The sequence below is a fragment of the Miniopterus schreibersii genome, assembly GCF_964146895.1.
Source record: "Miniopterus schreibersii genome assembly, chromosome: 17".
NCBI lineage: Eukaryota > Metazoa > Chordata > Mammalia > Chiroptera > Miniopteridae > Miniopterus > Miniopterus schreibersii.
In genome coordinates, this window is record NC_138117.1 from 2,686,780 (window position 1) to 2,811,580 (window position 124,801).

Below are 124,801 nucleotides of genomic sequence, written 5' to 3' on the forward strand. Positions count from 1 at the left end.
GAGCTAATGTTGAGATGCTGTGACAGAGCCAGCGCTTCCCAGGCCCGTGGTCCCACCGCAGTTCCTGACTCCTGGCCCTCGGCCCTTCCCGCGGGACCCGCTGATCCGCGCTGGTCGCCGGGCTCTGGGCCTGTGACTCTCGCGTCGGGCGCTTGTGGTGTGTCCGGTCCCCCCAGCCGGCCCGCAGCCCGACTTCACGCCCCACATGGAGCCCAGCAGAGGCCTTTCCCCGGAGGGCGAGCGCCCGGGGCTGAGGGGACACGGGGCTGCCGCGTCCTTCCCCGCAGGAGGCAGCCGGCACAGCTGTGACCTTACCGAGGGCAAGTGCAACGCGAGGGCCGGGCCAAGTCCGCCCCGCCGCCCGCTGGCCGTGAGCCCGCCTCGCCTCCGCCGCCCGCAGCTCGGGTTTCATTCTTCTAAATATAAGGGGCTGAGGGCGCCCAGAGGCCAGCGCCCCGGCTTCCAGGGCCACGCCATCCCCTCCGACCGCCGCAGGCTTTTAAACTGGGCGTTTTCTGAGGAAACTTCAGAACCACCTTTATTGTGAAGGAACAAACTGGAGCGAAGACCCAGGTGAGCGGCTCCATCAGGGCTGTGTGAGTGTTTCTTCCCTTACCCTTAGGTTTGTTTCAGGCGGAATAAGCGTGGGCATTGTTCGCAGTCGGGTATATACTTTTTTCTTGCTTTTCCAAATAAATACCCGCATTGACTGCATCTTTTTTATTTATTACACTATATTGGATTATAATTTTGTGTGAACTTTTCAATTCTTTCTATTAGATATTTATTACACGGTATTAAATTATGTTGCTTTGCAAAAAATATTCGTGTGGAAAACAGCGGCTCCACGTTGCTGACGTTACCCTCCCTCTCCCGACTCTGTCCCTCAGGCGGCTGCTCACGGTCTCTCCCGGGCTCGGCTCAAGGGGACAGCAATGGCATCCGTACCTTCCATAGGCTGCCTTCTGGCCAAAAATCAGTATTATCGCAGTAAGTCGTGTCGCCACGAGAGGTTACCCCTAGAGACTGTGATCAGAAGCGGAGTCGAGGGTGTTAGTAACCTACGTGGTGTGTACTGGTCAGGACTTAAGGTGGAAGACCGAGGGCGACAGTGAGGGAAACGGGAAAAGAATTCATCAGAGACCCCCCAGGCCAAGACGATCAGGCAGCTCGTTTCTTTGTTTCAATGATGTTACATTGTATCGATGAAGCTATTAACATAAACAAGTGAAGATCTGTTTATACGTCACGATGATATTTCATTTCAATACCTTGCATTTAATAGAATACATTAAAAACACATTTCTAGAAATAAAATATTGTTCATGTTTTAGAAAAGAAGGGATAGTATGACTGCTTCAGAGCGTTTCTAGTTTCTACGTTGCTGCTGTGGGTAACGGGTTAGCATCTATTGTGCCAGTTCTATTTTCATCTATCCATCTGTGAGTATTTATAGCTCAAAAGAAAACTGTAGCTTCGTAAAGAAAATTCAGAAATGTCATTAAATAAAATGATCACTTTAAAACAAAGTTATCATTTATTGACAATATGCCAGCAACATGTTAAAAAACTCTTACTTCCAATTCGGTGTTGGAAACATCTACGGATTTCTTTTTACAAGGTTAAACTATGCCCATTTACCTATAGTTTAGCTACAGAAGCCACTTTTATATTCTATTTTAAAGACTGATAGGTTTCAAATACAAGTATGACAACACAAACTTTTTAAAAATTCCTTTATTTCTAAATTTGATAGCCTCTGCATGCTATTTAAATATATACACATGTAGTATTTCTAATGCAATAAAAGAATGTTATCCATTCTTGATTTTATACTTCCCAACATTTTTAACCCGACAGCATTTGTAACACGTTACGCTCTGTATCTCTGGAGAGAGCAAGCTCGCCGTTGCAGGGAATAGGCCGTGTTAGTAAAAAGCGTAACACGCACTCTTATTCTGGGAGACCTTGCAATTGGTAGATGACTATTTGAGTTTTAAATCCATAAATGCACGAGCCAGGAGCAGCCGGAGCCACACTGCCCGAGCCGGGGGGCGGCGCCCGCCCGCGCCTGCCGCTCAGGCCGCACTGCCTGTCTCCTAGAGGCCAGCGTGTCTTCCCTGAGCTCCGACTGCCTGGGCTTCGCCGACGAGGGCGACAAACGCCCCCCGGAAGGTGCGCTCTCCCTCCCCGCGTCGCCCCCCTCGCCTTCGTTTTCACCCCTCGGGCTTGTCGGTAAGGAAGTAATCCAGTTGTACTTGGCAGGGCTGCCGGAGATGGCAGAACCCACCTGGTGGCTCAAGTCCTTCTTCCACGAGGACCCTGTGCTCTCGGACGTGATCAGGAAGGAGCTGTGTGCCAGCGGGTGAGTCCGTCCCTTCCGACCGGCACGCGTCCTGCTCGGCGAGTGAGGGTGTCTCTCGGGGACGGTGTCGGCTTTGATACAAAGCGCGACTGGGGGAGAGGGGGCCGAAGAGCTGCTCCCCACTCTAGTTAACCAACCACCGGTCGGGTCACGAGCGCTCGGTCTCGTTCTATCCCTGACGAGCGACTGAAGAGCCATCTGCCCGTTTTTATTATTGTTTAGCGGGGGACAGATTGGGAATTAGAGGCAAGGTTCTAAATCTTTTTTATTAATATTCAGGAGGCAAAGAACAGTTATCTAGTTGCTGTCTCCAGCGGCCTGGGTGGGTCCCACTGCTGGCTTTTTAAAAGCACTTAATTTGTTCTTGAGACAATGGCTGATGTAACACTGATAACCAGCCATTAAATAGAATTACAAGAGTGAATGATGATTTTCATAGACTCTAATGTTAAAACGTCAGCATTTTGAAATATAACGAATAATATAACGAATTTGAAATAGAATCACTTAAATATCGGTGCTTTTTAAAATCCGAGGAAGACACTGTTTTGGAAAGCTGTATCCTTTCCTATCAAGTCCGTGGGTGTGAGTCACCCAGGTGAGCGTTTGGCTTCCCTCCTGCCTTACCTGGGCTATAAAGACACCTGACTTACGGAGGAGCCGCTCAGCTGGTCTCGGTGTCGCCCCGTAAGGACGTGGTTGTAACGACCGTGTTTTACGCAGCACCAACTGTTGACTCTGACCATGGAAATGACGCCCCCTGCTGAGCGGCTTCCACCGTGAGCGCCACCCTTGGGCACTCAGCGATCCCAGATAACCCCGCTGCACCGTCAAAAGGCAAAAACCTGCTGAGACCCCGTAATCAGACAAGATCACAGCCACCCACGAGAGCGCGGCATCCTCAGGACGGAGACGGCTGCTGCGAGTGGCATCAGCGTCACAAAGGATGTTAGGGAAGCGTGGTTTAGAAACGTGCCCCTTGCAAGCAGCTGGTCTTCAAATGTAGTTGCCTGTTCATAATCCATGTTATTTTTCCAAAATTATTTCAAATTTTTTTTTTTTTTTAATTTTCAAAAAAAATTTTAGACTCCTTTTGCTTGTCAAATGATTTGTTATGCCTTAAAACTGAAGCGTCGATACCTAACGTAACGGTTGAAAGGTCATTGGATTCACATGTGAAGAGTTGCAAAATTTTTATTTTTAATCATGAACACTGGAAATAGCAAACATACCCATAAATACATTAGTTTAATACATTACTGTACATTTAACCAATTGTTTGAGTAGACTTTAAAATTTAAAACTTTATTAATATTTAACATTAAGATGACACAATGTTAAGTAAAAATGGCAGTTTAATCTATATACGTAGTGATCTTAGTTGTATTAAAAAGATACATATGCACAAGATGAAAGGCAATGTAACAAAATAGCAACGGTGGCTATTTTTGGAGATGGGATTATGGGTGGTTTCCATTTCCTTCTATTTTTCTGTTACTCAAATTTCCTAATGCAACCCATTTTTCTGTATAATTAGAAAATAATGGAATGTATTTAAAAAGGAACGCTGGGGTAAATTTCCTGAACGTGAATACATCCTACGTCAGTTCGAGTATTTCCTGCTTTCCTCAGTATTGGGTGGGTGATGAGTTTCCGTTTAAAAGCGCCTAGATGCTGCTTGCAAATAGTTTTCAGCGGAAGATGATAAACGCCCGGAAGCCAGGGGTGTCGAGCTCAGCCAGAGGGGATCGCCACTGGGGGGTTTCAGGGCCGCTGCTGCGTTAACGACCCTGTGCCCGCGACCGTTCACCAACTGTCCTCCTGCCCGCAGCAGGATGAACTACCAAGGCCACCCTCCGCAACGGGCGCTGCGGACCGCTCCCTTCCTAACTTCCCAGTTCCATTTTGTGACCACCTGTCACTCTGCCGTCAACGAAGGGCACTCAAGTGTCACCTTGGCCCAAGCATACACCACTGTCTACATATTACTGCTTTTTCTGGCTGTCTGCATTTATAAATTTTATCTATTTGTAGAGGCCAGTTAAAGTGTTGGACTATATATTTCACTTGGCTTTCATCTAAAATTAAATCACACGAATTGAAGACTGACCTTTTCTAAACTGAGAGAAAAAGAGGGCATAGTAAAATGGTGAATTTTGGGGATGATTTGTTTTCAAGATTATGAACAAATTCCTTTTTATTTAACAACTTGGTGTGTCAGCAGATTGCTTGCTTAGGTTATTTGATAAATTTCCCAAGTGTCAGAATTGTTGCTTTTATATTAGTTTAGAATAGTGTTATTGCTGCTAAAAGTTACTGGGCGAAGTAGTTGAATTTTACATAGGCTTCTGAATCACACATATTATCATGACCAGATACGGTTATTAAGCACTTTAGAGCGGTGCACACACACACAGACATGCGAGGATAGACTGATCAGTAGACAATAACATAAGGAATCTTCCTGAAAAGTAATGCTAATGTGAACTCATAAAATGATTTAAAAATGCAAAGTATTTCTGCGTGCTACCCGAGTTTCTACAGCAAGTGGACTTAAATGTGAAAGACAACAATCGTAGGACTTCTGTAAAAAAATAAAAGCTGATTTTTTCATGATTTTCGGATTGAGGGTGTGCGGAGGTGAATTGAACACGATTAAAATTTAAAATGCCAACTAATCAAGACACCATAGAGTAACAGAAACCACAAACTGAGGAAAGATATTTGCAATATATATAACTGGCAATGGATTAATATCCAGATTACAGAAGGCACTCCTGCAAGCTAATTTTTTTTTTAATTTATTGCTTTTGAGAGAGAGATGTTGTTCCACTTACTTTTGCGTTCTTTGGTTGCTTCTTGTATGTGCCCTGATCGGGGACAGAACCCACAACCTTGGGGTATCAGGGTGATGCTCTAACCAACTGAGCTACCTGGCCAGGGTTCTACAAGCTAATCTTTAAAAAGAAACTACCAAATAAAAAATTTATAAAATACTGTAATTGAATTGAAATTTTATAGAAAGGAAACCTAAAATCAAGAAACACCTGAAAAGATTTAAAACACACACACAAAACTCCTTAATAAGTAACAAAGTCCCTACCAAACAGGCAAAAATCACTAGCAAATGTAGGCGAGGAGACGGAAAAATTGGGACATTTTCCCCCACACTATTTGGGGAAACAAGCCTGCACTGGCTGCTAGAGGTGAGTATAAACCTGCCCCACGACCCAGTAATGACGCTCACACTAAGACTCTTGCACACACGCAGCCACAGAACACGCTGCTGGATGTTCACGCTGAACTATTTGGGGGAACAGCACATGTTCGTCACAGCAGGATAATTAAGATGTGCGAGGTGATGTAAGTAACCTAACTGTACCCAGCGTGGTCTAATCTCTGAAGGGCAAAGCGAGTGGAAAACCGCGCTGCAAGACTCCACACGGCGTGGTTCCACGCACAAAGCTCAGCACGCACGAGGCCCAGAGCGGAGACACGTGCACCTGACACAGCTCCTGCAGCAAAAGCGAGTTCAGGGCTGACACGGGCGGGGCCCCCACGAGGGGGAGCAGCACACAGCAGGGAACCGCGGCAGACCTAACGGCGGGGACACACTCGCGGCAGGCCCTCCACCAGCAGCATTTCCTTCAACAGCGTCTCCCCGCGACGCCGGGGGAAGCCGGATTCCTGGCCAGGCCGCTGCGTGGCGTCTGCTCTCTCCCCGCTGGGTGGGCTCTCCCCGGGCGCTCCGGGCCTCCCCACACCGGGGATGTGCACCAGGAGCAGTGGCTCGCAGCTGCCCCGGGCGTGCGCGGGTCCGAGCCCCGAGCTGCCAACGGCCGGGGAGGCTCCTGGCTGCCCACGGCCCTGAACAGGAGTAAGTGGGTTGGAAGAGGTCTGATCTTTATTCTTCTTTCTTAAATGTATATATAACTCACATTTATTTCCATGTTTAACATTAGATGTGTTTTGAGGTCTTTATTTAGAAGTTTGGTGATGTTTTTGTGACCAGAAATAGAAGGTAGAAACTTAATTTTTATCAATTAGCCTACGTTAAAATTGGTTCCGTTTTATGTCATTTAGCTTAAAATCAGTTCCCAAGAACCTATCAAAGATGTTAAGTGAGGACTTGCTGTATTTTCATGTACACTGAGTTATTCCTAGTACTTTACTCATATCTTATGAATATCCTTCATATCTACTATTTCATAAAAACATTTTTTGAAAAACTCTACACTATTCAGAGATGACAACAGTCAAGAGAAAATTAGATATCCAAACACGAACCACTGTAACTAATTCAGTATATACTCATAGGTGTAGAGTTTTCCTAAATAAAAAAAAAAAAAAAAAAGAAAAAGCCAGGCCACTAGGAAATGGTTTCATTATACGCAATCGTTTATTTAAAATAATTTTCCAAGTCCCCCCAAAATGTAACAGGTTTTGTTTCACTTTTATCCCCTCAGACAGCTAGAAACCAACACTTGCGTTATTTTTGTATTTTGTTTCAACCACTATCTATGCCATATTAGCGACATTTTCCTCTATTAATACTAGAACCAAATACACACACCAATTAGCAGTTACGGTGCCACTGACAAATTCCTTGGGGTTATCAGATGCTGGAGCTATTTCCAGCCGTCTCCACCCAGCCGTCTGGTTTAGGAACATCATGCGACCTCCCCAGGCCTACTTTCTCTCGAAAAATAATTTACTGGATTAGATTATTTCTATTGTTTCATCTGGCTATAAAATCACATGATATAGTCATCATTTTTGATTAATCTTACTTTATCTTATAAAGCATAATCACCTATATTCAAGTAAATATGAATGCATTAAAAATAAACACAAACCCAACATTGCTAATCACTCTAATATATTCCCATTAGTACATAAAAGGGCTTTCACTTGGATTTTCACTTTGTTTCCATTTCTTTATTTAAAATCAATAAAGTCACAACTGTAAAATGAATGCATTTAAAAACAAAAGATACATTTCAATGACAAAAATATGCAGTCATGAATACTTATTGTGTACACTTTGCCAAGGTCAACAGAATGAAATGTGCTATGAAAAAGTCACCTTCACACTCTGCCTTAGCAAAGACTCTCTCCTGACAGTGAAACTATCAGTTAAGAACATGTACATTTGCATATCTGGGTATCAGCTCCCAAAACCTGCGTGTGCAGGGGTGCTAGATAAAAACACGTGGGCACCAGGACCTTAAAGTTAAGCTTCTAAAACTAAAAATTGAAAATAAAATAGATGACAACTGTATGAAACTAATTTTTTCCCTGACAGAAGTGACACGAGGCATTTCTTAACTACACCGGCTTAGGGGTCATCTGGGGAAACCGGTGGAGGTGCCCCAACCACAGCCCTAGCCTCTGTCATTGGTATAAAACACACCCCTCTATGAAATTATCTTTTACACGACTAAAGTATTCTCATTTGTTTGGGATAATTTATGCTTAGAATATTTTAAACACTTGCTTTTAACATGTGGAACTTCCAGAACTGAGAGTTTTGAAACCCTCTACATATTTCTAGTAGTCGAACACTTGCACATAATAATCCTTTCACTACACACTGATTGGTTTCCTTAAGCAGATCTGATCAACTATTGTAACAGTGATGCTGGTGGCAGTAAGTGATACTCTCAAACTTTTCCTTGTAAATAAGACATAATCCTTTTAATACTAATTACTAAATATGCCACAGTGGATACCTTCTTACCAAGGAATGACTGATTTCAGGCCTTAGTAGGATGAAAAATAGCATTTACTCCCTGTGCTACCACTGAAGAGCTACAACAGCCAAGTGATAGTTTAAGCATGTGATATTCAGCAAAAAAATGAAAATTATAATTTCACCAAAAGAAGCAACAGACGTGGGAAGAAATTAAATGAGCACAATGTAGGTCCCAAAGATCACCCTAGATTCTGAACTCAATTTTCAAAGCAAGAGGCATCTATGTACAGTTTCTGTGAATATCTCTCATACTATGGAAACGATTTTCAAAGCAAATGCAGGCTAGCTCAGTCCAAGACGAACACTCAGATGAACTACAAGTCCCGTTTGCTAAAGTGCACTGCCGACCAGCCTGCTCCGGCCCTGCGGCCGAGAGAGACCTGGAGTGGCCGTCCCCCACGCCCACTCGTTCACTTACTCACTGTGCTGGATTTTCTTAAACCAAACACTTTACACAGCGGGCTATAGAAAAACAATCCTAAATAGACTATCTTCTAAAATTCCAGAGTAATATAACCCCATTATTTTAAATACTGAAAATGTAAAGGGTCCATAGGAATTAAGAGTATTAAGCATAGACTTCTTACTGTAATAGTCACTTGACATGTGCTCTTAAAATCTCTATGAGAGAAGCAGGTATTTTCCCCGTGTCTTTTGGCAACAGGTTCAAAAGCAGAAGCAGCAGTGCCGTGGGATCCACGAACCTCTTTAAAGCTGAATTCCTCAGTGTCTGTCGTTATTGCACTCGTATGCTGCCCGGAACACAGCGACCGTAACTCGGCAACTGTGGTTGCAAGAGTAAGGTACGTGGGTCTACAACGCGTTTGAGTTTCCACAGAAGGCAGGCAGACAGCTGCGATTCAAATAAGATAATATACGCCTAACTATTGAACATTATATAAAATGAAGTCTCACCCTCACTGCTAAAATCTGTAGGGATCAGAAAAAGACTCACAGTACACGACGTCCTAACTATGGTTGTGTCCACTCCTGAAGTCACTCTGAGTTAAAACAGCAATTTTCCCAAGATTTAAAGAAAAATATATTTTATAAAAGGGATTCTTTTTAATCACTGGCTACATCATTTTTATTACTAAGACGGAAACAAGTTATACTTTCTCCCTGTTATAATTTGCTCTGATAAGAGATCTCTCCTTTCATGTCTACAAAAGGTACATCTTCAAGGCTAAAGGATTATCAGTAGGTGCTTTCTTCCTGACTATTTCTCTCTGAAGTATGTCAAGTACGCCTTTAAAGACTCGGGGAGCGGGAGCTTCATGATCTTCTCCCTCAGCAGGTTCTGCGGGGGCTCCTCGGGCTTCGGGGCCTCGCCGGGCTCCCGCTCCTCCTCCTCCCGGTCTTCCTCCATCTTCTCCTCATCGTCGCTGTCCGGAGGCTGCGGGATAAGCTGGTTGCCCACGAACACGTACGTGTTGATCCTCTGCTTAACTCTCCGCCTCTTCCTCTTGGGCGGGGCCCTTGGGGGAATCCCCTTGGCCTGCATCTCGTCGTTGATGAAGTTTCTGAGGGTGCGTCGGATGTAGATGCGAGCCAGGTCCTGCAGGTTCCTGACGGCACAGGGCGCTGCGGGAAGAGCCATGCGTTACTCATCGCTTCAAGGTTCACAGGAAACAACAGGCTTTCTCAGTGAACGTTAGAAAGCAGCAAGTATAAAAACTGAATTTCACTAACAAAGATTCCAAGGCGTTTACCAAAAGCGAAGCACCATCTAGGAACTGAGGACAGCCCTGGCAGGTGGCTCAGGTTGCAGGTTCGATCCCTGGTCCAGGCGCATACAGGAGGCAACCAATCGATGTGTCCCTCTTGCATTGATGCGCCCACCCCACATCTTCCACTCTCTCTGAAAAATCAGTGGAAAAAAATATCCTCGGGGGAGGATTAACAACAACAACAAAAACACAAACATGGCCAAACTACACCTTCCTGCACCTATTTCCAAACTATTCCACCCCCGTCTTCCAAACACCAATAAATGGTACCACCACCTAGCTGTTCAAGTCAAACTTTAGATCCCTCCTTTCCCTCGGCCACCACCTCCTACACAGTCCACTACTGCTCTGCTTTTAACCCACCAACATTATCCGCATCAGCACTGAGTCCCTCCTCGGGTGTCATCTGTCCTCTACAGCACAGCCAATGAGCTTCCACCACCCTAAAACTTATTTCCATGACCAAGCTCTTTTCAGCCTAAAGGCTTTTATGTCTGCTGTCCCTCTATATGGAAAATAACGCCACCACGTTAATAAATTACAATTAATAATCTCACAACTGTAATTAATAAATTCATTTTTGTTTAACTTGTCCCTTCTTTTCATGTTTCCATGAAGGCAGCTAACAGTGTCCGGTGCAACGTAGGGGCTTGTTATTAAAAAAAAAGGGAATAAACCCACTGACTCTATTACCACATTTCTATTTAATTCTTCCTAGTTATACAGTCCATTAAGTCCCAAGCATTGAGGTGAAATCACAGTTCAACCAGTAAGGGCCAGCAGTTACTTACGGAGTCCCACGGAATCGGGCTTGCCATTGTCATTCTTACTTGGCTGCACAAGTGGAGCAAATGAAACAGCAAGAATATTTTTACTTTCCCAAGTATTCTGTCCAGTTCGCATAATTTGTGTTAACTATTTAGAGGGAGAAAAGAAATAGAAGAGCTTAATTCAGGAAACGTTACTGCCTTACAGTCACAACTTTGTTTTAATGAAATAATTGCCAGTGATTGCTTTATAATCACTTGTATTTAAATGCAACCAAATTACTTTCATTCACATATTAACTATAAAATAATAAAGAAGGAATCACAAATATTGGCTGTTCAAGACAGATATTTCAATGCAAATGGAATGTCCAAATATGACCAAGTGTCCCTGCATATGACACCGGGGGGTCTGATGGCTTCTAGGGGTAGAATTCCAATCCACACCTGCCACTGGCTCCCGAAGCATGTCTCACACTGGTTCCATTGTTTGGTTACAGCATTCTACATTAATAAACCATGTTCTGATTACTGTACCCGCAAGTCAACTCATGATCTTCCATGCTGACAATAAAATATAGATTCTGACCTCGATTTGACACCTCACTAATAAATGTCATCAGTCATAAAGGGTTTAGGAGTTGTACCTACTCAGCAAACACCCATCACCAGCCCTTCGAAAAAAAGATTAGCCCAGTATGTAGCTTGACCAAGTCAGTATCTTCAATTTATGTTATAAAAACCATTATTATGTTTTATATCAGCATAACAGTATATAATAAATATGTAATAAAACACCAATGGGAAGCCATAGTTTAAATGTCCAAAAGTGTAGCTTTAAAAGAAAACAGAAAAAGACTGTTCATCTGGGGGGGTCTCAACTCTGGAATCATTCGAGTAACATTTTTTCAGGAACATTTTTCAATGAGTGTCTTCATATTATGTCTCCTCAATAATGACAAACAATTTTCACAATGCACAGCAATCGTGAAATCCACTGAGATGCAAGTGCTGTGCTGGGCTGTCGAGGGACCCCCCCCCCCCAAGGTACATAAACGTGCTGGGTCTCGGTCACAAGCGTACCTTCTACTGTACAAACCACGTGGTGTTTTAAACATCTTTGATTTAGGTTAATAGTATTAAAGCTATTTTTCTGAAATCGATTTTTATAAAATTTTAAAGTAATCTGCTTTACAAAGATCCACTGGGGTCAACCTGGCAAATGCAGTAGCCCCCCCTCACCCACAGGGGATATGGTCCAAGCCTCCCAGTGGATGCTTGAAACCACGGAGAGGATTAAACCCATATAAGCTATTTTTATCCTATACATACATACCTACAATAAAACTTAATTTATTAATTAATCACAGTCACAGACGAACAACAGCCAATAATAAAGCGGAACTATAACACCGCACTGTAACAGAAGCTGCGCGAACACAGTCCCTTTCCAAATGCCTACTGTGCCGCCCTCGGCCTTCTTGCTTTGTAGGGGGTGACAGAGCCTGATGCAGCCGAGAAGCTTCACCCCTGCGCTCAAAGGGAGCACTTCACGGGGCTCCTCTGACATATCCGAGGCCACAGTAGCACCGCTCTCGCCCTTTGGGGCCATTATCAAGTAAAGTAAGTTGAATGCTCGACAGTTGATCTGATAACTGAGATGGCTACTAAGTGACTAAAGGGCGACAATGCACACAGTGTAGCTACGACAGACAAAGGGACAATTCATATCCAGGACAGACAGAGTGAGAAGGCTCAAGACTTCATCACGCTACTCAAAATGTGGTGCAGCTTAAAGCTGATGAACTATTTATTTCTTGAAACTTCCATCTAATATTTTTGGACCATGGTTGACCACAGGTAACTGAGGCAGCAGACAGTGAAACCAAAGATATGGGGGGGCTTTTGTACCACAAAGAGAGCAGCTCAGCGTGGGTGACAGACCAAGTCTCTCCTAATACCAGTAGAGGGAACTTTTTTGTACCTGCTTTGATTAAGTAATCAAGAGTCCATTTCAAACATTTTTATGCATTGAGATCTATGAAGATTATTTCTTCTTTAAAAATTACACTGTACCTTTATGGTGTTACACTTCCCACCTTAAACTAATGTGCCTGTTTTCTATGCCATTAAGCAGAAGGACAGTGACACTACCTGATCTTCTATAGGCATGACCAGAATGCCTCCAACCTTCAGTAGTATCTTCATGTAGTTCTCATGGTCCTTCTGGACTCCAGCTCCACAGTAAACCCGATCGTACTGATGACTGTCAGATGCTATCTGGAGACAATTGCCAACCACAAAGGCAGGTTCACAGAACTCAAATCTGCATGAAAAATAAATACGCTTTAATTCATTTAAACGAAAAATCAGATAAAAAATATTCTCTGAAGTAGTGAAGTTACCAAAATTAATTCTAAGGATAAAATATTATGAAATTTGACTTAAATATCATACTTATGAAGTTTAACACTGATTAAATGTTATTTTACTATCACTATAGTATAAATATTTTTTAAATATTAACCTACATTTTTGCCACACTGCCCCTCACTTAAGGCTTAAAAAATGAAGATGACGAAGAGCCCATCACACCACCAACCTTATGACATCACACAAATGATATACAAGGATAAGAACCACAGGATGAGAGAGAGAGAGAGAGAGAGGGAGGGAGGCTTCACTTCCCACCGCCCTTTCCAAAAACACCCGGGGGCCGCTGGCAACGGGGAGGGCAGGTGCAGCATCAGCTGTGCGAGATACTCGCTGCAGTCACTGCAGCAAACCTGTCGGGAGATCCCAGCGTGACCATGTGCCCTCGCAGCCACTAAGGTCAGGGAGATGTTCCTAACAAGTTTAGCAGAGCTGTGTTACAGGATTGGGACCGACAGCAGGTGGACAGTAATTTTCCTTACTGCTGCTCTGGCCCCGTGATCTCCCTGCGCGACCGAAGAAGAGAGATGGCTTCAAAGCAAAGCATTTTCTACCAACCCCTTGCCCTTGGTTCCTGGTTACAGTGTTGGTTCATGGCACAGAGAGCTGCGATTTTACAAACTTCCCTGGTTAGGCTCCTACTTTAGTCCTTAAATCCTGACAGACCTGAAAATAGTCTCTAACATATAACATAATTACAACCTCAATACACTAAAACATGTAATCATTTTTAAAGTTAATTAATGAAATATCCTTTCACTTTTAAGTGGATTAAAGTTAATATGACCACACAGCAAAACCAGGCTATCGTGTAAGGATGAAGTGATTTACATTAAGTCTCAGCATGCGGTGAAAACAGACACTGACCAAGTCAGTCATTTATACTTTGTCAAATGTATATATATCCTGTTCTTTGGTAATTAACATTTATTATGCAGTACGTTTTCATTAAAATACAGGCACATTATGATCCCTGATAGTTAAGGGAGTTTTACCATGACGCCCTGTCTGCTTGGTGGGTGGGGTGGGGTGGAAAGGGTTGATGGGGGTCAGTGAACAGCGTGTACCCTGTAATCTCTTCTCCACATCCCCTCGCTAATGTAATCTCTGCCCCATTCTCTCTTGTACTGTGACTGCCTCCTCACTGCTCACACCTCCCTTCCACCGTTTCGCTACCTACAGGGCAGGAAGGTTCAAGCTCCTTAAGGGTGTCCCACGGGCTCTTTATGATTCTCGTCAAGCCGTCCTTCCAGGATTGTTTCCGGGCTCTGCTCCCACCCACACTGCGTTGAATTATTTGCTGCTAGTTGCATAGAGGAGCTATTACAAGGTGTTCTGAAACACTGTATCTGTGGATGTGCTGTTCCTTTGATAAATGCCTGCTATCCCTCCAAGATACAGTTCAAATATTAGCTTTGCAATGAAATCTTATCCAACTCTTTAACAGAATCTCATTTTTTCCACTTGCAGAGCACACAAAAAGTGTAAATTTACCTATAGGGACCATGTTTCATTTCTCTTTTATATTAAAGACTGGTACAACCTATGACTGTCTAAAATATGACCAAAATATAATTTATAACTTGTTGGCTTTCAAGTAATTAGATACTGTGGATCAGTGGCTTAATCACTTTATCAAACTCACAGTAAACATTCTTTAAAAAGAAAAAGTCAGACTATTGTCAATGAAGTCTATCTAAAAATCTTCATTCATTTTAAATAATTTACTTTCATAATAATTTAAGTCAGTCATAATTTTCAGCATGACTGGGAACATAAAATTTAAATAAAAATTTAAATTTGAATTATTAAAGCCCTTTTTATCATCAAGTCTGTTCAATAAACTCAAAAATATTCTTATAGTTTTAAAAGCTTCCTACTATTTAAAAACACATGACAAGCCTGGCCGGGCGTGGCTCAGCGGTTGAGCATGGACCTAGGATCCAGGAGATCACGGTTCAATTCCCAGTCAGGGCACAGGCCCGGGTTGTGGGCTTGATCTCCAGTAGGGGGCATGCAGGAGGCAGCCGATCAATGACTCTCTCATCATGGATGTTTCTATCTCTCTCTCTCCCTCTCCATTCATCTCTCTGAAATCAATAAAGATATATTTTAAACAAAAACAAAACAAAACAAAAGTGACAGCTTATAGAATGATCACCTAGAAAAACACCGTTACAAGTGAACAGCTTACAATCAAAACTACTTCTCATACTAGTGATATTTATACATCTCATCCCAGCAAAATGAATTAGCAAGAATTTAGTGCCTGATCTAGAATTAAATGTAAGTCAGGTCAAGTTACCTTACACTAGTAATTAGCAAAGTTCATCATGTCAAGTACTACTTTCTGAGCACCAGCTGTGTATAAAGCCTGGAAACACAATGGGAAACACCCATGCCTACATCTGTGGAAGACACAAGCATACAACTATCTGACCAATTAAAGATTAATTTACAACTTCAGTAAATGCTCTAAAGGAAAGAAACAGGATTCTCTAAGACTGAGGATGAAAGGAAACTAACAGACCTGGGGAGGCAGAGGAAGGTTCCCTGAGAAATAGGAAGCTATGATCTTAATAAGGAGACAGGACAATCTAGAGCCACAATATCCGAGAGAGCAGCCACTGGCCCCCCGTGGATACTGAGCCCATAAAGTATGGCTAGTCCACACTGAGGTGTGAGAATAAATTTAACCAGGGATTTCAAAGATTCAGACAAAAAAAGTGAAATATATCAATATTTATCCTGTATTTGTGTGTATCTGCATATGACATATGCACTTCAAAAGCCCCATACACGTCAGCAACCGTCTGACCTGTCGCCTGTGACGGGCGTCAGCGGAGTCCTCACCACACCAGCCTGTGAGACATCCTCCTGGTCTTCCTGCTGCCCTTGAATATTCCTCTGAATTACCTGCACCTCCACCACCTAGTCCAGTCCTCAAAACATTTACTAAACAAGCAAACCATATCAGAAACATAAATGTTTTGTCAACTTTTCCACCTATCAACTTTTAAGATGAACCCAAAGTTGACAAATTAAATATGTTAATCACAAAAATCTCAGGACTAGAAGAGAAACTTGCCTAGATAAAGGAAAAAATACGTAAAAATATATGCCTATGGCATTCTCTGCATCAACATGACGGTTCTTGTTTTACTAACTTGGTTGCTATAAATAACTGTAGCTTAATGTTACAGAATGCATACGTTTTTCTCCCCAAAATGCCAAAAAACAACAAAAAAAACCCTCAAATAGTAAAACAAAACAAACCCTTTCCTTTTACAAATGATTCGACTGTTCCATATACTGAAAGGCACTTTTTAGGAGCCTCTATTAAGGTCTTAAATAAGCCCCCCTACTCTAGGAAACAACCTGATGCGATCCCTTACGACGCAGCCGAGAACAAGTCTATTCGCTTCAATGCAGAAAGCCTTACAAAGGCTCATTAGAGAAAAATTAGATCTCTAAATTTATAAGTAATTTCTATTAGTGGAAATGGAACAGATACTTCTAACATATGAATGTGGGTCTTTACACTTCTATTTGAGATTATTTATATTAATTTCCTTTACCAGAATACTCTACTTTGAAACTTTAATTGAACTTGAGCCAATATTTCAAAAGGACTATTTCTAGATACAAAATACTAAAACTTCAAGGACATAGTAAAATGGGGAGGAAAGTATAATATTTTTATTACACTGAAATATTTAGGACATAACAGCGAATTCATACACCAAACACATTACAAAAAGGTGGTAACACTACCAATGTAGTAGTTATAAGACGTGTCTACCAGAGCGTATCCTATCTGGGGATTGTTTATTATACTTACAGCTATGACCTTTTCCACCAAACAATACAAGAATCCTTCACATTAGTAAAAAATTCAGCTCTCAAATTCCACATATTTACATTATTTTTCATATATAAATGCGCTATGGATCATCTCTCCTCATACAAACTTACAGATGAGCTTTAGATTTCTGACTAGGCATGTGGCTGAGGATACTTAGACATTGTGTATTCTGATACTAGAATTATGACTTTTATTATAGCATTTCATGTAAATGAATTCGTATCAATGGAACTAATAATATTTTTTCAAAAAGTCGAAGATGAAAAATTTCCAGGCAAATGTTTACGGACAAGCTCATGTCCGGACCCTGTGTTCGTATCCTACGCATGAAGAGTTACTGCTCTAAGACCCAGGTGGCGGTGATATCAGGGTAAACTGCAAATCCCGTTGATTCTTCCAGTGAAGAAAAGAGAAAGAAAGAGAACCTTCTCTTCCTCAGGCGGTTACTGCCTTCTGACAGCGTCTGACCTGGGTGTCCACAGACCTCTACAGGCAAACAAGTACATTTTCTATATGATCTCCAAGACTAGCAACAAGCTAACCAGATGTTTTCAGTTCGTTACAAAATAGTACTACACTATTTATAGGTTTACATATAAAATCTAAGTTAAAAATAGTGAGAGTGAAAATTCAAATGCCTCCTTTTCACATCAACCCCACACCAAATGAAACCTGAGAAAAGGGGGGGAAACAAAACGGCAACTGGTCTACCAAAACACTTCCTATGTGGGGAAATTGTTACTCATAAAAGTATGGTTCACGTGTTCTTTCCCTAGTTTTTGCTCGATTTTGGGAGGTTGATTAAAATTTTGTATCTGCTATTAAAATGAAAAGCAGCATCATTTTTATTCTTTGAAGAACATTTGCAAAACAAAGTTTCCCAGATAAAGATGACTCACACTCCTAACTTACACTGAATTTTATCTCCCAACAATGTTATCTGCATAAAAAAACAGTTCTGAAATGTACATAGTAACTACAAGTTCACTCACTTTAGACTTGTTTATTGATTTAAATCTTAATGACTGCTTTTTAGACTCTCTTATGCAGAGGGGAAAAAATATCTGACATACTCTAAAATGGACACTGAAAACCACTTGAGAAGACAGAGCACACATACATCTTGGTTTACACGAATACTTGCCCAAAATAACACCAGGATTCCGACCACTTACCTCGGCAGTGGTTTTCTTTACAGGTGCGTGTTGGAACCTCTTCGTCTTGAGACGGACAGATGGTTTCGTTCACAGCAGGGACCTTGCCAACTTGCCCATACAATTCTTTTGAGAAGCTGCTAGGAGATCAGGGTGACCTAGCCTTGCCCTGCAGCTTCCCTCTTAGACGGATAGTCTAGGTCTAGGAGCTGACTGAGAGTAGAAAAAACAACATTCCCCTTCAATACGCTGTTGACGTGGGGCTGACAATTTGCACACCGAGTTGATTGTGTGCCACAGGAGGCTGTCAGACATGTTAGACTAGTATCCCAATGGAATGATGGGTTTCAAGGACACAGGAAAAAATCCTACCTTGTTCTCAGACCTCATCCAGAACAAGCTGCCAAATAAATCACAGAAACTTCTTTTCCGTAAAACACTTTGTCAAAGTACACATTTTTAGTTTTAAGGGCTATGACTATTTCATTACAATAAAATGAAACTTCAGAACTTTCCACTGGGAAGAAAACCCAGGGAAATGTTAATCTTTTGATCTCCAAATGCCGTTAAACCATTCAAAACCTCTTACAATAAATAATTAAGCTACTGAATTTTTAAAAACTTTAAAAACCAATGACTTTACCTTTTCAAGTGTTTCCCTTCCAAATGCATCAAACTCATCTCAGAATAATTCCAACATTAATGTAAAGCAAAGAGTTAAAAGTAAATACAGTAAGTTTTCATTGAATGAAGCTTTAGGAAAATCAAAAACAATCTCTAAATTTTTGCAGGAAATGTGAGAGGTACCTCATACAAAAGTGAACCTTCACGTATTTCAACAATAGTGTTTTTCTCCTAATAATGTGTTTGAAGCCATTAACTTTTCCCCACGCCATTTAACTGATGTTATTAAATATATAACTGACAGCTCTGAGGACTGTTTAAGAATTTCTCTGTCCCAACAATCAAATGTTTGTCACGATTAAAAACTGTGTTTACAACCTGTAATAACTGCCATAAAACTACCATCTGAACATTACTGGCGTATAAAAATCTTCAACTACCTGAAAAACATTTTGAAATAGTGTGAAGGTCTATTTCTAGGGAGCAAAGTGACTTCAAATACGCTGCAACTCTCCTGAAGACAGGGCGGCACCACAGACGGGAGAGACTGGACAAAGCAGAGCAGCAGTGAATTTCCCAGTGCAAATCGGATCACATGACAAATAAATGCCTATCACTAAAAACAAAATGAGGACACGACACATTGCCATAAATCAATTAAACTTCCTATAATAAACGATGACACTGTCTCTGAATTTAGCCTGAGGGGTGCACGGCCTCTTCCTCCTCTCTGCCCCAACAGTAATTCACACCCACCGCAGGCCTCACGACGGCAGGGCAGGTGTGCCCTGGGATAAAAGCGCGCTATGCCTGTAACAGGGCTCCTTCCTGCTAACCTGAAGGACGTACGCGATAAAAATAAAAGTGCTGCTTCACTCTGCGTGTGGGGCTAGGCCGCCAGGCTGTGCTCCGCTGGCAGCAGCTCAGAGCTGGGAGGAGCGAGTAGAACCCATCAGTGCTTCACAGAATCGTAGCTACATCAGAACCAAAGGGAAGAGGGGCCTGGCCGGGTTACCGCCTGACTCGCTCTGTCCTCCCATTTGGGAAACGTGGACACCAATGCGCCTCTAGGACTGTGTATTAAGCAGTTAGGATGGCACATGGTGTTTAACAGACATTACACATTAGGTGCTAGTATCTTCATCACCTCATTACTGCTTTTAGTACTCACATCATGACTCATTTATATGACAAACCATATAAAAACAAATCCATTCAAATAGAAAGAAAATCTTCAATAAATCTGACAATGCTGTACTCATTTGATGACTGAGATTAAAATACTTGCACAATCAGCTCCAGTACCTGGGGGGAGAGGGGTGACAGGATCTATTGTCTGACAGGGAAATGGCACACTCCAAAGCATGCGCTCTGGGAAGCCAAGGGAACTACATGCTCATGTTTACGTGTTATATGAACATATAAATGTAGCTAGAAATACATGCTATACCAATTCCTAACTCACTTGCAAAGTATTAACAGGGTAAAGGTTTACAAATCAGGTCCTTTAACTGACTTACTCTTCCAAGGAACCACAGCTGGAGAGATTATTTTGCTTACTGTACATGCACAAATACTGATTCATCTAATTTAACCTTTCCCAACCTTCTCCTTCCCTCACGAAAGCCAGACACCCAAGGGCCCTTAAAACGTAGGCCCAAAGACTTGTCTAGGCCCAAGAGGACTAAATGAAGATGCTCTGGGGAGTCTGTGTGAGGAGAATAATGGGGGTCAGCAAACTACAGGTAACAAGCCGAATCCCGCCTGCTGCTTGCTTTATAAATGAAGCGTCTACACTAGATACCCGGGACACCATGAAGATGAACAAGAGGGTCTTAGAGCCAGTCAAGCCTGAAACACTGTGTTTCCATTTAAGGAAGATAACTACTCTGAGTCTATACATTCAAACATACAGTGTACACAAAGTTACAAACCCTGTAAATCATAAACAGTAACACAAACTTCAGAAACAACTATATTGTAAAATCTGACTGGTTATTTTAATTAAAATAACCAGGCCTTTAGAAATTATAAAGAAGCATGAGGATCAGTCACATCACCATATTTTACGATTCATCACTTTATGAGAGATCTGCCTAATGTAGTAATATGAAATACAGCCAAGGAAATGTAATCATTTTAATTACATGAAAACAATTTTAGAAAAAATTTTAAAACTGAGGCCCTTAAATACCTATAGTCTTCAAACTTATCTGTGCTACAGATTATTTAATATTTAAATTGTATCAACACAGAAAAATGCTTTAAATAATGACATATTTTGCTGTCTCCTAGGAACACGCCCACTTATCAGCAATAAAACTGAGCTCCAAAGACACTTGTATAGAGGGGCTTCAGTGATTCAAGATATTTCCTTGAGTTTGTTCTCCTTGATTAATAACTGAATTATCTAGGTCATCATGTATGGATACATAAAACAAATGTATTACTATCCCAGATATATATAAAGACCTTACAAAAGCCCTTAAACATTTACTTTTACTAACATTACTTTTATATTTTCTAAGTTCAAATGTATTCAAAAGGTACTTATGTTATACATAGTTTCAACATCAAAACAAAAATGTAAAACAAAAGTTCAGTAAGTTTAACAGAATTCTGTAATTCCAACAAATATAAAAATACTTATATCTACATCTTAAGCACTTAACATGCTACTAATCTATTCATAAGACAGATAGAAATACAAAAAGATGCTATCACTGAACCTCAATTTCTTATAAAATTACTTGGACTAACAACTATTTTGTTTCTATCAATGCTACTCTTGGAATTAGAATATGAACCAACACGGTAAGCACTTGAAAATAATTCAAAATATGAATTAAATGTTAATTATTTATCAAGACGAGCATAAATGAGCTAAAGGATGAATTCAGCAAATTGATGCAGAAAATTCAAGTGGCTTGCTCAAAGCCATGGAATTAGAGAAAATTAATTCTGAGCATTTCCAAATTCTCCCAAGCTTGCCTGACTGATGTCTGTAATAACCCAGTTACAATCACACCTAAGGAGCCGTGAAACCTCCCCTTCCCTCTACAACTGAGGATTTTACAGCAGAGCAGCAGTTTTCTGTTCCTCAGCCAATCACACGCCCCTAGCCAGAGGCAGTGGCGAAGGGGAGAGGACAGGGGAAGGGGGAGGAGGGCAGAGAACCGGAGGAGAGAGAGACACACTGCAGCAGACATCCATCCACAGGGCCTTCTTGGCTCTGTCCCCAAGCCTAAACTCTAGAAAAGCTCTCAGCTCTGATCTAGGCTCCTCCAAGTTTCTCACGTCCATGGTCATGGCCAAGGCCTGCAGATGAGCTGGAACCCTGAATGACTCTGCATTAAAACTTAGTTATATAAAATGACTTAAGTTGCAAGCTTGTGATTGCGTATCCTTTTAATGTGTTCTTTGAAAATATTACTAGTTGAGAAAAATAAATGCCCTCCAAATATTATATAATCTCAGAGTTCATAGACTTTAGCATAAGAAGCCCTTGCTCTATAGTAGTATCACTGCTGAATTTGAGAAACATTACGCACCAAACAGACTCCGCTGCCAGGTGAAGAACCAAAGATTACCGTATTTCTTCAAAGGGAAGTATGATGTCAAAACAATGGTTTTATAAACAAATTTATCACAAGATATATCAATGTATTTGTACCATAATTTCCTCTAGATATATTACAAAATAACTGAGTATTTTTAAGAAGTCCCTTGTATGCTAACAGGTATCATTCTTATGTTACAAATAAAGACGACAGAACTACTAAATTATCATCCCCAAAGTAAAACCAGTTCCAGAAAAGTATTCTAATCAAACATCTCTAGCTTCAGAAAAGGTCCTTGTATTATGTTTAATGAATGAAACAGTACCCTATTAATAAAGTGATAGAAGCATATGATTAAAAAGTAAGTTATAATTTACTATAGACTTACAAAGTCATACTATAGGATAACTTTTATAAGTTAATCTTTTCTCTCATTTTATACCACAATGACTTTTTGCTGCATTCAAATGAACTCAGGGTCAATAAACTAACACTACTGAGGAACAGGCACGTCACACATCTATTTGCCAAGTGCTTTAAAACCAAAGCTATAGACATAAATACTTACTTATCAAAGCTATCGCTATTTTTGATGAAGCTCTCGAGCTTTTCCTTGGCATATTCCACCACATCTGAGTGAAGCTCAATCCCATGATTTATTCCAAAAGGACCTGCAATCGTAGCAGCACTTGTATTAAACAAATATTAATAAGTCATTTCAGAGCTCGTTTAATTTCTGCTTGTTTATCACAGGAACATTGAAAGAGGGCTTGAAAATATGTATCTGCTAGCCAGATTTAAAAGGATGAATGGACATCCTGGAATTTATACTGCTTTAATTAAAAAACAAAAAACCAAGATAATGCTTATCTGTCAAGATAATACTGCCAAAGAAAGAGTCATATGCTATATGAAGTTTAAGTTCCTTACCATTACATTTTATCACTGCTTAAAAATTTGGTAATTCTAAAACCCTAAAGCTACATGGAGTTAAATTTCTTTACCATTACATGTTATCACTGGTTAAAAACTTGGTAATTCTAGAATCTCGAAACCATGGGCTGACATAGATATAACATAAATATCTCACAGTATCCCCCCCCCCAAGGGCTGAGACCATGTTCTATGTCTTTGGGAGCTCCGCTGTCGAGCAGAACGTGGCCATCGGTCACCTTTTGCAGAGCTGATTTTACGCTCCTGCTCCAGTCTACTTCGCACTTCTCACTCGGTGTATCTTTTTACAGAAAGCCGAGGGTAACATTGCAGGAAGGAGGAAAATGGGAGAGCTGTCTCAGCCCCAGGAGGGGTAGGGATGCGCCTTTCCCCACCCTGCTTGCTGACAATGACTTCACTGGCTTTGCACCTCGAAAGGCCACTGCTACTGTGCATGCTGCAGGCCCCGTGACCCACAGGAGGGACGCACAACTCCATCCAGGTACACTACTTCTTTCTGAATTTCTGAAACTGAGTCAACCAGGTTCTCTACATACTCATGCTGATTGTTCTGAGGTTGGTCTCCTAAGGGAAAGTATGCAGCTTGTGTTTGTTTGTGGTATTTATTTTTTGTATCTTATATGGACTTATTTACTGTATCTTATATCTACCATAAGAACTACTTAATTGGATGTGCCCCTTATTGAATGTCATTTAAAATATAATATATATTGGAATTTTAAAATAGTAACAACAAAAACCAGTCACCAATTATCATGTTCAATGTTCAGAGAGCACATAAAAAAATGGTTTGTGATCTAGAAACTACTGAAACCACAAAAATTAAACTAAAATGCTCAGATGCTATCTTAAAACCAAAATCTGATAAAGATAATGCTTTAACCTACTGTATTTCTATCATATTGTACTTGATAATTTAAAAAATTGATTCTACTTTTTAAATGTATTCGGGTAAACAGAATAAAAATTTCCTTTGGAATGTTTTTATATCTTTTAAAGTAAATTATTCTGATTGATGAAAACTTAAATGTTTTCCATCTCATTTTTTGTTTTCTTACTGTCAAACTGTCTGTTGGTCTTATCTGAAAACTGGACTATCCATCCAACATCATTTAAAAACTCCTGTAATTCCTTATCATTCCCATAGATCCTGACTAAATATAAAATATCCTTTTATCACAAAATAAATGAAAGTGGCAAAAAACTAAATTTAGAGAAGCACAGTGACGTCACTTTAATTTAGTACTGAATCTGGGGGTTTCCAAAACCTGAATTTCCATAAGCATACAAAGTATGTTAGAGAAGATTGAATAAAGTTTTCCTCATTTAAAAACTCAAATTAAACTGCAATTACTTAACATTAAGTAAACAGGAAAATACTGTTCTATGAAATTAACCTTATCTTCTTTTTACCCTTTTGTGGTGACCCATTGAAAGTAAAACATAACAGAGGTGAAAAGATCAATAACAAAGGTCAGTATTGCCAAAAGCTGCCGTTTCTTTTTGGACCAAATGCATACGCACTATACTAAAGGTGTCTTGGAAAGAATCTGGAAATCAAGCTTCTGTTCAATATTTCAAACTGTCTTATTCACAGAGGAAGCCTGAGCTTCAGAGCTCTAGGCAAAGGGAACTACACAGGCTGTTCATCTCTTAAGGATGCCAATGGTCTCTTTTACCCTTTCTTGCTTTCTGCTTATTGTATAAAAGCAAAATGGCAACTTTTGGAAATAAGTTTTAAAATTTGTTAAGAAAATATGTTAAGAATGTTTTTCATAAAACTTTTTCACATCACCTGGACACAGGATAAAGACAATTTCACTAACATACAAAGGATCTGACAGAACCATATACACACACATAGAATATATTATGCATTAATCTCTAGTGCAAACACCATTTATAATTTTAATAGATGTAACCGCTTAATTTTAAAATAACAAATATATTTATAATTGCCACTAATAAACTGATAACATATGAAAACAATACTTAAAGCATTAATAAAAAGCAGAACTTAAATAGAAATGTCACCAATATCTGATTTATTTAGACTGCAATATACAACTAGAATACATCAAATGTATAATAAAAATGTAGTGTAGTTCATTACAACTTATATTTGACATCTGTATGCAACAGAACAGAAAAATCAAACACAGAGACTTAAAAAAGCATATACAGCTGCTTCTTAGGAAGGGAGACAAGGGGGTCTGGGGTGAGAAGGGGACACTTTCATCATTGCACTCTGCCTAAAGTGTCTTAACTGGATGCATGCATAACTTTCTCAATCAAAAAGTGAGTCAAAGGGGAAAAAGAGTAAAAGATTTTAAAATAAACAACATAAAAGAATTCTAATAGGTATAAGCTATCAATAGAAAAAAAATGAAACAGTATTCAAAAGAAGTGTTAACACTTTCTAACATCATCTAACTTTGTAGTCTATAAATTCCAATGTTATTCTGTACTTGTCAATATGAAGGTATTTTTTATGAAATAATGCTTAATTTTTGTAATACATAGTTTAAAAAATGAAACTTGTAACAGTTGACCACTATCTTTAATGGTTAAATATTAAAGAGAAAATAGAAACACAACAAAAGTCAAAGCTTATTAAGACAAATACATTAGAAGAACCTAGGTATCTTATATATTAGAAATCATTTTTAAGGTGAGCAACAGCCCATTTATTAAGAGCAATAACAAATATAAATACCAATATAATAAAATCTAGTGACTGTTTTTCTTTTGTAGTAGTTGGATCTAATCTCACTCATTTATCACCTACCAGCTGGTCAATAATCGAAGTTTATACATAAAGGTCAATAACCATTAGGTGTAGGCATAAAGCGTCCATGCAATAGCTACAGTTCTCATTCACATCCATGTTGACCCCACAAACACATGATACTCCAGCTTCCCGCTGCTCTGAGGTGCCCTGAAAAGGATGTGAGTGTGATGGCGGAGTCTTCACGAGCCAGCTGAAGACACCCGAGGGCTTCACTGGACATCTGAATGCAGCTCTCACTACCTTCAGAATTCTGTCTGTCAAGCTAATTTAAAGAGCATGTAGTTACAAGCAAAAATACTTCATAATACATAACTAGAAGAGGTCTAAAGATGGGCTAATTCAAGATCCACCATTTCAACTGAGGACTCAAATCTAAACGCTGTGGGGTGGTGAGAAAGTGAATTTAAGGGCAGATGTCTTAAGTGTCCGACCTTGGTTCCTCCTCTTGCCATTCGAAGCCTTTCCTACAGCATAAAATGGGTCCCTAGGAAAATCACGTGCCTTCTCCTTGTACACAGAACTGGTAAGTTGTTGAAGCAAAACCATGATGACCGAAATGTGGTTCTTAACCCTGATTTCATATTAGAATAACCTGGAAATTTTAAAATTAAATTTATAAAAGTAGATTAAATTTAATTTGATTTAAACTGTAAATGCCTGGGTCTCACCCTAAACAGGTAGAGGAAAGTCTCAGGGTGTGGCCCAGGCTCAGCAGGTAACCGGAACACAGCTAATTATTACAAAGCCCAATCTACATAATTTTAAAAAATGTCTTTGGACTATCCTCTCTGTTCTCATTGGTAAAGTAATATCAAGGGTTAATAACTACAAATTAAATCATTTTGGATAAACACTAAATATATACCACAAGAAGGAGTAGGCCAATCAGGTATTTGGTTTTTATGAAACGAATACAAAGTGTCTCAATGAGAAAATATATATGTAAAAATGACAATGTTTTATTACTAACTTTAGTTGTATAAATTTAAGCACCTTTGGGAAGATTTATAAATAACTTTATAAGAATTCAGAGACAAGTAACAGGTAAAAAGCAGACAAGAATAGGTTTGACTCTTTCTTTCCATGAACAGCCTGGGGTATGATGTAGAAACATAAAAGAGTGCAAAAGTAGATTTAAAAAAAAGGGTAGAAGCAGGAATCAGCAAAAGATTAAGTGTAATCATTAACTAAACAAAGAGAAATTGCTCTAATGCACTGCCACTTACTAAGATATGATTAATTTATTACGGTTTCTCCATCCTACTACATTTACATTGAAAACACATTAGTAAAGACAGACAATCACTGCCAAATGGTTACTGAATCCTCCCCCGGTAACTCAACCACTCTGAAGCTGGGTAGAAACACCTAAGACGATAAACCTGTTCTTCTCTGTAGGTTTAGAAAAGACCCCAGGAAATTTACCAGGAAATTCAGGTTCCAGTCCCTTGAGCTCCTTTCAGCTTATGGATGTAAGTGCTATTTTTATTACACTTGAGTCTTAGAAATACGCTTATACAGAATCTGAAAGTGTTAGTTTCAAGAGTCAGAGGTGGACCCAACCCCTATGTAAACTAAATGTCTAAAATGTTGAAATATCAAAAACAGACACCACAACCAGTTCACTTACTTATTTCAACCCAAAGGGCTGACAACACTCGAGTCTCTTATGTCCAGAGCAACTTAGACTACCTCACACATCTACACTGGGCCATTCACAGAGAAAGTCTCTACCAAAGCAAATTCAATAAACTGAGAAAAACATGTGCTCAACTACAACGTAATAGAGAATTTATTTAAAAGCTAATTTAAAAAGCTAATTTAAACAGCTTTGTATCTTGATCCAAATTTAATTTTAATGCAATCATTTCCCCTGGAAGCCATTTTCGCCGGCTCTTTCATTCTATTGCGTATATCTGTGAAAAACCTGAAGATAGTCTGAGGCCAGCACAGTGATCAATTTACATAAACGCTCAATAAATATTTACTTAACTAAATGAAGAACGGCCAATATAACTGACACAGTGCTTCTATTGCCAGTTCAGAAGTGACATGCACCGCCTCAAGGGTATGGTATGTATCTTATGCACTGCTCTATCCTCAGCAGCTGGCAGAGTGTCAAATAAGTTACTTTTTGAAGGAATAATAAAGTATATAAATGTAGCTATGGTCCCAAGTTTAGAAGACTCACAAGACTGAGACAAATTATATATGCAAAGCATAACAATATCCATTTTTCATGTCTTGATTTAAAAACTAAGTATACTAGCCTGGCCAGAGTGGCTCAATTGGTTGAGCATCACTGTGCACCAAAACGTTGCCGGTTCGATTCCTGATCAGGGCACACACCTGGGTTGCAGGTTCAATCCTGGAAGATGACTGATCAATGTTTCTCTCTCACACTGATGTCTCTCTCTCATTCTGTTCCCCTTCCTCTCTCTAAGCATGTCCTCGGGTGAGGACTAAAAAATAAAAATAAATAAAAATAGCCCTGGCTGATGTGTCTCAGTGGTTAGACTGTGGTCCCTCACACTGTAGGGTCTCAGGTTCGATTCCGGGTCAAGGGTACATACCTAGGTTGGGGAGAGTTAATCCCTGCGGTAAAAACTCAAGATGCACAGAGAACCATCTAAGAATTTTCACATCATTGAGAGAATTGCCTTAGAATTTCTAAGAACAGTAAGTGGAAATATAACCAGAAAAATAAGTATGAAAACTTCGTAAAATTTCTGAAGCCTATATAATTTTATTAACCAATGTCACCCCAATACAGTCAATAAAAAACAGGGTTGCATCCAAAATGTATAAAGAACACTTAAAACTCAATAATACTAACAATTTAAAAAATGAAGGAAAGATCTGAATAGGCATTTCACTGAAGATACAGAATGACCAACATGCACAGGAACAGTCATTAGGGGAGCGAGTGCAAGTTAAATCCACGAGACACCGCTTCATACCCACGACCATGCATCGGTGAGGATGTGGAGAAGCTGGAACTTCATACATTGTTGGAGAGACTATAAAATGGTGCAGCCACTTTAAAAAAAGGTTGGCAATTTCTTTAAAAAAGGTAAACATAAACTTACCATACAGCCCAGCAATTCCACTACTAGGAGCCCACCCAAGAGAAATTAGATGTCCACTCAAAAATTTATACATGAATAAACTTAGCATCATTCATTCATAACAGCCAAAAAGTGCTAACCCAAATGTCCACAAGTGGTAAATGAAGAGGCAAAATGTGCTAGGCCAATGAAACGGTCTGTTACTCGGCCGTAAGAGAAATGGAGCAACTCACACATGCTACAGCCCAGATGAACCTTGAAAGCTGCTAAACGAAGAAGCCACACACAGAAGACCATGCATTGTGTGATTCCATCTGTAAGAAATGTACAGAAGAGGCAAGTCTACAGGGGCAGCAAGTAAATGAGTGTCTGCCAGGGGCTGGGGTAGGGATAGGGAGTGGATGCAACTGGGGGTGATGGAGGGCTTTTTTTGAGGCGATGAAAGTGTTCTCAAGCTGGACCGTAGTAATTACTGCTTGCACAGCTCCGCAGATTCACTAAAGCTCACGGAACTGAGTGGGGCTAAAATGAAAGTGAAAACACCAGTACCTGAGTCTCTGGCCTGTGGTAAAGAGAAAGAGGAGAGTACAGATAGTCGGCAACCACGACGGCAACACACAGCTTAACTATCAGCTGCGTTGGGCAGCCAAGTGTGGCCGTTGTTGGTGCTGATATACGCTGGCGTAAGTTTCCTGCTAAGCACACGAGCTTGTTAGTTGTTTCCCCTTTAGGAACTAATACTGTGGTGCTGAGGCAGAGAAATACAGTGTTGGCATGATTCTGGCAGCCTCTCCAGTCACTCCTATTAACTCGGCAGGAAGGGGAGAGATTAAGAAAGTCATTAAATTGGATGAGCCTTGATAGTAGTGAATCCCTGAGCAAAAAGGGTCAGAATGGAGGAGAACCATCCCACCTGCATCAGAAACACTGTCAGAATAACTTGCCATCACGGTTCTGACATTTAACTCAACTCTGGGGAGCAGAGGACTTGGGAGGCTTCTTTTCTTGTGCCCTATTTCTCAATGGGATTCCCTAGGTGTGATAAGACAGTACTGAGAGAGCCAATTAAATGCAAGAATCTTTGTGAAATTCCTCAGTTCTAGGGAGCGCATGGAAACAAGAATTTATCTTCAATTTGAAACTAAACAAGCTGTCAAATAGAGGTGATCCATTCTCCAGGTCTGGGGCAAAAATAAATTCTATTTATGAATAACTGCTTTAAATGAACTTTAATCACAAGAAATTTCCATAAGATAAACCTAACTTTCCCACACTGAACAACAAAAGCTCCCTCAAGATGATAGCCCAACCTCTCCAGGTGTGTTTCTGGAGTGCCGATGGAAATCCCTCCAGGAGTATCTTTCTCACCTGTATTATCAAAGCACAGAGGCCTGCTCTCCTGTCTCAGCCTGACGCCTCTGGACTACAGCGTGCGCCCTCAGATGAGAGCCGCTTCCAATCCCGAGCACCTGTCATCCCCATCTTGTGACCAAGAGACATGGCCGAGAGCCATGGTGCTATAGTTACTTAATAAGGAGAGAACCTCTGTTAACAAGGTCACTGTGAAGCAACAGAACCACGTGTGATTCACACTCTCAGATAATTATAGGGAGCATACAGCATCCTTCTTTGGATCTAGTTCTAAGTGATTTTTATGGATGTACCCTCCCTTCCTTGACTTAAACACTCTCAAAATACAAACCAAAAAAAGGGGGGACAGAGTTAAAAAAATGAAGCTTCCTCAGAAGCTGGACAGATCTAAGTAATTAGCTGTAATCACAGTTTTACAGACTCTGGTCTTTCTTCCTCTCCATTAAAATGTTTCTATCTTTTTTGCAAAATAAGTTATTTCTCATCTAAAGGAGAAGAACTCTATCTTGTCCTGACTGCGCAGCTCACACATAGCAAATCCTGGAATATCTAGTAACCAGTCATACATGTGACTAAGACCCATGACTCCCCGGAGCTGGTAACAGGAGGAAAACAGTTAGTGCACCAGGGGGCTCACTCACCCAGGGTCTATTCCCCACACTGCTCCCTGGTATGCATTAGACATTCAAGAAACAATGAAGTCTGAGCTCACCTACAAATGCACCTGGCCAGTTATCGACTGTCTTGGAGACTAGAACTAAGAAATGGAGTTTAAGAGGGCCACCTCACTGCTAGCAAGGTTGTCCCCTGCCAGGCCTCTGGCTAGACTGACCTCCCTCAGCAGGAGCCAGCTGCCAGGGCTGAAGAAGTGGAAGACAGGTGCTTTGAGGCTGGCAAGACATGGTATGAGACCTGGACTCTGGCCTAAAGTTGCCAGAACTGGTCAAGAAATGCACTGGTTCAAGAAGGGTAACGTTTAAAAAGAAACTCTACCTACTCTCCCCACTGACTCCCTTTGATTTGGAGACTGTCTCAAACCCTAGAGATTCCTTTTCAAAGAGGCACCAGTGATACAAGGGGAGATGTCCGGGGTTCCCAACCTGCTGAGAAACTCCTGTCTCAGGGGCAGCAGGAGGACCACCTGTACATGTAAGCTGCTCCATTTCTTTCTTGGTAAAAGTTAATAATTTGCTTCCATTTTTGAGGAATTATTTATCAACAACTGACTCAATTGTGGGAGGAAAATGTTATATATATATATTTTTTAATGAAATAGATTACGAGTTCCATGATTAAGAAACTAAGGAGCTAGCCAGTGTGTAGGAAAGGAGAATTTCAGGACTAAAAATGCTTTAAATGTCATATGTGACCACAGGATTTACTGTCCAAACTGGGATACTTTGGGAAAGAAAAGAACACTATTAATAATGATGCTAGGAATGCAGGGATAAACCAGGACTGTCCCAGCATTCTGGGACCTAGCTACCCTACAGTATAGTCAGATTCTTTATTTAAAATCTCTCAATGATTCCCCACTTTGGAGTAAATTTTAAACCGGTCTTATCCCTGTAACATGGGCATACAATATACCTCAACTGTAGCACATATCGCATTGGATAAGGGGGCTGGTTTTTGTCTCTCCACCCCCACCGGTCTGTGAACTCCACCGGCCCCTAAACTCAAGGGCAAGAGTCTGTCATGGGCCTTCCTGCTCTACCTTCATTCTTGCCACACAGCAGCACTCAGTAAACACTCAAATTCATGGCTGTTCGTTTTCCACCCAACATGTCGTCTTACAGATTTTCTTCTAGCCATGCTTTTTTCACCCACTTTGCATATTTTCCAGCTGCCACTTCCTATGTGACTTTAGGCAAGATATTTAACCTCTGTGCTTTGGTTTAACTCACCTACACATCTATGCCTGGCTTTCACAGTAAGCACCCTGGAAGCTTCTTGAAGGCAGAGATATTTGCCCTTTTGATCACTGCTGCACACTCACACTAGAAGTAACACCTGGCAGAACAGGCGATTACTTAACGGGCATGCTGAAACCTTAATGACATACACTTCTCTCTTCTGTGCTTTTTCCCCAATGCTTTGTTTTGCCTGCCAGTGCCACATCCTCTGTATCCACATACTCCTGTATCTTTAACAAAAACCTGGCACCACTCCCTTTAAAATGGGACACTGATAACTATCAAACTCTATGCCAGCAGTAAGAACACTTTACCTGAAATAAATTACATTACACTCCTCAGTCTCCGGCCTACCAGCTGTTCAATTTTAAGCACAAACAATGACCGGAGGGGGGGGGGGGCTAGAAAACAATGCCAAGAGCTTTAGGCCTCCAACTAAGTGCAGAAGCTGACTCTCCAACTGAGGACTCAGAATATCACTACCACGTTTCCATTTAAGGGAGGTAACTACTTTGAGTCTATACAAACATACACTGCACACAAAGTGACAAGCCCTGTAAATCATAAACAGTAATACAAACTTAGCTTACTTTTTAAAAAAGAATTTTACAAAAATAAAATTACCTAAAATTAAGCCCACCATTGTACTTAAATATCCGGTTCCACTTCCCAGGTTAAGAAAAGACAATCCTGGTTGGAGTTTCAAGGCTTCCATAACTTCAGAGTAAATGCAAGGTGCTGACAGGTGTATGTTCCCATGCTTCCAGGCTAAGTCTTTGTACGCATTGTCCCGGTAGCCTTCCAAATAGTAATCTCCACGATCAATCGCTCTGAAGGCTTGCTCCACCCTTTCAGTGCGGATATACTGGGCTTCTTTTAAGTTATCAATTAAGTCATCATTATCTTCCCCAGCACTCACTGCTCCTCCCATGATAGCATTCAAATCAAATCATAAATTTTAAAATGCAATAAAATTAGCAGAAATGGCTTCCAATAATGTGCAGTACAGTTTGTGTTCCTTTTAATATTGCACTTGATTTCCAAAAATAAAACAATCCTGAAAGGGAAGAATAAAAATAAACAGGTTTAAATTAATGCCCCAATGGAAAGTAATTCCAGTTTATTAAATATGTCATCACCATCATAACTACCATTTCTCAAGGACATGTTCGGTTCCAGGTATAGTGTTAAGCTCTTTCAATACATTCTTTTACTTACTCTTGTAACAACCACAAAAGGTAGTTTAAGTATGACCTCATTTGTACAGATGGGAAATTTGGAACACAGGAAAGTTAAGTCACCTCATACTACGCCGAGGCCCAATATGGCTACCTAGACCTAAATTAAATAAATTAAATTTAAAATTCAGTCAGACATTTGAAGTGCTTAAGACCTGCATGTGGCCAGTAGCTGCCATACTAGTCAGTGTTGCTCTAAAGAGACACTGCTGGGACAGTCCCAGGTCTCTCAGACTCCAGGAACCATGCTCTTTGTCACCAAGCCCTGTTGCCTTCTTTAGAGTATTTTAAGTCCAGTCTAATATTCATGGATTACTTGATTCAAAATTCCTGAACTTAAAAATCTGCTAACCATTCCCAAATGTACCACACAAATTCAAAATGTTAACACAAAGAATAATATAGTAACCAAACACTACTTACAAAATGCAAAAACAAAAACAGGCCCACATTTTTAAAGTGTATATGTGTGTAGTTAAGAAATTGTTTTGTAAACCTTGTGATAAATAAGACAAGAAATTTTATTAACAACCTTAATAACGTAAGCACTAGAACATACATTATACAAACATACACGCACAATGAACTTCTCTAACAGGTCAAACTCAGCATATTTGAATGCAACATACGTGTACCTTGATAAACTAAATTGTCAATACATATTACTGAATACACAACTTAAGCTTCATTCAACTACAGCTGATTAACTAAATCCATATACCAATTTTTAAATTAATAAATCAGGAGAGAGGGAAAGCGAGAAATGAAACGCCCATGGTCAAAACAAGAGCTGTGACAGTCGACTTGGGCAAAGCCACCCCTCCCTCCCTCTGGACTAGAGAAGCAAAGCAATCAGGTCTGAACTTCGTCCGGATGCTGAGACCCTGCAGCAGGCTGCTCCAGCACTCTGGGGGCAGGTGCCTTACCAGAGCCCATCCCTGTCTGTCCTTTGTCTCTTCTTATGACCTCCTTACACTTTCTGAGTAAACACTGTGAATTCACATCACATTCCTATTTAACTTATTCAAACTCACACAAACTTGGCCAACTTCACTGACCCCCAAAACCAAATAAAGAAAGAAATTTAAAAAGTGCAAGGGTTTGGGGCACCCCCCATGACCGTGATCTCGCAGCATGCAGTGCACTGGGACACGCCGATCAGCTGCCCCTTCGAGGAGTCTGAGTTCGGCTTCCCTTTATAACTCAAGCACATCCACTCATGGAGTGCGAGTCTGGCATTTAAAGGTTTTTTTAATGACGTGGCTTCTAAGCACAGGTTAACTTTTTCATCTGGTACTCAGAGAATGAATGTCTTCCCAGGTGAAACAAAGGGCTCTACTGGAAATGTTGCAATTTACCAGTTTTTTTTAATCCTCACGCAAGAATATGGGATATGTTTTCACTGATTCCAGAAAGAGAGGGAGACGGAGGGAGAAAAACATCAATGTGAAAGAAAGCCAATGATCCCTGCTTCGCACATGCGCCCTTACCGAGGATGAAACCCACAACCTGGGCACGTGCCCTGACTGGAATGGAACTCTTGACCCTTTGGGACACGGGGTGACACTCCAACCAACCGAGCCACACCCACCAGGGCCATAACTTACTAGTTGAAAAAGGACCCCCTTTGTTTGGTTCTAGGGCTGAAGAATGACCTGACACCTCTCCAGCCCCGCTGACTGGCTCAAACCAATCTAAGACTATCACAGCAAAACAAAACACTGACCTTGCTACATGGAGGCTCACACTCCTGGTGGGAAAGGCAAGAGGAAGGGTCAGACAAACAGGGACAACCACCACTTGCTGACAGACAAGGACTCCCATGCCCACTTTCCGTGAGAAACCATCTGTAAAGGGATGGAGGGCTCCGACGCACACGACCACTGCCGCAGGAGCCCGGAGGAGCCCAGCCTGGAAACCGAATCCAGGCATCAGGGAGAGCTCTCTTAAGGACACCATCTGTGTAACACTTTTAAAGGAGCAACAAAACGGTAGGCTGAGGAAGCAACTGGCATTTACAGCGAGAGAGCGGCTTTTGAAGTATTACAAGCAGTTGGGGACCTTTCAGCACTATAAGACCTTTATCCTGTACCCAGTGACTTTTTTTTTTGGGGGGGGGACCTTTCAAGAGTTTGCTCATATGTATAACCCTTCTCTATTAAAAAATAAATCAGAAGTTTTGCATATAATTTCAATGGCTCCTGAGTTCTTCAGAGACCCAGGAGCCTACTCTAGTTTAAGAACATCTACTATGGGCAAAACACACTAATGAAGGGGGGAATCACAATTCCGTTGTAGGAAGGGCAGTGTAATCTGGGATCCAGACCCACTACAACAGACCTATCAGAAGGCTGGAAAAAACACACATCACCTTGTCAACAAGGAGCACTCCAAAACTGTGAAACCAGTTTTCCTGGACTCCTCTCTCCAGCCTGGTAGGAAAGACAAACAGATCTGAACAGAAAGCTGTAAGGACATCCAGGAGGCAGGCGGTCAGGAAAGGCTTCCTGAAATAAAAGGCACAATCTGCTTTGATGCGTGTTTCTTTAACACACACTAGCCCTCGCATTTAGTATGTAGGGTAGTGGTGTGGCGACAATGAGGAAGTTGTGGTGGCTTACAACACGCTCATGTGCTGAAGCGACAGGAAGGTACAGCTTCCACATGTTAGAGATACCTTAGCAGCTGATGAAGACTGGAAGCCAATCAGGTGTGTGGCTTTAATGCATTTGGTTTTGGGGAAGAACCACTGAAGGTCCAGTTCAAAGATAGTGTCTTTCGGACAGCTCAGGGATGTTTTGTGGAAGGTTAAAGACAAGTCAAAGGAGGTGGGAAGCAAACAGCAGACAGATGTCCCAGAGTAGCGCAGAGTAAATACTGACTGACTTTCCTTCCTCCTAGCAACCAGTGGCAAGCAGCCAATCGCTCCTTGCTGCTCCCTTCCTGCAAAGGTGGGACAAGGCTCACCAGCTTTGAGGGGAAGAGACGAGTGACAGCAAGGAGAACACACACTTGAGGTGTGAACCACTCACCCCTCAACGACCTTGCCACGGGCATCCTGAAAAACAGGGCTGCACCGAATGAGAGGTAACCAGAGGGAAGTGTCTTCTCAGTTATGACAAAGAGATAGGATGAAATATAAATACAGTTGACATTTGAACAACACGGGGATAGGGGTGCTGACCCCCACCCCACTAGCTCCCAAAGTCAAAAATCCACATATACGTCTGACTTCTCCCCAAATTAGCTAATAGCTTACTGTTAACCTGGAGCCTTACCGATAGCAATCAGCACATATTTTGTATATTATATACTGTATTCTTATAATAAAGTAAACCTGAAAAAAGAAAATGTTATTTAAAAATCATAAGGAAAATACATTTAAAATACTGTATGTATTTACTGAAAAACTCGTTAAATTTGATGTAGGCATGGTGGGCAAGCTAAAATTAGAACCCACTAAGCAATAAAGGAGCAGAAAAACAGCAAAGCCAATTCTTAAAACAAATGCCAGAGATAAGCAATAGCAAAGGTTACTTTTTCTTGTTAGTGGAATCTCAAACTGAAAGAAGAAAAAGACCATCAAAAAAACATTTATTGGAATAAAGCATTTCCAGAGCTGTGGAAACAGAGGAAAAACTAAATGTATAAACGGACACTAAAGAACTAAGCACATTTGTTGTATCACTCCTTCACAGAAAGCAGGTCTGGAAGAAGCAACAGTAAAGACAGACTTTGCTACTGTACTAAAAATGAAACACAGTGAATACAGAGTGGCAATTACCAGAAAGACAGCCTTGTTTCTATAGGGCATTTGTTTTATTTTAATGTGGGTTGGGTGCAAGGTATATGTGTTTTGCAGGAACAAAAATACTTTCAAAGACAGTAATTTTTAGTAATTTGTCTTACCCAACTACTTTACTGTAATTTCTCCTAACATTTTTTATAGCTAGTGAGTCTAGGGTGGAAACTTATTTTTCTATATTTACAGTAAATGCATAGGGATAGTCTGTCTTTCCTACCGAGAACAAAGGTTATGTACAACTTCTTCTAGTACAGGATTCTTTCCCCAAAGACTCCATGTAGAAATGCACAAGGACCCCAGCCAGCTGTTTTTCTCTCCCAGAAAAGCAGTTTAAAAGGCTGCCAATTTTGTCCCTGCCGCCTTCTAGCATACTGCCTCAGGGACTTCAGGGCAGGTTTGTATTCCTTTGTCCTGCACTGATTCTAAATCATCCCTTTTTGGCATAAAATTTCCAAGGCATTTAATAAGTTTCCAGATTAATTTCACAGGGGAGGGGTTTCCCACCACCACTTCAAGTTTAATATGTCTGAAACCAAAACCTTCTCCTTAGCCCCTCATCTTTCAAATTAACTACTCTCTTCAACTACTTCCCTTCCTCTTAGTGAAAATCCCATTCTGTCACTATCCTAATCGAGTTCAGCTAGATTACTGTAACTAACTTCAAGATGGTCTTCACATCTGTGCTTCTCCCAACTTCAACAGCATTCTTTATACCACCTGACTCACCTGCCCAGTACACCACTTTTATCTTTAAAGGAAGAATCCCCCAAAACTCAGAGGTACCTTGAGGATCCTGCAAAAACGAGAGGGAATTCTACCTGGCAGGGCTCATGGCCACCCCCATTTAAACACAGTGTCACAGATTTTACATTAATGTTGTAAATGTCATCTTACTATTTTGTTAGGTGAAGGGGTGCTTAGCAATCACTGCCCTGAGTAAACAAATGGTCACAATACATTCACCTGTATTAGTTTTCTATCACTGCCATAAAAATTAACACAAATGCAATGGCTTAAAAGCACAGAAGTTTATCATTACAGTTCTGGAGGTCAGAGTCTGACATGGGTCTCACTGGCCTAGTATCAAGGCTCAGACAAGGCCGAGTTCTTTTCTAGAGGCCGGGGTGCTCTCCTGCATTTTTGAGCATCCAGTGTTCGTCTTTCATGACCCTTTCCACCATCTTCAAAGCCAGCAACAGCCAGCTGAGCCCTCCTTCCACTTTTAAGGAAACTTGTGATTACATTGAGCCCGTTAGGATTTTCCAGAATAGTCCTCCTATCATAAAGTCAGCTGATTAGCAGCCTTCTGCCACAGAAGGTAACATGTTCACAGGTTCCAGGAATTAAAACATGAACATCTGCAAATTAAAACGACAATGAGGTATCACCTCACACCTGTCAGAATGGCTCCATCAACAAATGACATGTGCTGGCGAGGGTGCGGAGAAAGGGGAGCCCTAGTACACTGCTGGTGGGAATGCAGACTGGTGCAGGCACTGTGGGAAACAGTATGGAGTTCCCTCAGACCCAGCGATCCCACTCCTAGGAATAGATCCTAAGAACCCTGAAACACTAATCAGAAAGACTATATGCACCCCTATGTTCAGTGCAGTGCAACTTACAATAGCTGAGATCTGGAAACAGTCCAAGTGCCCATCACTAGATGAGTGGATAAAAAGCTGTGGGACATTCACACCATGGACTACTATGCAGCTGTAAAAAAAGGATCTCATACCCTTTGGGAGAGCACGGAGGGACCTGGAGAATATTATGCTAAGAGAAATAAGCCAGTCAGAGAAAGGTAAGTATCACATCACCTCACTCACATATGGAATGTAATGAACAAAATAAACTGATGAACAAAACAGATCCAGAGACATAGAAGCATGGACTCCACACCATGGGCTAAGGGTCTGACTGCAACTAGCCTGACGCTGAACTGGACGCAGCTCCAACATGGAAAGGAGACTCTGGACATGGGCTTTGTTTTTAGCTCTACTGAATCCCTGGCTACACTTCTTCCAGGACGGGACTCAGGGAAATGGGACTTTGGAATTCCACACAAATAAAAATCACTCATCCTCAGAGTGATTTGAAAATTCTTTTTCAGAATCACTTTTTTCCTCAAGTACATATTACCACCGATCACACTTTATTAACTTCAGTATTTGCCGTATTTCTTTAAACTCCCCAAGTGTCGCACCTGCTGGAGAACTGAAACAATATACCGTAACGGTATGACACATACTTTATTATCTGTCATGATGCATTTTAAAAGACATTAAAATACCAAAAATAAAGTAAGTACATTTTAATTTTTTTAGGACCCTGTTTTCACCATATTAGTTCAGTTTACCAAGAGTGCAACTGGGTTCATAAACATGTTAAATGCAATGGGATTACCCACCCCGTTTATAAGGACCAAAAGCACCTGTAGAGCTACAATTCACTATCACATCCCAATTTTCCAGGGCATCAAGCAGAGTGACTGAAGTAACACAGTCCGCCTCCTTGCTGGCTAATGGCATCAGCTCAAGGAATTTTAATATTTTAATAATACACCCCCAGAAACCTCATCTAAAACGAGCGTCTGAGATTCACACTATCCTTTGGATTATTTTTTTTCAGTGAATGTTACATACACGTCTCCATTTTGCAAGAACACTTCCACTGGCAAAAAAGAGGAGGACACTGTGTAAAGTAGCCTTCACGACCGGAGGCACGTGGCAGAGCAGAAAGCACCGGCTCTGGGGTTAAGCGAGCCTGAGTCCACCGCAGCCACCACCACTGAAAAGGCAACGACCCTGGAGCAGTTTCCCCTCTAAGAGCCTGTTTATTAATCTCACGGGGAGACTACACCTACGCTGCTGCGAAACACGCATGAGGAAGAACATACTACCGGCAACAGTAACTAAAGTGCCGGGGATGTGTCTGCCTCCCTTTAAAAGCAGTTCCCTAGAAAACACAATGTTACACGATGGGCCCGGGCGTTCAGGCTCCACCGTCCGGAGCCACCCCGGGATGAGCACACGGCACAAATTCAATCCACGCCAGTCCGCGGTTAAGCCAACAAGGCCTCCAGCTCTTCTGCGCAGAGATACGACATGTAACAGGGAGCTCCTAGCTTTCTACCTACGGCTCTCTCCCTACAGTCTGCTATGGAAACATTCGATCCCGGCTGTTAATGTTTGAGTTTGTGTGTGTTTGTTTTTACCTGCCTGAAATACAAACTTCTGCGCCGCTGGCTTCCACCTTCCCTCTCCTCCACGCGCGATCCAGCTCACGTCTAAGGAATTTAAACGTGTTTTCAACGGACCATCCAGAAATTAAATGTCCTCTGAAAAATACTTCTTTAACAAACAAACGAACCAGAGAGCGGACTATTTTACCAACCTGCCTGCCTCGGTCGCCCAGCCTCCCGTGGAGCACCGTGGGAACCTCACGCTCAGCCCGCCCGCCCCGTAAACGCCCCGCCTGAAGGTCCCCGCAGCCACACGGGCCCGCGGGCTTCCTGAAACCAGCGTCAAAGGCTGGGAAACAACTTGGAGACAATGTTCGGCAGGAAAAAGAAACACCGCGCACAGCCGCGCGACCTTTAAGAGGCATGAAGTAGGTGCTAAGATGGAGGGGCGTCTGCGAGGGCCGACGGCGGGCAGGGCCACCCGCCGGGCGTGTGCTCAGGGCTGCGGGGAGGCGCCGCACGCCGGGCAGGACCCCGGGAGGACCCCGCGGCCCGGCGGCGCTGCGGGGCCGGGCCCCGGCGCGGGGGGAGGGGGGGCGGGGGAGCGGCGTCCGCACCGCTCGGCGGCCTCGTTTCTTCCTTAAAAAGCACGCAGTCCTCCTGCAACTTGGGGAGAACGGCCGCGGGACCCCGCCTCCCGGCAGAGCCGCCCCTCCCCTCCGCACCCGCGCGACCCTCAGTCCGTCACGGAAAAGCCGCAGTCGGCGCTTTCCGGCCTCGCGAGGAGGCCGCCGGGGAGACGCGCGGGCAGCGGCGCCCGGGACCCGCACCCCGCCCCGCCCGGTCGGAGACGCCCTCGGGACGGGCCCGACTTACAGCAGCAGTAAGCGCTCAAAACAAACAAACAAAAAAACCCCCAAAAAACCCAAACACGCGAAACGCGGGGAGGGGGAGGGAGTCGGCGCCGCCGGCCTCTCAGGCCGGCCCGGCCCGGCCCCGGGCTCGCCGCCTCCGAACCCAAACAACGAGTCTCGGGCGGCCCGGCGCCGGCCCGAAGGGCGCGGGGTCCCCGCTCCCCGACCCGCAGCGCCCGCGGCCGCGGGCCCCGACCCCGGCGCCCCCTCGGCACGGCCCCGCGCAGGCCCCGGCCTCCCTCGACCCCGGCCCCGGCGACCCGCCGGCCCCACGACCCCGACCCCGCGCGCGGCGCTACCTGGCGAGGCGGGCGGCCGGGCCGCGGGGCGCGGGGTCAGGGGCCGGGACTCGCGAGCTCCGCGCAGCCGCCGCCGCCGACGCCGCCTGAGGAGGGCGGGGCGCCGGGACCCGCGGCGGAGGGAGCGGCCCCGCGGGAGCTCCGGCGGCGTCAGCCCTGGGCATGCGCGGAGGCCTCCGCCAGGACGCCCGAGTCAGCGAGCCCCGGACGCCCCGCGCCGGCTCCGCCCCCGGGCCGCCCCGCCCCCAGGCCCAAGCCACGCGAGGTCTCGAGAGACAGGGGCCAGGGGGCGGATATCGCGAGAGCAGGAACAGCCTCCTCGCCCCCTGCCCGGCGTCTGGACGCTCGCGGGCCGGAGCGGGGCGCGGTCCCTCGACCTCGGGGCCGCCGGGTCGGGTCCTCCCGCTGTCGGGGCAGCTTCGCGGGTGCTGCCTGGGGGGTTAACTCCGGAGGCTGCGGGCAGAAAGGGGCCGCTGCCAACCTGACGAGCCCGGGGGCGGCCCTGCCAACCCGGGGACCCGGAGTAGCCACCAGGGTGCTGTGAGAGCGACGCGTTTCACCAAAAGCGGCTTATCCGCGGCCGGCTTCCTCCCAAAAGCGGTTTATCCGCGGCCGGCCTCCTCCCTGCAGAGGGCCGCCTTCAGCCGGCTGGGGCATCACCCCTTTTCCCAGGCCGCTCCCCGCGCAGGCCTAAGCGGCGGGGCCCCACCCTCACCCCTCTCCTGCCCCTGTCGCCCGAATGTCCCTTGGCCTTTGGGGTCGCTGAACGAGCGAGCCCGCGCCTCCTGCGCCCCAGCCGCGCCTCCCGCGCCACGTTGCGGCTGAGGACACCTGTCGTCCCCAGCACACCGGGACCCCCGCTGCGAGGCTGGGGCTGCAGCAGTTACAGGGAGATTTTTTTTTTTTTAAATATATCTTTATTGATTTCAGAGAGGGGAAAGGAGAGGGAGAGAGATAGAAACATCAATGATGAGAGAGTCATTCCCGCAACCGGGGCATGTGCCCTGACCCGAATCGAACCCGGATCTCTTGGATCCTAGGTCGAGGCTCAACCGCTGAGCCACACTGGCCGGGCACAGGGAGATTTTCAACCCTGGTTAGTCAGGGGCCTGGGGTGTGCAGTCAGCTTTAAAATCCCACATTGTGCTGTTCTTGTTCACATATACCCCCAAACAGAGTTATCTGTGTATTTTACATTGTATCTTTGTGGGAATAGGTTTATAAAGCGGTTAAATCTGGGTGCTTGTACCTCGGCTCATTTTTATTTATTTAATTTTTTTTACCTCTATATAAACATAGACGTAACACTTACCTAAAATAAAAAGTGCGTGTTTTTGCGGTTGTGAGATTTAATGTATCTTTTGTGTCTTGTGTTCTTTAAAAAATCTGTGATGAGTATGTACTGTTTTTTTCAGATTTTCTTTCTATACAAAAATAGAAAACATAAGAAATGAGAGAGAGGTTCATTTGGTTCCTGGAATAATATAGATAACAGACTTGCTTTTAAATGATTCATGCGATCCATCTATTTGATGGAACTGTAGTTACTGAGCGACAACTGTGGTCTTGTCTGACATGAAGGGATGAGCTCTTTTCAGTGACAAACGACCAGATGATGATGAATTAATAATATTTTCATCAGGCCCCGTCAGACCCGTCTTCTCAGTATAGATCCAGTTTATCATGGACCGTTGTGCAGATACCAAAGTTGTCATGCTTTCAAAAGTTGCAACTGTGGTTGTTCTAGTACTTTGTCAAATAACATCTTTCTCCCATCTTTAGGGCCTCATAGACGTCAGATAGCTGATCTTCATAATGATGAGCCAGAGCAGGTCCTGTCCCAAGAGGTCTGCCCCCAAGGCACAGAGCTCTCAGGACAGTGCTCTTAGCACAGGTAACACATGCACGTCCAGCACAAGAAGTGAAAACACAAGTGTAGTAAAGAGTATTCGCTTTTATTTTTCAGTATGCCTCATTAAAAAAGTTTTATTAGTAGTACATTAATAAACTTAAGGAACACAGTGACAAGTTTTTGTCACAATATGAATTTATATTTTACAAACATCCACCAAAACAATAAAAAATGAAATAAATATATTTACATTTCATATTTCTGGTATTTCCTTTTATTTTAATACATATAAAATATATAACATTTACAATATTTTATTTACCTTCAAAAGTAACTTCAGATGTGCACATAAGTGAATTATAATTTTAAAGTACTGAGGAAGAAGAATAAATCATAAATAGCAGTTTTAGAGGGATGGATAAAGCCGTTCTTTAAGGAGAACTCAGGAGTATAGAAGTTTTAAGAGTAGCGAACTACTTGTTTTTAACATCAGAACATCTACACTTACCTTAAAGAGCAAAGCACAAGATTGTCCCTGTGCTTATTTTAAAGCTCTCCACACCGCTGACTCCCAGCAGTGATTCTAAATAATTTTTAGATCAGAACTTTTCACAACAGCAAATCAAGCTTCTCTCAACTCCAGCATTCGACGCAAAGTTCATGAGCAAGCTTTGTCGGAAATGAGGGGAATGCCGGGGTACAAACGAGTGTTTTCTCTGCTCCCGTGGTTAATATGGATGTGACACTTATTTTCAAGTAATGACTTTTCTACTTGCTAAATGACAGCACTGTGAGCAAAGGCTTTCAAACTCTAAGTTGGTTATAAGCCTGGAAAATGGGCAATAAGTTATTAGTTAATTATTTTCCCTTAAAAATAGTGTTGGCTGACATATGTTAGCATACACATTACACTTACATTATCTATGAAAGTAGTTTTAAATAAATACTTGTTTCAATATAACAAATTTAAAATGCCCCTGCTTTAATTTACTTCAGCTTACATGAATTGCTATATTTTCATCAGGCAAAGTACATTATTACAGTAGTTAGCAAAATTTGAAATACTTGAACTACCCTTCTCTGACCTTATATCTGACCAATATTCTCTTTTGGCTTGTACTACGTACACTAGGATGAACCCTTTAAATGTGTGTATATATACATACACATGTATACATATATACATATGTACATATATATGCATGATGCGCACACACACACATACCAAGGCACTGGAGGGGTTAACACTAAATTAAACATTCTGCTGTTAAAATGTTCTGCAGTACAAGCTAGGTTTTAATGTGAATAAGCCTAATGCTTCTAAATCAAAATTATGTGAGAAATGGAGATTTATTTTAGTATTTTTCATATCTATGCTTTCTCATTCAGTAATCCAACTACATTAAGTGTAAGTGTAATTATATTGCACTTACAAAAAGTTTTAAAAGATGTTCAATACTACTTGCTCACTAATGAAAAGTAGAATAATATTTTTAATAGGTGGCTGCTCCCCTAATTACGTAACATAGTAATTTAGGCCTTTTTATCAATAGTATCAAAAATAAATATAGTATTATCATAAATTTTAATTCAAGTTACAATTTACAATGCAGATATTAAGTATATGTATTTGAAATAATTTTCATCTGTAATTAACATTTTGTTATATATACATACGTATACACATGTGTGCGTGTGTTGCACAAGGAGATATATGTCCATACATGTCTCATTGCGCATCTTTTCCTACATCACACACACAAGCAGAGGCTGGCATATTTTTATGATGTAACAAAAAAGGTATTTCAATAAATTGCCTTTTTGTATTTTTCTTAAATGGAGCTTTTAAAAATCTGACAATAATTTTTCAATAATTACATGACACATAAAGTTTTAAACTGTTTTTGCTTTCAGCTCACTCGCCCGTTTCGTATTCCCTGTAGACCAGGTCATCCCACTGACGGCACACGGGTGCCACCCCAGGCGGGCGCACTGAGCCGCAACGCCAGGCAGTAGCCGGGGTTCCATCAGGCCCTGGAGGCTGCTGCCTCCATCCCGGGGCAGACGTCGCCCTCTCTTCTTTCTCCACAAGTTCAATAGCAAAGCCTGCCTTCAGTGGGCTTCTTATTTAAAACGACTGTTATGTGTGATCAATAAATATGGAATATTTCCACAATATTGCCCTAATTACGGGTATGTATTTAGTTTTTTGGTCAAAATAAGTTCTATTAATATTGTTGAATTTTCCACAGTTTTTTAAGTAACATGTCCTAGGCCCAACTTAACACTTGCCCATGTAAAACTATGAAACTTTCTTTTTTAAAAAAAATTTAATGTGATTCAGAATTGATCAGATGCAAAGTGAAGTGAAAATCTATGATTATAGAAATAGTTGGATGTTAATTCTTTAATTATAATGGTAGTGCCTTTTTACAAATCACTTTTTCCATCTTCAGTGATATTTTCCTCTTATTTAAAAAATAAATCAAACCACCTTATTAGATACTTGGTCATTTTCACGTGGAAATGTCCAATTTTGATTTGGTTGGGAACATGTGCGTTAATTTAAAAAAAAAAAAAAAGCGTATTTTCCTTTTTTAATAGGCAGCTGGCTGTTTAAAAGATCTCAGGACAGCTGTAGTGAAGGACAGAAAATGTTTTCCCTGTTATACAAATAGTTATGTAATATCTGGACTCTGAGTCCTGTGCACACTCCCCCCAATGCTTTCAAATTTCCAGCCTCTTCACGTCTACATTCCTAAGAAAATACACCTAAAAGAACCTTCATTGTTTAGAATTATATAATCATTTTTTATGACATGGTAAGGTAGAAGTTTAAAATCTTTACTTTCATACCTCACTTTATCATTCAACGTTACCAAAATGGAAAAATTTCATTTAACTAACATAAGTAATCGCTTTGAGACTGCTTTCTAGAAACATTTTAGTTTACGATTAGCTAGGGTTAGGATTACAAAGAATTGTTTCTCACACCACAGTTATTGATATTCTTTTTTCTGGAAAATTTTGGGGTCCCTGAAAATTTATGAAACTTTAATTTGAAAATAAACTCCATTAGGCAAAATACAAGTCTCCTTGAACGAAGGACAGAACAAGATGTTTGTGAATGTTGCCTCATTCACAATTAAAGGAACACATTTTGGCGTATGTGGTCGACACAAGCAGTGAATAAAACTTTGAGTATGAGTCTTCCGAGGAGGAAATAGTTCATTTCACACTGAGCCCATCATAGGTCAATGCGGTCACCCTTTTGCAACTCTTAGAAATATTTCACAATAAGAGAAACAGAGCTGGCGTGTCTGTGTCAAATCATGAAGCGATAATACACGGAGAAATCTACGTCAGCAAATTAAAGTGGCTTTTTTCTTTGATGAGGTTTTTTTGCATTCTAGTGTCCTTGCTGCCCCATGGTTTTTCTGCCTCCTTTAGGTCACTCGTAATAAAACCACAGGGTATTAGTTCATGATCTGAACCAACATGTATTTTGCATACAAAATATTCTAAAACACAGAAGTAACCATTAAATTTAGTATTTTTATTTTATTTACAGAGAGTTTACAACTTTTGTATTACTTACACAATGCAAATCCTCCGTTGTTTTGATGAGAGCAGGACACTGGCCGAAACCAGCGGGTGCGAGAACAAGCCGCCCACTCGCCTGGGCCCGTCCGTCCTCTGCGGCCTCCCCAGACGGAAGCGCTTCCAGATCCCGGTGGCCGCTCCTTTCCTGCTGAAACGGTCATTTGACTCGATGTTATTGTTTCTCCCAGAGCTAAACTGATGAGTCTGTTTGTTCTATTTATACAGTCAGGGTCAGTAGCAACACAAAGCTCAGCGGGTCAGGTCGAGTGCTTTGCTTTGCTTGTCGCAGTAGAAGTGGCCGCAGCAGAAGCAGTAGCCTGGTGGCCTAAAAAGAGAGGGTCCAGACAAGCGACTTTGGCAGCAAAGAATGAATGAATGCAGTGAAGGACAGCAAATAGATTTGAAAATTCCAGCTCCTGAGAAGAAAAATGGGTCAGATAAAATAAAAATAAATTTCTTAAAAAAAATTGGAAATAATCAGACACCTCTGACAATGATACCCACTCCTGGGGCTCCAAGGATTATTGCGATAGAGCTGGGGCCCTGCTTTCACTCACCCATAATGTGAATTTCAGAACGACATGTTCGTCTCCCCACTGAGCCCCGTGGATGACCCTCCCCCAGTTATTTACTGTCTCTTCGTGATGAAGCTCTTCTGAACCCCATTTACCACACTCAACATACATTCTCTTCAAACTCGTTCATTCAGTCAACAAATATTGGTTGATGTTTACTATGCATTTAGTCATTTTCTTGGCGAAAAGATAGAAGAGTGAGCCAAACAGACACCTAGAAGGAGAGGACTGCCTTTTACAGTACATAAATTGACTTTAAGTTATGCCTTTCAGTGAAAATTAGCCATTAAAATCTTTAATTTTAATTTTTTGGGCCGTGAGGCACAGTCTGAGGTCAACAGAGAATGTATGCTTTTGCCTTCTGGTCCTTCTAAATTTTCTCTCCTTTGCTTCCTAACAGTATGAATGTAGTTAGAGGTGGTTTATGTGATGAACTTGGGTTTACCTTTGCTTCAATCTGTTTAGTGTCTGGATTCTGAAACAAAAATTTGATTTTGCTCTTGCCATCATCTGAAGAGCCTTTAAGATGAGAAAACTTATACCTCCAAAGTACAGCCTGAAGGGAAAGAAACAGAACACAAGTCAACACAATATCTTCACTCAGACCACGACCTAGTTCTTTTAAGTGCAAAAGGGTAATCATATTAAGTTAGTACTATATCCCAGTATTAAAAAGTAAATTAAAATATATTCATCAAAAGCTATAATTTAGTATTCAAGATATACTTTTATTTCTAGAAATAACTTATGTACCCATGAAATAATTATTCCAAAAAATATATACAAATAAATAAATTTGAATAATTTGTTTCATATTATCATGAAATAAAAACAAGCTCACTTAAAACATATGTCGATGCCAGTGACTAAACAAAAACACCTATTATATGTTTCTTTGTTTTGTATTAATAGAAATAAGGCGATTTTGAATTGATAATTCTGTAGAACTTTCTCTTTAAGCTCAAACTAATAACCTGTAGCTTTACCAAGATGAAAGCGAGCCTGAGTAAATAATTATAATGAAAATTTACACGGCGCCATCGTGAGATTGAACTAGAATAAGCATTTTATAGAACTAGCCCAATCAGGCTATCATATCTCAGTGTATGGGATTATTTGACTCAAAACCGTCTTCTCGTATTGCAGCAACAGATTTAGTTAATATTAAATCCTCATAAGAACCAAAATGCTAATTAAAACATAACCCTGCTCTTAATTGTTTGAATATATAGTGACATGGAACCCCAGTGACAGGTCCAAACATTTTTTTTTGGGGGGGGGCTGAGAATATACATATATTTTAATTTTGAGAAAAACTGAGATGGTAAAGAGAGTTCCTATGTCCCTACACACAGTTTACTTGATTGTCGATATCTCATAGTAATATGATACATGTCATAATTAAGGAACCAATATTGGGACAGTATTGTTATCTGGAGTCCATTATTTGTTCAGGTTTCCTTGGTTTTAACCTAATCACGTTTTCTGGGACAGGCTGCCAGCCACTCCCACGTCACACTCACTGCGTCTTTGTAAGCTCTCCTTGGCTGTGACAGTCTCTCATTTTCTTGTCAGACTGTCCTTGACAATTTCACGAGTACTGGAAAGACATTCTGTAGAATGCCCCTTGTTGGAATTTGTCTGATATTTTTCTCATGACTAGATGGGCCAAAGATTTTATGAAAGTAAAATATTACCCTGTAGTTTTTGCCAATAATGCTAGTGTATCGTGTTGAGAGGGCTCCATTTAAGCTACAGTATAGTGGAACCTGTTGTGTGTTTTTATTAAACTTTGGTACATGGTCTTAACATGATTCAATAATCCACTTAAACATAACGCGATGTGAATAAAAGCATAATTTTAAATATGAATTCTATGACTTATTACTCTTATTTATTGGAGTCTTTAATGACACTTTGCAGATTTCAATTTTTAAAAACGCGTTACTCCTTGTTTTGTGTCCCTACATATGGTCCATTCCAGAGAATGTCCCACGTGGACTTGAGACAAAAGCACACACTGTTCTTGTTGGGTGGACAGTTCCCTGTATGTTCTGTGGGTAGAGTTGGTAATAGTCTTGGTCAAGTTCTCTAGTTCCTTATCGGTCCTCTGTCTGGTTATTTCAATCATTCTAAAATCAAAATGTCTGCAGAACATTTCCAGAGCTGACGGAAGTCATCACCTTTGTCACAGCATCAAAGCAGACGAATCCTGCGCTGAAGTCAATCGTGAGTCCCATTAGATGACTTTCTAGTACACACGCATACGTCTTGCACTAGACAGAACAGAAAACACAGTTACTTTTCGTGGGCTTGATCCCAGGTCAGGATTAATAGCTAATATTTATCCAAGACTGGGAAAGCTTCTGTAATAAGTGGTCATCGGTGGGCGGGGTAAACTGGAAATCAGCAAAATCTTCGTAGATGACATGACCTATGAAAAAAGCGTCGGAGTCCGTGTGTAGTTTTGAAGGGTAGAGATGAAATGAAGGCCTTCTGGCAAAAAAAATGAACATTTAACCGAAAATGAGGTGATCATGACTGGAGAACAGGGAACGGTCTTGTAAAGGATTAATTAAAATCAGAGCATTTTCACTCTAGATTTAAAGTGGAACTGATTCTAATTAAAATCACCAATATGCTTTTGATGCCTGGTAGGAAACAGCCTGGAGAGATCAAATGGCCGAGGAATGAAAATGTTCCTCAGAGCTGCATTACTGTTCACGTCATCACAATGGCTACTTAGCCAGTGTATCTGAGGAGGTCCAGGCTCAGAGAAGAGTCTTTCACGCTAACTGGAATGTCCAGGGGAGCTCGGAGCGAGGGCACCCCAGCGTGTCCAGGCCCGAGGGCTCCAGGGGCTCACCTGAATGCGCTCTACCTCCAGGAAGGTGGCCGTCTGGAAGGCCCTTTCCCACTGGGCCAGGTCGCAGCCCAGCTCCACGGAGAAGTAGAGGTCCTCGCCCGACTCGGCCTGCACGGTGAAGCAGTGCCTGCGCCGGTCCAGCAGCTCGCTGTCCTGCGGGAAGCCGGGGGTTAGGGCCGCGAGCACCAGCTCCCACCGCCCGGCTGGGCCTCAAGTCAGGCCGACCGGGGCGCGGCTGGGGGGCCGGTGGCAGAGACCGCACTCGACACTGTCACTAAATCTTCCTTAAAAATGGTCGCTGCTCAGAAGGAGACTAACCTTTGGGTGAGGAGCACACGGGGTGACCCACGGGTGATGCAGGATAATATTGCACACTTGAAACCTGTATAACCCTACTAACCAGTGTCACTCCAATAAAAGTTAAAAAAAAAAAGAGGTCCCTGCAGCCAGAATCCCAGGCCTCAAGGTCCATGACATTTCTCCTCTGCATTGACACGGAATCCCATCCATAAACAGAAGCTGGGTTCCTGGCTTCAGCTTTTGCTAGCAACCCCAGGCACAGTGAGGAGCCCGCAGTGACCTATATTTTTATTTCGCTTCTGTGCTACTGTAAACGTCAGCTTTTATCTAGAATCATTCTATAGGAAAGAATTATGAGCACTTCAGAAGTAATCATCTTTCTTTGTCTCTGCTTCAGACACTTTTGATACATTGCATTATGTTGCAAATGTTCCAGCATTTTCTCCTCCACAGAGTCTTTAACTGGAAGAGAAACGACTGACGCAAGTCACAGGGAACGCGGCCTTGTTTGCACAAACGAGGTCGACCTCGGCAAGGCCAATTAATGATCGATCGCGGATACTCCCAGCCCACAGTCCCTGGAGCAGAAACGGAACGTAGATTATCACTGAGTCTTATAAAGTATTCCGTTTTTTAATTAAAAATGGCTACAGAAACCATTTGGAATGTTGAAGAATGCTCAATGATTTTCTATCGCAACTGTTTTGTGTAGAGCACGGAAACTGATTAAAAGCGGTCGTATGTCGTTTTGCATCCTCAGAGTCATAGCCTAACCCTGAGAATTAAAAAAGACAGATACCCTTTCTTTGCACGTGCCTTCATATTTTCTACATTTTCTAAATCAAAGACTTATCCACACCTTTCTCTTCTGTATTTTCCTCAGCAAAAAAGCTATGGTAATAATTCACTATTTCCAAGGGCACTTCCTACCCCTTCCTCAGCGGGTTCCTGCCAGGCTTTTCCTTGTTTCCTCCCCACAGAATCTGCTTGACAATCATCTCAGGCAGTAGGAGGGCGCCGACCCATCTCTCCGCGTTATATTCTACATACGGGGTGTCCCCCCAAAATGGATGCACGCTTTAACAGCTGACAGCTCAATTTTGAACATGAACTGTATTTTAATAAACACTGCCTTTATAATTATTCAAAGTGTGCGAATGCATCTTGGGGGACTATATATATATGTTATATATAATTTACTTGTATATATAAATTATGTGCATATATATTATTTGTCTTTATCTTATATTTCCTTTAATAACAATGCATCATTTCTTTTCAGACCCTACTTATGAGCTAAAACCACTGTTTGCTGAGGAAAAATGATTAAAATTTTTGCTACCTATGGATCATACCTTGAGAATCTTGCACATGATCTCATAAACTGAAAATGTTTTTTCTGCTCGGGTCCAGTCCCACGTCGTCACCTTCAAAAAACGAGAAAGTGATACGCCACGTGTTTGAGAAAGAGCTCCTGTTCCCCTTTCTGTTACCTGTGTGCTGTGCCCCCCGGGGGCCTGTCCCGTGCGCACCGCGCGGTCTCTCGGTGGCGAGTGTCGCGGAGAGGCTGGTGCAGAGCTGTGGCCTCCCCTCCTCTAAGCCCTACCCCCGTTTCTCCTCCTCTCTCAGCAAATATCTCATGTTACGGGCAACAATCTCTACTGGCCCAATGTCTTTACACATTTTAAAGAATGTGTGCAGTCTTTACAAATAAATATTAAGTATGTCTACTTCACACTAGTAATTTTTTTTTTTTTTAGTTTACCACTCGATACCTACAAAGAAGATTACTAGAGAGCAACACTGGGTTTGATTTTTTAAAAATGCATAGTTTATATTAGTAGTCATTCTAAGAGGTGAGAACACCTTACAAAATTATGAAGACATCAAGCACTTTCAAACAATGAAACTGTTTAACTTGCTGAAGTTTGAACCACGTATCTATATTTCCAGTCATAAGAAATTATTCAGAGTAGTAATATAGTAGGAGATGTAAATATTAATGGCTTTTTTTAACCTGCCTCCCTGGTGTTTTGAACTTTGTATAGATACAGACATTAAAAATGGCAGCAAGTGGGACTTGATAATTCTCAGACCCTACCCATCATTCGGCTTGTATGTGAGTGGCCTGACATTGAATATTTATATTCAATAAATATTTATTGAGAATCACTATTGTGTAAGGTACATGTTTCAAAAGCAAGATATTAGGTGCAATGGATACCCACACATGTCTAATGCAAAGCCCACCGACTAGCATGTAGGACATCAAAAATACTATTGATTTAATGTAGACAGACTTGTACCACATAAACATATCTTGCTTGTCATAAATGCCTAAATAGAAAAGACTTCTAGATTTTTCAAGGGTTATAAAATAACATTGAATGATGACATATATATTTAGCAAAATATGTTCAAAAACATTTGGACTGTTTTCTATTTTTTCCTGTGGCTTATTTTCAAAATATATTGGCAGCATGCTACTTTTTATTGTTAAGTTGGCGTCGGTCTGTTGTGATAATATGGAAAAATAAGAGTGTTGGACAAAAACACTTACCGGAGGTGCCAGAAACTTGTAAAGACATGAACCCCTCAGGGCTAGAAATATCGGAGAGTACACACAGTCCTGCAGGGGGTCCTGCTCCCGGGCCTCACACCAACCCATGTAGACTATCTGCAAGGAAATTGAATATAATAACTGCAAAAAAAGTCTCATATCAGACGTATTATGTATATTTTTTATATCTTAATGCTCTAATAAAATTATCAAATTAATCGATGCAAAAAGCATATTAACCAGATTTGCCTTCAAAAGGTATATGTGAACCACTAATAAGAATTTGTAGCATGTTTCCATGAGCACTTACCAGGTGTTTATTTGTTTACGCAGTCCAGCTTGGCATGAATTATGCCTCCCACTTTCTACCATTTGTACTATGAAATTATTTATCTGTAATAGAATTCATTGACTTATACCATCTCTTTACCAGTTTGTGACCTTTCACTGTCTGGGCACAAGTGGGTAACAAGATAAGCCAGAGATATCTGACGTTATTACCGCTCGGGGGTCCGCGTCTCCACATCTCCCCGGGCCTTTCTTGGTCTAGCTACCGATCTAAGACGACTAAGATTGTTCAAGCGTTATTCATACATCGGAGGGCAGCGACGACAACTCTTCTGCTTCTAGCTCTTAAATTTGGGTGGATCAATTTCCAAAAGGAAATTAAAGATTACTCCCCTTTTCATCATTTGATTGAGGTAAAGGTCAAACATGTACATAAACAATTATTTAACGAATATCACATTCCCTGAAGAATATTCATATATCATTTTGTTTATCTCTTACCACAGTCTACGTGGTAGAGGTACCTGGGAGAACACATTTTCTACATCATGTAACTTGCTTTAGTTTTATAACTGGTTGATAGAGGTGAGTCCAGATGTGGATTAGCTTTTGCCGCAGGGGCACTTTCTGATACAGAAGAAGCCATAAAAGATTAAGATACTTTTTCAGCCTCAGTTTTAGGGCATAAAGTAAAGTCCAGGACCCTCCAAGTGGGGTTAGCCTTAGTCAACATACTCTGGTTTTATTTTTGTTCACAGCTGCCTAACATGGTAAGCAAACAAAAACTCATAGACACAGAATAGTATGGTGGTTACCACAGGAAAGGTTGTAGTGGGTAATCAAGGGTAAAGGGAACCAAATATATGGTGATGGAAGAAGACTTGACCTTGGGTGGCGGGCACACGATGAGATACAGATGATGCATCATAGACTTGTACCCTTGAAACCTATATAACTTTATTAACCAATGTCGCTCCAATAAATGTAATTTAAAAATATTACAGTGATAAAAAAAAAAGAAGGCATTGCACTGTTACCAAGGCACAAAGACTTAGGCGGCCCAGCTCCTGGTGGAAAGTAAAGTGCAGAGAAATGAGTCACTGGTCGAGGGCACGTACCTGGGTTGCAGGTTCAATCCCTGCCCCAGGTCGGGGCATGTGTGGGAAGCAACTAATCAATGTGTCTCTCTCACATTGATGTTCTCTCTCTCTCCATCTCCCCTCTCCTTTCCACGCTCTCTAAAAATCAATAGAAAGCTGGGCCAGGCATGGCTCAGCTGTTGAAAATCGACCTAGGATCCAGGAGATTGCAGTTCGATTCCCGGTCAGGGCACATGCCCGGGTTTCGGGCTCAATCCCCAGTCAGGGGCGCGTGGGAAGAAGCCGATCAATGACTCCCATCATTGATGTTTCTATCTCTCTTTCTCTCCCTCTCCCTTCCTCTCTATGAAATCAATAAAGATATATTTTTTTTAAAAATCAATGGAAAAAATATCCTTACTCATTGGGTGAAGATTAAAAACACAAACTCAACAGGATACAACATATAAGTAAAAATAAATGAGGAATAGGCCAGGCCTCATAAAGACTGTAGCCTAGTTCATAAGCACTCAGACCTGATCATGACTAGTTAAATTGTACTTCTGATTTTATTTAGCCAAAAATAAAAGTAAATCCTCTCTGGGGCAAAATAACATCATTCCAAGCCTCAAGATATGCTTATAATTTTTATGAGCAATGTCTACTATTTAACCAATATTTAGAAGTCATACAAAGGGACAAAAATAAATATAATTCAGAAAACCAAGGGATAAAACAGACAATAAGGGGAAGAAACATACACACATAGGAGACTCAAATTTTGGAGGTATCAAACCCAAACTTTAAAACTCCTACTTTGATCGATATATGTTTAAAATTTAGATGACTAGTTCCTAAGTTGTAGCAGATAACTGGAAATTGTGAAATAAAACCTATGTCTAGCAACAGAAATAGAATAACTGAAACTGCAATGCAATATAAGGATTTTCCAGAAGTTTATACACAGCTGAAAAGAGGAGCACAGAATTAAGTGAATTTAAGTCACTGTGTACAGAACCAGCATAAACACCAACTGCAGTTCCATCCTAAAAAGACCATCTTTCTCCCTTGTGATGTGTGTGTGCATGTGCACACGGGCATGTACGTGTGTGCACACACAGATACCTAGCAGAATTTTAAATGTTACAACTAAAAGCACCTGGGAGCGACAGCTGTTTCTCAAGGCCACGGAAATCTAAAATGCCGACAAAAGGCAAGATAATGAAAAGAAGATTATTTACCGAGGAGCTCTGGTTTGTGGCACTCTCATCTCACAGCCCTCCTCACCTAGCCGAATTTCAGAATTAACCTCAAGTCCCTAAATCAAGGGAGAGGAGATGTGATGTCACCCAAATGACCATCATCTTTATGTTCCACATGGCCTCATATTCTTTTAGACAGCGACATCAGCAGCATCCGACAAACCCACAAGTCTGCCTTCTATAATGTTCCTGGAAGGTCTCTGACAAAACTGTGCCTGTGCACATGACACTATGTGGCCCTCGAGACCACAGTGTCCCTCAGTGGGGTTTTCCCACAGTACCCACTCCACTGCTGTTAGGGGCGGAAATAGAATAGTGGGGACCACTTGTAGTTATAAGAAATATTAATCAGGCCCTGCTGACCCCGATTGTTCTGTTCTGATTAGAGAAAGCACATTCTAACCTGGCTGAGAGTTGTACACCCTGGGACGTGGGAGTTAACCTGGAATGCAGGTCATTCTCCTTTTCCAAGAACCTCCTACCATCATGGAAAGATTAACAGCCTCGTTCCCGAAACCGCGGAGTCCCAGAGGCGCCCACCATTTGCGACCCCCAGCCCACCTTGCCTGTAACCTTGCCATACTCCCCCACGCCTGTAATTCTTACTCTCCCATGTAATCTTTGTCCTTCTGCTCAATAGAAGCAGCTGGCGTGTGGAGAGCAGCAGGGCAGGTTTTATGTGGATGATCCTGCTGCTCTCCCACGCGGCCGGCATTATTGGAATGAACGCTCATGTATGATTCAACCCTGTCTCTGCTTAATTGGCTCAAGTAGCGACAGGCCGCCCAGACCCATTCGCTGTCGGGTTTCATTGCCTCTTGGAGAGAAGCCTCACTGTGGAACACTCACTCGAGTCCTGGAATTGCCTCACCCGCTTTCTAATGAGAACCTGCTACTGTTCTTTGCATTCCACAGACACCACTCCCAGAAGCTGAGGCCACTCAGTTCAGTAACAGGCTAGATTATGTCTCCTGACAGCCTGTGATGCTATTTGGCATCAGTCCTTTCCAGGAACATACTTCTCTGCCCAAACCCACTGCCTTGCCATGCCGGTCACCCACTGTCTGATAAATGTTTCACTGGGGGATTTTATTTGGGTGGGGGGTGGGGGGCACTTTCACAAGATTTTTGCTTTGTTAATATTTCTCTAAGAGAAATCTTAATAAAATGAATTTAAAGGAGAGCTAAACATGGAAGAGAAGTTACAAAATGAGCTCAGCGTACCCCGACCGCTCTGAAACCAGCAGAAAGTAATCTCCACTTCTGGTAGAAGGGCATATGGTTGATTACGCGCTTACAGATGAACCTATTGTCATTTTTGGGTCAGCCGTAGAAAACCATCTCCTTCCTCTCTTGCCAGCTGCTTCCCTGAAAACCACGGCTGAGCCAGCAATTACTGCAATGGCCCAAAGCCCCTCAAACCGGGGACTGTGGCAATTACTCTGATTTGTCACCACATGGGTTGGCTAGAAAGGCCTTTTTGAAGACATGGAAATTAAGCAGCCTGGGACTGTGCCAGGGTATATTGGAGAGTGGCCATCGGGAGAGAAAAAAGAGACACCACTGTCAGCACATACAAGCAGGTAGGCTTGGCAGCGGGGGCCAAGCGTGTTAATAGGAAATAGGACGGTTGTTTTCTGGCAACACACGTCAGTCCTATTTGAAAAGCACTGTTCATCTTAGATCGATTCCTCTCTGACAGCTAAAATAATTGTAGGCCATCTAGACTCACAGTGGAAGAGTAAAACTGAAGATTTTTGTTGTCTGGCAAAGAGATATCTCAGACATAACGGCATCCAAGCTCTCTGTGCGTAAAGGTAATGCTTTCAGATGATGGGTAACCTGGACATTTTTCCTTCTCACATAGACGAAATGACAGGAGTTAAGTCAAGCCTGTGTCATAAACATTGCGGATACAGCAGCGAATTAAGTACAATGCAATAATATAATTTAGATTCCACTTGGAGTGATTGAGAATAAAAAAAGTAAAATCTAGGCTGTATTAAAGAATAAGACATCCCAAGGAAAACAGTTAAAAAAAAAAAAAAAAAGCACAGGGAAGGGAAGATAGGAAATATTGCAAAGGGTCTGAAATTTAGATGTGGTTGCGTGAGGTCTCACGGAGGGACATCTGAGTGCAGGCTTCACAGAACCGGATAATCCCCACGTGTCTATCTAGGGGGAAAAAATGAAAGCAGAGGGACCAACGAAGGCAAAGACTGTGAGGCAAGAGCTGAACAGGACTATTTGAGGGGGTTGCGAGGCCCTATAGTTAGAGGAAAGTGACTTAGACAGGAGAGTTGATCGTGAGTCAGAAAGGACCCGACCTCACATGGGCCGGCCCTGCGGGCCCTGGGAGAACTCTGGCCTCCTCTCTGAGGATGGTTATGTCATTAGAGGACCTCGGCAGGGGAGAGGCAGAGTCTGATCTGCCTGGTTTGTGTCCGAGCGGGATCACTCGCGTGGGAAGGAAGTGAGGAAAGAGGCAAGGAAGCCTGTGAGAACAATATCGTATTTCCCCAATAGTGAATTTGAACATCTCTTCCTACATCTGATAGAGAGGAAAGGGGAGGGAGAGAGAGAGAGAGATAGAACCATCGATGATGGGAGAGAGAAACATCGGCTGCCTCCCACCCCCCCACTACTGGGGATCGGGCCTGCGACCCGGGCATGTGGCCTGACTGGGAATCAAGCCGTGACCTCCAGGTTCATGGGTCGACGCTCAACCACTGAGCCACGCTGGCCAGGCAGATAAAAGTTTTTTGAAACTACTTTTAATGCGATATGTAGATAAACAGATATATCACATAATATGAAAGAAATCTAATGAACTATGTATTTTCCTGAAGGTAGCTAATAATAGTACCAATTATTTCCACATAATTAAATTCAATCAAGATCATCTTCTATAATAAATAAAAGGAAAGACATATATAATTTGACTTTCCAATATTTTTCCATCTTACCTGCTGGTTTACAGGGAAGTTCCTGTTGATTTTTTTAATCTGCAATGATAAATAGTAAAAGTAAGAACGACGAAAGTAAGGTGACACAAGGTTCCCTAAATTTTATGGTAATCGATTTTTAGTGAGTAAATATATAGACACAGCAAAATCATTGCATATAAAACAGCAATTATGAAAGAAAAATTATTTTTACTATCAAAATTCTTTCAAATTTCATACGTAATCTTTTTATTATTATTATTATTTATTTCAGAGAGAGAAAAGGAGAGGGAGAGAGAAACATCAATGATGAGAGAGTCATTGATCGGCCGCCTCCTGCACGTCCCCGACTGGGGATCAAGCCCACAACCCGGGCCTGTGCCCTGACTGGGAATCGGACTCTGACCTCCTGGATCCTCGGTCGAGGCTCAACCGCTGAGCCACACCGGCCAGGGCAACATTCTATTCTTTTAAAATTTGTTTCTAGTAAATACAAGATGTTGGCTCACTTGGGGCATTAATTACAGCATGAAGTGAAACAGAAGGGTGGTGCTCTCGCGAGGTGTGTTTCCCTCCTCTCTAACCCCCGAGCACCCGACAGAGGGGTGCGGCTGGGAAAGGGGCAGGGTCCCCAGAGAAACACCGGTTTTTCTCTGTCCTATTGTTTCCCGTCAGCCTGATACCTCTTGTTTTCACCTGTAATTCTAACACGGTGACACCACCAGATTGACGAAGATGGAGTGTCGCAGGGTCATTCTTGCCCGGGACAGACATGCCCAGGCCAGGCCTGCTTGTTCGGAGGTGTCCCGGGTTAGGCTTTGTGTAAGTGGTACCTACTCAGGCACCATGAAAAAAAAAATCGCCTGACCTTATTATGAGACACATGTCACACGTACCAAATAACCAAAAATTTAAAGGACGGCATCATACCAAGTGCTGAGGTGACCTGTGAGTAAAGGCCTGCCAACCAAAGGGGGTGAGCTGCACAGTCCCTGGGGAAGCGCTGGGCATCAGTGCCAGAAGGTGTCGACCACGTACATGCCCCAGGGCCACCAATCTCATTCCCAGGCAACCCCTCAAACACCCGCTCGGGAGGCATCTGCACGGTCACTTACGACAGCTTCACTGTGCTTCGTGGCTGACAGCTTCCTTATTTTTAAGAAATATTTGCCACAGTCTTTTTCAGATTTCAAAGCAAAATCTGCGCACAGGTATTTGGGCATGGGGAGCTGTTTACGTGAAGAGTTCTGCAAGTTCATGAGTTGGTAAAGAAGTTACCTACTTTTGCCTGGCTTTTGAATTTTTCTTGGTCAACAGGACATAGAAGAGTTGTGGAAAGAGGCGAGTATTAAGACATGGATAACATGTAATGTCGTTTTTAAAAAATTAAGATTAAATCATTTAAACACTACCCATCAATGCTCCATGAAGTGAGGTTAACAGTTTCATATATTTTGTTAAACTGAACTTCCCCAAAAAGTAAGGGGAAGGAAGGACTGACAAGTTTAGTCATCAATCGTGGCAACGGTAAGATGGCGAGAACAGAGACAGGAACGGGAAAGGAAGAAAAAGGTGGGAGTAGAAAAAGGGAAAGGGAGAAGCCGCTCCTGATACCAGAGATGGGCCCTAGGTGCGCGTGGCCAGGCCCCACCGGGGCCTCCGCGGAGCCTCGCAGCCCAGCCTCCGGTGAGACCCTCGGCCCCCAGCCCGCGCTCCCCCCGCCCCCAGCCGCCCAGACCTTTCTACCTGCAACCGAAGGTCACGGACGGAAAATCAGCACCGCTCTTGAAAGTGAGCATCGTTTCAGCCCAGAATGCGCCCCCCCCCACCTATATACATTTTATTTACGGCAGCATGTAGGTTACATGCTACACGTATGTTTTCACTTGTTTAACTAACGCAGGCGTTCAGCAGGTTCCTGATGGAACCCCGTGTGCGGGAAGCGTTCTTGGACTGCCAAGTGAGGCTACTCAGCGTAAAGTGATGTTCCGTGACGGGCTTTCTTAGGGGAGCCCCAAATCGCTGTGTCAAGCTGCACACTCGTGTGTGCGTGCGTGCACGTGTGCACTTCCTGAGGCCACGCCCGCGGCCGGAGTGCTCGGCTCACTGCTCACGTTGTGCTTGGTGAGGCTGGAGATGTTGGCCGCGATGGCCTGGAGCCAGTCGGCACAGTCGTCCGCGGACAGGCACCGGAGGACCCCGCTGCACACGCCGTCCACGGCCACCACCTGGAAGGCGTCCTGCCTGCGGGCGGGGAGAACACCGCGGTCGGGTGGGGCCCGCTGCAGGCCTGTCGGTGCAAACCCGCCTCCCGCCGGCCCGCTCGCTGCCCTCCACGCCTGTTTCTAAACGAAGACTGAAGATAAACTGAGGCACCGTGGCATTCTGAATCGCTAGAAAGCATCTTGAGATTCAGATAAATTTATCTATTCAGATAAAATAGATATTACGTAAGTGGAAGTACATCTAAGACATGTTAGGACTCTTTCCCAGGTCACCAGGAAATTACACAGAGGACTTTATTATTGTGGCTACTGTCATCTCCCCTTGACATTTTCAATGCATCTTCTTATTTGTAATTCAAAGGTCACGTAAAAAAACACAAATATTAAACATGGTGTAAAAAAAAATCACTTGATATCACATGTTGAAAATAATAACCACAAGGCACCCTGTATGAAGAGTTTCACCAATGGTCTCCCTTTCAATCAACAGAAAATCAGAGCTCAGGGACGTGAACTCACCGACTCAAATCCGTGCCAGGCACATACTGAGAGAACCGAGAATGAAGCAGAGGGATCAGCCTGAGGTCACACCACCGCTTTTCCCATCGCAGGCCCGGGGACGCCGGCCACGACGAACACGACAGTGTGTCCTGAAAAGAGCACCGACATTCACTAGTGGTTTTTCCTTTCTTCCTGTGTTTTGAGTTTCTATGTCACAAATCCTTTTCATTTGGGGGATACATTTCCCCCTAAATACTCAAAAGGTATTTACACGATGCGACAAGAAGAAACCCATAGTCATTGACAACAAAATTATACTTGTTAACGTCTTTATTGATGGGATTCTGTAAAAAATGCGGAGGGAGGTGGAAGGAAAAAATAAACGTGCAACAGAACTGCATTCATGCACAAGAAGGGGCGACACCGTAACGGCAGTGAACTAACTCATAAGTGAGAAATAAAAATAAGATGTACTTAATTCAATTAGCCAGTATTGTCTCAGTATCTGCTAACCACAGGTAACTATTTGTGATTTATCAATTACTTGCAAATAGTATAATAAATTTTCTAATAAAACAACTTTTAAAAACTACTCAAATAATGTGTCCATTATTTTAACTTTATATTTATCACATGTTTATATTTTCTTGTATTTAATGTCATGTTAAATAAAACACTACTGATTTAAAATTACACGTATTTTATGCTTCACCAGAAGTTTGCGTTTTTTCCCTGGCGTGTAGAGGAGACGGGTTTGAATGTAATTTGGGCTTTCCACGTGATGCTGATTTGTGCTTCGACCATTGCGTGTGCTTCCCTGTTAAATTCTCTTTGTGGCACGAGCACATGCATTACGTTGACATCTAAGTTGTCGTGGGTTGCAAGGGGCCAAGGCTTAATTCGACCAGGGAACTGCTGATACCGATTTCTCTGTTGGGTAATTTCTGAAGGATGAAGTTAGAAAGAGGTTCTCTTTTCGCCGTCATGGTAAAACCCTTGGTCTATTCTTAACCTTTTCTTTCAGATATTCATTTATTTAAAATTGCTTAGGAAATAAGAAAATGGCCCTTGCTATGATTAAAGGTTGCATTTTCCTCGGCACTATTACATTAATGGTCACCGAGTGTGAAACACAAATCTACCAAGTGCTTGGAAGTGTCTAGGACACTCGGAGGGGGACACTCAGGGGTGAGAGGCACCCTACTGGCGATTCAGTGAACACTCCAGCATGGGACGCCTGTCCTTAGATGCAAGGCAGTTGCTTCCAGTGCTTATCTGGCGGTTGCAAAAACCCAAACATAGGCTTCATATTACTCTCTCCTGGCCTTCACGTGCGACGCTGTAGATGGTCGGCAAGGAGCCATCTGGGTGGCAGTGCAACAGGGTGAGGAAGGCTTAGGCTCCAAATTGGAATCAGACCACCTGGTTTCAAAATCCCAATTTCCTAACTGACTAGTCCTTTAACCCAGCGGCAAGTCATGGAAACTCTCTGTGCCCTACGGTGCCTACTTGCAAAGATAAGGCTATGGCGAGGCTCCTCTTACAAAAGAGAACCCTAAAGCTGTTTTGGATGCATTACAGCCTTGCTCCCCCACCTTTTCTGCATGAAGGCGCTGGAAGAAACAATCCTTGTTTGCGACACAGTAGGATAAACGGATGAGGCTTTTGTGGTCAGGCCAGAATTAACCAAAGGCTTGTGAGGGTCCCAGGTCCCACCAAGCTGCTGGTAATGAAGCCCCTACAGCACGTGGCTCCAAACCTCTCGCAGGACCCAGCACACTGCTGAGGGGGCCCACCCCTGAGCAGCTAGTTCTACAGTCAATAACTTCTCCTCAAAGGAGAAAAATGACATTAAAAAAAATAACTGACCTGCCAGGCCAGGCGTGGCTCAGTGGTTGAGCATCGACCTAGGATCCAGGAGATCGAGGAGGTTCGATTCCCGGTCAGGGCGCAGGCCCAGGTTGCGGGCTCAGTCCCTGGTCAGGGGCGTGCAGGAGGCAGCCGATCGATGACTCTCTCGTCTTGATGTTTCTCTCTCTCTCCCCCTCTCCCTTCCTCTCTCTGAAATCAGTAAAGACATGTTTAATAAATAATTAAAAAGTAAATAAAATAACTGACCGAGTTATACCTTCCTTCCTGGCTTGTCATAATACTCAAATGATGAAGCAGCCAAGGATTTCAACCCAGATTCAGTATCAGCTTTTGCAAACTATAAATATACATATTTGGGGGCTTTTTGTGTTAATCTCCTTACTAATGTGCACCGTGCTTCGGGGATCTTACCGTATTGTTGGGGTGATAGTTGAGATGTAAGCCACTGTCACAGAGGGGAGAGGAGGTGCCGCTACTCTGGTCGCTTGGGGCACCTATGAGAAACAGAAACACCACAGCCCGCTGGTGAGAATGCCAAGGCATTCTAGACTAATGCACTCTACAGTGTTATATTTCATGATATCCAACGATATCAAGGAAATCAGGTAGTAAAATAAATTTCTATTTCATTTATATCGAAGTCAGAGTTTTGCAAGTAAGCTCATTGCCTAAAGTTATTGGGGCCCGAAAAGAGACCTGCAAATATTGGGTCTTTGATTTCAGAAAAATTAAAGCTTTATTAAGGAAAATAAACAACCTTATAAAAGTAGTATTCATTTTATTATCCAAAGTGAGCCACACTTGTAACACTTAGCAGTGTAGGGTTTTGTTCGTCATTCAAGTTCTACATGTCATGTGTCAACCTCCTGGCAAATCTTACCTTTAGGTACCATAATTTTCCATGATGGAAAAAAAGGCTTTCTGTCTTTACAAGGGCTCTTGGTAAATACTATAATGGGAAGTACCCTTATTGGCACTATCTACTTTTGCAAAACTGCAACTAAAAACTGAAGCCTGCCCCAGCTTGTTCGGCTCAGTGGTTAGAGGGAGAAACATCGACTGGCTGCTTCCCGACACGCCCTGGCCTGCAACCCAGGTTCGTGCCCTGACCCGCATCGGTCCGCGGGCCGACCCTCTGGCCGCTGGGCCACATCGGCTGGGGCGAGATGACGCTTCTTTTTAAGATTAACAATGCTTCTCCCATTAAAGACGGGAAAATCACTACATGTGATGAATACATTCTGAACTAGAAATAAGATGCGCTCCCTTTGCATAGGATTAAAATGTTGGTACTCAGGCAGAAACCCAAATTCGAAGGGAAACTGCTCCTGAGCGCCAGGGGCGGTCTCCGCAGCGGCGCGGGCCGAGGCCCGGGCTTACACGCGCAGTCCTCGTTCAGGGGCAGCTTGAGGAAGGCAGGCGCTCGTCTCAGAAAGGCCACGGTCAGGGTCACGTCCTCGCCCGCGTTCCTGAGGACCTGGACCTGAAGGACAAGCCGAGAAGCGCCGCACGTGAGGCCTCGGCGCCCGCCCGCCCGCCCGCCTCGCCTCGGGGGTCTCGGGACGCTGTGCTGACCTCCCACCCCAGCTCCCCTGGTGGCCAGGGTATTTTCCGAGACGGGGGCATAAGGGACCTAACACCGCAGACGCGGGGTCAGCAGGGGTCTCCTGTCCCTTCGGCTCTGCGGCCTGTCCACTCCCCTCACCATCTCCATCCACAGACCCCGAGGTTTCCTTGGTCTGTCTTAGGTGGCTCTGAAGGATCGTGAAGTTGACGGAACAATGTAGTGCTCGTGCCACTACACTTATTAATGTGAAACGTATTTATCGAGCATATATTATGCAACATTTGGTGATCTACAAATAAATGACCCTAGCCGCTGGCCAGAGTGCTAATTTTATGTAAATAAAATGGCTCCAATTCATTCAAACTCTTTGAAAAAAGCAGGTATTATTTTCCTGTTACCCCATCACACGTTTTATTTTCCTTTCCCTGAAAACTTAGAATTATAATCAACACTATTATTATCGATAGCTCAACATTTTCCAAATCATGGAATTAATAGGTCTCAACCTACCAATTAAAATAATGGTAATTTCTTAAAAAATTATTCCAAGATAGGTGTAAGGAATATTAAAAGAAATACAAGAGGCTGAGGATTTATTTAAAGCAAACATACCTGGAAAAAAACATACGTATATTTATAATTTTAAATAAATTTTAAATAAATAACTTTATCACATAAACTAAGAGAAGAATTAAGAATAATTAGTGAAGAAAGAACATGGACACAGACAACATCGTGGTAACAGCCGGGGGGTGGGGGGGGCAGGGGCTGGGTGGAGGTGGTTAACTAGTTTGGTTACCTGGACAATAGGCAACTAGTTTGAATTCAAAACTTTACATTTGTATTTCATTCTTGAAGTTTTGTACAAGTGTAATGGAGAAAATTAAAAGCTTTTTAAAAGTTACAAAATTTCACCCTGGAGAGATCATTTTGTTGTGTTTCCAATAAAAGATCAATGATGGATATCTTTCTGAGTAATCACACCTTCAGATCCTTGACAGGCATTTTTAATTCATGCAGGAATGTTCCTCTTTTCAGGGAACAGGATGGAGATAACTGTGTTAATTTTTTTCAGGGTCCCTACTATGCTTTGCATGCATATTTCATTCACCTGACACTGTCAGGTTGGAAATTACAGGTTCTGCCTCCTGAATGATGATAAATGTCATCTTCCTGCACAATCAGAAGCCTGCACCCATGAATCCAACTGTCTTTTTCATTTTCATTCACATTTTATAATGCAAGTCAAATGCTGTGCATTTTAATCAGATAGAGTGTTAGCACAGCTACTGCCTTGGGTGAGCACATGAGCAACGGGACCGAGATGGGTAAGAGAAGGCAACCAGTGAGAGCAGAGACGGGAACCCAGATGAAGGGAGGTATTTATAAACGTGCTCCGTTAAACCACGGCACAACTAACTACTCAGTTCATGAACTGAATATTCTTACGTTCCATTCACCAGTTAAAAGGAAAACTTCACAAACTCTTTTCGTAATTTTGGCCCGTTTCTCTTTCTACTTGGAGGCCAGTCCCTCTACTCTGAGATTTTAAGAGGAATTTAGCCATCCGCCACTGCTTTGGTTTGTAGTCGAGAACACTCGTAGCTTGGGATTGTTTTTTATACACACACACACACACACACACACACACACACACACACACATATATTCTTCTCTGTGGCTGTGCATAGTTTTAAATTTCTCCCTGGGAAACTGTTGGTTAGTTGTACTAACTTATATATATATTTTTTTATTTTTAAACACTTAATTTTTATAGAGAAGCTTTAAGTTCACAGCGAAGTTGAAGAAAAAGTATGGAGATTTCCCCTAGACCTCTGCCCCTGTAGCCCCGACTTCACATTTCAAATAAGCGATAAAGGGCGTGAATTCTGCCCATTCTCAAGGCTGCAGCCAACCCTCAGGTTTCTTAGGATGTGTGAATAAAGCCCTGTCTTTCCATTCCTTATCTAGCTGTTTACAGCCCAGAGAAGCCTGCTTCGGGGAGAAAGGCTCCTTGGCCCCATCTGTGAGGCAGGGTGGGGAGGTACCGAACATCTCCACGTCTATCTAGGGAATCCAGGGTTTTTAAAATAGCCTCATACAGACGACACTATTTTGTGTAATCACATTGGACTGAAATAGCTAATGCACATATTTATTCTAAATAAGTGATATGAAAACCCACAGCTACATGAACGTCTGGGTTGTACAGAGAGCACAGATTTAAGAAGAATTTTGAAGGAAAAGAGGGAACTCATAACTCTTTCCCTTATTTTTCAGAACTCTGTATAAGACTATCTCATGTAAAATCAATTGTCAAGATCTGAAAAACAAACAGTATTACACCCACATTACATTTGCAGCTGCGGCTCGCAGTCACTAAATATCTGCTTATGCATATTGTCCTATGTTTGCAGAACACAGACCTAAGAAGTAAATATTTTAGAATTATTTGTGCTGTTTCCTGACATATACTGTCATTTCAGCCTATTATTTAAGTCAATTTACTTATGTTATTCTGAATTTTAAATGCCCCCTGAGCCCCGTGAAGCTCACTGAGTACAGTTTAAGTGCTCTGATACCATTAGCATCATTGTTGGGGCCACCAGATCAGGCTGTACCCGCATTTCCTTGGTGACCGAGGTTTGCACAGGGAAAAACACAGCTGCACTGCCATGGGAAAACACTAGTTTCTTTGGGAGTCTGGTAATTTCAAATACTTGATAGTAGATGTGTATGTCTCAAATAAAATACAGTAAATGAGTGTCCCCAATATAATATATTAAATGAGTAGGGAGTAAATAGTGGGCCTTATATGTTGCTAAATACGTGAAGAAATCTATCAGGCGAGAAAATGCTGGCGGGATGACAACTGCAGCAGCCGTGAGCTGTTGATGGAATTACGCATCATGCACGTCCTTTATGAGATGTACTTACTTTCTCTGGAAGCCATATATGTCCCCATCTTACTTAGATGGGAATTACTGAAAATATATAAGGATGACTGTTAGCAAAATTATAAACTTATTGTCTTCCTGAACTTCTCTCTAGTCTACTTCTCTGCTTCTATTCCAACAAAGTCCCTAAGGACACTCCTGCAACCTGGCGCCTGGATGACAAACCAAAAGCACAAATGCGCACACAAGCACCCTTCGGAAGCTCTCTGTGCGCCCGGCTGGCGCCTCGGGCCCCATTCCCGCCCCTGGTCCCCTCCAGAGGAGCTGCCAGGAAAGGGGAAACCGCGTTAGCGCCAGCGTGTCCGAAGCAGCTCCGGCCAGCCTATTTCCAGGTTAGCCTCCCCACTGGAACTGCTTTTTGTCAGAGGACATCTGGGATCTTGGGCACCCGCCGTGACCTCGCAGCAGGGGCTCAGTAACAAAGGAACTTCAGCGGCCCCTCCTCACGTGAGTCAGGGGCAAACGGGTGCCGCCTACAGGCCGCTCGCCCGGGACGGCGCCTGAGATGGTTTCTGTCCAGGTGGAGAGTTTGGAAGAAGGTTCGCCGAGGGCACGCAGACCGGCAGAGGCTGCTTTCAGATAACAGCAGCCTTGGCGGGGGGCTGCCGGTAACGCCCCGAGCATTTCCTCCGGGACGCAGCGCGTGCGGGATGGAGGGAGAGGAGCCGGACGCCCTGTGCGAAGCGCTGAGTGCGACGAGCTCCTGTTTGCTGGTGACACCAGGAGGGAGCTTTGCTGCGCATCTATCAGGGCTCAGTGCCCACGGCAACCCGGGCAGCAGTCGCCCCAGGTAGTCCCGCTGCACAGCCACTCTCAGCGCCACTGGAGACGCAACGAGGGCGCCTCAGGCGCAGGGCGTGCGGGTCTGAACCCGCAGGGCCAGCGCTGCTGCTGGGCACCGGGCACCGGGCACTGCTGGGACGGGCCCGTCGCCCCTCAGGGGCAGGGACCACGGCTAGGAAACAGCGGCAGATGCTGCCGTGAAGGAAAGCAGCAACAGCAGCAAAGCAGCCTCCTTGCTGAGGCTGCCTGGTGAGGGACCCTGGGAAGGGATGCTTAGGCATTTTCCAAACTAATCATCGAACCCCGCAGGATGTGGCCGCAGGACAGAGCCTGACTCCAACGCCGCGAAGGAAGGGCTTCAGAGAAACGCTACGAAGGAGGGAAGGCAAGAGAGCGACTCACTAAAGCATGTTATGTTGAAGGGCTCATGATATTAACTCCTATGACTTAAACAAAATAGTAGTTTTGTATTTCAAGCTATTTGACATGTAGCTCTAGCCAGAGGTGTTCTTTCCTGGGTTAGACTAAGGTCTTACTGCTTTATGGTCTCCATAGTCAGTAATTAATCTATTTTTATAACATTTTCTCACCCAATTTATTCTAATCAACAAACATGTATGGAACTTCTACAATGAAAATTGCAACAGCTTTCATTAAGGTCCCAGGAAAACTTGAAATACAGATAAACATCTGTAATCATCAGGGTCTAGTCAACAGAAACTACTGTAGGCATTTCAAGCAGATGGTTTAATCTGGGAACTTGGAGAAAAGCTCAACAGAGGAATGAGGCAATGCGGGGATCAGCAGCAGCAGAAACCCACAACCACCCCGCTGTGAAGGACACAGAAGAGGGCGACGCTGGCCAGGCACAGTGGTGCTGGACGCAAGACGGGGCGGTGCGAAGGCCCAGCAAAGGTCTCCGGTGAGTTGTAATAAAGCCGGGACGTACAAATCATACGCCATGTGAATCCAAATTCCCTGCAGATGCGGGACTAGAAGAACCACGAGAGACACTTAAAAGGTGGAGGAAACTTGGGTAGGAAAAAGAAAGCAGCCAAGAATGACCCCCAGTGGGGACAGGGTAGAGGACAGGCACTAAGAAATCCATTCCAAATGCTACCGGAGAGAGAGCATTTTTTCTGTTTGCACACGACATACTACAACTTTAGAGCACTTAAAAACACAGCTGGACAGTGGACATCGGATGACATTCACATCAGGACAGACTAAGCAGGACGGTGCCTCAACATCCAAGATATATAACATCCCTGAAGAAAAAAGAAAAAGCCAAGAACTTTAATTCCCTTTATATTTTCAGAAGAAGGGTTGTTACAGCCAAACCATCCCCATACTAGTTAATGGAATTGGCATGTGCTTGTGAAAACGTGAGCTCTGCAGGGAGACTTCATTACTTAAATTCTCTTTCCACAGTTTTCCAGCAGCGTAGCGTCCAAAGAATTTTTCAGACGCAAGTTTACAAAAATGGTAGGTGCAGATCCAGATTTCTGTTAATTCGTCTGTAACCCCACGGTTCCTCGTGGGAAAAGTAAGGGTGTATTTAAAAGCCAGTAGACCAAGGGCTGACACCTAAAGCTTTCTTCTTAGGTTGGTAAGAGAGCTGTTGGGCAGTTGAATATAAACGCTGGGGGAAATATTTGGAAAGAATCAGGAATAAATAAGGAGGCAGGATCCGTAAGAGACGGGGAAAGCCGTTAGACTAGGGGGAGTCCAGTTCGAGGTGGGCTGTGCATGTCCAGGTTTCATTCACGATACGCCTATTAATCACCTGGTAGTGTCAACACACAGCTCACTGTATGAAAGGGAAGCCACTCTCACTCCCGAGGAGCTGGACATGTGTCCTGGATCTAACAATTAACTCACGCGTGGCAGATGGTACAACCATCTGTTGGAGTGAGAGGTCACAAATAAGCAAAGGGAGGGGCCTAGAATGATCAGTAGGAAACGGATTGTTCGCGACAGCCATATACCCTTAATATTTAGTTTACTGTAGGTATAAGATGGTCCCGTAGAGAAGTGTGTAGGGATCGATGTGTGCACATGAACAAGCTCACAGGCACGTGTATCTCCTGCTCTGTAAGCTGAGGCGGCCCAGAAGGCAGGAGCCCTGAGCACGCCCGGCCCCTGGAGTGTTGTTTCTAGCGCATTCTTGGTGAAGGGAAGCAGGGCCTCTCCGAGAAATGGCTACTCTCGGGCTGGCAGGAAATACACAAGATGAGCCTGAAAAATCTTTCAGTGCTGGAAACGGAGAAAGTGTTACTAAAAAAAATCACAAGGAGTATTTCAATGCGACACCAAAACCAATTGAAAGAGTTTATAATGTCCAAAGCTGGAACCACTTGAGAAAAAAAAGTAAAGTAAAATCGATATTTAACCTAACGTATAAAATAAATATCCACAAATGTTTCCCAAAGTCCCTACCTTGTCCTGTTCCTCTCTGCATAATTTTTATGTCATCTCACCATCTCCCACGGTAGCTTCTCAACCTTCCAGCTTCTCCCAAAGTGTAGCTGAGAAGCCACCAACAATGGACCCCTGGGCTGACCGTTTAAAATCCTAACTCCTGGTCCAACCTGAACTGACTGGGTTAGAGCGTCGGAGGCCAGCGCTTCAGATCTGCAGGTTTACCCCAATCCAACAAAACACCACAGGAAAAACCGATGACCAATCTGCAGCGTTAAACCTGTTTGCCTTGAAATTAAGCTCCTTTAAATTGTCTCTGGCTCTGTCTTTGTCTCTCTGTCTCTCTCTCACACACACACAACAGTCTTTATATGATCATCCAACTGACCTGCTACTGTATGAGATTTTACAGGCATAAATTTTATTGTTTATAAGCTTTTAAATATTTGCAAAAATTCAGAGCTGTATTTCATGTAGAGATATACTTAGCGGATATTAATCAGTAGGCATTAATAAAAATACAGGGTCAACATAGCAAATAACCCTCCTTAAGCAGACCTTTGAAGCACATTTCATCCTGGGCAGTACTCCCTGATCTGTTTCAAATACGAAAAAAAAAACAACGCAACCAACCAACCAACCAAAGCACACACCAAAAACACCAATTAAGAGATCAAGATCTGACAGCACATTGGACCAATGTCATATCTTTCTAATGAATAAAATTCGGCACATGTTAGCAACGTACTGAACCTCCCTTTACAATGGGGGAAATCGCAATGTAAGGAAAAAGCAAAGGAAACTCACCACCTCCTCGTGTCTGCATTTTCTCACATTGATTCCATTTATCTGCAATGAAGGAAAAGCAATGTTTCCTGCGGCATCCGATGACGGACTAGGTTTTGGGCGCATGAAACAACAATGGCAACATGTATACCTGCAGGATCGCGTCCCCGATGAAGAGCAGTCCCGAGAGCTCTGCTGTGACGGAAAAGGACAATGGACGGCCCATTAGCTATTTTCTCCAGACAGACACGTGTTTTTAAATTAAAGTCAAAACTGATAAGAGAAAAAGATAAATGCTTCACGCGGATATGATCTTAAAAGATGCGCGATGGAAATCCAAAAGTAATCTTAGGATTCAGCCCCAATATTAAAACACGAGCTGACATATTTCTATTTAGTGCTGCCATTTCAGATCTCACAGTTGCTAAAAAAAAAAAAATAGTCACTCTTCTGGAGGGAAGACTAAATTTTATCCTGTACTTACAAAGCTCAGGAATGTATGAAAAGTTTAGATCTAGACATTCAACCCATCAGCCACTGAATCGCCTCCCACTGTCTTTGTAAACATCTGATTCTCTCATGCAGTTCAGCTGCTTTACAGCTTCGGTGTTTTTCCCAGATAACATCTTATGCGGAGGGTTAACTGAGTTAAACTGCGTGTGGGGACTGTAAATAATATATATCTAAAATTGCTCATACTTCACCTGACTTGATATCGTTGCATGTGCGTGTCTGTATGTCTGTTTAATGAGACTATGGAAAAGCTCTGCGCTCCCCGACTCGTGTCGACCCGCGGGCAGAAGCCTTTCCCTGGAATCCTGGGGCACAGACTCAGGAGTCAGCCTGCATCCCTTACCGCCCGGCCACGGGGAGGCTGGAGTTATTCAAAGACATACTAATTTATATGCTTAAATATCACCTTATCTTTCAACAACAATAGCTAACAAAGGAATGGCTGCTGTAAAATTCTCTTCACGTGTTACCTCTTTGCTCCTTGGAGATTTTTGAAATGACGACTGGAATGTTATGCTCAGCTCCCCCCTGAAAAGAGAAAATCATATATTGTGCTTTTTAATCGGAAGACATATAAAAAATGCAGAGTTTAGTTAGGATGTATAGGCTATGATTAGTACGCTAAGGAATGCGAGATAGAATTTAAATAAACCTGTGGAAGTTTTTCACTAAGTATATAGTGTTCCCAGGAAAGGTATCTACCTGTTCAGAATTTTACTGTGACATCCAGTCATTAATAACAAGTGGCTTTGCCCTGGTTGCTGTGGCTCAGTGGTTAGAGCATCATCCCATGTACCAAAGGGTTGCAGGTTCGATTCCTGGTCAAGGATACCTACCTGGGTTGCAGGCTGGATCCACAGCCCGGGTCGGGCACATGCAGGAGGAAACCAATCCATGTCCTCTCCACACTGGTGTCCCTCCCTCCCTCTCTCTCCCTCTCTCTCTCTCCCTCTCTCTCTCTCTCCCTCTCTCTCTCCCCCCCCACTCTCTCTAAAATCAATGCAAAAAATATCCATGAGTGAAGATTAACAAAAAATAAAAAAATAACAAGTGACTTCGAAAGTGTTTACTTTCCAAATAAAGAACGACAGTGTTCACTAGGCATTTTCCTCCGCGTGTAGCAGTGCTGCCCACCGCAGGAGTTTCTGGCAGGGCCCCGCACACCAGAGGGTCATGTGTGTCCACTGTAGGGTTAAGTTGTTCTACGCTGGAGACTCAGTACTGACCGCTTTGCGTGCTAACGACTGGAGAGGCTCTTGTACGAGTAGATGCACAAAGCCAGTGTGCGATCCATGGTGGGAAAGGGGTAGCTATACCGAAGACATGTTCTCATCTGGTAAATTTGATACAATTAAAATTCAGTACTTTATTTTTAAAAGTTACTTGCTCGATCCTAGATTTTAATCCATGTATTTGTTTCAAATAAACCGGAGTATAAATAACCCAGAGAGGAGATATTGTTTGTGTTTCCCAAGTACAGAAGTACAGAGTTTAGAGATAGTTTTATATCTATAGATTACAGTTATTAAGAGGAAGGGCCTTGTCATCAGCTCTATGTGGGGTTTAGGCTCAGCTCTGCCACTTACAACAATGGGCAAGTTAAACTCTTTGTACTTAATCTCATTGCTTGTAGAGGGATAGCACTGGTTAGCTACTGTGCTAGATAGGAAACCCCAATGAAACAGAATATAAAGCATATGACACTTAAAGAACAGTTAATAAATATTAGCAACTATTGTTTATAAATGATAAGATTTCATTGGTAGTAAGTTCGGGTAGAATTAAACTAATACTTAATATAAGATCTCATTAGCACCAAACGTGTTCTTGCTCTGTTCACCAACAGGCCAGGATTTCCTGCTCTGGCTGGTTGAAGACTGTTGTGCGCACCGAAACACCACATTTGCTCGTTTAGACGAACCCAGATCAAAAAGTTAACTTGTTATATTCAATGCCAGGTGAGGCAGAATTTCCAAATACTTTTGTAAAATTTCTAAATCAAAAGGGGGGCAAGGTTCTATGACAACCTGCTTAGCTTACATCTCAATCCAAATATTGAGGAGTTTGCTATAGCCATGCTTGTCTAATTATTTACCGTACAGAAATCAAAATACACAAGAATGCAGCATTATAGGATGACTTTTGTAAGGACACACCGGAAACACAGGTTACCTTTATGCTTAATCCAAATCCACCTACAGTTTGTCTTCTAATGGTCACTGTTCTTTCCTGAAAGACAGGATTTTAAAAGTGGTTACCTCTTTATAAAACTGTATTTACACAACATATCCCTCCTCTAGGTTTTGTTTTTACTCATATATGTACATACACACACAGACACACGCACATATAATGTCAGCGCGGAGACTCCAAATCTTGCAATAAATGGAGTGTTTTGTAATTTTAAAATCAAACATTAATAATTTATTTGTCAAGATAAAAGGACTGTAGTGTTATTAAACAGCTAAACTTCTAAAAATGTATTCTTTCCAGTGAGTCTTTTGGACATATTTTGGAATAAACTTTTAAATCTCTTCTCATTTCCACATTATGCATTCTTGTTGTCTAAGAAATGACTATGTTTTGGTTACATCAAAGTAACTCAATGTCGATGGTAAATATTATTTTCCTCCACTAGGTTCTTATCTCTGTCACTACAAATCATATTGCTTATGGATGAGGTCTGTGTACATTAGTTATTTCAACTGCCAAATTTAAAAGCAATAACAGCATTTCAGTGTTGAAATACTGAATTTTACAAATTACAAAATTTTACTGATCTAGGACCTGGGCAATATATTTATTCCAGAATTATATAAATCATATTTCTTGAGTTAAAAAAAAAAAAAAGAAATGGAAGGGAGGGAGGGAGGAAAAAAGGGATCCAGCACTATTCTTTCCTTAACTAAAAGAAAGGATAATCGCATGGGAGCAATTTAATCTAACTTGACAGCAAGACCCATGATTCAGGATGATTTAAATGGTCTGTGACAAAAGAATAGTTAAGTCTGCAAAAAGGCCATTATCTTTAGTTAGTGAGGCCAATTGATTTAGGACCTGGTGTGACTCCCATAGGAAGTTAGTGGAAAGTTCAGTGTTACTCACCACCAATAAAACGCTCCTAGGTAAGTCCACCAATAAGCTAACAATCAAATCTCCAAGCTAAATAGCTACAAATGCCTGGGGACCCGGAAGCCAGCTGTTTGATCCCTGCTGTAATTTTCTTCTGGGATCGCACGTGGCAACAAAGTTAAGATGATGTCTTTAATATTATCAAGCAATAACTGATAAATTCTAAAACTTGTTCTGTTTTATAATAAAACCGTTCTGTTGAAGTTAATCTCATTTCGCCTAAGGATAGCTTCCAAGGTGGTACTTCAGTGCTAGCTAGAAGACCAATGAGTGTGATTGATCATTTATGCCTCTTTCTGCGGCTGGATTAGCAGCAGGGTAATATGTCAACTGCGTAGAGCATTAGACAGAACTTGCTGCAACACCCAGACATAATTCCATCAAGGAAGCCCCAGAATTACTCATGTACAACCCCCCGGTGCAAAGCAACGACACTGAGGTCAGTGGCCGCTGCCTAACTCCTCCTGCTTCCCAGACGCTAAAAGCTGAGTCCCACCTTTGCGCCACCTCCAAGCGTTCAAAGTGATGCCAGATAAACCCAGGGCCAGAAACAACGCCCTGCCAGGCACTCGGAGAGTAGCCAGCACTATTCTCAGTCAGTCCCCTGTGAGACAAGGTAGAATGCACACGCGTGGTCAGAAAATACAGGTGTCGCCCGGCCGGCGTGGCTCAGCGGCTGAGCATCGACCATGAACCCGGAGGTCACGGTTCGATTCCAGGTCAGGCCACATCCCTGGGTTGTGGCTCGATCCCCAGTAGGGGGCGTGCAGGAGGCAGCCGATCAATGACTCTCATCATTGATGTTTCTCTCTCTCTCTCCCTCTCCCTTCTTCTCTCTGAAATCAATAGAAACATATTCTTTTAAAAAGAAAGAAGATACAGGTGTCGCTCCAGTCACGTGAAGACAACTAGAGTCAATGAGACGCCCAACTGCAGGGGCATCTAAAGGTGTGGCTGTGGCCCCCAGTGTGGGGACTGATGCAAGGACCCTGCTCACTTAATAATGTGAACAAAGATTAAGTGCAGGATGATCGACTAGGCTCTAAAAGTAAAAGAAAATATATGAAGGCTGTTCTGTGAATAAATATTCCACTGAACAAGAGCAACACTCTTTACCAGAAGGAAGAGCGACTTACACCGGAGTAGAAAGGCTCCCCCGACACGCATATCACATCCTGCTCCTGGATCATCAGAATGTCTCTGGCCAGGTGCAGCCGGACTCTGAAAGGCTCCTGGTTACCATCCTGCAGCAAACAAACCCCTGTCTTTGTCTTCAGACAAAAAAACAAAACAGAGAAGATATTATACTGAGCTTGTAAATCGTAATCGCATAGCTTATTTACTGAAAGGCATGCTGAGTAACACTTAAGAGCTCCAGAAAACGCACTCCGATGAGTCTGAAAGTTAATATTAATGGAGGTGCGGAGAAAAAGGTAAATCATTTCAGGTAAAGTGGTCCCCGGGTCCCAGACGATGGGGACCATGTCAGAAAACCCACATACAGATTCGGAGAGTAAGGAGTGGAGTTTTTACACCGTGTTTGAAAAACAATGAACATTTTGTTTAATACTTACCTAACTATAAAGCTTTTGGAATAGCTTTATTGCGTTACAATTTACATTCTATACAATTCGACCCTCAAGCTGTCCCATTCAATGCGGGCTGGGTTTTTTTCGTATATTGAAAATTGTGCAGCTGCCACTAAATCCATTTCAGAGCATTTTCATTACTCCGAAAAGAAACCTATTACCACCCTTTCCCCAGCCCCTCCCTCGGCCTCAGCAACCGCACTAACCTGCTTTCTGGCTCTGTCGTGGGATTTTGGATCTGCAAACACACCTACTTAAACGCCTTCTCTGACCTCCACCAGTTAATCATCTCTAGTCACCAACACATTTCCACCCCCCCACCGTGCAGATGAGGGACTGCGGGTAAAGAGGTCACGTGCACTGCGTAATGCATGCCGAGGATTAAAACAGAGCCTGGTTGGAGAACTAAGTATTTTTGTTTCTTCAATCCTCACCTGAGGGTATTTTCCCCACTGCTTTTCAGAGAGAGTGGAGGGGGAGAGACACACCGACTGCCCGCCTCCCGCACCTGCCCCGACCGGGGCCTGGGATCGAGCCTGCGACCGAGGCACGTGCCCTTGGCCGGAATCAAACCCGGGCCCTTCAGTCTGTGGGCCGACGCTCTAACCACTGAGCAAACTGGCCAGGGAAAATTACATTTTTCTTAATATAGAACATACTTTTCTACATTTTTCACATGGAAAAGTCTCTCACGCTCAGGAAAGGGCGCTCTCGGGGCTCTCCGAGGTCGCACGGGGAAGACGGGGGTATAAAATAATACCAAAGCCACCTGAGCATAATTGAGCACATCTGTTGATTTTTTCACTGGGCAGTTCCATCGGGACATCCGCCCCCAGAGATGTAACGAAAGAAACGGCATTCCCAAAGACCGCTGCTCTGTCTCAACTGGAGGACGAGAGAGGGGCTTCTCCCTGCCAGTCCATAAAGGCGCTATTGCTGCACATCAGAGAGAGAGAGGACCACCCAGGGAGAGCGCCGGGGCTGAAAGAGCAATGAGGCTCCTCCCATCACCTCCCGGATGTAGGCAAAGCTTCATCCACTCAACACTCAAATAATGTGTGAAACGTCCCCTACTTATTAGATAGTTGCCTGGAACACAGAATTCAGACTTTGAGATTATACTTCGGTCCTGAGAGACAGAGGCAGTTTTTGTTATAATAATACAGGTTACAGTATTCCGTGCTTACGAGAGGTTTGTGAACAAGTAACTATAATGTAAGAAGCCGAAGCATTAAAAACATAGAGGCAATTTATTAATTTTCTGAACGAATTACGTTCTAAGCTATGAGTAAACGGTGACCAAATTTTTTTAAAGATATGTTTGCAAGAATTTTAACACGTGACATTTCGTGAAAAGAAAAAAGTTCACAAAGGTTGATAACAGAAGTTTTTGCTGGTTTGTTTTTAATTCCACAGGCAATCCAGTTATGGTTGTACTTTTCCTTGGGCTATTTATACACAATAAAAATATCTTAAACCTTTTAGGTCAATGTGAGAAATATTTTACGTATGAATGTTGGCATTTTACCTGAAGAATGAAAAGACGATGCTTTGAATATCCCTCGTTTAGTAAAAACGAGAGTATTTCTTCCAAAAATAGAACAGTTCCATTCCCTACAGGCCCCAGTCCATGCACTTTAACAGTCAAGTGACTGGCCTTTCATACCCTTGGGAGAGCAATGTATCACCAACTCATACTCTGGGGTCATGATAGAGAATCTGAATAGCCATATGTTAATAATTAAATTATATCGCAATACTTATGTAATATTGAGGTTATAAAATCCTAGAATTTTAGTGCTAAAGGGGCCCTTGGATGCCTTCTGATTCTAAGCGTTGCCGTGAAGGAGCCGCGTCCAGGGCTTCCACTGCCTGAAGCCGTGCGGCGCGCAGCCCACGGGCCTGACCAGCTGGCTCGCCCAGCTCTGCCCCTGCCCTCTGCGGGGGCCTGCGTGTCTGCGGCAGCCCCAGGCACTCTTGGGCTCTCCGGTTTTGCAGAAACAGACGCTACTCCGGAGATGAAATAAACCCGTGGCTCATCCCTCCACCTAAAGCAAAGGTTCCGCTGATACGAAAGGAGGCCGAGTGTTTCCTGCTCTGGAACCTGCAGAGCACCAGGCGCTTCACCTACCTCCTCACAGGGAGTCCGGAAATCCATGTGCTGTGGCCCCGCAGAGGACGTGGTCTGCAAAGAGAGAAAGGTCAGCGGGTGAGCGCCGCGCCACGTGTGGGAGAGGAGCGAGCTGGCCGCGCCGAGCAGTGACGCCGGGGCCGGCCGGCGGCTCAGGGCCGAGCGCAGGCCCGGGAGCCAGAGGCCGCCGGTTCGATTCCGGGTCAGGGCGCAGGCCTGGGCTGTGGGCTCGATCCCCAGCAGGGGCGGCCGATCAGCGACTCTCACCACTGATGTTTCTCTCTCTCTCCCTCTCCCTTCCTCTCTCTCTAGAAAAAGAAAAAAATCAATAAAAACATAATCAACAAAAAGGAAACAATGAAGCAGGTTCTGCGGGAAACCGCGCTTCCAGTCACCTGTGTGGAGGGCCTAATGGACGACAGACTGGAAGGGTCTGAACCCCTGCTTTGGAGGGGTGCAGACACACGGCAGGCCCCAGGGCGCGCAGACGCCACCGACACTCGAGTAACCTCTGCTCTCGCTAAGGTCTTAGCTCGCGCCCAACCTTCATTCTGAACCTCAGAACGAGTAATTAAAAGTTGTAAGGAGTAATTAAAAGTTGACTTTCATGTGGTTATCTCTTGCAAAAAGTTGACGAATCTTTCTCTTTTTAATTAAAGAGTTACACGCATGAATAATTCCCTCTGGAACTTAAAATTTTATTCACAAACAGGATGATGTAAGGAAACAAGTTATTCATCGGAATGAATAATATTAAGATAATTAGTGTGTAAAATATATATAATACAGATTCATTTTATGGTCACCATTAGTACCTAAATGGTGGATGTCAACTGAAATGTATAAAAATACATTTAAAGTTTATTTTTAAAAAAATGCTATTAGCGTCTCAATGATGTGATAACTCAATTAAACCAAGAGTTATCATGGAGAGGTGACACTGTGGCGCTGCAAAGATGCAGAGCCCGGAGAGAACGGCCGAGGTAAGTGAGCCCCGAGGGCAGCGGGCGGCCAAGTGCAGGAGGGAGGCTTTCCGCTCCTGGCAGGCACCCCCCCCCCCGCAGGACTTGCAGCAGGAGGCCACCGAGGCTCCTTCACCGTCCCCGTGGTGCGAGACCGATGGACAGGGATGTGGGGGTGAAACAGAGGAAGACGCTCCCCATGCTGTCCCCGGGTCATCCCCGTGGCCTCAGACAGAGCAGAGATGGGCCATTTACCAGCGCGTCCCCGAGGTGGGCCTGCAGGTCGTGGGCCTGGTTTTATTTCATCTGATGGCAGCAGACCCCGGTAACGAGCCGCTAGCGGACAAAAGGGCAAACTGGTGATAGAAATTATACTTTGATGATATAATTTACTTCATTTTATGGTGTCCACGGGCAAACTTTCATTAGCTTAATGGGATAAAACAAATACATTCGCGTTTGTCATTTTTATATTTTATCACTGACTTTTCCTTAAGTCAGCGATTTTCACCCTTTCTCATCTCATGGCACATGAACTAATTACTAAAATTCTGCGGCACACCAAAAAATATCTTTTCCGATCTGACCGAAAAATAGGTGTGACTTTGATTGGCTCACATGGGACGGCTACTGTTGTGTTGGCGGTTGTCATTGTTCCACTTGACAGTCTAAGGGAAGAGGCCAGTGCCCCTGGCTAACTAGTCAGGTGCCGCATGTTTTAGAAATTCTTCCAGCACACCGTTGGAAACCGCTGCTCTAAGTGGATGGCGCAAAATTGATCAAGTGATACTTTTCCTATATTGGGGAATAATTCCTCATCGTTTTATTAGGACCAGTGTGTTCTCTTAACTGTATATAAAACTCATTACCTCTTAAAGTAGAAGTGTTGCTTATGGGGTGGATTAAAGGCTGCCACGGATCTTCCCATGTTCTCCTGTAGGAACTGGGACCCATGTCCCGTCCCCTCCACCCCCCCCCAGATCTGGACAGTCCCTGGGACTACGCTGGACAACAGAATACTGAGAAAGTAAGCTGTGCTCATCTCTGCGTTTGGGACTTAAAACACGCATGGTATCTACTTGTCTCTTCTTTTGGTTTTTCTTGTCTCTTTAAAAATGCTCCCTTGGAGTTCTAAGGTTTCATGTAAGATCAGCAACTACCCACTAAAGGACTATATAGAACGTCTAGTGTCCATGAAAAGAGTGAAAAACTATCAAGGCATTAAGCCTGTGAGTAGTCATTTTTTTAAAAAAATGTATTTTTATTATTTCCGAGAGAGGAAGGGAGAGGGAGAGAGAAACCTCAGTGATGAGTCATCCACCGGCTGCCTCCTGCACGCCCCCTGCTGGGGATCGAGCCCGAAACCCTGGCATGTGCCCCGACCGGAAATCAAACCTCAATCTCCTGTTCAATGCTCAACCGCTGAGCCACACCGGCCGCGCATGAGAAGTCATTTTTGACACTCTAGACCAACCCAGCCACCAGCTGAACACAACTAAATTAAATTATTCATTTTCTGAATTCATTCTCTGTTCAGGTGAGTAAGCATGAAATTCAGAGCAGGATGTTCTTGGGCAGAGAACAAACTGATTAAACAGCAAGTTGCAGTATTGGCAAATATGTTCAGGCCCCAGTTACTCCGTACATATTCATCTGTTCGGGAAATAAGGAATATGAAAAGGACCGTTCAATTCCTCCGCCACCACCATCGTCATTGGCGGCACCATCACCATCACCATCTATTTAATACCTTGCTCTCTGTATCACCACCACCATCATCATCATCATCACCATCAAAAGGGGAAAAAGAATGAAAATATAATAATAAATTTTCAAAGAAACATCAAGAATAGTATTTGCCCAATTATCTGGGTACTTTGGTCTTGACACATAAAATGAACAATCACACCGAAGACCCACTAGGAAAAAAGCGCTGCGAAATGTGTGAGATTTATGTTCAATTAAACCTGTGTTCAGTTGAAAATAAGTTGTGGGAATTTAACAGATTTGATTCAAACCATTTTTCTCATTTGGAGCTTTAGAAATAAGTTTTAAAAACCAGACATTAGTGGGGAGACAAAGCAAAATTCTTTTCAGTTGGAAAGATTTGCAAAGACATGTTTTGTCACATTGCTGTGGAAAACAGAAGATAATGAAGTCTCCACAAGGCCCTATTTTTAACAGGCTTTAGAACTCACTGAAATAAATTGGGACCTATTTATAGCATTGCACCACGGATTCCAGCTCACACAGTCACCACAAGGTACAATACAAAGACCAATATACAGTCTGTGACACCCAACTTATAATTAATTTGTTTAGTTTTGATCTACTACAACTATGGTAGGTGCTGCAATAAAACCACACAAAAATCAGTAGCTCCTTGGATGGGATGCCGTCTTCCGGCCCAAGCATTACCTATCCAGGGTTCTTGGGACCCCAAGTGTGCCTCTGCTCCTACCAGCCCAGCCCTCCCCCCGCCCCCCCCACTGCCTGCCCCACCACAACACATAGCCCAAGAACCCTGTCCTTAGAACCACTCACCCAGCTACTTGGGAGCCCAGGACCAGCCTCCCCTGCATCTGATCCTTGTTGAACTCCTGTCCCATCTACACTGTCCATCTGCCAGGCTACTGCTTAATGTCTGACCGTTAAAGCCTCCGCACATCCTGTAGTTAGGGGCGGTCACCAGTGCCGTCCCCTATGTGTCCTTCTTTCTTTGTACCTCTGACCTCAACACCAACGCCAAAGAGGTTCCCATTTGTTTCCGCAGGTCCCCTTTACGAGAACCGGCTACAGCGCCCCAGAGAGGGCCAGAGAAACAGGGGGCAAGCTGGTGTCTGCCCACCTGCCACTGCTGTCCTCTGCCTGCAGTCCTCACATTCCCTCAAAGCCAATTACAAATTATTTTGTAAGAAGAGTAGAAACAATGTCATTTATCCTACAGGTTGACAGAAAAATCGAGAGCTGAATTTGGTACTTATTAAATGTGAGACTCCAACAAGCCACTGGATTCTCCTAAGCCCCAGTGTCGTCTTCCAGCAGAAGAGGACAGGAGTTCCAGGCTCAAGAGATAAATGTGAGCGAGCCAGGCAATCCCGGGCAAAAGCACCGCAACGGGGAGATGACTCAGCACAGGGTTTAATCAATGGGAGCTATTATCATGACTCTCTTTTACCCAGAGTGGGCAAATGGTATTACAATAATTTACGGCAGAATGTCTTACTCCCAGGAAGCCCACTCAAAGAATGTCACTGGAAGCGATGCAGGTTTTCTTTACCTCGGGTTTTTCATTTGCCAGGATATCAGTTACAGACACAGACCTTCAGCAGAACAGAAGGACAACATGGAAAATTCCGTTTCAGAAAGAAAGTGGGTCAGGATGCGGGAACGACAAGTGGCACCAAAAGGGATCCGTGTTTCTCCCCATTAGAAAGCACCAGCACGCTGGTTCCCACAGCCAGAGGTTTTCTCTCCTCGTGGGGCCTGCACCTGTGAGAGACAGTGGGGTGTGGGCTTCTTTCTGAAGTCCAATATTTAATGTTCATGTGGCCGAAAACGGTTGTTGCCTTGCAGACAACAGAGGATTGAGCTTTCTTTTAAAGAGGAAACGGCTCTGAAGGTGGGAGGGAAAGGCCAGCTGGGCCTCTGGAGCCTGCAGAAGACGGGAACCTGTACCAACGAGCTCTGAGCTGACTCAGGAGGTCGGCTTCCCACTTCCGCAGCTAATTTATTCTTGAGCAAGCCAGCAGCTAACGTATGGAAGCGAAGGTCCTGGTAACGCAGAAAGTTCCCAGGGTGGTCTGTTCATAAAGGTCTGTTCCTCTGCGCGTCACCCTTTCCCTTGCCCTTTCCCTGCCCTGTTTCTGTCACAGCTCCAGCCAAACGCGGCGACAGATCCCCCCATTTCCCTCATCGGTGGAACTTCCCTTTCTACCCAGAAATGGGCGAGCCGCGATCCTACTGCACCCGCAGAGGGTGCGGGAAGGGCCGCTGCTCATCTCTCGTCTTCCATCCAGGGAAACCCCACAAATCCGGAAAGTCTCACAGCCTGCGGGGGCGGACCAGGCCTCGGCCCACCGCTCCTCCCGGAGCTCGAGCCGCACCGCGGCCGGTCCCTTTCGCTCACCCGCGTGCGGCGCAGGGGACCTCTGCCCGCTGTGCCTGTGTGCGTGTGAGTGTGCGTGTGTGCCTGTGTGCGTGTGTGTGTGAGTGTGCCCGCGTGCATGTGTGTGTGAGTGTGCGTGAGTCCCTGTGTGCGTGTGTGAGTGCGTGTGTGCCTGTGTGAGCGTGTGAGTGTGCGTGTGTGCCTGTGTGCGTGTGCGTGTGTGTGAGTGTGCCTGCGTGCGTGTGTGAGTGTGCGCGAGTCCCTGTGTGCGTATGAGTGCGTGTGTGCCTGTGTGAGTGAGTGTGTGCCTGTGTGTGAGTGAGTGTGTGCATGTGTGTGCGCCTGTATGTGCACGAGTGCACGCACGTGTGTTCCTCAGAACAACTCGTGGTGCCATTAGCATCATAGCATCTCATAGCTTTAAAATGCTCTAGACATCAACATGTCCAATCCACTCAAAGATCATGTAACTTAGGCTCAAAGAAAGCTATTTTTTTCAAAGTCCTTTTTTGTAACTAGTGTAAAAAGTGTGATTAAAAAACCTGTATATTAACAGTCAAATCGGTATATTTACTGTAATTGGCCTTAAAACATGCAATTTAACTCTCCATTATCTAATTCCTAAACAATTAAATAAATATCAGCAAAGATTTGCACTTTCTAATAATAGTGTTATTTGCACTTCTTGGTCATGTGCCCTTGGCCGCAGTGACTCTCTCTGTGCCTCAGCGGTATCAAAGTGAAACAGGGTTCAGAGGACTCATTTAGATATTTTATTTAAAACCTGGATAGAGTAAGCACTCAGTTAATGACACTTTTAAAATTTTATTTCTAAGCTCACTGATTATTTTTCCTTTCGCTGGCAAAATTTCAGTGCTTTCATCTTTGACGTATTTGCTGTAGCCTAGTAGGAAGACAAATTAGATGTCAGTAAACCTAATTTTTATTCTCACTTTGACCACTAATTACTGTGTAAAATTGGAGCAAAGACATGTCTTTCTCGGTCCATATTTCACTGTCCCCCCAAATGAAAGTGTTGGAATAAAGTCAATATTACCTGCCAACTCTAAGATTACAAGAGTCTTATGAATAATTGAAGAAAAATAGCTCTGGTATTGTCTAGACAGCAGGTTTATATCATTTTAAACTGAAAACAAAGTGTGATGCGAGCACCTTGCAAGTGAAGAAATGCGGTTTCCAAACAGTGACACCATTTTTGCAATTCGGGGAGAAATCCCCATCTCGGAGCCTCGAGAAATGAAGAAGGCCTGGGGAGCATTTAGCATAACCCACATTGGGCAGGTGGCAAAGGAGAAACCGGGCGGATTTCTACACGCCAAGTCAAACCCAACTGCCCAGACATTCCCTTCGTGATTAAATTTACCATCTTGAGAAAGAAAAATATCTCTCTTTCACAAAACAAACACTGAGATATTAATAAGTTGCCCTTTACTTGACTGGCAAAAATAAAATAAAAAAATAGCATTGTCCCTGAATTCCTGACTTCATTTGAAAATAAAAAATAAAAAAGAATAGCCGAAATTTCAGTGCCCGTCAAAACTGAAGGAGGAACAGCATATACAAGGCCAACGGCACTTGTTCAAAACCTTTACAGGTGTGATTAAAGCTGGAAATAAACTGTTTACTTTATCAGTCATACATCATGGGACATGTGAGGTGGTCAGTAATATATTTAACTTCATTTCAACAGAAGTTACGCAGCTGACACTTAAGATTTACTTAGAGAGGATCAGTGATAAATATCCAATGAAACCGGTTGTCCTCTGAGCTTCCATTTGAGGCCAAATGTTCCAACAGTAACGGAACTGTGCTTGAGAATTAATAATCGCATCAGTCATAATTACAGCCATGAAAACACTGGTGGAACAGGGTAGCTCAATTACCCAAAAGGACGTGTCAACAGGTGCCCCCTCACGCTGTTGGAACTACGGCAGTCTCGGACCACACGAGCTACCCTTGAGCGCGTGGAATTTGGGCCTCTCCCTATCACAGCTGAAAAACTCAAACACCACAGACATCCAATGAGTCCACCTGTCACACATAATGCTCTTTTTTTTTTTTTAAGAACCGCATATCTGTCCCAACTAATATCACATGGATTCATGCCCATAAGAAAAGAGAAAGGCAGTGGCCTTCTCTTAACAAGACCAGTGAATTATAGACTAAGCATAAGGGCTGGGTTACATTTAGTCCAACACACAAGGATTGAGTATTCATTATTAATTTGCATTTAAGCTGTAAATCACCCTTGTTGTGTGCGGAAATAGCTTAACGGTACCTTTTCCCCCCATGTTGACGGTGATTCTGATCTATGTCCGTATAAATGTCTACTCCCATTTCAAAGGGCTCATTAGCAACTCCGGCGAACATGCCAACTGGCTGCCTCGCAACCACAAGCCAACCGCCAGCCCTGTCCTAGGAAGGGCAGCTTCTAAAATCATCAGGCCTAGAGACTGTGGCTTTACACATTGATGGTGTCGGGACGAAGGACAAGCGCAGGGCTTCTTTCCGTTTGGCCTGGGAAAGCTTTGGGACCAGGGAGTGAAAGCCAATGAGGGAGAATCGGTCCACTTAGGACGTGGGAAATACGGTCCTCAGAGGCTCCGGAACATTTGAAGAAAGGGCGCCTAGATCTTGGACGACCTAAGGGGCAAATAAATGGATTGGTCTCCTCTGTACCCGGAGCCTGGGGATACGTCAGAATTTATAGTTAAGGCAGCTGCGGAGAGGGTGGCTTCTTTAGCACCTCAACAAAAGACTGACAGCCTTCCGGCCTCGAGGAGCTCCTTCATTTTTATTGGTTTTGCTTAAGAGGCAGAGCTGAGCTTTAAGTGTCTATCATGAACAGCAGAGTGAAATAAGAATCTAGAGAGAGGGGAAATAACCAGAATGGGTTTTTACCCAATTACTGCTGTTGGAGGAGATGAAGGACATCTGAACCAAAAATATAGTGAGTACGTAAGGAGATTCGAGTACAGCACTCAGAGGTCCAGGGAATACATTCCCAACTGTGCCAAAGCTTATCAATCACGCGAGAAAACAAGAATTCCAAGTGCCAGTGCAAAGAAGATAAATTCGAATGAGCCATTCTGGAAGAGAGTCTGACAGCACTTAATAAAATTAAACATGTGAAAACCTTCAGAGCCAGCATACCCATAAGGAAATAGGAGACACACGCAGGGCGCTTATTCCACTGCTGCGCACCGCGTATAGTAGCGCAAAGCAATCTGTGGGCCCACCTCGAGGGACAGGTGGGTGAAGTACGGGAGGTCACCAGGACTGAGCACCGCGCATCGCTCACAAACAACTGCTGGGGGCGCAAACAGAACAAGACAGCGCGGAACCATTTGTAAGAATTCATAACACACGCAAAATAAGTTGCCCACTTTACAGCAATAGCTTCATATTTAAAAAGTCCTTCATCCACATGGTCCGCTAGCCTCCGTGAGGCGGAGGCTGAGCCGAGGAGACTCTCAAGAGGCTTTCTTGCCTCTGGCTTCTGCTTGGATGAAGCCAGTGAGCGGCAGCTGGAGGAGATGGGAGGGCTGAGAAAGGGGTTCCGGGGTGCCCTCAGGTGCCCTGCCTATGAAGTCCTTGGGGTGGCTAAATTCCTCTCCAGGAAAACCCAAGTCCTGGCAGGCAGCTCTATCCATAAAGTCACCTTCTCTGGGATTAGGTGGGTGCCCCTTCCGACGCTCTCCGGTGGGACACTGCATGTTCTTGTTTTTCCGTATCTCGCCCAGACTTTGAAGTAATCTTTTTCTTACACTTCCTTCAAATACCTGGTTCGGCGATGAAGTCTCCCGTCGGGACACTGACGGAATTAATGAATTAATTTCCTGTCGTGAAGTCCAAGAACATAACAGAAGGAAGGGAGAGAGAGGGAGCAGTAGAGCAGTTATTGTGAATCCTGACTATGTAGCCAAGATTCTCATCTTGAGCATCCAACTTAATAAACATGCGTCGTGTTTCTCCATCTATAAAATGGAAATTATAATTGTTATCTACCTTCTAGGATTCTTGTACAGATTGAGTTAGATATGGCACGCACACGCTGAGCTGACATTGTTGTTTTGGAACATATCATGGGAATGATTATACATATGATTATAGAGACAGACGGGCTCAGCTCGTGAACTGCTCTGCAAATTGTGCCAAGGAGTTACTCTGTCAGTGACGGGCAGCCAATTAAGGTTAGTAGTCAAGGCCATGTAAAGATCAGGATTTGTGTTTTAGAAGATAAACCTAAGAATGTCATGGATTTAAAAGAAGTCAGGGGACCAATTAGGAGGCTGCTAGCATAGCCATGGAGGGAGGAAGGCAAATGCAAAGTTAAACACAGGGTGGAATTTAAGACTGATTCCTGCTAGGGTGTGAAATAGAAGGTAGAGAGACAGAGTCAGTGACTATACCAAAATTACAAGCTTGCAACTGTAATCACAGAGGAAACTGAAATAAGAGAGGGAGGTAATAAAAGAGAGGGGGGAGGAGAGAGAGGCGAGAACACAGTGCCTTCAAGAGAGCGGAACAACTCTCTAAAGAGAAATGTAAAAATAAAAAAAAAGTCACATAGTGCATTTGGTTGCTATTTTTCTTAAGTCCCTATTTGATTATAGTTTCTCTTGCCATATATTTATTGAAAAAGCCTGGCCATTGTCCTAAACGTTCCCCATTCTGGGTGCAGGTGATCGAATCCTAGTTGTGTTACCACTGGGGAGGTTGAGGGAAGGCTTCACAAGAGTGCGGTTGGCCCGGGGGGGGGGCAAGGACAGGGTGTAGGGGGTCAATGGGGGGGAAGGGGGGACATCTGTAGTACTTTCAACAATAAAGATAAATTTAAAAGAAAATCTCTGCAAGTTCTTTTGAGTCTATAATTATTTTAAAATAAATACAAAGTTAAAAAAAAAGCACTGTTTTCCTTAGCTGCATCTATGATGAGCATTAATCCCACTTCCTGGGAATGTTGGAAGACTTAGAACTTACCACTTCTCTACTTCTTAACATCCTAGGCTACTAGCTTACCCTGAACTATGGTTCCATAAAGAGATATTCATTGAACAGTATTCAGTTCTCCTTTACTGTTCTTGGAGTATCATCATTGATTAAACCATGATTGACATTTCTATTACAACTCAGTCATAAACTAAATTTGAATCTTTAACAAATTTCAGAAGTTTTCTGAGAGTCAACTTCCTAGCATGATAGTCTGTGACTACGTTTCCTACTCTGCCTTGTGATTCTAAATATCCTAGCTTTATCGTATTAGACGCCAGGTTTCTTGAGGTCAGAAGCCAAGGTTAGTCTTTAAAAGTAACTTATACTGAAAAAAGAGCAATCTACACTGCATCATTCTGCATGCTGAGGTGGCCTGCCAATACTTGTGCAAACAGACGCTGGTGAGCTACGAGTTGTGTTTGCTTCTGTTCACCCATATTCTGACCACTTGACATTGAAATTTAGAATTTTGGCAACGCCTGCAAAGCAAGTGTTGAACACAGATACTTTCTTTTTTTTTTTAATCATCACCCGAGGATATTTTCCCCATCGCTTTTTCAGAGAGAGTGGAAGGGAAAGAGAGGGAGAGAGAGAAACATCGACGTGAGAGAGACACATTGATTGGTTGCCTCCCGCATTTGCCCTGGCCCGATCAGGCCTGCAACCGAGCTACATGCCCAGGTCGGAATCAAACCCAGGACCCTTCAGTCAGCAAACCGGTGCTCTAACCACTGAGCCAAACGAGCTAGGTCTGAACACAGATTATTTCTAACAAACTATTTTTTTCTACCAAGTAAAATTCACTTTTATTTATGAAAGACTTAAGAATTTAAAATGGTTGAAATATATCTTCATATATTAATACATGAATCTTGTTTTATAATTCTGTATACTGTATAAATTTAAGGAACTTCCAGCTTCTCTATCATTTAAATAAATAAAATTGTTATTGGTTTACCGGAGCTGGTAGATACACTAATCCCATTCATTAAAGTTGAATCTTCCTTGAACTTCCTTTCAAAACACCCTAGAAAATTTCAAAAGCCCGAGTATTATAGGAACACATCTATTCCTTTAACAATCTAATACACAGATGTAATGATGTTCTATAATGTGTTGAATTAGTATCATCTGTTAAACATCCATTGCTAATTCACTTTATAACGTGCTTTATTAAAAGTCATTAAAACCTGCAGCTGCATCCCGTAATCATTTCCTAAATATAAAGACTGCATTTCTAAATGCTCTCCTTGTTCAAAATCCTGCCATACACTCACAAACTCTTTGTTAGACGCCAGAGAGCTTTTATTCTTTACAAAAAGAAGTGCTAAGTAATTCATCAGATGCCAAACATTTTTTTTTTTTTTGGTCACATATCAGCCTTGTTCCAAAGTGCTCAACCTTTATGTTCACCAAGAATAGTTATAAGATAGTCTTAGATGGATACTCAGGACTTTTATCTAGTTGAGAGCCATCTTGCTTCTCAGATTCAACCTCTTAATACGTATCCTTGATAAACCTGTAAAAACACAGAGATTCGGCTCAGCTGAGCACACTGAAGCAAGGCTCCTAGGACAATATTCTGGAGCTACACTTTGGGAGAAGAAACTGCATTCATTTGGAGTTTTGTTAATTCCGTTCAGGAGGAAGTAGCCCACTGGGGGCTTTCAACGCTTGTGTAAATAATATAAATGATTCCAAGGCCTCGTTCAATGGTTTATTCTATGATTAGACTTCTAGTATACATATCCAAAACAACAAGTTCAGGAAAACAAAGTCTGGATAAAACTTAAAGAAATTTAACTTTCACACAAACAATTAAATTGTGTGCAATCGGGTTGCTGCAGGTCCCACTGGCCAGCCACACTCATTAGCTTACCTGCCTGAGCCCTGTAGGCATTTGAATTTACCGTCTATGCAAGGATATGTGAATTAGAGTTACTTATTTCTATGACTAAATCCCCAAAGGGGTTGGGCAAAGGGAACTTCTGCTCTGCACAGTTTCAGGCACCCACAGGGAAAGCCTGCCCTCTGCGCCGCGGGGAAGGCAACTGCGGCCGCGTGCCCACGGGCCCACCTCCTAGATCACATTCTCCGCTTCCATTCTGAGGTGCCAGCCTCGAGAGTCTACACTAATTAATTGACAACCAAAATATCAGCCGAGCAATATGCCACACGTCTCCTGCAGCGTCATTAATTACTCCACGAGGCAGTTTCACCTTCACATCTGTCAGATTAGGGGGGGGAAAATTGCGTCGTGTTAGGAGCACATCCTAGGTCTCCTAGGAAGGAATCCAAACCCGTGTACATCTCCTCCCCCTCAGATGACCATTTCTGACCTATATAGAGCAATACAGCCGCCAAGCAGCTCAGCGGCATAGATGCCCCTGCTCCCTTTCTGCTCCACAAGGAGGTTCACGTAAGTGGTAAAGGACAGTTGGGAATGATTGTTCCTCGGAGTGTACTTGCTCCTCTCGGCCAATGCAAAACAAGGGCCCATCAGCCTACCAACAAATACATCTTAACTGCCTTGGGATTTGGGGGCTGACGATGAAAAAGAGGGTAAGTGAGGACATGTACTAGGAGTATTTCATTATCATTTAGACGTCCTATGAAATTAAAAGAAAAAAAGAAGGAACCGTAACTTTTCAAAGGGGCAAATTCTTCCCACGGTGTTGGTTATACAAATAGCATCGTATGCGCTGACATGGTCGCAAGAGTCCACCCAAAGTCAGCGCTCTCCACAAAAGCGAATGTGCACCGTGGAACTGATGGGGGCCTTGGCGAATGTCAGGCGCGGGCTATGGATCTGAGCAGCCCTTTACCCAGGGAGACCTTTTTACTAAAGCAGAATGCTTACCAAGGTCGCAGGGAAAGCTGGTAGTTTTAAAGCTCCAGGGGAAGACTCCAGAAAGGAGAACCACAGAAAACAGACTTAATGAACACTTCAAAGTTTATGGTTTGCCAAGAACCTGCTTTCCTCTCCCGCTGTTTGGGTTTCAGTGACAAATTTGTTTTGTAGAACTAAGAAGTCAGAACGCCATCAGAAGCTGGTCCACTAAAGGTCCTCGTTCTCTGCACCCTGGCGGGTGTGGTTTGAGCGAGCAGTCTTAACCTTTAAAAGGCAGGGAAGACTGCTAAGTAAAAATGTGTGTATTTCTTTAGTTAAGACTCTACAGGTGTAGGTGTTCTTGGGTGTTCAGGATGAGAGAGTCACTGATCCGCCGCCTCCTGCACGCCCCCTACTGGGGATCGATCCCGAAACCCCAGCATGTGCCCTGACGAACCAAACCTCCCTCTCCTGGGTCCTAGGTTGATGCTCAACCGCTGGGCCACACCGGCCAGGCTCTACTTGAAACTTTTTGAATTTCGTTTACTATGTAACACAGACAAGATCGCTTTAAACTGCATGCATAAGACAAAACAAAACCAAAAAAACCCAAAAACCCTCTTAACGGAAAGGCCAGATTTTGGGAAAACAAGACATACATAAACTAAAAAATATGTTAGGTCAGCAAGATAAAAAATACCCAACTAAGAGTTTCCTGTAATTATATAACCCAATATACATAATAATTTCTATTATTCTTGTCATATAAGGGACTTCCGAGAAATGAACGACTCAACAATAAAATATTCAACTATGTGATCAGGCGAGGTTTCCTAAGATTATGACGCAGGAACAATCGTTTAAAAACCAAATTGCTTATCTACTTAATCCATAAGGAAAAATAACACTGTATATAAACTTCCTGTGAAATTCTAGGGGGGAGGGGGGAAGTAGTGTTGTAAATAAGCAGAAAAACAGTGTTACCACTTACCTGCCAGGTGAAGAATGAGGTCTTTTCGTTTCTCTGGGTAGTTCTGGAGCCTCCTGTCACAAAGCGATATCCAGGGACAGCTGCGGTCGCCTCATGAACCGTGTTTATTTCCAAGAGCGCGGGGCTTGGAGCGTTTCCCCTCCTACCGCGGGGCCCATGGCTCTGGGGGCTCCGGAGGCCTTCGGCGTCACTCGTGGGCTTGCATGTCCCCCGCAGCTGCTGCTGCTGCTGCTGCTGAGAGTTTCACGGGTGGGCCCAGCGCGCTCCTCGGGGCCCAGGCCGGTAGTTGTGGCAGGTGGGGAACAAGTTATCGTCCCTCTGTTGAAAAGGGGGGTTGGGCACGAGGGGGTACCGGGAGCCCCCCCTTCTAAATGCGGGGGGCGGAGAGGCGGGCTGCGGGCGCGGCGGAGGGCAGCGGGCGCGCGGGCGCGCGCGCGGGGCTGCGGCCGGGTCGGGGGGCGCTGTCCATCCCTCGGGTCCTGAAGTCTGCGCCCGGAACCCCGCCTCCAGCCCGGCCCCGGCGCCTTCCTCCGCCGCGCCCGCGATAGGGCTTCCCCGTCGGCCGGTGTCCCCTCCGCGGCGCCTTCCACCCGCGCGGGGGTCGGGGTCGGCCGCTTCGCCAAGACAACACCCTCGCGCCTACTCGGCGGCACCGGCTCCGGCTGCTACTTGACGTTGGAGGTGGGAATCCGTGGAAACGCACGCACAGGCGCAGGAGGCGGGGGGGGGGCGAGAGAAGAAATGAATACGGATTATGTGCCGTGGAGCAGCCGGGCCCCGTGGGTCTCTCATTACATAAACCGGAAAGCGGCTGCTTGGGAAGATCCTGCAACCCCGGCCATGAGTGAGGCGGGGGCCGCGTGTACAGCCCGGGGCACCCCCTTTGAAACCCCTAGTTCAGACACAGTAAGGAGGTCGTGGATTCTGCTCTGACCCTCCGAGAAAAAAAACCCGCCAGGTCACTGTAGAATCATCATCGTCATCAAGCGAAGGAGAGAAAAGGCATCTCGGCGTCGCTACCTTTTCAGACGCAGCTGCACGGGCTCCGGATCCCGGCCGAGCAGCCGGGAGGAGCCCGCGGGGCGCCGTCCTCCGGGCGTCCGCGCGCGGGGCGGCGGCAGGGAACAGCCGGCGCGCCGGGGCCTCCGGAGGCTGCGCCCCAGGGCGCGCGCCCGCCGCCCACAGCCCCGGCTCCTGCGGGGGGGGGTCTGCTTGCACAGAGGAAATGCACCAAGTCACCCCCGCCCTTCTAAAGCCAGAACAACTCCCCGCGGGCCCGGCTCCCGCTCTGCGCCCCGGGCCCCCGGTGCCGGTGCGGAGCCTGCGCCCTCCCCAGGTCCTGCGGGCTCGGCGCGCCCGCCCCGTGCAGACCCCGCTCCTGTCCGCTCCGCCTGCTTCCAACAGCCGAGCGGGAGGAAGGGTTTGCGGGGGTGGCCCCGCGGGCAGCCGCCGAGGGCTCCGCCACCCACACCCCGCAAGGGGCGCAGACAGATGCCCGGAGGGCGAGACTACGGAACCGACGCCGGAACTGTTGGAAAACTGATCAAAATCACGTCTCCGAGGGCTCTGGGCAGTGAGGGGGGAAAATGTCCTGATGTACTGTCTGGGGGTGCGGGGGTGCGGGGGTAGAGAGACACCCCGCTTTGTGCAGGCGGCAGGATAGCGGCGGGCGCTGTCTCTGGCCTCCCTTCCCTGCGAATTCCTCAGATGGGGAGGCGGCAGAGGTGGGGTTTTCCTTCCTCGGGAGAACCGGCCACGGCGGTGAGCTGCCCCCGCCTCCTCGGGGGTCCCTGCTCCCCCAGGTTCGCGCGGCGCGGCAGAGGCGAGGCGAGCTAGGCCCGCGGGGGCGCGGCGGCCGCCAGGGCGCTGCCAGGCGCAACGCCATGGCACGGGGGTCGTTTGGGAATGAAAATCAAACAGGCAGGTTATTTACTCACAGGAGAAGTCCATGAAGTCCATGTTTTCCCGAGACCGAGGCGTTTCGCTGCCGCACCGATGCCTTCACATCCCCGGGCTGGCCAGCAGCCGGCACGGCCCGCTTCCCGGCTCCGGCTCCGGCTCGGGCTCCGGCTGGAGGCGGCCGTGCACCGCGCTGGACTCGCTGGAGCCGGCGAGCGCCGTGTGCAGCTGCGTGTGCAGCAGAGTGCGCCTCGGTGTGCGCCTTGGAGCTGCGCACGCGGCCGCGCGCGCCTTGGAGCTGCACACGCGGCTCTTTCTGTGCGCCTTGGAGCTGCACACGCGGCTCTTTCTGTGCGCCTTGGAGCTGCACACGCGGCACTGTGAGCCTTGGAGCTGTGCACGCGGCTCTCTCTGTGCGCCTTGGAGCTGCACACGCGGCTCTCTCTGTGCGCCTTGGAGCTGCACACGCGGCACTGTGAGCCTTGGAGCTGCACACGCGGCTCTTTCTGTGCGCCTTGGAGCTGCACACGCGGCACTGTGAGCCTTGGAGCTGTGCACGCGGCTCTCTGTGCGCCTTGGGGCTGCACACGCGGCTCTCTCTGTGCGCCTTGGAGCTGCACACGCGGCACTGTGAGCCTTGGAGCTGTGCACGCGGCTCTCTGTGCGCCTTGGAGCTGCACACGCGGCTCTCTCTGTGCGCCTTGGAGCTGTGTGCAGCCGCGCGCGCCTTTGGCAGTAGCCCCTGTCAACTTTCTTCGCTCGCAGGCCTTTATTTTTTTTAGGAAGGAGGAAGGGAGAGAGAGAGAGAAAATCAATGGTGAGAATCATCCATGGGCTGCCTCCTGCACGCCCCCTGCTGGGAATGGAACAGTGACCCCCGGGTTCATGGGTCCACGCTCAACCACTGAGCCACACCTGCCCGGCTCTCACAGGCCTTTGGAACAGAGGCCGTGTCAGGAGGTGTGAGGGGGTCGCTCAACCCATGTCTGATAAGGCCCCCTGACCTCATGGGGACACGGAAACCTAGACTAATTTGGAAGGGCTGTGTTTTGCTTTAGGGCCCTTGTGAAGATAGATGGATCGGGATGGTGGCAAATGAACTCTTCCCTTTCCCTTAGGCAAATGCAGACAAACGCATGCTTCTTGTAGCCGCATAAGCAAGTACTTGTCATCTGTGCAAATACGGTTCAGAAAGCGCAGGGCTTCCGTTGGAGGGCTGAAACAGACCTCCCTGTGTGAGGGCTCCTCCTCTGGTGCCACCCCCCTGCAGCAGAGGGGCCTTTCTCCCCGGAGTTTAATGCTGGGTGCTCCCTGCAGTTGACTGAATTGATTGTTTAAATTACTCTCTCCCAGAATGCAGAAGCAAGGATAATCGCAGAAATATAACACACCAAATAAAATAAGAGCATTTAAGTGAGGCACGGGGTACCAGGAGGTTCCTAATTAAATGCATCGGCACTTGATTACTCAGACCTCGGGGAACACATCATCTCCTCCTGAGTACTGGCCTACGTTGACGGCAGTCTCCCTCTCTCTCCTTCTGCCAGTGAGAGAGAAAGAGAGTTGATTGCCTGCCAGTGTGGCTCAGTGGTTGAGCATCAACCTATGAACCAGGAGGTCACCCTTGGATTCCTGGTCAGGACACATGCTGGGGTTGCAGGCACCATCCTCGGTAGGGGGCGTGCAGGAGGCGGTAGATCAACGACTATCTCATCATTGATGTTTCTCTCTCTCCCCCTCTCCCTTCCTCTCTCTGAAATCAATAAAGACAGATTTTTTTTTTAAGTTTCAAGTAAAGATGTGGTGAAGAAGGAAACTATTCAGGGCACACAGCTCAATTAGGAAGCAGCCAGGCTGTGGGAGGGCCCTGGGGCAAGGAGGCCTCGGGGCAAGAAAGCCCTAGAGCAAGGCCCCTCTCTAGCTAGACAGCCCTGCCCAGTCCCGGTCCGCTTCACTGGGTCCTGGCAGCTGTCTTCCGTGCTTCAGCTGCAGCTGGGGAAATGCAGTCTTTAGTGAGAAGGGAAAGTGCACTCCTGGAACTGGAGGAGACCTGCCTTTATATAGACAGAAATCCCTGCCCCTGGACCCTGATTGGTCCATCCTTATGGAAATGAGGACTCCAAATCCTCCCAGTTTGTTTGAAAAAGCACTGTCCTGATTGGACAGAATGGAGATGCTCTGAATGGAGGATATGCTTTTTCATTGATTCTAGAGAGAGAGAAAGGGGGGGGAGAGAGAGAGAGAGAGAGAGAGAGAGAGAGAGAGAGAGAGAAACATCGATTGGCTGCCTCATGCACACACCTCAACCAGGGATCAAACCCCATGACCCTTCAGTGCACAGGACCATGCTCCAAACACCAAGCCACAGGGACCAGGGCTAGGCTCTGTTCTGAAAATTTGAGCCCATTTGGCCACCAGGTGCCCTTCTTAGTAGGCATCTTTATTGTCAGGGCCCACAGGCAGTAAAGGCAGGGGGTACTTATGAGAAAAGGAAGGGAAACAATTACATGAAGAGAAGGAAGGAGTTTCTATAGGTGATGCTAATTCTAAATAATGTGTTTAATTTTTATCCTGGTTTTATTGTCATCTTTGCAAGCAATTGTTTGGATACAATGTTGCTTTAGGCCCCAGTCCAAAGGTTATTTTAACAAATTCCAAAGGTTTGAGGAGTAAGCTCTGCAAGGCAGTTTCCCTGGGATGGCACCTCAAACTCCTTCAAGTGCCTCTGTTTATATTATGTAATACTTTTAAGACAATAAACAACTTATTGCCTACCATTTGCTTCATTCAACGCAAAGATTCCTATTGATTGATAGCTATTAACGGTTTTATTGATGGGAGATTTTTCTTTCTTCCCTTTTCAATAGCTCTTCCTAAGGGGGGCGAGGGAGGGAGACCAAAAGTGAGGGCAGAAGGCCTGGAGCTGGGACGGCGGGGGGGGGGGGGGGGGGATCAAAGGAGTGGAAAACGGGGTACATCTGTAATACTTTAAATAGAGATAATTTTTTTTTAAATGGAACAAAACACGAACTTCCAATATGGTCGTCGCGCTGTCATCTCTGCGCGCCTCACACCGGGACCCACAGACCCGAGCGCAGCATCGCTGCTCCAGGGGCTCTAGCCAGCCGGCTGGGTAACCCTGGGGCTGCCCCGCCCCCGACAGGCCCCGCCCCCGCCAGGCCCCGCCCCCGCGCGCCGCGCCTTCCGGCTTCTCCCCGCTCCCTCCATCAGACGGGGGCGTGCCCCACGAAGTGCGCAGGCGCGCAGCGTCGCGGCCGCCGCCGGCCGCTTCCCCGGACTCGCCTCCATCCGGCGCGGCCGGGAGGGCGGGGCTGGGCCGGCCTAGCCAATGGCGCCCGCGGTGAGGGCCGAGGGGGAGGCGCCCGCCCGCCGGCCGCGCAGGGCCGTCCCGGAGCGCGGGCCGCCCGGCGGCCATGGAGGAGGGCCCGGCCGACGCGTGCGACGCGGAGGAGCAGCTGGCGAGGCGGCAGCGCCAGGAGAGGAAGGCGCTGCAAGGTGAGGGCGCCGGGCCGCTCCGCGCACCTGGGCGCCGGGCTCCGCGGCGGGGACCGCGGCCCCTGCCTTCCGCCTCCCCCGCCCCCAGGTCCCCGCGGGCCCCCGCCGCCGGCCCGTCCCGGGCGCGCGCCCAGAGCGTCGCCGCGCCGCGGGCCCGCCCGACCCGGAGCCTCGCCTGGACCCCGGCCCCAGGGGCTGCTGGGAAAACCTCCCCGAGTCGAGCGCAGGGAGCAGGCGCCGGGAGGACTGGGACCCGCCGGCCGCCGCTCCCGGCCCCGCCCCCGCGCCGCGCGCCGCGTTCATTATGAGCGTGGCTCCCGGGCCGCGCGCTCAGCCCGCCCCCCAATCGGGGCCGGGGAGCCCCGTGTGCGCGCCGCCTTCCTGCCCCCCTCCCTGCCCTCCTGCTCCCATTCCTCCGCACCCCTGGGGCTTTTATAAATATGTCTTTGTTGATTTCAGAGAGAGGAAGGGAGAGGGGGGGAGAGGGAAACATGGATGAGAGTCACTGATGGGCCGCCTCCCGCGCGCCCCCTGCTGGGCACCGAGCCCGCAGCCCGGGCCTGAGCCCCGACCGGAATCGAACCGCGAGCTCCCGGGTTCCAGGTGGACGCTCAACCCCTGGAGTTTTTTTGACTTCAAGTGTTCGGTGTGATTTTTTTCAGCCAAAATTCAAGGTATGAAGAATGCTGTTCCCAAGAATGACAAGAAGAGGAGGAAGCAGCTGACTGAAGATGTTTCTAAGTTGGAAGCAGAGATGGAGCAGAGACACCGAGAGGAGCTGGAGCAACTGAGGCTGACGTCCAAGGAGAGCCAGGTGTGTGTGTCTGCCCGCAGCGGCCGAAAGCGGTCGCCCACCTCTGAAACCTTAGACTAGATGACATCGTAACTCCGGAGGGAAATGAAGTCACGCTGCCATTCCCCTCCTGCCTTACCTACGTTATTTCCGTTACTGGGTTTACCTGGTGGTGTGTTTTTGCGAGGGAGGTCAGCAGAGGAAGTGCACTTGAACTCGTTACTTGCCCAGAAATGAACAGTGATCGAGTGGATTTGAGGAAGCTCCACCAAGTGAGAGTTGGAAGTACATACCTTTAGTCCCCAAATTGCCAATAGATGTGATTAGAACCTGGGTCAAGTTACTTAAACTTCCTGAGCCTAAATTTCTCCGCATACAATGATACAAATACCTCTGCTGTTTGAGTTGAGATCGTGTATGGATCCAATGGGACAGTGAACATGAAGTCATTTTTAAGGTATAAAAGTGCTTTACGAACAAGTTGAAATGAATGAAAATTTACTGATGTTTCTTGGGTACATTGGAGCATACTGTCATCATTTTAACGTACCGTTATTTTATTATGTAGCTAATGTGTGTTGTGTGCCAAACACTATGTATAACGTATTACAAGCTCAGCTTGTTACTAGGGTCAAGAAGCAGTGCTCATTGGGTTCTGGTTAATTGATGGAGAAAGACCTCTGCTGCCACGTTGGAGGTGATGAAGGTAGTAATGAGCTGAGCCAGCACAGGACCTTGTATATCCAATGAGTACTATCAGCATTTAGAGAAGGGAAGGGTGGAGTGCTGAGTGAGTTGGCCCATAAAAGAATTATTTAGATTAATGGCGTGGACATGCTAAGAAGGAAGAAGAGCATGCAGGGATGAGCGTTGTCTTTCAAGAACTGTGAGGAAACTTCTTGAGAACCCGATAAATTCTCCCTTACAAATAGAGAAAGGAGACAGAACTATGCTATGTAGTGGCTGTTACTCAAATTCGAATTGTGGGGTGACACATATTTGTGATTTCCACAATAATGTATTAATCTGATAACTTTGAATACTAACTTAAAAGTATTTTTCATTAACTAGTTCATACTTTCTTTCTGTTTTCTTCAGAGAGATTTTGATGCTGTTAACATTTCAAACTTGGTTCTTGAGAATCAGCCGCCTCGGATATCAAGAGCACAAAAGAGACGGGTATGAAAGTCCTGTCACCAAGTGTTGAAGTCAGTGCTGTGTGCTCGGTACTGTCGTGGGTGTTGTAAAGAGAGTAGGAAAAAAAGATGGAGCTCCTGTCAAAGGACCGGACTAACACTCACGAAGGACTTGCAACATGCCAGATACTGTGTGAGGCGTATAGGTCACGTGAAATCTCATTTAGTCCTGACCGTAACCCTATGAAGTAAGATTCTTATTTCCATTTGAGAGGGAAGAAAGTAGGCCTAAGGCAATATCAAATAACATGCTCAGCTGCAGTTCTCATAGAAGGTTGGAGCTAGGAAGAGGGATATGCAAAGAATATTTTTTACAAATATACAAATACATGTTACAAATATATATAGACTTTAATAATGCAGAATCTTCACAGTGTGGGCCTAGGTGATTCTGGTGCACCACTTTGGTTAAAAGCTATAGTTGTAAGTGCTGAAACGGATTTGAACCTATAAGTTAAGCAAGATATATAGGAATACAAAATTCTCAGAGAATTGTGTAGGTACCTAGGTAATGGTTAATTATGGTGAAAATTCAGAGAGGTGTTGATGAAAGAAATTCCAAACCTAAAGAAAGTTTATTTTGAGCCAAGGTTTGGGGGTTAGTCCCAGAAGCAGAATCTCAAAGGACTGAGATAATACTCCAGGGAGTAGCAGTTTTGTAATTTATACGTTAGAGTCAAAGGAGGAGACGGAAGAAAGGTTGTGTGAAGCCCATTGGTGGCAGGTTAAGGAAGCAGGAGAAAGTAAAGCAGGAAATCTCTGGGATTGGATAAAAAGTAAAATGGAGAGAGACGTGTTTCTTTTACATTGGTGGGTAGTTAACACCTAACAAGTACAGTTTACATTGGTGGGTAGTTAACACCTAACAAGTACAAGCTGGGCCTCCCAGCTGCGTGAACCGTGTTCATCCGTGAGACACCTGTTGCCTCTGTTTTTCATCTTCCCTCGTCCCCCTGTCAGGAATGTTTCTCTCTTAACCTCAGCCTTCTCACTCTACCGCCGCTCCGTCCTCCATATCACAGATTCTCATGGACCCCCATCTTTGCATATATTTTATGGGGAGATTTCTTATGACACTTGAATAAGGAAAGCAAGTTACAAGATGTAATGTATACCGTTTTTGCTAAAAAGGTTTTTGTTTTGTTTTTACACATTTCTGTGAGTACATCTATATTAAAATGCAAAGGCGGCCCTGGCCGGGTAGCTCGGTTGGAGCATCCTACCGATATGCCAAGGTTGCAGGTTCGGTCCCTGGTCAGGGCACATACAAGAAACAACCAATGACGCATAAATGAGTGTAACAACAAACTGATGTTTCTCTCTCTCTCTGTCCCTTCCTTCCTCTCTCTCCCTAAAATCAGTCAGTAACAAATAAATAAATAAAATGCATAGGAGAAGAATCTGGAAGGAGATGCAACAGACCTCTAGAGCAGGCACTGGGATTGGCAGTGGTCCTTAAAGGGGAACTTTAGTCTATCTGTAAAATTTAATTTTTTATGTAGAAGAATATCTTTATCTGTTATGTGAATGTTTGTGTTTGTGTTTAAACACTTTTTTTTTAAAGCTAGATACATATAAATAGAATTCCTGTGCCCTTCTAAAGGCTTTAGCATGCTAATGCCTGGCTGGTGGAATGGTAAGTTCCAGAGCTTGGTATTGGCCTGGACTTAAATAGGATAAGCTAGCTTTAAGGCCTAGGGTGAGCCAGTCTTAAGACAGGACATTGAAGTCAGTAAGTGAACTTTTTAGAAACTTGGCATGTAGTTTTTAAAAGTTTTAAATTTTTCAAGGAAAAACTCGAGGGCTTTTGTCCCAGTGCAGCTAGGTGCTGGGTATACACAGATGAGAAGGGTGGTTTGCCCTTGAAAGAGTTCACGGCATAGAGGATGCTACAAGTGACGGGATGCTCGATATGATGGTGCTTGTGGGAGAAGGCTGGAAAATGGCTAAGATGTCTCGAGAATCTTCTATATCTGTCTCCTTGGTGAATGCAAATTAGTCCCAATTATTATGAACGAACTTTCCTACATTGTCTCCCTTCTTAGGACAAAAAAGCTGCCTTGGAAAAGGAGCAGAAAGAAAGGATAGCTGAGGCTGAAATCGAGAACTTATATGGAGCTAGACATGTAGAAAGTGAAAAACTTGCTCAAATACTGGCGGCCAGACAGTTGGAAATTAAACAGATCCCGTCTGATGGCCACTGTATGTACAGAGCCATCGAAGACCAGCTGAAGGAGCAGGACTGCCCTCTGACGGTCGCTGCCCTGAGAAGTCAGACTGCCACCTACATGCAAAGCCACATGGAGGACTTCCTGCCGTTTCTAACAAACCCTAATACAGGGGACATGTATACTCCAGGTAATTTCCTTTTCTTCGCTGTATCTTGGTATTGCCATTGCAGTTGTTGTCATTGTTCAATAAAGTGCTTCCTGAGTCTGAGAATAAGAAAAACTGGTATAATCCTTACGGGGAAAAGCTCCCAAAATTTAGGTAGAATTATTTTCTGTAATTTTAATAGTAGCACATGTTGCTTTATTAACTGCTTTATTATTTTAAGTATTTAGTTATTTTATAGTTAAAAATACATTGTTTTATATAAGATACCAATGCAAATAAGGTAAATGCTTCCAAAATGACAAGTGGAGGCACTATTTAATGCTCTCTCTGAGAAAGGAGTTTTAGTGCATTTGTACTTTTACCCTGATTCTCTTCTTATATATATAGATATATATTTTTAATATGTTTTTATTGATTTCAGAGAGAGGAAGGGAGAGGGAGAGAGAGAGATAGAAACATCAGTGATGAGAGAGAGTCATTGATCGGCTACCTCCTGGTTCATAGGTCAGTGTTCAAACACTGAGCCACACCGGCCCAGCCTCTTTTCAGATTTCTTAAGGTCTTATAGTGGAGCTGACTATAGAGGCTGCATCTTTATTCTTTTGGCATATTCTCTCAGATGCAGGTTTAGGCATTAAAATACATGTCAGGATAGTGACTAGTGGACAGTTTTGTGGGGTGACTGCTTGGGATAGAGAGGGAAGTAGGCTTGTTACGTAGTTAAGGCCCTTGGGTCTCACGCTGACGAAGGGAAGCAGAAATGCTTTGCTCCTGGATGAAAGGGTGGTGGACAGTTGTACTGAGTTAACTTTGGATCTGGTAGGTGGATTAATTCTGGAGAGTCCGGTAGAGAAGGAAGTTCGTGCCTTGAGTAGTTTCATGAGGAATTGTGGGAGCTCTGAGAGGGATTTTATAACAGGAGTTATGAAAGTTATTAAGTGCTATATTCTGTTTATTCTCTACAGAAGAGTTTGGAAAGTACTGTGATGATATTATAAACACAGCTGCTTGGGGAGGTCAGCTTGAGGTAAGTTTATAATTATTCATAGTGATTGTGGATTGTTAAATTATTCCTAAATCCCATCTGTAGTTTTCAGACATTTTTCAGATGATCCCAATTTCTCTTTGAAGATTCCCGACTATTATTCATCCACTTTAAGCTCTAATTTTATATTTTATGGTAGAAAATGACATAAACTTGTGTGTTAATTAGATGGAGAGTCCGTGAAACAACACAATTCGTATACATAGCTCATTCTGCTTGCACCTTGGGAATCATGGAGCAGTGGCTGTCAACCCTAGTTGTACGTTAGAATCATCTGAAAGCTTGAAGGAAGATAAACCTATTCTGGGCTGTTGCCGTTTTCCCCCCTCTCCCTCCAAAATTGGAATTGATTTGGCCTGGTGCCTTAACAATGATTTTTAAAAAACTTTTTATTATGGAAACTTTCAGTTATATTCAAAAGTAGAGAGCCTAGTATAATGAACCCAATCTCCCCATACCCTCATTTTATATCAATGACATTGATATTTCTAAGAAGCTATTATGTAGCCAGGGCTTGACACTTCTGCATTCAATTTAATAAATATTATATTTATTGGTTAATTTCACAAATATGTATTAAGTGCCTAGTATGTGTGTGTATTAAGTGCCAGGTTCTCAGTGAATAGTGATGAACAGAGAGAACCCCTGCTCTGACTGACTGCCCTTTTCCCAAATGCCTCAGTTGTTTATGATTTCAATAATGTTTACATTTTTATTTATTTTTTACTAATGCATTTTCTTTCCTATAGCTGAGAGCTCTGTCTCATATTTTACAAACACCAATAGAGGTAATACAGGCAGACTCTCCTCCTGTTGTAGTGGGTGAGGAATACCCCAAAAAACCATTAATACTCGTGTAAGTACTAAGGGATGTCCACTGTTATATTTTTCATAATTAAGAAAAAGGGATCATTAAAATATTTTAGGTGGTTGTTGATTAATCAAAGAAAACCTATCTTCAGCAGCATTAATTAGGCTTACGTATGTTAAAGGCAATTACAGAATCAAAAGGCATTGCCAAAATATGAGATTTAGATAATTATTTAAATCTATAGTGATTTATTTTTGCATATATGTTAATAATAAAGTCATTTCTAAAGGTTAGAAAGTTTTAGTAGTAGTTTGAATATTGTCCTGGTTTGACATTAATAATGCTAAAAGGTTTCAACAAGTGAAAAAGCTGAAATATATTCGTGTTGCCTGATTGTTAATTCCTTAGAGATTTTTTCCTTCATATTGTAAAAGTGTTTTACACGTTTGAGAAATCTCCTCCAAAACACAGTGTGGAGAGTTTGCTCTCGGCTTCAGTCTTTATTAGATAAACCTACTAAGCTGGTCATTAATGGCTTGGATTTAGGTAAACATTTTAAGCTCACTGAGCACTCGGCATTTCAATCCCCCCCCCCCCCTTCAGTGATTGTGTTTTACACAACTTAGACTCAGCAGACATGGTTAAAGATCTTACTGACTGCTTGCTTTTCGCATGGTGGTGAACTTTTAAGTAATGTGCTTATGTAGTTTATTTGAGTGATAAACTGTGGAGAGATTGATTCTGAGGGCTTGGTGTTATATGCATAGTAAACATTTATACACAAGGAATTACCTTCATCAGAGCTGCTCATTTCTTTCCTTTTTTCTTTCAGGTATATGAGACATGCGTATGGCTTAGGAGAACATTACAATTCTGTTGCAGGCTTGGTGAACAGAGCTACTGAAAACTGCGGCTAGTTTATAAAAAGTGTCGAACTATTATGTTTTATTAGTACTGTGTGCCGATATGAGTATTTATACCAAGTGCTGGATTGTTCTGAACGTCACTGAAAAACACAACTACTTTAAATCATTTTTACAGCAAGCTGCTAACAGGTTTTTTAAAAAAACATCAGAGATAAACTTTAACCCAGTGTCCCCTGAGTGGTATTTTAAAAACACTTGTAAGTCCACTGTGGAAAACATCATTCACAGACCAAGATGCAACCCTGTTTGCCTATATTTTTATTAATATAGGATCCTGAACATTCTGTTGAAATAAATCTTAATGTTTTACTGAAAGCTTTCAGTAACCATTTTAATGTAATTTTTCTTGAAGACAAATGACTCAGTCTCTTTGTCATTATAGTAAAGTGGGGATGGTGACAGCCAATTTAATTAATGTGTATAAATAGACTTGATTGCAGAAACCTTGGTATTGGTGGGATTCATGCTGTGAAGCGTTTTTATAACCCCATCAAAGTGCAGCTAGGAAGCTTGTTTTAATGATTAAGAATTTTTAAAAAAACTTCTTTTTCAGATGAGAATCAGTTGCTAAACTTTAAGAAATGAGATTCAAAAGTAAAGTGGTGTTCCCTATCAGATTTAAACCTCTAAAGAATGACAGATTAGCCTTTTATTTGTGTGTAATTTAAAAAGACTCAACATACTGCCTGGCCGGCATGGCTCAGTAGTTGAGCATCAACCTATGAACCAGGAGGTCACGGTTTGATTCCAGGTCAGGGCACAGGCCTGGGTTTCGGGCTCAATTCCCAGAAGGGGGCGTGTGGGAGGCAGCCGATCAATGACTCTTATTATTGATGTTTCTATTTCTCCCTCTCCCTTCTCTCTGAAATCAATAAAAACATTTAAAAAAAAAAAAAAAAAGGTATGTCGGATTTCTGGTATATGTGTTAAGCCAAGAATTTTACCCACTTACACATCTTTATAACTTGTATAAAGCAAAAAAGAGTGTGTATAACTACATATAGTCTTGTTCATATTACCTGTTTGCCAAAAATAAAGATGAATTAAACATTTGCTTAAATTGTTATTTGCTAACATGTTAGATTATAGAAATAGAGAAAGCTCATTTTGTTTTAGAATTTTATCCAGCCTTTATATTGGTCTCACATATAATTGGGAATAATACAGTAACATATTCTTGCATTTAAAAGATTTGGAATAAATATGTCCCAAACAGGTCGAGGGAGGTAGTAAAATAAGAGCCATTTAAGGCCTGGCTCTTAGAACTCAGATTAGTAGCCAAAAGTTTAGCAATGATGCCAGGAGCGTTAACATGAAAAATAAAAGGCACATCCTCAACTGGACGCTCCAACTAAAGGCTTCTGGACGTGTTGAAGGTGCTACCTGGATGCTAGCTGCCTGTGGTAAGAGCAGAGAAAGGCAAGCAGGAGTAAATTGTAAACTATAAATGAGCCACACATTTTGAGCTTGAAAGATAAAACTTTCTCATGTCTAGCCTCTCCAGGCAGTAAATGATGCTAAATTCAAGAAATGAATTACAGACAGCGAATCGGGGAACTGTCAGGAAAAAAGTCTAGAGGTGAAGCCAAGGGCATGACTATAAAACCCTCTGTTAAGACCTCAGGAAGATGAAAGATGCCTTCTAATCAACATGAGGGAGCTTCTAAAGTTCTTTAGTTGGAGAAAGGGATATGCAGAGACTATGGGCGTGGCTTTTGTCTGCTAGAATAAGTTCAACTGTTTTAAGATAAATTTACAAAGTTTTTAAAGGGGTTAAATCAGTTTAGGATCACAAGTGACTGAAATGAAAACATGGTCTCATAGGCCACAGGTAGGAATGTCAACTGATGGAGCGCAGCCACTTGGAGAAACCATCGGCAGTTCCTCCAAAGTTACTGTCTAAGACCCAGCAATTCCTCCCTAGGTGTACACTCAAGAAAAATGATCATATAGCATTATTTGAAATAGACAGAAAGAAACAATTTAAATTTCCATTAACTGACAAATGGGTAACAAAGTCTTCCGGTCCCCATTTACCCCCTCTGTGCTCACCTCCACCTACCCACACCCCTCTTTGGACCTGGAGGTTATTCTGCTGCGTGAAATAAGCCAGTCAGAGAAACAAACGCCGTGTGATCTCACTGTCCGTGGAATCTAATAAACTGATGAATAAAATAGAAGCAGGCATGGGTATGTGGAACAGACAGCTGTCAGAGGGGAGGGGTGTGGGGGCTGGGGGAAAGAAAGTACAGGGATTAACCAGGAAAACCCTATATATAAATAGCACATAGACACACAGCAGTGTGGTGATCACCTAAGACTCCTCGCGTCCAATTACGGTCATTGCATAGACCCCGTTCTTTTATGGGATTTGCTAAAACGGTGATTTTTCTAAATGTTTTTCCCTCCTCACTTATGACCTTCAATTATTCTGTGAATAAGAACTTTTTAAACTATTAGGTTATACTAAAATGCACTGTGTACTGAAAAAGCAAAATAAACGCTGCATTTTTTCCTTTACCGATTTTCAGACTTACGAACTGGTTCCCCGCGAACCCCTATGCGATCAGCAGCAGTTTCTTCGACGGTGAAGGCGCCATGGAGCCCACAGGCGCCCGCGCTCTGGCCGCTCGCTCCTGCTGCTGCTCAGGTTTCCTGAGTTCAGCTCGGGGTCCTCACAGGCTGGCGTCCGTGTTCTTCGGATGCGATCCCCTCGGCCTTCGGTAGCTGCCAGGTCTACCGTGAGACCCCCGAGGCTCGCCTCGTCTCTCTCCCGCCCCGACCCCGGCATCGGCTGCTTCCCCGCCTGCCTCGTCCTCGGGACACGGCCGCCTCCCGCACCCAACAGGGCGGACCCCAGAACCCCTTGGTTTCCGCGACGGCGGTTCCGCGATGAAAGGTTCTGAGACACACAATGGGGACCCCGATGCCTGTGCTCACCGCCCCCCTTTCCTCTCTCCAGCGCCCATGGCTGAGAAGCTGTTTGCCAGGGCGGTGAAGGGCGGTAAGAACACCAAGATCGTCACCCTGAACGGCAAGAAGATGACCCAGATCCCCCCGACGGTGGGGCAACTGCCCGGCCTGAAGACCCTGGACCTTCAGAATAACCTGATCCCCACCGTGTGCTCCCAGGTCAACACCTTGACCCAGGTGAGGAACAGGTTATGTTTTTGGATTAAGGATCGAAAAGAAGTGAGAAAACAATAGGCTTTGATGGGTGGAGATCTAGCTCCTTGAAGACATAGTGGGTCGTCTCCCTTCCTCTCTGAAATCAATGAAAACTAAGTTTGTGGTAATTTATTACACTGGCAATAGGAAACTAACGTAGCTACACACTCTGGAGTAAGGTTTTTTTTGTGTGTGTGTGTTTTAATAAGAATGGCTGCAAGAATATAGACATGTCCTGGCGAGATTGTATGTTTGGTTCCAGACCACGTAATAAAAATTGCAAAAAAGGAAGTTGTAATCCTTTTGTTACAAACTGGCCTTCAGTTTGTAAAAAACACACCTGTAAAGTGCAATGAAACAAGATATATCTGTATATTTTAACTTCACCTTTACAAAGAATCAGGCCCTTTGTTTTCAGGAAATGGTAAGTCTCAGAGGAAAGCGTGTATAGAAGCAAAACCTTTTCCACAAATTCTAAGGACAGGTAATTCCACTGTAAATAAATCTATGTCTACTTAATATTAATTTAAACCATTAACATGTTTCCATACCAAATACCAAGTGACACTTACATATAAACATAACTTGCCTGCATTTTCTTCTTATTAATTTTTCTTGCATTATATCAACCTATTGTCAAAACGCCCATGATTCCTTTTCTTTTACACTTTAATATTAAGATCCTGGAGTAGGAGCTGGTAGTGAAATCCGAACGGTAAATTATGTTTGGGAGTGAAAGAAAATACTCTATCTCAGGAGGTACATTTTGATTTCACATCAAAGAAAAAAATACCAGGTTTTAGGGAAACAATCCTGGGCCAAGGAGGATCTTTCTAACTCCTCTTATGTGCACCATTTCCTACGTCTCGGTCTCACCAATCCGTCATGAGCAGGACAGGTGCCTGGAGGGCAGGTGTCCCAGCCCTGCCTTACCTTCTCAGGGGTCGCTCTGAGTTTTGTGATCGCACAGAGCGATGTTACAGCCCTCGCGCCACCTTTGGCTGCGTCCATGTGCTAGGGAAGTCCCATCGGTCTGAAGGAAATGCCTCCTCTGGCAGCAGTAAGACGGGAGGACCTCAGATCTTTGCCTATATTTCTGATTTCAGGAAATTAGCTCCTTTGCTGATTTTTAATGGTTTTGAGTCTATGGGTCACAATGTTGGGATATGCTTGACTCGTTCAAGTGAATTATAAGTGAATCATATTTTTAAATACCTTTGGAATGGTTTGTAATACAATTTTAATGAAGTGCTTTAATTGAAAATTAAATTGTGCTTTAATTAACATGAATAGAAATGAACTTTATTTTTTAAGATAATTTCAGGTATATGTGAAATAATTGTTGATGATCATGTTGAAGTTTTCTTAGGTTACATGGATCTCGGCAAAGGGGCCTAATTATTTTTCTTTTTGCTCCTTTGAAAGTAGACAATATGTGAGTCCATTAAGTCTCTGTATGTTCACAGTTGACAGCACTAAACCTGGGAAACAACCTTTTAGAAGAAGTTCCAGAGGAGATGAAGTACCTGACATCCCTGAAGATGCTCCATTTATTTGGAAATCAAATTCATAGATTTGCACCTGGAGCATGCGGTAAGTTAGTCAAAGAAAAGCAATATTCCCGTATCACACTTAGTCCCCTTATTATATTTAACAATTTGGAACTAAAGAAAAGAATTTTACATGTTTTGCTTTTTTGGGGGGGAGTTATTTACAAACTACTCTTAAATTAAGGAATTTGGGGGGGCTTTTTCAACTATTATGTTATACATTTCTTTAGATGTAGACCCAAGGAAATAAGCTAGCATTAGTGTTAGCGAATGTCCGCCTTTCAGCGTCACTGTGCCTTAGACTCCTGAGTCTGCCGGAGTGGAAACCCGGTGATGGGACTTTCAACTAGTTGTGGATACCTGGGAAGTCAGAGAAAATCTCTTCAGAAGAGAAAGCGTTCCGTGTCGGCGGGGGGAGCACATGCATGTGAAGCTGAGAGCCTGTGATGAGAAGCGAGACTGTGTCTTCCCCTCCCCGCTGCAGAGATTCTCAGAGAGCGTGTGACCCACCCGACCCCGAGAAGCTCGGGGGGACAGGCTGCCAGCTTGGAGCACGGCCCGGGGCACTGAGCATCACAGCCTGGCTTAGTGTTCGGATCTGTGGGACATAAAGCTGAAGCTCATGGACACCAACAGCAGCGGGGTGGTTGCCGGAGGGAAGGGGGTGGGGGGCGAAGGGGTCTTACTACAGGGCGGGGGGGGAAGATAGGACTTTGGTGGTGGGCACACAGAGCAATATACAGATCTTGTAACACAGAAACCCACACCTGAAACCTGTATGTTCCTACTGATCACTGTCACCCCAATAAATGTAATAAAATAAAAAAAGCATCCAAAGCCCAGGAGACCGAACCTTGAGCATTTTCGTGACTACCCAGAGCAGCCACACATTGAGCCAATACACAGACAAGGGCCTGTCATTACATAACACCCTGCACGTAGGATTTGTGTATATAGTAAAACACGTCCCTATGCTTTTGGGTCACCGCCGCCGCTGCGGGCCTGTGTGCCCAGCAGCGGGGGAAGCGGGCACGCGTGGCCGAGTGCTGCCCGCGGGAAGTCTAAAGAGAAGCCCCGCGGGAAGGAGCCTGGCGGCGAGAAGGTGTCCCCGGCGCGGGAACAGGCCAGGCCCGAAGCCGCCGGCAGCTGGAGGCGCCGCCCCGGGGAGCAGCCTTGCGGGGAGCCAGGCGTTTCCCCCCTCGCCACCCTGGGCGCGGCCCCTCCTCCAGTCTGCAGGGAAGAGGCGCTTTTCCCAAAGGGGCCACAGGTTCTTTTCTAACATACAGCTAAAGCGACTCCAATTATTTTCTAACAGATGGCCTGCAAAATTTGACCCTACTTAACCTGAACAATAATCAGCTCACACGGATTCCTGAAGAAATCGGCAGGTAATTTGGTTTATAGTGATAGCTAAGTGCCCACCCTCAGCCCCTGCAGCCCCCTGAGCCATCTGGAAACCGTAGGCCCAGCTTCAGTCCCTGTGGGATTTCTCCGGAGCTCGGGGGCTCTGAAGGACTGGGGTGAGCCAGCGCCAGGGCTTGTTTTGCTCTTTCTCTGTAGTTTTTATCTCTTGACTAAAGTACTCCTTTTGTTCGCTGATTTTATTTCTGAGTTTGTCAGGTTGCCTTTCTGTGTTTTCTTGTATCTCGCTGAATTTTTCAGAACCGCAGTCTTGAATACTCTGTCATCTAAATCACATATTTCCATGTCTTTAAGATTGTTTTCTGGAGATTTTTTATTTCCTTTCGGAATTCCTTTGTTATTTTGGTTGTTCAGTGTTTGATGGGTTAATTCTCTGCCCCTCATGTGTAAATGTAAGCTGCTTTTTAAAAGTTTTAGTTGATAAGCAGAGGTCTTTTTTTGTTTTCCAGTGGGTGGCGCTGAAGGGGCAGTTTTATTTTCTCTTACCTGTATTGCAGGGGTTGCCTAGCTCTGTGTGGGGCAGTGTCCCCTAAACTGTGCAAAACTCTCCTGTGCCCCATAGGTGGGCATCCCCTCCAGTACCCTGTCATCCTGCCTCAGGGAACCACTCCCGTGGATTGGACGGGGCAGACTGTGGGTCCTCTGTGTGCTCCGTGTGCTGCTCTCCTGTAGGAAGAAGCTGCTGGCAGAGCTGCCCCAACTGACTCAGCTGCTCCCACTAGGATGCACCACAGGGGGACCGGGATGGTTGGGGGGCAGCCAGTTCCCGGACCCCAGTTCCGCTCCACCCCCTGGCTTATCAGCAATGGTTACAAACCCCTTAGGCTGGATCTTTTCTTTCCTTTTCCTTTTCCCTTTTCCTTTCCCTTTCCCTTTCCCTTTCCCTTTTCTCTTTTCTTTTCTTTTCTCTCTTCTCTTCTCTTCTCTTCTCTTCTCTTCTCTTCTCTTCTCTTCTCTTCTCTTCTCTTCTCTTCTCTTCTCTTCTCTTCTCTTCTCTTCTTCTTTTCTTTTCTTTTCTTTTTTCTTTTCTGTGCTTCCACAGTCAGCTTGCTGCCCCGTGGGCCACAGGGGGCTGGGGTGGGCGGATTTCCCGTCTGTGGCATCTATGTAATATTTCCTTCTAGACCATGATATATAAATAAAGGCAGAGTTTGTGTCTGACCTATCCGTGCATCTTCCACAGGAACTAAGTGGTCTCACAAATGTTTGGCACAGGCTATATAACCTGTAACTATCCACCTACACCTGTGCCTGTATCCATGCATGTGTTCGCAGATATCCGTACATGTGTGCGTGTCTATGCCCTCCCTTGTTTCCTGGCTTCCCCTTCAATATGTATACACACAAAGAGAAAATCGAATTTTCTTTCTTTAAAATCTAGGTTTTAATTACATAAAATAATTTTAATGTAAACCACCTGACTATAAATTATCTTCAAATGTTTGATTACAACAAAGATTGTTTTTAAAAAGTATGTCTTTGTTGATTTCAGAGAGAGGAAGGGAGAGGGAGAGAGAGAGAGAGAGAAACATCAATGATGAGAGAGTCATTGACCGGCTGCCTCCTGCACGCCCCCTGCTGGGGATCGAGCCCGAAACCCGGGCGTGTGCCCTGAACCGTGACCTCCTGGTTCGTAGGTAGATGCTCAACCACTGAGTCATGCCAGCTGGGGTACAACAAAGATTTTTTATGCTCAAATTATTCACAGTAGTTGTGAACAGTTGACTGAAACAAAGCTCAAATGAGCTATAAAAAGATTGATTGACACATGGCTTCTGACAAATGGTGTCTGTTCAATAGGTTTGCTTATTTTTGTGAGTTTCATTCATGTACTTTGTTTATTTTTTAGATTAAAAAGCCTTAGATATTTGAGTATAAATCATAACCAGCTAGCCAGTATTCCTAGAGAACTTTGCTTTCTAAGGAAGCTTTCTGAACTTCACCTTAACTACAATCAGCTCATTTGCATACCCAAAGAGATTAAGTTCTTGAAGATGCTCCGGAAGCTTCTTGTGGCCAGGAACAACATTGAAGTTTTGCCAGAGGTAAGCAAAACATGGAGCACAATTTTCTTTTGTTTGGGAAGAACTCTCATTACAACACAATTGGTAGGGGCTATAGAACAGATTTGGGTATCTGAGTACAAACCATCATTTGCTTTCCCTGTGATTAGATGTAGTCAGTTCCCAAATTCCTGTGACAAAGGACGGTTATAGCTTGGTTTATTTCACATAGCTAAGGATGCAAGGTTTAGTAAGTACAAATACAGGATACCCACTTCAATTTGAATTTCAGATAAGCAATGAATAATTTTTTAGTATCAATGTGTTCTAAATATTGCATGGGACATAATAATACTAAAAATTCATTGCTTGTTTGAAATTTTAATTTAAGTGAGCCATCTATATTTCATCTGGCAACCCTATATACTACACAAAATATAAGGACATACTGGTTTTTGAATATATGCTAGATAGCTTTCATTTTTTTCTTCATGTCCAGACCCTAACAGATTTTTCTTTACTGTACAGGAAAGGGTTCTTTTAGCACAAAGGGGAGATAAGAAATAAATGATGGTGGAATTGTCAATAGAGACAACTTTCTAAGATTACATCTGTTTTCTGTTTCTCAAAGGTTTTTTTCCATTTTAATGATAGTAATGTCTACCTATTGCTCACTATGTATTGGGCCCTTTAGTACGCACTTAGTAACTTATTTAATCCATTCAACAATCATGAAGTAGAGGCTGGCATTAGCAATTCCATCTTACAAATGAAGAAATTCAAGTACAAAGAGATTAAGAAGTTTACCCACAGTAAGTGTCAGAAGTGAGATTTGAACCTACAAATAGCTTAAGTCTTGGCCACCATGTTATGCTGCCCTGGAGTGGTCAGAGGAAATGGAAAATTCAAAGACTCTGACAATCCAGGATACAGTGATCTCCTTGGGGAAGATGTACTAAAGAATCGATCAGGTAATTAGGAAAGATGGTCAATACCATTAAGTTCAAACTTAGAGAAGATCTATTTATGATTCTACATATTTTACAGATTCTTAAAAATTTCTCTCTCTTTTGTTTTCTTACACAGGAATTTTGTGATCTTAGAAATCTAAGAATCCTAGACATAGCTGGAAATGTCATTCAGATATTTCCACCAGGTGTAAGTAGAGTCAACTTCTATTATAATTGAAAAATAATTTTGTTTATGCTACTGGGATTAGGAAAATATGGACAGCCAGTATAACCTGTAGTAGTTAGAACCTTGAATTATACAAATGACTCAAAGAAATAGAGAAAGATACAAACAAGTGGAAGCATATACCATGTCCATGGATTGGAAGACTCAATGTTATTAAAATGTCCATATTATCCACAGCAGTCTTTAGGTTCAATGCAATTCCTATTAAAATACCATTAGCACATTTCACAACTCTAGAAAAAATATTTCAAAAATTTATATGGAACCAATAGTAGCAGCAATCTTGAGAAAGAAGAATAAAGTTAGAGGGATTATAATACAGGATATCGAAGTATACTACAAAGCCACTGTAATCATACAGCCTCAGACTGGCACAAGAACAGGCATATAGATCAATGAAACTGAATAGAAAACCCAGAAATAGACCTAAGTCATCATGTTTAATTAATATTTGACAAAGGAGGCAAGAGCATACAATGGAATAAAGACAGTCTCTTTAAAAAATGGTGCTGGGAAAATTGGACAGATGCATATAAAAAAATGAAATTAGACCACCAACTTACACTATACACAAGAATGAATTCAAAACTGGATAAAAGACTTAAATCTCAGACATCTCATCTTGCAGAATTTTCACCCATATGTCTCCTGGGGCAAGAGAAACAAAGGAAAAAATATACAAATGAGACTACATCAAACTAAAAAGCTTCTTCACAGCAATAGAAACTATCACAAAAATGAAAAGGGAACCCACAGTATAGGAGAATATATTCGCCAATGATACATCTGATAAGGGGTTAATTTCCAAACTATATAAAGAGCTCATACAACTCAACAAAAGACAAACCACCAAATTAAAAAATGGACAAAGGTCCTGTATAGACACTTGTGCAATGAGGACATACAGATGCCAAGAGACATGAAAGATGCTCAACATCACTACTTAGTTGACTATTGGGTATGGGGCCAGAGTCATTGGCATAGAGATTTCATTGAAGTCATGCACATGGGTAAAATTGCCTATGGAAAATAAAGTGAAAAGAGATGATGGAGTAAACCATATGAAGGCTGGGCAAAGAATGATGAACCAGCGAAGAAAATGTAGAGTTATGTTGACCAGAATGTTGACTGGAGTAGAATTTCTGGCAACCACTGAGGGCGTATTAGAAGTTGGTGATTATGAATTTGTTGTGATTTCTCTCTGCCCTGAGGTGTGACTCTGCAAACAGTACTTATTTGCTTGGGTGCAGTGACAGGAAAAGCTGGTGGCACCAATAACCCATGGTTAGGTTTCATTAGACACAGGAAGTGAAAAGGCAGAGGACCAGAGGATTCAGGTAGGCATATAATCTACTGTACATTTTTTAATATAGGAAAGGATTTTAATTTTAAATAATTCTGAGGAACACATATTATGCACAAATAATTGTTTCTATTTTGAATATTTATTTTGGATGAATTTCCTATTAATCGAATTAACATAGAGTAAGAATAACTTTCAGGCTATTTGATGATATTGCAAATTTGGTTAAAAACAAATTGCCCTAATCTTGTTTGCACTGAGGTAGCGGGTGCTCTAATTTTTATTCTTTGCATTTTGACAAGCAAAATAAATGTATTCTCCAAAATCTTGGGTTTTGTTACTTTTTTTTTAGCTGCTATGTGTCTTGAGTAATTTTCTTTGGTTAAGGTATATAAACAAAACTAATTTTAGACTGTCACAAAGAATAAAAGGCATTTATTTGAGCAAAAAGGAACTGCAGCCGGTAGATACAAATTCAGGCAGCAACCTAAATTGTGTTCTGCCGAGACAAAGGGGAGGCTGTCATTTATAGCAAAAGTTCCTGCCCAAGTTCTTAAGTAGATCTGTTTTATGTATATAAGGCATCCTCACTGTACAGCTCTGCTTGGACAGGGCAGGTCATGGTCCATTGGTAGAAAGAGATGGTTTCCCTTCAGTGACTAACTCAGATGGTGTAAACAAGTGGGCAAGTCTAGGAAGGCGAACGTTCCATGCTCTTTAAGAGTTTTCTCGGCTGTGTAGTGGAAGGGGTGTCAACGGTGACCTCTAAAGTCACTGCCATTCATGGCGGCACGCAGAGCCTTCTGCCTCTAACAACCGGAGTATGTCTTGCTGTTAAAATACTCACCGGAATGTGAGGCCTAAACAAAGCCTTCTAGATCTGATTTTCCTGAAGATGTAGCCTCAGGAGCAAAGTCTGCTATTCTGTTGTAAAACGCAGTTTTTGTTCTGTTTTGCAAGTTTCAAGATCTGAAGCTGAAGGAATTCTACTGTGAGGGGAACCCACTGTTTTTGAAGCAGCCCGTTCAAGCTGTAAAACAAAACATCGTCTGGAGTCTGCAGGTAAAGCCTCAGCTCACTCACAGGTCTCCAGGTTAAGGCCTGGTTTGTGTTCAAGACATTTCTTCTAAAGTAGTCCAGCCAAATCAGCAGACGACTGATGTCACCCCAGTCTGCTGGCAGCGTGAAACCTAGACACAATCTCTTGACTTGCTTGTAGAATCGAATGTCATCCTGTCTGATTTCCAGAGTGACTCAGTTCAGAGAAATGGAACCATTTTGTGGCATGAAAAGAGAGTGACTTGTTTTTACTTTCCCCTTCCGAGTATCTTTTTGTATCGTCCAAGAGTGCATTCGATTTGTTCTTTGCTGGGGTCCTTGCCTCTCCTACTACCCTTTCTCTTGACCCCGGTCTTAGTGGATGAATGAAAATGGTCCAGAAACCATGTCCACTTTAGTCAAATAAGTTGGTGATATTACAAGAAGGAACAGGGAAGCGGGTTAGAGGACTCTTTGTGTTTTCTTTGGGGATAGATGAGTTAAGGGTTGCAGATCTTCCAACATTTGGGTGTGAGTCTCCATCACACATTCGAACATCTCAGGCCCTTTTAAGTCTAAAAGTGAACATGCAGGATTGTCTTAAGACTTTCAAGAGTTGTATAGGATTCAAGTTTCCTGGATGCAGGACACAACTAATCTTGTTTTTTCCTAATAAATAACATTTTCCCTTGTTGCATAGCTTATATACAGGTGTTCCAAAAAATGTATATACATAATGTTTGTAGATTCTATTACATTTTGAAAATGAAGTGTATTTTAACAAACACTGCCTTTGCAATTATTCAAAGTGTGTATACATTTTTGAGGACACCCTGTATGTTTAATATAGAGAACTAGGAAATACAGATGAGCAAGGAAGAAAATTGAAATTAGTTTAATGACATACTGATTAAAAGAAAATTTATTACAAAACTAATACAAGCTCATCTAGAGAAATTAAAAAAAAATACAAGTTGATAAAAATACTTACAAATCTGGTATGCAGAGATATTACTACTACCCTCTCTGACATTTATTATGCTAGTAGTTTCCATCCAGAAGTTAGTTTGTTTTTTTAAAGATGAGTCTAGACTCCACATACTATTCAGACACTTGTTTTTTCCCCCCAAAGTACTGATTTTCCAGTCATAAATCTATGATCTCTTTTTTGATGAATGCATAATATTCTTGCATATTACACCGTAATATTTTTAACTACTTTCCTCCTGTTGGCTGTTTAGATTATTAATAATTTTCTGGCTTTTCGGCCTTTACAGACACAGCTACAGTGACCGTCCTAATAGCAAATTTCTTACATCCATATTACCCTCACAAGTGCAATTGCTTGGTTAAAGAATTGCTGTCTTTTAGTTTGGCTAGCTCTTTTCAAATTCCCTTCCAGAGAGTCCGTTTATATTTCCATAAACAGTATTATTTTCTACTCCTGTATGAAAAAAACCTTATTTGAAATTTAATTGAAAATAATTTAAAAAACTACAGGGATTAATTTGTTTAATCTCTTATAACCTATTTGTTCTTCTTAAATTATTTCATAATAATAATAAAAACTAACACTTAAGCTTACTCTGAGCAAGGCATTGTCCTAAGCACTTAATGGACATGAATTGATGTAATCATCCAATGACCCTAAAAAGGCAGGTACCATTCTTGCTCTCCTTGTATGGATAAACAGTCCCAGAAGGTTAATAACTCGTCCAGGTTTACAGAGCTAGTAAGTATTGGAAATAGGAAGCCATCCTAAGCCGCAGTTGATAGTCATGATGGAAATCAGCTTATATATATTTCCTCACCACCTGTTTCATTATTTAATATTCTAGTATTATTGGTACCTTACGTGAAGCTTCTGGACATACCTGTGCGGACAGGTTTACTGCAGAGCGCATTCAGAGATGTGGTTAATAGAAGTCTGTCTTCTTGCCCAGTGTGGCTCTGGTCAGGCACTCAGTGCAGTGGGTGACTTAAACTAATGCTTCCAGAACTCTGACGTGCAAAGGGCTTATCTGGGGAAGCCTGTTCATTGCCGATTCTGATTCACAGGCCTGGAGTGCATCTCAGAGTGTGGAGTTTTAATATGCTTCCAGGTGATGCACATTCTACTGGTCCACAATGCACAATTTTAGTAAGAATTTAGACATGAGTAAATAGGAGAGACTCAGTTTTCAAGTTGAGTCTGAATACTTGTACAGTCCTTGTTTACTGCAATGATTCTGAAAATTCTCTCGAGGAACCATATGTTTCTAATGTAGGAAATAACATCGAGATTCATACTGGCCCAGCTGGCGGAGCAGAACCCCCTCCTGACGGAAGCCCTGGCGCGCTCCCCGCGGGCCCAGGGCGCGCTGGCCGGGGCGGGGCGCTGTGCCGTCTGCGGGGAGCCCTTTCTAACCGTGTGGATGGACTGTGTGCAGTTCGTTTCTCCACCGCAGGTAAGCGACCCACGCGACCTAGATTTGTGCATAAAACTTGACTTCTAGGATAATGGGATGTTTTCTCCTCCCTGAGGCCTGGCTCACCTGTCGGCTCCCCCGCCTGGCCCCTGAGGCTGCCTGGTCTCCCTCCAGTGCCCTCTGAAGAGTCCTTGGGGTGGACCCAGGCCAGCCTGGCTCAGGCCGGCGGCCCCCTGGCTGGAGATGACGCTGGGCGCTCAGCGAGGGGAAACCAGTCTCTGCTCCAAGGCCAAGCGCCTCGGTCTCTATGGGAGACCCCAGTCTGGTTCCCCCTGAGGCGGCCTGCTGCAGGCTGGGCTGGGTGCAGCCTGCAGGTTCCTGCAGGCGCGGTTCAGCTGCCCTGGGCTGCAGGGTGCATCAGGAGCCTCTGGCAGTGCCAGGAGCAGGCAGATGGGGGCTTGGGGCCTGCAGCATGGAGAGCTGAGAGCAGGAGCCGAGCTGCGCATCTCGGCCCCCACTTTGCTGAGACCAGAGCGAAGAGATGGGGAGAGATGTGAGTCCTGTGCAGGGCTGATTTCATACCCCCTCCTGCTTGGTCCTTGGACCCGTGGCACTGCCCAGAGCTGGGATTTTCAGACTTAATTCCCCAGAGAAGTCTTCTACTGGGGAGAAAGAGCAGCAAGGGCTGGGCCTTGTGACTGTATTGAGGGGAGGCCGGTCCAGCTCTGTCAGTTCAGCCAGCCGGTGCCAGGAAGGCGAGGGAGAGCCCATCTCCCCTCCTGCAGGCTGGGACACCCCCCCCAGCCCCCCAACAGGGGACTGTTCGCCTCTGCGAAGTCCCAGATACCCCCGCCGGGCACAGCTCCGTGGGGGAAGGGAGAGCGGCTCAGAGCAATAGTGGATCGAGCGTAAATAGTATAGTGTGTCCTTTAGAAATCAGTGTTATGAAATCTCTGAGAAAACTGGTATTTATTTTATTCTAAACTATTTATTGAGCAATGTCTTAACTTTCTTCCTAATCTTTACCTTTTAGAACTGGAAGACAAGCAAAAACCTACAGCTGTTGCCTCTTCCCGTATTCATTTGTTCTTACAAATGCTTCAATCAGCGCGACCCTAACTGGTTTGGAATCGCTCGGGTGCAGAGCAGGTGAGACTCACTCAGAGCCCCGCGTGACGGGCTGCCAGCTCTGCGCAGTCCGATCACGCCCTCGTGAGATCAGGCTGCGTCTCTCCTTTGTCAACACATTAAGCTAGAGGAAGAAAAACAATTCCTTGCAAATATCCCACTGTAGGCGTTATAACCTTCCTAGATTATTTAGACTCGAGGTGAGCTCTTTCTTCTTTGGCTTGAAAACAAAATAATAAATGGAATGATTAAGATCTGTGTGACTAGTGAGTCTTATTTTTGCCTGTCATCGCATGTCCAACCCCTGCCTTTTCTAGTATGAAGAGACTTTGATGGAGACGCAGTTTGTAGTTGGAAGAGAGTCACTTTTTAGTGTGAGACCATTGCATCACATCTGTATAACCCAGCTGAGCTCTTATTTCTTAAAAGGCACTAACATCTTATGGACTTAAGATAAAACCTTCATTCTGTTTAAAAATGAGTAAAAGGCTAGAAATCCTGGTTTGGTCATTCCTAACATCACTTTATTTTGTTGTTCTTGGCTCTTTTTCCTTGAAGGAAAACAGAGAAGTAGAGAAAGAAGTTATAAAAACATGTGGTATGGATTGCATAGACCAGTGGTTTTTGCAAGTGTGTCCAGCAGCATCCAGATCACTGGAGAAATTGTTAGAAATGCAAACCGTCCTGCCCCACCCCAGGCTCCTGAATCGGAACCGGGGCAGGGCCCAGCAGCCCGTTTCAACAAATCCTCCGGGCTTCCTAGCTGTTTCGGCTCAGTGGTTAGAGCGTCAGCCCGCGGACTGAAGGGCCGTAGGTTCGATTCCGGCCAAGGCCCCCGTCGGGTGCGTGCAGGAGGCAACCAGTCGGTGTGTCTCCCTCACATTGATATTTCTCTCTCTCTCTCTCTCCCCCCCTTCCACCCTCTCTGAAAAGCAATGAGAAATATATCCTCGAGTGAGAATAAAAAAAAAAAGAAAGCAAATTAAAGAAATCCTCCAGGCAGTTTTGATACACTCTGCTGTGTGTTCAGAAAAGCGAGAAATTTAATCATCACTTTACATTTAAACCCCGCCAGAAATACATTTATTCATAAACTATGTGGTGGATCTTCCGGTAGGAAGCTGAGTGAATTCTCATGTTCCATATATTATCATGTTACCTTCCTAAACTGGCCTTTTATTAGTTCATTCTAGGACGCACTCCCGTCTGCACCGGAGCTGCTCCGGCACACTGGGGAAGCTGAGCCAATGGAGCGCAGCTGAGAGGCCCTCAGCTCCAAGGAGCGCAGGAGCCAGTTCCCACCGAGACGAGCCGGGCCTCGAGGAGCTCTCCAAAAGCCCCATTAGCTGAGAACGCACTGTAAACTGAAACGCAAAGCAAACGTAAAAATGAGTCACAGGAACTCATTAAAAGTGAGTGACAGAAGTAAACCGGAGCTAACTGAGGAAAACGGCTCAGTAAGTTGATCTCGATTAGGGAAGTCTTTTTACACTACCTACGCTATTGAAAAGGGCGTTTTGTTTGCCATTTAACCCGTGACCCCCAAAATGTATGTGCCATCTTGACTCGGGGGAGAAAACTATCCATTTATTCATCTATGCACTTATTTATTTATCAAAAATTCCAGGTATCCTTGGGGCTCAGGTGACAAAGAGAATCTGGACTCTCCACCTTTCCCCGTTCCCCACGGTCCCGAGACCCGGCTTCTGCGCCGTTTCACAGCCCGTTTCCCCGAGGTCATCGGGCTGCTGATAACCTGCGATGCACCTCTCCCCACCTGCCTGGTCCTCCCTGTAATTCTGGGCCTGACTGAGCATCTTTTGCTTTGGGTTCATTTATTTCTCTGACAGCCTATTCCCCGTAACTTTAACTGAATTCTCTTCTAGACCCCCTAAAAAAAAAAACAAGGGTTCTATGAGATTCTCTACTCAGACCCATTTCCTTCTTTCTTGGCAGCTTTTCTTTACCTAAAGGAACTCATGTACCCCACCAGTTCCATTTCACATCACTTTTCACACGCAGGCGGGTAGCCTCGAACTCTTTCTCTGTTTTTAACCCATGTTTCCAAGCTCCTCAACGGGAACATGTCTGAAATAGGACTGTTCACATCTTCACAGAACGTCGTTTTCCCATTTACTCATGTATTAAACAAATATTTATCGAGCGACTCCTAGCTCCTGGTCACTGTTGTCTGTTCTTAGGATATAGCCCTGAGCAAAACGAGAGGGCTCTTCCAACACTTGCAATCTAACGGGGAGGCAAACAGTAGCCACTGGACAGATAGCATGGAGACGTGTTCTTTGAAGAGCAGTAAACTAGAATTGGAGAGGCAGGCAAGGATTGGAATCCATTTCACATAGGGCGGTGTGGGTCTGAGAAGGTAATATTTGATCAGAAATCCAAAGTGAGGAGGGAATGAGTTCTTTGGACGTAATGAGTAGAAACCAATTGAGTGTTTGAAAGGCTGAAGGCCCAGCATGATGCTAGAAAGCACTAAATAACTGAATGTGTGCTAAAAAAAATATCATGACACTGACATCAAGAAATTTAGCATTGCCAGATGCATGGCTATGCATCCATCAGGTGTCACCATGGGAACGGGGCTGGGGAAGGACAGATCTGCTTGTGCCCTGTGGAGCCAATTCACGTTCTGAAGCATTGGTTAATTAAATAAGAACTTTAATTCTGATAGGGGAAGGGAATGCAGTAAGAATAGAAACACAGTTGATTAATAGCTATTCACTGCACTAAGTACAGATAAGAGATTTTTCTTACAGACCCGGGGAAACTGGAGGCCGTGTTGTAAGAAGAAAAACAGAATCATAAAGATGAGCCCATCACTCAGAAAGACGAGTGCTTTTTTTTTTTAAAATTGATTTCAGGGAGAGGAAGGGAGAGGGAGAGAGAGAGAGAAACATCAGTGATGAGAGAGTCATTGATCGGCGGCCTCCTGCACGCCCCCGACTGGGGATCGAGCCTGCAACCCGGGCCTGTGCCCTGACCTGGAATTGAACTGTGACCTCCTGGTTCATGGGTCGATGCCAACCCCTGAGCCATACTGGCTGGGCAGAAGAGGCATTTTGAAAGCAAATCAAGGACAGGACCTGCCTGAAAGGAGACAGACACCTGGGGACCAATCTTTATAAGGACAGTGATAGAAAACAGACCCTGGAACCTCACCTAGTTTTAGATTCTTTCTTAAACCTCTAACCCTACGTAACAGCTGGCTTGAGATGAGGGAGGTGGGAGAGCGGTTTTGGGGGACAGTATTACACCTGCTGCTCTCTCGAGTCGCCAGCATCTGAATTAAAACACCTCAAAGATTCAACCTTGTATCTACTTATTTACTCTGGTAGTGACAGGCGGCTGAACTCGGCCCCGGTTTCAAATCCTGGTGGTGACTCTGGGACAGCAGTGGGACTCCCAGGTAAGCGATTGGCAAGGGCGGGGGTCCCACTGACTCCCTGGACTGGGGGTCCTGGGGGCTGAGCTGGAGTTCTTTCTGGCTGCGCTGCCAGGAATTGCTCCTGGAAGAGTCTGCGCCCGGTCACGGGGCT

The 124,801-nt window shown here is 43.9% G+C and overlaps 5 protein-coding genes and 1 long non-coding RNA gene across 19 annotated transcripts; 4 read left to right on the plus strand and 2 right to left on the minus strand.

Annotated features, from left to right (window-relative positions):
* Positions 1 to 220: 220 nt before the first annotated feature.
* On the plus strand, positions 221 to 3,961 carry PPDPFL (pancreatic progenitor cell differentiation and proliferation factor like). Of its 2 annotated transcripts, none has more exons than XM_081117240.1 (5): positions 221 to 573; positions 891 to 990; positions 2,104 to 2,175; positions 2,266 to 2,365; positions 3,089 to 3,961. In XM_081117240.1, the coding sequence occupies exons 2-5, from the start codon at positions 936 to 938 to the stop codon at positions 3,099 to 3,101; spliced, it is 240 nt and encodes a 79-aa protein (XP_080973366.1). In that variant the 5' UTR covers positions 221 to 573; positions 891 to 935; the 3' UTR covers positions 3,102 to 3,961. The 2 variants fall into 2 exon arrangements, with proteins under 2 accessions (XP_080973366.1, XP_080973367.1); XM_081117241.1 differs by having other exon boundaries at positions 450 to 596.
* A 2,784-nt stretch (positions 3,962 to 6,745) lies between these two features.
* PCMTD1 (protein-L-isoaspartate (D-aspartate) O-methyltransferase domain containing 1) lies at positions 6,746 to 41,947 on the minus strand. 7 transcript variants are annotated; one of them, XM_081117245.1, is made up of 7 exons: positions 41,791 to 41,914; positions 40,611 to 40,682; positions 32,978 to 33,410; positions 22,822 to 22,924; positions 12,772 to 12,943; positions 10,642 to 10,765; positions 6,746 to 9,704 (listed from the first exon to the last, which is right to left on the minus strand). In XM_081117245.1, the coding sequence occupies exons 3-7, from the start codon at positions 33,282 to 33,284 to the stop codon at positions 9,340 to 9,342; spliced, it is 1,071 nt and encodes a 356-aa protein (XP_080973371.1). In that variant the 5' UTR covers positions 33,285 to 33,410; positions 40,611 to 40,682; positions 41,791 to 41,914; the 3' UTR covers positions 6,746 to 9,339. The 7 variants fall into 7 exon arrangements, with proteins under 7 accessions (XP_080973371.1, XP_080973372.1, XP_080973369.1 ...); XM_081117246.1 differs by lacking the exon at positions 40,611 to 40,682 and adding an exon at positions 35,963 to 36,098 and having other exon boundaries at positions 41,791 to 41,884; XM_081117243.1 differs by having other exon boundaries at positions 40,615 to 40,682; positions 41,791 to 41,833.
* A 200-nt stretch (positions 41,948 to 42,147) lies between these two features.
* LOC308546862 lies at positions 42,148 to 47,296 on the plus strand. 2 transcript variants are annotated; one of them, XR_013997415.1, is made up of 3 exons: positions 42,148 to 42,886; positions 43,573 to 43,684; positions 47,214 to 47,296. It is a non-coding gene; the product is annotated as an uncharacterized lncRNA (long non-coding RNA). The 2 variants fall into 2 exon arrangements; XR_013997416.1 differs by lacking the exon at positions 47,214 to 47,296 and adding an exon at positions 45,557 to 45,633.
* Positions 47,179 to 95,658, minus strand: SNTG1 (syntrophin gamma 1). Of its 5 annotated transcripts, none has more exons than XM_081116323.1 (18): positions 95,442 to 95,658; positions 79,598 to 79,651; positions 77,014 to 77,148; positions 74,918 to 74,974; positions 73,216 to 73,273; positions 72,384 to 72,424; positions 72,254 to 72,295; positions 65,099 to 65,201; positions 64,130 to 64,212; positions 61,865 to 61,995; positions 61,235 to 61,364; positions 59,142 to 59,180; positions 53,547 to 53,663; positions 52,342 to 52,413; positions 50,687 to 50,839; positions 50,004 to 50,096; positions 48,266 to 48,376; positions 47,179 to 47,661 (listed from the first exon to the last, which is right to left on the minus strand). In XM_081116323.1, the coding sequence occupies exons 2-18, from the start codon at positions 79,622 to 79,624 to the stop codon at positions 47,503 to 47,505; spliced, it is 1,551 nt and encodes a 516-aa protein (XP_080972449.1). In that variant the 5' UTR covers positions 79,625 to 79,651; positions 95,442 to 95,658; the 3' UTR covers positions 47,179 to 47,502. The 5 variants fall into 5 exon arrangements, with proteins under 5 accessions (XP_080972449.1, XP_080972448.1, XP_080972450.1 ...); XM_081116322.1 differs by having other exon boundaries at positions 72,384 to 72,427; XM_081116324.1 differs by lacking the exon at positions 95,442 to 95,658 and adding an exon at positions 93,505 to 93,960 and having other exon boundaries at positions 72,384 to 72,427; positions 77,014 to 77,121.
* Positions 95,659 to 98,758: 3,100 nt separating this feature from the next.
* On the plus strand, positions 98,759 to 107,084 carry OTUD6B (OTU deubiquitinase 6B). Of its 2 annotated transcripts, XM_081116440.1 has the most exons (7): positions 98,761 to 98,919; positions 99,582 to 99,733; positions 100,811 to 100,891; positions 102,954 to 103,266; positions 104,211 to 104,272; positions 105,040 to 105,146; positions 105,934 to 107,084. In XM_081116440.1, exons 1-7 carry the CDS (start codon positions 98,838 to 98,840, stop codon positions 106,016 to 106,018), a joined length of 882 nt encoding a protein of 293 aa, XP_080972566.1. In that variant the 5' UTR covers positions 98,761 to 98,837; the 3' UTR covers positions 106,019 to 107,084. The 2 variants fall into 2 exon arrangements, with proteins under 2 accessions (XP_080972567.1, XP_080972566.1); XM_081116441.1 differs by lacking the exon at positions 100,811 to 100,891 and having other exon boundaries at positions 98,759 to 98,919.
* A 1,910-nt stretch (positions 107,085 to 108,994) lies between these two features.
* On the plus strand, positions 108,995 to 121,451 carry LRRC69 (leucine rich repeat containing 69; the record flags this gene model as incomplete). The annotated part of the gene is made up of 8 exons (XM_081116504.1): positions 108,995 to 109,177; positions 110,662 to 110,788; positions 112,061 to 112,133; positions 114,017 to 114,212; positions 115,257 to 115,328; positions 117,631 to 117,732; positions 119,976 to 120,155; positions 121,150 to 121,451. 8 exons carry the CDS (start codon positions 108,995 to 108,997, stop codon positions 121,267 to 121,269), a joined length of 1,053 nt encoding a protein of 350 aa, XP_080972630.1. The 3' UTR covers positions 121,270 to 121,451.
* Positions 121,452 to 124,801: the final 3,350 nt, after the last annotated feature.

Excerpts from the sequence above, each read along its gene's own strand:
- OTUD6B (XM_081116440.1), top strand. The coding sequence starts at position 98,838 with ATGGAGGAGGGCCCGGCCGACGCGTGCGACGCGGAGGAGCAGCTGGCG. Across the intron at positions 103,267-104,210 it reads AGGGGACATGTATACTCCAG|AAGAGTTTGGAAAGTACTGT; the intron begins GTAATTTCCTTT and ends TATTCTCTACAG. Across the intron at positions 104,273-105,039 it reads CTTGGGGAGGTCAGCTTGAG|CTGAGAGCTCTGTCTCATAT; the intron begins GTAAGTTTATAA and ends TCTTTCCTATAG.
- PCMTD1 (XM_081117245.1), bottom strand. The coding sequence starts at position 33,284 with ATGGGAGGAGCAGTGAGTGCTGGGGAAGATAATGATGACTTAATTGAT. Across the intron at positions 10,766-12,771 it reads TCATGCCTATAGAAGATCAG|TTAACACAAATTATGCGAAC; the intron begins GTAGTGTCACTG and ends CCCTCTAAATAG. Across the intron at positions 9,705-10,641 it reads GCCCGATTCCGTGGGACTCC|CGCCCTGTGCCGTCAGGAAC; the intron begins GTAAGTAACTGC and ends CTCTTCCCGCAG.
- PPDPFL (XM_081117240.1), top strand. The coding sequence starts at position 936 with ATGGCATCCGTACCTTCCATAGGCTGCCTTCTGGCCAAAAATCAGTAT. Across the intron at positions 991-2,103 it reads CAAAAATCAGTATTATCGCA|AGGCCAGCGTGTCTTCCCTG; the intron begins GTAAGTCGTGTC and ends CCTGTCTCCTAG. Across the intron at positions 2,176-2,265 it reads CGACAAACGCCCCCCGGAAG|GGCTGCCGGAGATGGCAGAA; the intron begins GTGCGCTCTCCC and ends TGTACTTGGCAG.
- SNTG1 (XM_081116322.1), bottom strand. The coding sequence starts at position 79,624 with ATGGATTTCCGGACTCCCTGTGAGGAG. Across the intron at positions 61,365-61,864 it reads CCTGGCACGGATTTGAGTCG|GCAGGACGCCTTCCAGGTGG; the intron begins GTGAGTTCACGT and ends CCCCGCCCGCAG. Across the intron at positions 50,097-50,686 it reads TGGAGGTAGAGCGCATTCAG|TGCAAGACGTATGCGTGTGT; the intron begins GTGAGCCCCTGG and ends TGTTCTGTCTAG.